The sequence below is a fragment of the Schistocerca americana genome, chromosome X (genome assembly GCF_021461395.2).
Source record: "Schistocerca americana isolate TAMUIC-IGC-003095 chromosome X, iqSchAmer2.1, whole genome shotgun sequence".
Taxonomy (NCBI): domain Eukaryota; kingdom Metazoa; phylum Arthropoda; class Insecta; order Orthoptera; family Acrididae; genus Schistocerca; species Schistocerca americana.
The window spans coordinates 636,791,126-636,935,304 of NC_060130.1; the positions used below are offsets into that span (position 1 = coordinate 636,791,126).

Consider the following 144,179-nt stretch of genomic DNA (forward strand, 5'->3'; position numbering starts at 1 on the left):
TTTTTATTAGTTACTTGTCTGTGACGATATAGCCTCATTATGTGTTTTGTAAGATAAAATTCTTCATCCACAATACGATAAAATTTGCAGTCTTCTTCCTGTAAAGACACAGGTTCCAGGAGTGGGAATGCATCTCCAAACAGTGATTTACTGAAAGAACTTCCTTTTCGTACCCTCTCCACACTGCTGCCCCAACACTTCCCAGTATTAATTGATAAAAATAATCCAGCTGCATGTCAAACAGCTAACATGACTTTGGACTGTAATTATAAAATGTTGATCCAGATTTGGCAGCTACCAATACAGTTCAGCTGTCATATTTTAGACTTGTGCTGCTTGATGTTAATTAAATTGAGTAAAGCCAGTATGTGTGCATTTTCTGAATAAGAGAATGTGCCATATTACTAACACTAAATAACTTGTGTTGGCATCAAGTCATACACATACCATGTCAGTGCCATGCCACATGTCACGTCACTTGCCAAACATCTGTTGATGCCCTGTCTGAGGAAGACCCAGGTGCGAGATCTGTCCAATACATCGAAGCGGCACATCCTGCTCCAATCAAATTATAGACTTGAGTAATCATAGCCTATCAGTGGCAGGATGACCTGCGAAGGAATTCATGGCTAATACAAGCTCTGCTGCAATACCTGTACAGCATTTTGTGGGCATGACCACTCAAATGAATGGCCAAGAACAGAGCTGAGCACCCACTGGCACAGCATGCTGCTGAGCACATCAAGCTTGGTGTCAATGGATGCTTCACAAGCCATACTGTTTGACTTCTTCCTATCCAACACCAGCTTCTCTGAATGACGTAGATGAGAGCTGTCCTTGCAACATATCCTACGCTCCCATAATCCTCCTGGCTAGCCCCCTACCCCACACCCACATTGCCCCATGACCCTAACTACCCTCATGCTGCACCTGTACTCACACCCTCTTCCTCAGTCCACTCTGCCTCAGCTCTGTCATCCCCTCCCAATCCACTCTTCCACATCATCATTCACTACGTGAACTCAACAGTCCCAGTGTTGTGTTCCATTCCTATTCCCTGTAACTGCTGATCTCCCTTCCACAGGGCTGTTCTATGGATGTGCTGCCTCCCTCCCAGCTATCAAACACCCTTCCCCCAACTCTCTCTCCCGCTCCTCACCTCATTCCTCCCCTTGTCGACATCACCCTAGCAACCCGTAAGGCCAGTCAAGCTACAGAACTGCACTTCCAGCACATTGTATTCAGTCGACACAATGAAGCCATATAGATATGTGTGAATGTGCATATATGTGTGTGTGTGTGTGTGTGTGTGTGTGTGTGTGTGTGTGTGTGTGTACTCTAACTCAAAAAAGGATTAGTCAAAAAGCTAAAAAAGTTTTCCGTCTTGTTTATGTCTGTCAGTGAATCAATACCTTTACTATTTGATGAGATGTAACCTTTACTTTTAAATTACTTATGATCTAACAGAACTTTCCATTACCATAAACGCAAAATGTTGTTATTTCAGATGAAGTAAGTAAAGAGGCTACAGAATGTGTGTAACAAACAAAATGTACCAAGGTGTGAGTGAGCTTTCCATCTTTCAAAGGTGCTGCTGGTGATGAACTTTTTGAAAAGTACTCTAAAATTGTAAAACACAGAATCAAGAGTAGACAGTAGGGGCCTATCACAGTGTGCTTCATTTTTGATGTGGGAAGGTGGCTCCCTCATTGAAAAATAATAAAACAAAATTAGTTTGAAACTGATGGAAATGTGATGAATCGAATTCCAAAACACTGACTATGGTGTATTACACCAAATTATTAGGAAAACTGTCCTCAGTTCAAATACAGAGGAGGTCATGAAAGAAGGAAATGCTCTAAAATCAACCAGCTTCTAATACTAATAAATAAACATTTTACTGTTGTGAAGAATCTTGATGAAGATATGCCAAATGCTCAGGGAGATCTGATGACAGAGTTTTTGCAGGACCCTCTGGTTAACGACTATGAAGTCACCCATATTTCTAAGCTGAGTCCTGAACTCCTACAATCAAGGCTCCTTGGGGAAAGATCTTGATAAACAGAATCATATAATAATAGAAGGCTGAGCTGAGAATAGTTGAATTTAGGATCAATCTGAATTACAAAGTTGAGGGCACTACCACAGAAAATGCTGAGGAACATTAGAGACAACTCTGAAGACTGTGTCCTTCAATCAGTCTTGGACGAAATGTCCTTAGCTGAATACTGTGGCATAATGTTCAGTGACAGATGGTACAGAAATATTAACATGAAGAATAAATATATACTTTATTATTACATATTGGTGTTCATATGTCTGTCTGGTATTTGCAGCACAGCCATAATTATTGTCTTCCAGTATGTCACCTGCAATTAATAAACATATATCAACGTTTTGTTACATAATTTCTCATTTTTAGTTCTGTATGATATTGATTTTTTTTTATTTTGTCTTTCTATGGCACTACTGTCATTATATTACATTGTTTTGTAAACATAGACTCACTATTTTACTCTTTGACTAGCATTTTTTTTGGTTCCAGTACTATTTCTTGAAAAATATGTTGCAATGTATGTTGATTGTGATCAGGCTCTGTGAAATGTTGATTGGGGAGGGGAAGCAGACTATCAATGTAAACATGAGTACTTACTTTTTGTAGATCTTATGTTTTCATGCTTCTACAGGGTGTTTGAGGCTCATTGCTATTGAATATTCTGGACAGTTCAAATTTATGTTTATCCATAACTGGATTTACATCCTTGAAAAGGAGTTATACCACCTATTTTTTTACTCAGTCACTCTGTTAATACTGATCACATACGGTTTACACAATGAAATTTCACGATTTCTTCATCAAAATTCCAGTATCCAAAATTTCCCCATCATTTTACTAGCTTGAGTGAAGATATGTTTCATTTGTAGTTCATCTGCCAAATTATATGCCAACCATCTCAAATCGTATGCTAAACTTCTCAAATCTGTAATGGTAATTTCATAAAGAAGCTTAGCTAGATCAATGATTCATTTAGGCAGTTCTACTTCCTGTCCCTTACTAAAAATTGAAGGTGTGCCCTTATCAGATTTCAAAGTAGTGTTGTTCTTCAGTCAGTCTTGAAGAGTAGACCAATAAATTTTAAATGCCAAGTTGACAGTTTTAACTGATTTTCCTTCAGCAACCTGTTGCATGACAAACTGCATCCTCTACAAGTCACATCACTACCCTGGTTTGACTAAATAGTCGATGTAGGTAACCTACACCAAATGAGAACCAACAAATTACATTATAATGTGGCTAAATACAGCCACTATACATATATTCTTCCCTTACATGTCTGTTATCAATTCAAATACAGTATGTACATATCTCAATAGTTTGGATGCAGAAAAGTAGAGGAAAATGTCATGAAAAACTAAAATTGTTCCACACACTAAACTAGTTCTCATTCAGGTGTGGATGCAATAAACTATGCTATTGGCATTGTACCCTAGCTTCCAACACATATCATGGCAATCTTCTACTACAGTCTTAGCTTATACATAAGACTGATGACTGGAAATGAGTAACTGGGAGTGACTAATAACATTATACTCTGTGGCAATCCAATGGAGATTTGGGTTTGACAGGTACCTGGAGATCATTACCTGTCAACAGTGAAGTACGGCAAAGATGGTGTTACGGTATGAGGGTGTTTTTCGTGGTCACAGTATGGTCCCCTTGTATTGCATGTTGCGTATAATAGAGGAACAGTTTGAAAATGATGACTGACTGTATCAACACAACTATGCAACCTATTATTAAGTAGCATCTGTGAGGAAATGGTTTGTGGACAATAACATTCCTGAAGCGGACTGGCCTGCCCAGAGCCCTGACCTGAACCCAATGGTACACCTTTGGAATGAGTTAGAACGGCAACTTCGCTCAACACCTCAGCATCAAAAATTACTACCAATGCAGCAAGACTTGATCCAAGAACTGGACCGGACTGTGAATAAAGGAGGGCACCCTAGCACATCTGCAAACAGTGTCAATGTAGAGACCAGTATAGACATTACCCTGGCAAATTGGGCATCAGCTAATAAGTTTATATCCTGGGGGGGATACAACGTATGGCTACTAGTGACCATAATGCCACAGTCTTCAATATCGGGATAGTAAGTGTAAACTCTAGAAATACTGGAGATAAGAGACAATCAGAAGGTTGGGATTTGAAAAGAGAAAATTGGAATGCACTTATTGTCAAAATAGCTTCTTTCAGTCTAGACTTGAAGATACATATCTCTGTAGGCATGCCCTTACCGAGCTCCTGCAGTAGTCACAGGCAAATTACATCCCGAAGAGGCAATACAGAGCTATTCCCAAGACACCGTGGAGTAGGGAACTGACATGAGTTGCACAGAAAAGTCCATAATGCAAGGAAGAATTACCTGTGATCACTAGGGAGGGAAAGAAAAGATAGAAGGCTAAATCTGAAACATACAGAGACAAAATCGGAGACACTAAAAAGGAGCACTTTCTGAATAACTGAAACAAGACTTGTGGGGTCAGCCATATAAACTTGTAGCTGACAAAATTAAAGGCTCCCACCATCTTGCCCACCTTTCGCAAGACCAATGGAACAATTACAAATGGCTGGAGAAATGCCACTACATATTAACTAAACACTCTTTAGCCAGATGATTCTGCAAATACAGAAAACTAGTGTCAATCAGTGCTTCATGAGCAGATGAGTTCTGATATAGTAACAATGTTGCCCTACTATTGTCTGCTCAGGAAGAAGTAGCAGTGGTGATAGCCACACGTAAATGTGAGAAAACACCATGCCCAGATGGTATCCGTTCAGAGGTGAAACAGAAAGTAGCACCAGTCATAACACTTATGTTGACTGATGTGTTGTGACAGGCGAAGGTACCAGAGATTTGGAAATCTGCACATGCAGTTATCACACAGAAACGCCTCGATAAAGGTCCTGCAGAAATGAAGACCTATATGCTTAATAAATACATTAGCAAAGGTTCAGCACTACTTGAGGGTCTTGGCACGTCAGTTTGGCTTTTGCAAAAGTGAATTGATAGATGACACCATTAATCAGGCTCTTAAAATTGTAGGCAGAGCAAACCATAAATATTATGCTGCAATTACACTCAACATCACAGGGGAATTCGATACTTTATGGTGGCCAGTGATATTCAGTCACCTCAGAAGTCTTCAGATCTCAAAATGCCTTTATTCAAATTTCATGTACTACTGTATCGTAATGTTCATACAGTCAAATGGTTTGTGGGACAGCATAAGGTAATAAAAAAGGCTACAATGGGCTGTCCACAAGGCTTGATACATGAACCAATATTTTCGGACCTAACAATCAAGTTGCTAGATGGCACTGATGAAGTGAATAGAGGTGTAACTTATGATGATGATATCTTGGTGGTCTGAGTTTCCAGACACAAGCTTCAAGAAAACAGGAACCACAAGCTATCAAAACGCAGGGGTGGTGGAGTAGCAACAAATTAACAATATCTGCAAATACAGCCTATATACATACTGCTTAAGGGCACACTCTCGCTAAACAAGAATCCAAACTTTAGGTCAGATAACAGCCCAATGAGAAGCACTGTGTGCTGGTATTTAGGAGTTTCCCCTCAATAACAGAACAAATTTCTCAGCTCATGTAGATATGGTTTGCTTAAAGGCTGCCAAAATCATGCACAAAATTTCCATTGACGGAACTGCGAACTGATCCCTAAGGCTATTAAACTGGCCACATTGTAATACTGACTACCATTGTGAGCTTTGCAGCAAGTGCTTGGGATCACTGGCTCTGCCTGGTGTGACATAGAGCCACCCTAAGATGTACAGAGAGAGGGCTTCTCCTAAGGATGATGAGAGAATGTAGCACTACACTGGCAGAGGCTCTTCTTGTCATCCTGGGAATATGTACCACTGTCATCACAGTGTGATATCTTGACACTGGATGAACGGCAGATGGATTGGAACAGTGGAAATACAGGATGTTGGATATACAGCCTCCTTCCAGACATCAGAGACTACAAATGAACCACATTATCCCCAGCAGAAGTATTACAAATGAATCACATCATCCCCCACAGCCCTTACCACCAACCCTCATTACATACACAGAATAAGGGCAACTGCCAGTATTGCGTGACTTTGGTAATTTATGATCCCCTGAGCATGTGATGTTATCATGCCCTCTCCAAGTGGAATCTAGCAGACATGAAGTCCCCAGGGCAAAATGGAACACTAACACATTTCAGATACTGAACAGTCACAAGCAATATATCCAGGAATGAACTAAACAAGTTCAGAGCAGCTAAACTATTAGAAACAGAAATACACGTATAACAAATGTCAATGGAATGAATGTACTAGGGCAGCTGCAAGCCACAATTGGCTAGAGAAATTTACCCAAGAAGTAACATAATGGAATTATCTGTTTTAGTTTTGTTTCATTACTTACTTTCATCTTATTTTCTTCCTAACTACTTAATGTTTCCTTTATGTATATTCAGTTATTAAGTTTTATTGCATTATTAGGGTTTAAGAAAAAAATGAAAATTCTCTATATAATAGTAGACAAAGTACAACTTGTTTTAGGCACACAGGAGGGTTGGTTTTGATGACTGCCTTAAATAAATAAATTGCTGCCCTTTCTGGTTTCGGTTCTTGAGGAAGAATGAGCTGCCATTCCTCCACAGACATTCAGATACATCACTGAAAATTTCTCCAGCAAGAGTTAAAAGCCCCATAAATGCTAAGGGTGGATACACCATACATTAATGTCCACTAATAGGTGGATACATTTGATCAGATATTGTAATTAATACAGTCATGGAATTTTTACACCATGGATATGGTGAAGGCCACAAGGGGGTAAATACTGCATGTGACAAGGGTAACACCAATTAAAGTAAAAAATCTGCTATTTGTTGATGGTGCTAATGTGATGAGAATTGTGGGGGGTGAAAATAAAAACAACACACATGGAATTCCTTTCAATTGCAGACATACATTTCAAAAAAGACCATTTACACATAAAATATAAATGTAAAGTAATAGTGTATCAATATACATCAGATGATTGTCAGTGGGAAATGAGCAGTGCAGTCATTAGGGATGGAGCAAATTGGGTAAGAACAGGAAAGAAAGCAGCTGTCTCCTTCAGCAGTTTAGGAAAATGTAACCTGTGTGGTTGGATGAGGATTTAAAAAAATGTCATCCTGAATGAGAGACCAGTTTTTAACCAGTGCCATCTCACTCAGTGGTATTCAGTGAACTGGGGTGGCCAGTACTGATGTAACATGATCTATGATGTGATTAGCAGCGTGAAGAGAACATATATTTATGGACAATGGATGGTAGATACTGGTCAACCAAGACAGAAATGGATTCAGAACAGAACTTATTGTCAAGAACCACAGGACAGCCAGAACGCTTGTACTTGCGTATCTTAAACATGGTGAAAAATTTTACAAGCAACTACATGTGTCAAAATGTGTTTCTCATATGGAGAACTATTCAGAAGTTGCATTAAGTAATTCAAAAAGTTATATGTTCCATAAATATTTCTTAAAATTCGTCTTTTATTGATCGCATGACGAGTGATGTACTTTTAATTAAAACTTAAAATATCCTTTCAAGATGTTTCAGTGTGCAACACTCAATAGTATCACTAAACAAGTTCCAAATGGACAACTATATCCCTTCAAAAAAAATAAAGATATAATAACATGTACGTGTAAAATAAAGGAAAGGCAGCCACTCGCCTATAGCAGATCAGTGCATGGAGCACAATAACACATAACAGAAAACAGCATTCACACCAGTATTTGAGTACTAGCTTTTTCCAGCAATAGCACACACAGCCACACAGACACACATACACACACTCCTATGGCCACAGAAAGACTAATTATTCATACTCAATTATTGATACAGTTGCCTGAGCCGATGGAGGTGCAGAGGGTATACAGAAGGACGCAAGGAGGTAGTAGCAGTAAAGAGGCAGGTCTTCCAACACATGATTTCATGGGTACACAACAAGATGAAAAAAGTACAGAGGGTACAACAAGAGACGAAGGGGAAGAACTGCGGGGAAAAAAGGAGAGGAGGTATAAGGAGAGGACGATGTATAAGTAGAGAAAGATTAGGATGGTGAGGGTGAAAGGGGTAGGAGAGTGGGGGTTGAAAATGGGGGAGGAAAGGAGAGAGGGAGGGAGGGGTAGAGGGGGAGGGAGGGGTAGAGGGGGAGGGAGGGGTAGAGGGGGAGGGAGGGGGAGAGGGGGAGGGAGAGAGGGGGAGGGAGGGAGAGAGGGGGAGGGAGGGAGAGAGGGGGAGGGAGGGAGAGAGGGGGAGGGAGGGAGGGAGGGGGGGAGGGGGAGAGGGGGAGGGAGGGAGAGAGAGGGAGGGAGGGAGAGAGGAAGAAGGAGGGGGAGAGGGAAGGAGAGAGAGAGTGGGGGGAGGGAGGTAGGGAGAGTGGGGGAGGGAGGGGAGGATGTAGAGGGGAGGAGGGAGAGTGGGGGAGGGAGGGGAGGAAGGAGAGTGGGGGAGGGGGGAGATAGGGGAGGAGGGAGAGTGGGGGATAGAGGGGAGGAGGGAGTGGAGGAGGTAGAGGGGAGGAGGGAGAAAGGGGAGGAGGTAGAGAGGGCGAGGGAGAAAGGGGAGGAGGTAGAGAGGGCGAGGTAGAGAGGGGGGAGGAGGTAGAGAGGGGAGAGGGGGGAGGAGGTAGAGAGGGGGAGGGAGGGAGTGGGGAGATAGAGAGAGGGGGAGAGGGAGGGAGAGAGAGGGGAGAGAGAAATGGGGGAAGGGAGGTACAGAGAGAGAGAGAGAGAGAGAGAGAGAGAGAGAGAGAGAGAGAGAGAGAGAGAGAGAGAGAGAGGGGGAGAGGGGGGGGGAAATGCCGACATCACATGGGAAGGGGGGAAGAACAAGAGAAAAGGGAAAGGCAAGGTGAGACAGTGGGAACAGGTTAAGGCCATGTCCAAAGGAAGCTTCAGAAGTGACCAACAGCAAGCAACATCTGGATACAGGACACTTCAGCAACAGGCAGCAGCATTGGGAAATACGCTAGGGTGTACTGTGTGTGAGCAACAATCTCCTACTACAAGATGGCTACAAGAACTGACCAGCTGTTTTATAGAAACAGCCATCCTAAATTTGAGAATTTTGTAGCTCAAGAGTAAGGCAACAAAATTAGCTTTACTTAGGAAAATAAGGTGATAAAGGAGTGCTGTACATGAAACTTATAAAGGGAGGAATCTTCATGGAGACTTTCATAATTTATGTCAACTACATAGATCACCCGACAAATTCTTCAAATATATGTAGATGAGTAGAGAGATGTTCAATTATCTCATCAATAAGTAAAGATGAATGATTCTTACATGAACAAGAAAACTGAACATGTGATAAGTGCAGAAGAGTAACTAACTGATGTAAGTAAGGAAGAACGAGTTGCTTTCGGCAGGTCATGTCCGTAGCATAGCGGCGCTCGTGCATAAGTGACCAACAGCACGCTACAGCTTCAGATCACAAAATGTTTCTCTTTTTGATTTTATTTCTTTCAGACAAATCATTTCACAAAATATTTGACAGATTTATTTTATTTTCAAGTTTCATGCAGAAAGCATGATTATACCGACACCTAATTTGCCTCTCTAGCATCTTGGGTTCTCGAAATTCCTAAATTTGGTACTCAATTTGAAGGAAGCCTTATTGACAGTTAAATAGCACACCAATGTATCTTTTTAAGGGCAAGATAGCAAGGCTTTGAAGATATGAACTTTTTCTGACATTTCATTTACATAGCTAGCAACAACTATTTCTGAAATATTTCAATTGTTCCTCAAATCAGTAATTAAGTTTTCCTTCAGTACACTGGTAATTATCAAGCAATCAAACATTTTCTTGCAATTCTAGGCCTCAGACCGGTCACTTTGGTATCACATTTGCCCACTTCTCACTCTTTGGCTATGAAAATTCGGACAGAAACTCATTGCGTAATTTATATGGAGTCTTGGTTTCCCTCCACGCAAAACATTTGAATAAAACATTTCAAGTGTTAATCGTATGACAAAATACTTCCTTTTTCCATCCTGTCATTGCCAAAAAACCTCTTTTTTATATCTTGAATGGTTCATGAAACATAGCGATTTTTACTACCCATTGATTCCCGATGCACAGGAAATGATTCAGGTGAGCCACAAGCAAACCGTCCATGGATACAACAACCAATATCTCAAGAATGAAGAGAGATGATATTCTGCTCTCAACTATAAATACAATTTTGATATGTTGGCTCAAGTTCATATGGAATAATGTATGGCCTCAAATGAACTCTGCACAAAGGCTGTGCAGTGTGATTTTACCTCTGCAAACTCTTAAATATTTCATGCAGTCATTTACTTAGTTTTGTGCAGCACAATAAGTATAAGGAATAACAAAAATAAATTCAGTCCTTCATGAGCTAGATATCAAGCCCTAAGATGCGGAAGTATCAATTTTTTTCACAAAATAGTCTTTTTTAAATCGAATGATTAGCATTTCAGACCAGTCGATGTGTACTCCAGAGCTTTGCAGAGAAGACTCATAGGTGTCACACTTGCTGCAGTGACAAGATTCAAACATGATTGAATTCCAATGTCGAAAGTCGGAGCAGAGGACAGGCAGCACCACAGACGTCACTCACTTACAACACTTCTGTAACTATACCTGTACATAACAGAGGTTTAGGCCAGGGGTTCTGCAAGAGCGCACGATGTGCTCCCTCTTCCTATGTCTCTTGTACCTTCTGTACTTTTTTTGCCTTGTTGTACAGCCGCGAAATCATGTCCAAAGACGACTCTTTTCCGCTATCCCACTCCCCTCATCCATCAGCTCAGGAATCCGTTTTCAATAACTGAGTATCAGTTCTTGCTGTGGCCATGTCTGCATGGTTGGAAGTGAATGTCTATATCAGTAAAGAAGAGCAAGAGCTTGACAGCTAGTATGAATAGTGTTTCTTGTTATGTGCTTCTATGCCCACACATCAATCCGTTCTACGTGATCTTATGCCTTTCCAGTATTTTATAGATAGCTCCATTTAGAAATTGCATATGTATAAAATGCTGGGATGTAAAATGATCAATTAAAACACAATAATGAATAATAAATGAGAGACTATTTTATTTTAAAGCCTTTTGCGGTACAACACTGTACAATATAGGAAAAATATGGCAGTATTACAAAAAATCACAGAGTGCCCTAGTCAGGTATTCATGACAGTTGTAAAACAGGAAATAACAGGTGAAAACAGGCATGGACACACACTCACATCCAATAAAAATGCTACAAATACAATTTCAGATGACTGTGAACAAAAATTATTTGTGTGTGTGTACCAGCAACCCTGATATTGTGCTTATTCATTTATTCTGACTAGATATTTACAAAAATCACACAAGATCATTTCTGTTTTACTTTGTTATCCTTTTTTGTGCATAAAAGATCTCACTTTGATTCAACAACACACTTTTGTGTCAATATATAGGAAATAACAGCATACTAATAATTCACAACACACATCCACCTCATATTTTCATGCACTTATGTTTTCAAAAGTGCATGATGGTACACTGAATGAGTGTAACACTTCATGATATATTCACACTTACATAACCATATTCATTTACATGATAGATTCCTCTCACACATCAACATCCAAATAGCATAAATTATAACAAAGTGATAAATATTAACCACTACCTTCGTAAGGAAAGAAAGGATAGCCTTCAATGACAATTACAAACAGCAACTGTTTTAAAAATAAATTTTAAATTTCATGATGAAAATAGTATCAGAAGCAGCAGCAGCAGCAGCAGCAGTAGTAGTAGTAGTAGTAGTAGTAGTTCAGTTTTGTCAATAGCTTCAACACACAAGACCAGCAACAGGTAATGTCTAAGATTTACACTACTTCACAATGGTAATGAGCACAACCAAAACAATATCCAATTAGTTCTGTTTGCTGTTTGAATTATTTTTCCATGTTTCCAGAGTATAATTATAGTAGCTTGTAATAGTACAAACTTTGGAGAAGTTTCTACATTACTTATTGCTCTCTCTCTGTACTAACAACTGACAGGTGCATTATCTGAGGTTTGTAACTGAAAACACTTGCTATCATACATTTTGCAAGTGGAAGTGCATACAGAATTTCAGATGTGCATGTGCACATGTAACCCCCCTCACAAGTGAATGCCCCCCCTCACACATACACAAGCATACCTCATAAAATAAACTACTGACTCTGCACCAATGCTCCACTGAATAATATGGTTAGTGAAAGCCACACTATACTTTCATACCTGAAGACGTGGGTTACTCCACACAATAAATTTCATTTGCCATCACTCTTACCAATGAAGTTAAATGAGAGAACTTAACATTACCAGATTCACACAGTCCCATTTATAAGTGAAAAAGGTTATAAACATGTCTAGGATAATACAGAATTATTGTACCAAAACTTATATATTTGCAAGTCACTGAATTACTGTAAACATTATAAAGTTATGGCAGCAAACTGAATGACTACATGAAAGACTAAAACCAGAGATATCAACATTTGCAAGGAAAATTAAAAAAAAAAAAAAACTTATTTTTTATGGATTTGTTCCACTGTCATAGCTTCTTATTAAAGATGAAGGGATTTGGAAAACAGAACAGTTCCAATGTTACCTGCTGAAAACACATTGTCAAAAAATGAAATATACATTTTAGAAGCAAAGTATATAATGAAATAATTAGTCTGAGTCTCCACTGAACTGTGACTTTCACCTTTTATAACTAGTTATAAAAGTTGATGAAATTATATAAATTTTGAAAACTCCTGATATATTTTACACCATTTTTCTTAACAAGTCACTAACATCTTTGTCATCCACACATTTTCTCTAGACTGCCAACTTAAAAGACAGTTCACTTAATTTCACTGGCTAAAGAACTGGTATTGTTTTTTTGCTTTCATTCAGTTTGCAAACTTACATTTTTATATCTTATTGAAAGTAGTACCATTTTTGTTCCAAACTAGCACTCCCTTTGAATTTATTTTTAAACTACAATAAATGATCTGATACCCTTCATAATGCACCTTTTCAATGAATACATTCAGCTTCAAAATAATAACAGTAAGTCTTTCTGTTAGTTAACGATTTGTTTGATGTCAACTGACAACCTAATAATAGTTTCCTTTTAAATACTTCACAAGAAACCTAAAACTGATTGCTGCAGAACAAAAAACTGAATACAACCACAAAATCACAAATGCAGATTATTAAGCCAATCATAATAACAACACAATGTGATCTTTTTGTATGTATAAATATTGACAACTGCTTCTATTCAATTCATTGCTTTCCACAGCCTAGCACAAAAGCACTGCATGAAAATACACAATGATTACTACATAGAAAAATCTTTTATTCAACATTGTATGTACTCACTCATTCCCAGGATGCATTATTCCTTGTCCTTTCATATTCCTCCTCTCAAAGACATGATTAAGAGGTAAGCTCACACACATGCTCTCTCTCTCTCTCTCTCTCTCTCTCTCTCTCTCTCTCTCTCTCTCTCACTCACACACACACACACACACACACACACACACACAGTACAACTGTCCCTCCCTGAGGTTTTCAGATCCCTAAACTGGCATAAGAACTGAACATGCCTGTAGTACTTTTCTTCTGCTGATTATACCCTACTGTATGTCTCTAGTACAGATAAACTTCAAACAAAAACCTTAATAGAACAAGTTTGAAAGTACGCTCAAAATTCAATTTCAATAAGGTTCAAGTAACGTTTCATCAACACATAAAAAAGAAAACAAAGAAACAATGACATCAAAGAACAAGCCAGTGAATTTTTGTGCTTTGGTCAGTTGAACAGATGGAAATAGAAATAAATCAAATGGAAGACCATACCTGGCATAAGGATGCTAAACTAGACAGATATCTCCCTGGAATGGAAAATCTACAATAGTTGTATAGCAGTAATTTTGACTTAATGCAATAAGACATGGCTTTCAGTGCAAAAACCATTAAAAACTTACTGTTCCCCACTGAGCAACACAAATGCAAGATGAGATATGCTAGAAGAGACATGAAACATGGAGCAGGGAAAAAGAAACTGGGTGGGATAACATGACTTCACTAAAAATAAAATTGGAGTGGGCATGGCACACATCCATCTGATTCAAGGAAATAATTTGTAAGATGCCACAAAATATAAAAGACAGTGTTAACAACCTATTAGAAGGTGACTAGACATTACTATAAACCAAGTGAGAATAATATGGTTGTAGGCCAAAATGTATGGAGAAGTCTAGAGGAAGCCTTTATCCAACAGTGCATGACACATGGCTGCTGCTGCTGCCCAAGTTGTATTTTTTAATTTTATTTTTTTATTTCAGTATCACTGCTATTCTGTATTCAAGTAATGGCTTCTGACTATGATTTGATTTTCGTAATGCAATAGACCTCTCCTAGCATTTGCTCTGATGCACTAATATGAGGCTATTCACAAGAGCTACTGTCAACGGCAAAAATTAAATCAGGGCTGGAAGCTAAAGGAAGGAGGCAAATTATTTCTCCAGTAATTAAAATATATTTGTACCACCTGCAACATCAGCCAAAGTAAATGTTGCAGTTTTCCTCTGTTTCTGTTAGCTCAATAGTAGCAATATCTAGATCAAATTGTATTGATTCACACAAAACTCATGGTCAGAATAACTTGTATGGAATTCTGCATCTTACTTCTTTCCCCTTTCATCATTTTAATTGACACTATTTGAAAAGAATGATGTGGAAAAGTTTCAAAAACATACAGCTAACCAATGAACTTACTTCTCTTACACAATTCCCACAACAGAAGACAAGGAACTGACCTTTGTGATGGTAAAAATTTAATTAACCAATAGCTCAACATTATTCTAATTACCAAAGTTGATAAAGATTTTAAGCTAAAAAACATTATATCCAATATCCATTTTGTCAACCCCTACTTCACATAATATCTTGTTTATAATTTGATTTTTCCTGACTCTTTTCTCAATTCCTTGTCAACAAGGGAATACCTGAGAAATACAACTAACTTTACACACTTACAAACTGATATCAAACAACCATGTTTTGAGGACTAAGCCTCTCATCTATAGTTACATTAGAATTTTTTGTTTGCATTACTGGCAACAAGACATTAGTTTGTTTTCTAGAATGAATCATATAGTGCATTCAAAGGGACATTAAGAAATTGCCTCTGCTATCATAAATCAACCTCAAGTAAACAAGTCACAGTTGCTAAAAAAGTTGCTTACAACATCTTTGTTTGAACAATTCTTGAGTACTGTTTATTGGTTTTGGACACTTACTAAGTTGAACTGATGGATGAGATAGAGAGGATTCAAAGAGGAACAGTGCAAGTTTACTGAGGGCTCATTTCATAAGCCAAGAGCATCACAGGAATTTTTACCCAAAATCCAGTGGGAGGCATTATAATAACTTCATTGCACATTGCAGGAAGCCTTACTTTCAAAACTCCAATTGCAAATGGGAAACATACTTCCTTCAACATACATATCACACAATGATCAAAACAGGATAAACAGGGAAATGCCTAAACAAATGGTACAGGAAGGGTGCACTATTTGCACACAACCACAAACAATACAGTAGCTTGCTGAAAAATACTTATGAAGCTGTAAAATTTGTTTATTTTTATGCCTGTTTTACTACCTGATTTGACATTCTAAAATGTATGACAGAGTACTTCAAAATCCCCATTTGCTCCTCACCAATCATCTTAAAGGAACACTGTGGTCTATTTTGAGATGATGAAATGGGTACCAAAATAAATCATGGATAAGTACATGACTGTATGCATTAACTTTTATTTTTAATTCAATCTAAAACAACTGCAGGCTTTAAAGTCAGTCATATCAGCCAGGCCCTGCTTGCAATCTGCATCCATATTACTGTCATTTAGACAACCTCCTCTCTGCTACAACAAACAAGATAAACAAAACACTAACATTCCAACAGATAATATTTTCATGTTATAGGATACATCTCCTTTGTAAAAAGAGCTAACTTTTCTGCTGTAGTTATGAAAAACAAAGTAAAAAGACAACATCCAACAAAAATTTTTAAAAAATGTTGTTGCTATTTACAAGCCACTACCCATACTGCAACCTCAATAAAAAGACGCAGCTAGTTCAACTCAAAGTTACATTGTCGAGAGAGTTAATAAATCAATCATGGGTAAGGAAGTAAAAATTAATAAACTGAATTACAAAGTCCTTAGTACCTCATAGTGTATTTTATGGTGAGGGCACAGCCACATACATTTCTGAGCAAATGTGGTAAAGACTATAAAGCTTATACTGCAATGCTACATTTATCATTTATATATGATCTGACATTAACTCAAAATGTTGAACACTACACGTACACTAAAAGTATCATCACCAGAGAGAGAGAGAGAGAGAGAGAGAGAGAGAGAGAGAGAGACTTTCAAATTTGCAAGATACAAAGCTATTTATATGTGGTATTCCTGAGTCCTGGTGTTCTCAGAATATAAATAATAAGACAATACCATTCTGTTACAGTCATATATTACACTGGCCATATGTAAATACAGGAAAATAAAAACACAGTTATCAGTAAACAAAATTACATGACTAGCAAATAAATTAAATAGCTACTTTTATGATAGGCAGTAGTATACAAATCATACTATCAATCTGTTATCTCTTTGAAATAAAAGATCTGCAGTTATTAACTATTCTTTCAGTCTTAATTGTAGTATCTCTGTCATTTTAAATGACATTTAATATTGGCAAGAGGAAGGAAAACAAATTACAGTGAATGAACACATTGTCTCCAAACTAATGAGCTTCTCATTTGGTGGTTAATTTTCATAAATCCAACAACCTGTAAAACACAGGTCAGCTTGTGCCTCATACATCACAAAATATATCACAGCAATACCCACTGACGTGTTCTGCTTATAAAGTGCGAAACAGCTACTTATAAATGCTCCCTGAAAGTCACTACACGTTTTCTGCTTCTCACTACATTCAGTTCACAGATTTTACATCGCACAAACTTATATACAAAGTACATTTATTCTTACTGCCATATGCTATAATATGCAGTATGGGCAACAACGTTGCAATGGCAGTTATTATAATTCCACAACTCCACTTAAAAGTCAAGTTATGAACCAATCCATACAAAACAAATGTTTTGTTGTGGCAATCACAATATTATCATTTGAGTCAGGTGTTAACCATTCAAAAGACCATCCCACAAATATGTGTGGCAAGACAAACGTGAAATAATTAACATGCTTGTTAATACCTCTTCTTCAAAATTCCCAAGCCTAATGAAGTTACTGATTTCAGATCATTGCACTTATCAACAAACAGCCTTGCATCTGAATGGTTCATTTCCAGAATTCTAATAATCTGATGATTCCCTAAATATTTCAAACCATCAACCAATCACACTGAGAAAGCTTCAAAAGTATTCTTAAATGTGTATGTATTAAATAATCTGGCCTTGCTTTGGTAGTTGGTATGGATCAAACCTACTACTGCCAATGATAAAGGCAAGGATAATTTGCACAATGAGAATGGCTGTCTTGTGATATTTTAAAAAAGAAACAAGTTTCAATGGCACTGATAGCACTCTTGCAAGTGAGCTAGATGTTAACTAGCACAAAAAAATTTGCAACAAGCTATGACATCATTCCATATACAAAATTATAAATTCCAAAACTATGTCAACAAATAACAACATCAATAAACAGAATTAAAGACCTGGTGATTCTACTGTTGCATGTGACTTCCTCCTATACTTAATCACTTAAAAATTTACTGACTGAGATCATCATTTTCGCTGGTGAAACTAGATAATGTCTAACAGAAGTCATTTAGTAGGCCATTGCTCTAAGAATGGACATTCCTTTACATAAGAAACATTTCTTTCAAGGTAGGTGCAAATTTTGACATTGGTCCAGCATACAGTGGGTGCAGAACTGAGTCCTCCATAAATAGATTCTTATTTTAACAATATGAGTAATGGATATAAACAGTACAGGGACTATCTTACGATTACAACATTAACATTTATAATTTACTGATATTCACTCACAATGTCTCTATTTTTGAGTTATTATAAAAAGATATAAATACAATTACTGAACTGTCATGAAAACACAGGAAGTGAAACAAAAAATTTCAATGAAGACCATAAAATTTACCGAGGCGAAGTAATAACAAAGCAGACTTTACAAAAATAATTAGCATAAATTAATCCTACACATTTGAGGTGCCTGACTAATCAACATTATTATGCACATTTATACATCATACTCTAACTTTTCAGATGGATACATGTACAACTATCATTTACACAGGTTTGTGTGCGTCATGCATGACTGACTCCACAAAGAACTGGGTAATAATGACAACTACTACCACACAATTACTTCACTATTCATGAAGACTTTTTATTTCTGAAAAGATTATCTGTCCACCAAAATGTAGACTTACTTTTAGAGCCAATGCTTCAAGTTTTCTCTGCTGCAAGTACAACAGATATGAAGTAACAACAAATGAAAGAACTGAAATGAAAGAAATTAAACTGTCAATGAAAACGGTGAGAAATGGAAATACAGTTTAAGGAGTAACTTCAAACATAACCATCATGGTGATGCAAAACCAGAACTACGAGTCCTCAATAAAATTTATTAGAAAATCACCTATAAAACAGAAAAAAATTCATTGAATGTTAATGTAAATGTACTTTTACATTTAGCTCAATGGAGATAATATGGACAAAATAATTTAACTATAAAAACTGTCATGCATGATGTGCAAAGGCTGCACATTTTCCGGGACAATATTCTGGAACACAGAGAAATACTGCAATTCAAGAAGGGTTACCCACAACAGCTCTATGAATGGAAGAATGTAGGCAGGTTACAGTTTAACATTCTATCAACACTGACATCATCAGAAACTGACTACTAGCTCGACTGCACAAGGATAATGAAGGAAATCAGTCATGTAGTTCATGAAAAAGCACTTTAGTGTTCAATTGCAGTAATTTAGGCAAACAACAGAAAATATACACCAGGATGATCAGGAATCTGAATCCTGCTGCTTTTAAATATGAGTACATGAGTCCAACTGGTTTGTTATTACCCAACATCACAACAGAATGTGGACTGTTCACAACTACTACACACATCTATATCTAGAACACTGCAAATGGTACTGTTTAAGTGGAACTTCAACACAAAATTTATGTGCCACATGTCTGTAAGCTGGCAGGAAGAACCAGCTTTCATTTCCTGTCATGATGTGAGATTTCATTTCCTGTCATGATGTGAGACTACGCTTTTGTCAAAAACTTGCTGATAAAACGGATGTGATAAATTCAGGTGGATGTAATGAGTTCAAGGGGAGGTGATGAATTCAGGGGCATGGAATGATTATGTAAACATGCATTTGCATTTCTCGTCCACTATCTCTCTTCCAATCTGTGGATTCCTTATTTCCAAAGTTAATGTTGCACATAATATTTCCAAAACAGATCAGAATACATTTTAAGCTGAGACAGTTAAGTGTAAGAAAACTGGACCTAACTATGAAGTGAAATGATTTGTGATGCCTGCAGGACTGTTAGTTCATAAATTTACTCAACAAGACACTAAATTATCCACAGGAGACGAGAAAATGTGCCTAGCACAGTCTTTTGAACAATAGGTGGGAAAGCTAACATCAAAAGGAACAGATCTCTTAAACTTCTGAGCCCTGGTAATAAACCAACAATGGTAATAAACCAACAAAGTGAACAAATACATCTAAGTTACCATTAAGTCAAGAGGGAGCATCCTTCACTAATAATCAAAACATCCCCAAGCTTTGAACTTAGCCAATGCTTCAGTTTTGAATAAAAATCAGCTGTAAGAGACCAAAGACTTTCAGCATAAGTAGTCACCCTCATTCTGCCAATGGCCTTGTCAAATTCAGCATGTAAAGTGAGATAATAATCTAATAGCCATGTGGGATTGGAATGTGATTGCAGGAGAAGTAGTAGAAGAAAAGAGTTACAGGAGAACATGGACTTGGTAGTAGCAAGGAGAGGGGAGAAAGATCAGTTGAGGTCTGCAATAAATTACAGTTAGTAATAGTGAATAACCTGTTCAACAATCACAAGAGGAAGAGGTTTACTTGGAAGAGGCCTGGAGACATTGGAAGATTCCAGATGGATTACATCATGGTCAGAGAAAGATTCCGAAATCAGATATTGGATTGTAAGGCATATCCAAGAGCAGATATAAATTCACAACACAATTTAGTAAAGATGAAGAGTAAATTGAAGTTTAAGAGAATCATCTGGAAGAATCAGAGTGGAAGAAATTGGGATACTAACTTACAGAGGAATAATGAAATGAGTCTGAAGTTCACTAAACACATGGATAATGCAATACCGAAAACCACAGTAGGCAGTTCAGTTGAAGAGGAGTGGACAACTCCGAGTGATCACAAAGGTTGGACAAACATAGATACCCAGAAGGTAACTGTGAAGAAATCTTGAGTAACAGGAGAAATACTTCAACTGATCAATGAAAGAGGTAAATATAAAAATATTTGGGGAAAGACAGGAACACAGAAATACAAATCAATTAGGAATTAAATAAATAGGGAGTGCACAGAAGCCAAGGTGAAACGGCTGCAGCAAAAGTGTGAAGAAATCGAAAAAGAAATGGTCATTGGAAGAACTGATGCAGCATATAGAGAAGTCAAAACAGCCTTTGGTGAAATAAAAAGCAAGGGTGGCAATATTAAGAGTACAATGGGAGCACCACTGTTAAGTGCAGAGGAGAGTCAATAGATTGAAAGAATACACTAAAGGCCTATATGGCAGTGGCATTGTCTGATGATATCATAGAATATATGGAAGGAATAGGGGATTCAGTATTAGAGCCCGAATTTAAAAGAGCTGTGGAAGACTTAAGATCAAATACAGCAGAACAGATAGCCAATATTACATTGCAATTTCCAAAATCACTGGGGAAGCAGCAACCAAACAACTATTCAAGTTAGTGTGAAGAGTTTATGAGACAGATGATATACCATCAGACAATTTCATCCACACAATTCCATTGATAGCAAGAGCAGGTGTGAGTGCGAATTATCGCTGTCAGCTCATGAATCCCAAGTTGCTGACAAGAATAATATGCAGAAGAATGGATAAGAGAAAATCGAGGATCTGTTAGACAATGATCAGTTTGGCTTTAGGAAAGGTAAAGACACAAGAGAAGCAGTCCTTCCATTGCAATTGATAACGAAAGCAAGACAGAAGAAAAATCAAGACAGGATCATAGGATCTGTTGAAATGGAAAAGTGTTTCACAATGTAAAATGGTGCAAGACGTTCAAAATTCTGAAAAAATACGGGTAAGGTATAGGGAACACTGGGTAATATACACTCTGTACAAGAACCAAGATAAGACAATAAGATTACAAAACTAAGAACAAAGTGCTCAGATTAAAGGTATGCAGTCTTTCATCCCTACTGTTTAGTCTATGTACAGAAAAAGCAGTGCTGGAAATAAAAAGAAAGTTTCAACAGTAAGATTAAAATTCAGGGTTAAAGGATATGGATGATAAGATTCACTGACTGATATCAGTGATAAAATTTACTGACATCATTGCTATCCTCAGTGAAGGTGAAGAAGATTTACAGAATCGTACACAATAAGGATTATGAGTAAATTGAAGAAAGTAACGAGATGTAGCAGAGAAATAAAAACAGTGAGAAGCTTAACATCAAAACTGGTATCGCCAAGTAGACAAAGCTATATTGGAAGCGAAATAATCCATGATGGGCAAAGCAAAGTAGACATTGAAAACAAACTAACACATGCAAAGAGGAGGTTGATGGCTAAAAAATATCTGTTAGCATCAACATACACATTTATTTGAGGAAGAAATTTCTGAGAATGTACGTTTGGAGCAGGTAATGAATCATGGACTGTGAAAAACTGGAACACAAATGAATTGAAGCATATTGGGTATGGAGCTACAGAAGAATGTTGAAAATTAGGTGGCCTTATAGATAAGGAATAAGAATGTTCTCCATAGAAATGACAAAGAAAGGAATATATGGAAAATACTGAAAAGAAGACAAAACAGGATGATAGGACTTGTGTTAAAGACATCAGGGATTAACTTCCATTGTACTAGTGGGAGCTGTAGATGGTAAAAACTGTAGGGGAAGACAGGAACTGGAATAAATCCAATGAATTATTGAGGACATTGGATACAAGAGCTACTCCGAGATTAGGAGGTTGGCAAGGAGAGGAATTTGTGGCAGGCCATAACGAACTAGTCAAAAGACAGATAACTTAAACACATACATTTCCCCTACAATGAAAAATGACACAAAGAGCAATATTTTGGAGAAGTTAAGTGCAAGATCCTCAAGAAAATAATGCTGCAAGAGCTAAAATATGCATTTTCAGGAAGATTAACATCCAGGCAGTCAACCAAATATAAAATTTTCAAGAATATCATTAGCAACATATTTTTTTCTTGGAGAAGCCACAGCCTCAGTAAGATTATCTGTACCATGTGGCATATCAGCTGGAAATAATTTTTTGGGGGGAAATCATTCACAGAAGTTCTTCCAAAACAAATTTTAATAACCACTTACACCCAGCAGTGTACTGTAACCAGCAAGTAAATGAGGCCTTTACCAAAACAGCACCAAAAATAACCATGTTGAGGCAACACAAAACTGCAAAGAAGCAGATGTTTATAAAAACAAGCACCATTCTGCACATCACTGCAGTTATAACAGAAACTGGAGGGTGATATTAACTAGAACTCACCCCAATGAGAACAAACATTACAATCTACCACCTAAATAAGTGGAAAAATTGTATGCATCTTTGTTGCTTAAATACTGAGCATCACACTCTGGAATTCTAAAACTAGAACCACTAAAATACAAGAACAACTATATTTTCTATATAGATACAGATCTTGCCCTCTGGGATACCTATATATGCATCACTCAGCATTCTAGGATTTCTAGTCATGTTTAGTGCAATATGTTGTGTAGATAACTTAACTCTATGTCTTTGTTAATCCTTCAATGCCACAAATGAGCTTGTTTAACAGATTTACAGAGGGAATCCGTAACTATTATAGACATTGTCAATATGCTGCGCATTCTGCCACAAAACAAATACTATCATCTTGGCACTATTTGCTATAACAAGGTGACACTGAATATGGAAGACATACATAATATACTGCACTCTGGATAATCATTGGCAGCCAATAATACTCAGTCATATCTGCAGAATGCAACACTCATCATCCACTATCCTGCACTGAAGTTGTATTTGTGCATCTAGATGACAGTCTGCACACACGCACACAAACAAACAAAAACAATAAAAGGTTAATCAATACAGAAGACATTTTGATGCCAACATCTCATTACATAATATCCACTTCAGTTAACTTCAGATTAGAGTTCAGGAAAATCTTCCCAGAGATGAGTATTCATGTATCCTGAAATCACCTTCTCTATGAAGCTTCTGATACAGTTTAAAAGTAACACCCTGTGAACTCTGAGTGAAAATAAAGAAAAATGTGAAATAAAATGAGTGCATCAATACGTAACTACTTTTAATCAGACAGTAAACCTATTGTTTGTTCATCAGATTTTTTGATATGGCGTCCTGTTAAGAGAAAGCTGTTAAAACAACTTACACAAAGTGACACTACACTACAACACTACACAGTGACAAAACATGCTGCAGTTCAATCTATTCACTTACGAGACTTCCTGGCAGATTCATACTGTGTGTCAGATTGTAAGTTGAACACAGAGTCTCAGCTTTCAGAGGCAATGAGGTACCTAGGTACATGACCTATCTCCAATCTACCAGTACTTCTTAGCTGCTTCAAATGAAAACACTATCTTTACAAACATATAGTGGAAATAGCAGTGGTTTCCAAACAACATACTGGAGTATTACAAACACAATTAATTAAAGTTCAGATACGAATTTTACAATGCATTTAGTCTTACATACACATTAAATCTGCTGATACTTGAAGACAAAAAAATGACAAACAACCAATCTAAAATGTTGTATTTTATGAATGCATTTCTTATTAATAACACTGAACAACTGGTTGTATCTTTGAAGGTGGACATTTGTCCCACCTACTTGTGGCATTGACACACTGGGAATTAAGGGCCTTCACTATGTCTCTTAATAGTACTCCAACTCTTTCTTTCAACCAAATTCAGTTCAACTGATAACTCAAATATAATTGGAGGTGCTATAGATGATCTGCAGTCTTCACATTAAGATCCTGAAGTCCACATCAAACTGCTACACAGACTGCATGTTCCATATACTAAAAACCTGCAATAAAAGAAGGGTGATTTTTTTGTAATAAATGAAAAATGGTGAAACTAACTTAACATTAATTGTGACACAATTTTGAAAACTACACTGCTTTTTAAAAGCAGTGCCTTAAAAACAGATTAAGACAGTGCGCTGAACAAGGATTTGGACAATGGCCATTGCTTACCAACTGAGCCATCTAAAGATACTTCACAACTGGCTCAAATATTTGAGTTTACTTACTTGTTCAAATCCGAAAAAAATTAGCTATCTGAAAATGAGACTGTCATATTGTTTCACTGTTAATGATTTATAACACACAACAAGTGACCCAGCACAATGTAAAGATCCCGAACACTTTAAAACAGAAAGTAAATTTAATTTTTCAAAATACAGTTGGAAGGGAATAGCATAATGTTGCCTTAATTCAATTGTGTGGGAGGGGGAGGGGGAGGCAGCGGGGGAGGGGCGAGGGGGAGGGATTCAACAACAGACCACACATCTGTCCAAATTAGGTCACAAACAAATTACCAAAAGCAATTTAAAATTCTCTCAGCTGCATATGGTTTTTCACACTTAAACATGACTGATTACTGTTTATACAACACTCTACCAAATTTTGTTAGTTGCTAGTACATAGATCATTGAGTAACTAATATATGAAACATATTAACTGTATGTAGATGAATTTTGTATCAATTTTCATATAGTGGCAGTTCCATTTGAAACAATGGAGGAGGAAATCTGCATTAGATTATTTATGATAAAGCTGACTGTAGATACTCCATAAAGTTCATGGTACTTATTTAGGCACAGCTTGGGTGGTGGTGAATCCTTTTGCACTTACAGCACATTTTTGATAGAGTAAAAGCAACTCTGTAAAGTGTGTCACATTCAGTCAAATATTAGCACATACACTGATGAGCGAAAATATTATGAGCGCCTGCCTCAAAGTGTGTTGTTCCACCTTCAGAACGCAATACAGCAGCGATTCTGCATGGCAGTGGGTTTTCCCATTTTCAGTCCATAGCTATGCTACAATGATTCCTTCAGTTATGTCAGCTCCACTACTATAGTTTCCTGATGGTTGGTTGGTTGGTTGGTTTGTGGGATTGAAGGGACCAGACTGCTACGGTCATCGGTCCTTTTTTTCCAAAACTTCAAACACCCACACAGAATAAAAATGAACAATGGAGATGACAACAGACGACACAGGACAAGAAAGACGCAGACAGAGACCAGACAAAAGGAATTAAAAGCACACAGAGTGTGAAAGTGGCTGGCCGACCATAGAGACAAAAAAGGAAAAGCCAACCACCTAGAAACACGCTAAAAAAATAACCCAGTCTAAAATCGTAGGCCAAAGGCCAGACTCAAAACAAAAAAATGACAATCACTCATATTAAGTGATAAAAGCTCCCTGCCCAAATAAAACGCAAAGCTAAGCCTGCCATGGCAGTGACATCTGTTAAAAGGGCAGGGAACGCATCAGGCAGTCCAAACATCTGCCTGTGCACAGCTAAAAGGGGACAGGCCAACAAAATGTGAACCACTGTCAAAGCGGATCCGCAGCGACATAGAGATGGATCCTCACAGGGCAATAAGTGGCTGTGCATCATCCGGGTGTGCCCAATGCGCAGCCGGCACAGCACAACAGACTTCTTGCGAGAGACCCACAAGGAGGAGCGCCACGCACCGGTAGCCTCCTTGATGGCCCGAAGTTTGTTTGGCAAAGGCAGGGTGCGCCATTCTTCACCCCAGGTGCAAAGTACATTCTGCCGCAAAACTGCCCTGAGGTCACTCTCTGAAAGCCCAATCGATGAGGCTGGTGCACCGACAGCCTGTTTGGCCAGCATGTCAACACGTTCATTGCCCGGGATGCAGACATTAGCAGGGGTCCACACAAAGACCACAGAGCGGCCGCAACGGGCAACAGTACGGAGGGACTCCTGGATAGCCATCACCAAACGAGAGCAAGGGAAACACTGGTCGATAGCTCGTAAACCACTCAGGGAGTTGCTACAGAAAACGAAGGACTCACCTGAGTAGGAGCTAATATACTCTAGGGCACGAGAGATGGCGACCAGCTCAGCAGTGAAAACGCTGCAGCCAGCCGGCAATAAGTGTTGTTCACAATGGTCCCCTAGGGTGAGAGCATAGCAGACACGACCAGCAACCACCAAACCGTCAGTGTAGACAACACCAGAGCCCCGATACGTGGCAAGGATGGAAAGAAAGCGGCGGCGGAAGGCCTAAGGAGGGACTGTGTCCTTCAGGCCCTGTGCCAATCGAGCTGAAGGCATGGGCAGGGCACACACCACGGGGGTGTACGCAGAGGGGCCCGGAAAAGAGGTGGAAGAGGGAAAACCCCAAGCCCGGAGACAAGCTCTCTGACGCGAACTGCGATTCCTGATGGTGTCATGTCCACAATGCCACCAGCTGGCATTCAAATTGCTGTGAGCAGTATTCATAAGTGTTTGCTCTTCATTTAATGCTGGATGCTTAGTAAACAATTATCTGAAAAGATATTAATATCACACATACAAAGAGAGCAATTCCTCATAAAAGATCATAACCTTTATAGATTCATATTATGTGACCCAAAATACAGAAAGACACTAGTCAGGTAAGTTACAAGCCAACACACTGAACCATCATTGTGTTCTCACAGTAATCTACACTGAAAAGCAACACATACTTAAATTTTTTGTCCAGTATGTTGAGCATGATGTTTCAGGAAGCCCAACTGTATTGTGCATATACTAATGTATATGTACCACAGCTTCCACTAATGCCATTGCCACACCAGGAATCAAAACTATTACACCCAACCTGTCTTTGAAGACACAAATGTAAATAGTAACAACTTAAGCTGAAAGATCATCGTTATAAAAACAGAGGTGAATAGTGTGGTCTTTTCAAAGTAGCTGCATTTATGTTTATGTATGTAATTCCAATACATATGAATGTGAGCAGATTATCACTAGCCCTAGCTGACTGTTTGTATACTTTATAGAAGTACCATGTTTCTACACATTTGTCAATAGCTTCACTCACTGCATATCCCTGGGGCTCTCCTTCATGATGGGTTTATGTAACAAAAATGTGAGTAAGCTGACGAGTATTGCCAAATGATGGCATAATATCTCTGTATGCCTGTGCCGGATACACTCTACACACTTTAAGTACCACCTGCGGTAGACTCATACTATATAACCATGTCACTGTGTCACATTGTTGCCTTGGCACCTTTTAGCATACACATTATCAACTTGCCTCATGTTGTTTAACAAATTTTGAAGATCCCTTAACTTACTGACAGGAGTGTATTTGTGGTGCTACACACATAATCCACATCACAAGGCACTAAGTTTGCAACCCTCTGAACTAATGTATGAAATCTCAAGATTTCACACAACATTCCAGCAGAATTACAGAACTGCTTATTTCTCAAATTTCAAGCTGGCATTACTGCTCAGCAAACCAGACTAGCATCCGTGGGTAGGATATGGCACACAGAATAACCTGACTCAAGATTAATATTTTTAGTTTAGGGGTATATTACTCAACTATCTTGTTAATAACAGCACTCTGCTAGAAGAAATTCAAATGGCTCTGAGTACTATGGGACTTAACATCTGAGGTCATCAGTCCCTTAGAACTACTTAAACCTAACTAACCTAATGACCTCACACACATCAATGCCCGAGGCAGGATTCGAACCTGCGACCGTAGCGGTCGCATGATTCCAGACTGAAGCACCCAGAACCGCTCGGCATTCTGCTAGAAGCTTTAAATATTTATACATTGAAGTCAATCCACATGCATTTATCTGCATGGATATGCACATACCAAAACAGACTTCATCGACTGAAAGTTATCGTAAAATTTAAAGAATCATCAAACAACATATCCAAGTAGCCTAGACAGGTGAGTGGTAAATGCTGATGGTAGGTAATATGTTGAAAACCACATGAGGTTACGCATCACACTAGCCAGCAGGGCACCATTCAGGCTGATAGGTGATGTAGTCTCTTCAAGGGGATGTTTGTGAAACCAAGAATGAGGTTCCTGAAATGTCTGCCATTCCCTCTCACAGATAAACAAATACACATTTACTGTCAAATGTTGTGCATCAGTGACACTGCCTAGAGGTACCTCCAGGTCACCTGCATCTCCATGAATTAAATGCTCCAACCCTTCACTCCCCAACTCAGTTAGATGAAAACTCAAGGGGCACAAATGAGCCTCCCCCTCCCAAAGTCACCACACCTCAATCCAACTGGGCACACATGAGTTACCATTGAGTGAGTGTACTTAACTTTCAACAATCTCCAAGAACTGAGAACGGCAGCAGTCACAGATCAAGATTGCTCCCTGGCACTTTCCAGTATCTCATGGAGTGCATGATATGATGTATCCAGGGTGTATATGTGGACAAGGACACACAAACAGGGAAAGTTAATAGTTTAAATTAATATACATTGTGTTGCTACAAGAAAAACAAAGCTTTCACATATAATATTGGTCACTAAGGTTAATAAGCTGCAAGAGAAGCTAAGCTTTCACATATAACATTGATCTTTTTTGCGCATGTTACACTTTGAGACATATCTCACAAATGTGCCAGTAAAGTTTTTAAAAATAATGACATAAATGTCTGGTCCTCAGGGTTCGAAATTCTTCTAAATGGCTCATCATCAAAGAATTTATTTTTAAATGAGAGTCGAACGTTCTGTGATTTATGAAATACATGGTACATTCTCGCACATAGTTCAACTTACGTAAAAGGATATTTACTTTGAAAGTAACGTTTTTCAAATCACCATTCACAATATTTTCCTGCAACCTGTTAGAAATAGGTTCGTTTTAGCAGTTGCCAGAGAGCGCATATAACAGGCGACACCGCGTTTGCGCAGCTACCATGATGCAGGAAGCCCGTATGTACATATGTGTAAAACATGAAAAGATCATACATTATGTCATAAAAGAAACAAGACATCAGAGGATACTCAAAGGGCATCAGAATTTCGTGAACCATACTAAAATGTGCACATTTAAAGTGCATACTTAAAGTGCACATGTGTATGCCCAGATTCCCAATAACATAGACCTCGACCTGATATTAAGCTTTTCAGTGTGGTTTTCAGGATGTAAATTGTCTTGGAGCACCAGTACTGTATTACCTCATATTTGGTACTTTATTACGGCATAATGCCATACGTGCTAGAAAATGAAAATGTGCACTTGGAATGCAACGAACAGTTGAAACTAGGCAGTACTGTGGAATTAAATATTTTGTTTCAAATACATTTACTGCCTCTGCAGAAAAGGTTAATAAAAGTCAAATTTCTTTAACAAACAGACAAAAATAACTTCATTGTTCTGCAAGGTGATTAATGATTGACTGTCAGAAAGGTGGAAATAAAATAAAATCTAAAATTAATAGCATATTTTAGCCTTCCATAATTATGTGAATGTATTTTAATTCACTTGGTAGCTCCCGGCCACAGATATTCATTTTGTTTTCATTTGATGTGAGAGTAAACGAAGGGGAAGACTGCTCTGCACATCAGCCCCGGATATACGATATTTGCGAACCAGGTCAATACTAAAAAACTAGAACTTTCAAAAATATGTTCATCTTGTAGCGCACATCTTTCTGAAAAGTCAGAAACATAAAACATATGTGTTCGAGGAAATGTAGGATATGTTATTTGGTCTTAAGTGTGCCAAAGTGCAGTGCCACACCTCTTCATACAGCATTCTTCTATCGCACATCACTGTATTTCGCTCTGTGGAATTGAAACGCGATTATTTTATAATTGATGCCATCAAACTATATTCAGCACAGTGGAAATTGAAAAGTCCTGTGGTGCCTCTCCTGCTCCCAGTCGGCCGGTTTGAGAGCCTGCCCCTCTTTTTAAAAAAATTTCACAATTAATAGCGGATGGGATTATTTGTAACTGGGAGAACAAGAACTCTTCAGAAAATTTGCATTATTTATGGCCTATTAGTTAATAACTTGCTGTTTTGTGAGACATAAAATGAAATGTAGGATACCTAAAATAAATAAAGACAAGAGACAAACAAGAGAGTACACATTTCTTCAATCCTTAGCTCCTAGCATTTTTTCCTCTCTAATCTTGCTACAGCTTTACATGGCATGCTTTCCTTTCTGCGAAAGAATCTATTACCTCATCAAAGTTCATCAAATGTTTTGCTACATGAAAAACTGAAATGTTGTTATCTAATACTGAAAAAGCAGTTAATACACACGATACCCAAGACTGGAGTGGTTTCTCGATCTGATTACATCTATTTTGTCACTGTCTGCTAGATAAAACAAAATAGGCCTTTCTAATATTGCAGCAATTTTGTAACACATACCAAATAAACGAGACTGCACAAATGGTCATTTTTATGACTCGACAGAATATAATTCACGAAGTACGAGCAAATACCTATTAGGCCTACAGCAAGCGAAAAGCTTTATGTTAGGAAATAGTTTCACATTTCACTCATACGCACCAATTTGTCAAGCATGAGATCGAAAAGTAGTATTATGAAATTTTTATATAAATTTGGAATTGTCTTATTCTTCCATAATTTGTGTGATGTCCCCATTTCTTTTCCTTCCTCGTTCTAACAAACAATCTTTTCATCACCAATTCCTGCCATTGTCAAAATTTGTTTGCCGATTAACTTCACTAATCCTGCCAGGTTTAGTTATCCCGCAATCATTCTCTGGTTAGGCGTTGTTACATGTTCTTACAACACATTTCCTATGTTGAATAGAATTTAAGTGGCTGCTAGCTGGGGACAGTAGAACTGGTCCTTACTAGTGTAGTGATCTGGCCAAAAATTTTCTGTCAAAATTTCATTTTCTTAGATACACTGAGAAGATAATAAGTAATCTTTCTTACTTGTTATCCCTGTTAGTTGTTTATTTCCATTCTGGTACTCTGAATCTATGGATTTTGCTAGTAATTATAACGTTGATCATTCACAAACCCAATCAACCACATAATCAGACAGCGATTGGCATTCATCGTTCAGATTTACTCTGCTCAGCTTGTATAGCCCCATCCCCTTTTGTCTGCAGAAAGTTTGTTTCTAGAGACGACGAGGATTCTCCTGACAGAGACATCACGTACACTATGCACGCATTCAAAAACTAAGTTATGATTCATTCAGAAATCAAATTAAAATGTGTTCAAAAATGTTCAAAAACCAACAGTGATGCATTTCAAAATCATATGAACAATCGATAGACCAACATGCGCTGGATGCTAGGCGCTTTGTGAAACAAGTTTTTTTTCTCCTCAAGAATATGAATTTGGAGTCCCCTTTTCCCGGTAGCATCTAGCTGCTTGTTGCGATTGCTTGTACAGCCAACAGCCACATTTCTGTATCCAACTGCCTATGCGCATGAGCCCACTCGTAACTGCTAAAACGAATCTAATGTAAACAGTTGTGACTTCATGCTCATCAGAGGCAATTTGTTGTTATGAAGCATTGCGTAGTCTTCCTAAGCCTTTGACACATTTTGCTGTTGGCAGATGCTTGTATGAGCACTGTGTGTTATCATTGTATATGGCCATTTCCTTTCCAATTTAAGTTATTTTCATTTTTTTCTCTCGTTTATGTTTTACAGGATTTCTGCAGTAGTGGGATACAGTAATATCCTTTGTTAGAGTATCGGTTCTTACCAGTCAAAATTATAAAAATGTAACTGAAAACTGAAACAATGGCAAATTCCCAGAATTCTAAAAAAATTCCCATAATTCTAAAAAAATTCCCAGGTTTTTCCCGGTTTTCTCCCGCATGGAAAAATTCCCGGGTTTTTCCCGGATCTCCAGGTTGTCCTGGGTTGTACACCCTGTGTATCGGTACTATAAACAGGGCAAAAATGGGGTGTAGTAAAACTACTCATGAGCTAGCTTAGTTGCTCATGAGTGAATCCAGAAAATTTTACTGTGGGAGTGAAGGAGTGTCTGTAATCCACTAACATACAGTTATTTCAAGAGAAGCAGTATTACTCACCAAAAGAAATGTTGGAGCAGCACACATGGAAAGCATGGAATTCAAGAAGAATAAACCTTTTTCCATATTTGATGTAGGCAGGATTTGTCATCAAAGAGGCTCTTCACCATAACAACCTGAAAAAATAATAACAAAATATAACACAATTACATTAAATTTTTACAAAACTGGAAGACACAATATTTGTACCTAACAAAGTAGTAACCATTTCACCCTACACAGTACACTTCAATTACAGTTGTATGATGCAATAACAGATCAAATTTATGGATAACACAGTCAAAAAAGCTGTTTAGCCATCTACAAGGCTAAAGCTTCATGCCATTTCAATAACAGGATTGTCAGAGCTGGATAGTGGCCATGGCTCAAAATTTAAGAGAAGTTGCTAAGGAAGTACAGAAAACAGCTTAAAGCACGGCAGCTGAAATAGAACTTTTAGCTCTACTTCTGAATAATCTAACCTAACCTATTTGACTTCAGCAGCTTAACTATTGTGCCACTTCACTCAGCCTCCATAGAAAGTTGTTTATAGCAAAATCTGCCATATTTTTAAAGATTACATGGGTAAGAAATGCACAGAAACAGCACCAATATGTGTTTTAAGTAGCTAACACACACGATTGTTGCTAATCAATAGTCTTGAGCTCCTGTTTTTCTGCATGTACTCTCATATTTGAAACATGTAGAGATCTTAAGTACCCTCTTAATCGTGACTGTTTGCTAATGACACTGTTATGTACAGGAAAGCGTCCTAGATGAATAACTGTAGGAGGATACAGGATGACTTGGTCAACCTGTATTTAGTCACAGATTTCTAGGAAAGTGTCGCTGCTATAAAGGACATACAGAATGCTTTGTGTGACCTATCCTTGAGTACTGCTAGAATGTTTGCAGACCTCACCATAGGAAACAGGTATATGCCACACATTCATTAAGCCTAATTTAAAATTTGCCTGTCTTTCATGATGTAAAATGCATCTCAGGTCTTATCTTATGTAAGCCTTGATTTGTTGTTGACTTCAGTTAGACACTGCGAAATGTCTCAAGGACTATGCACATAACAACGAACTGCTTTCAACATGTATTTCTGGTGGGCTGTGTTTTGATGAGCATGAAATCACAACTATTTACATTTCTAAAGGGCTTCGCAGACAAGCAATGGATCCCAGCAATATGTCTCATGAGTGACCGATATCTTTGTAGCTTGCTGGTGTGTAGGCAGATTGCAGTAGTTGGTCGCTGATCACTGTTGATTTGTGCTTGCAGTATGACTGCCTGGCTGGTTAGCAGCAGTGTGTGGCAACATGGCTGTGACTCAATTTCTCTATTTATCAAGTGGGGTCGTGCAGTTTTATTTATGTTCGAATTTCTTGTTAACCATGGACCACAGACTACTCCGAGAAATGATGTGGAAGCGGAAGATTCCATTTGTATTAAGAAGTAACACAAAATACGCCCACCAATTTTGCAATGATGAGCATTTTGAAGCTTGCACTACAGAAGTAAAAGTGATGGGAAGTTCATAGCAGTAGTCACGATATACAGTGGGTACAATCTTATGATTTTTGTGTTATTTATGAAATAATTATACGCATTAGTAAAGTTCTTAACTTCTAAGCAGAATGACATACGTACCTACTGTAATGTTTAGAGGACATTTTAATTTTAAATGTTCAGCGCGAATCTATTATACAGTTATACTCAAGTCCTTGTCATTTCGTATAATCTAATATTCTTCCATACAATGTATGATAAGAGGTGGTGTAATCAGTAGCGCTGCTATTCACAGCATCTCTATAGAAACATCAAGTAAATTGTGTAGGTCTAAAGATTGCAGTTAAACAATAAGACTAATGAATAAAAATAAAGATAATAAAAACAATAATAAATGTGAAACGAAATGTATTGATTTACACAACCCAACTGGCGGCAGAGGAAAATGTAATATATTCCGTAAAGTAACATAAAGTTCCCAAGAAAAGCATTTCAAAACAAGTTTAATAACTTATAATTCTGGTCTATTTTAAACGTTTTGCAAGTACTCTTAGAGATATGGAAATCAACTGGAACTGCTGCAAAACATAGCAGTTTCCATTGGGTGAAGTGTTTCACATCCAGGCGTCTGGCTTGTCCCTCTTCCCTCTTCTCATGGCGTAGGCAAGGAGGAAACAACATGGGATCATATCTCTCTGTATTATAATTATCTTTTCCATCTGAAGAGATTGCTGGGGCCTAGCAGCCACCAGTGGATGAAAGTTTAATTGGCTTCATGTGCAAATCTTCCACTATGGTATGATCCCTACATGGTCAGGGGGCTACCACTGTGCACTGTGGAGGTACTTGACACTCGTCCCCCCCCCCCCCCCGCTAGGTTTTGTGCATAGCGCCTTTGCAAGAATAGTGAGATGTAAAGAGAGAAAGGCACAACAGGTGGAACATACTCCGCACTGAGTAACCTTCCGCACTTTTGCAAATTGGGAAAAGGAGTAGTAAGTCAAACCCAAAAAGGGGATCACATAGCTACACACAAAAAGTTGTGGAATGCTGGAAGGGGAAGAAAACAAGTGTCCAAAATCACTAACCAAATCCAAGCACAATCAGTACCAACTGACTATCCAATGCAAAGGTTTGGGGGGGGGGGGGGGGGGGGAGAATAGCAGAAAGATAGACTTGCAGCACAGAATGGAAGTAGTGCTCCAGGGGCTGGTGCCCTGAGGTTGACAAGCATTTATTCACAAAAGAGATGTGAGGCCCCTGAGGGGGTACAGCAACAACATAACTATGTTCTAGGAGGTGCAATACCCTATTAAAAAGAAAATGATTGATTTGTTTTGTTTGTTGAACTAAGAAAAGTCAAGGACTTAGAAAATTTTAACATTTGATTTATTTGAAACTTTCTGGCACATTAAAAGTAACGCCTACACGGTTTTGATTACAGTACACATTCTGCTCCACAGTGAAACATTCATTTCTTTATTTATCTACATACATACTCTGCAAGCCGTATGGTGTATGGTGGAGTACACTAGTCAGTTCCTTTCCTATTCCACTCGCAAATGGAGCAGTGCAAAAATGACTGTGTGTCTCCATACGAGCCAGAACTTATCTTCACAGTTTTACTTATTCAAAATGAATGTTGGCAGCTATAGAATCATTCTGGAGTGAGCTGCAAATTCCTGTTCAGTAGGTACGTATGTCATTCTGCTTAGAAGTTAAGAACTTTACTAATGCGTATAATTATTTCATAAATAACACAAAAATCGTAAGATTGTACCCACTGTATATCGTGACTACTGCTACGAACTTCCCATCACTTTTACTTCTGTAGTGCAAGCTTCAAAATGCTCATCATTGCAAAATTGGAGGGCGTATTTTGTGTTACTTCTTAATACAAATGGAATCTTCCGCTTCCACATCATTTCTCGGAGTAGTCTGTGGTCCATGGTTAACAAGAAATTCGAACATAAATAAAACTGCACGACCCCACATGATAAATAAAGAAATTGAGTCACAGCCATGTTGCCACACACTGCTGCTAACCAGCCAGGCAGTCATACTGCAAGCACAAATCAACAGTGATCAGCGACCAACTACTGCAATCTGCCTACACACCAGCAAGCTACAAAGATATCGGTCACTCATGAGACATATTGCTGGGATCCATTGCTTGTCTGCGAAGCCCTTTAGAAATGTAAATAGTTGTGATTTCATGCTCATCAAAACACAGCCCACCAGAAATACATGTTGAAAGCAGTTCGTTGTTATGTGCATAGTCCTTGAGACATTTCGCAGTGTCTAACTAAAGTCAACAACAAATCAAGGCTTACATAAGATAAGACCTGAGACGCATTTTACATCATGAAAGACAGGCAAATTTTAAATTAGGCTTAACGAATGTATGGCTTATGCCTGTTTCCTATGGTGAGGTCTGCAAGGTCCATCCAATTCATTCTACATAGCTGTAAAATTGTCCACTCTTAATAGAAGTTATATGTTTTTCATTTTATCGTATGACTATGGCACATTATTGTGCTGTGTCCTCACTAATTTAAAACTTACCTGTCTTTCATGATATAAACTGTCTCTCAGGTCTTATCTTATGTAAGCCTCGATTAGTTGTCAACTTTAGTTAGCAGGTTTTAAACTGACCCCACTTTTAATGTGTCTTTTTAGTGCTATTACGGCTAGCTATTAACTGGCATATTACTTTCTGACAGTGTGGACTGTAAGGCTTCGCTACTCTCCCTTTTGGTCAGTAACAAGATACGTGTAAATAGGAGTGACACGCGTGTATGTTCTTTTAACTGATGACTGTGGTGCGTTGTAACCGTGTATTTCTTACATAATTTTTTTTTTTTTTGTTTTCTTCATTTTAAATGTAACCACTAATTAAAATTGTGAACGGCTGGGCTAGGGGTCCCGCGTTCTTCTCCCCATCAACAGATGGCATCACTTTTCCACTCTGGTTTACTGGTTCACTTCCTCTTTTGCATCCGCTCATCCACTACTCCATGCTCTGTGCTCGTACGTGGCGCACTGCGCCTTGTACACATCAACCAAGGCGCTCATGGATCACACCTCCAACTGTAAGTGTCCTGGTATTCTTTGTATATTTCTCTACCCAGGCAGTCATCCGTAGTACTGCCTGGTGTCACTTTCGGATTGACATAGGTCTCAAAGCAACTAGCCCGACCAGCAGTTTTGAAATGTTTTTAAAAAGTTCTGTGATTTTTTATTTTTTAAATTTTTTTTTGTTTTTATGTGTATTGCTGCATGTAAAAAATTATCTCGTCTCTGGCTATTTCAGTACGACACCTAGAGATGGGCATATCAGAGCCCGACACAAGCAGTGTGATAATAAACGAACTTTACAACTGAAGCGGTATGTTCAACCTCTGGTATAATGCTCAGTTGTGGATGTTCCTCCAACAGGATCCCTGCTTATTTGTAGACAGAAGCTTTTCTGTCTCAAGGAAATGTATTATATTCAGACTGAAAACATGTTCACAAATTCTGCAGTAAACTGACATTAAGGAGATGGACTTGCAATTTTGTGGATACATTCTTTTACCCGTCTTACTCGGCTGCACTTTCTTTCAGTTGCTTGGGACTTTCTACTGGGCTACATATTCAAAATAAATGGAAGCTAAGCAAGGGACCAATGCTGTAGAGTACTCTCTGAGCCAACACACAATGAAGTTTTGGTTCATTTCCATGACTATGCGAATAATATATGGTTGCTACATATTTCTGTATCTGTAATACCTACGATATAAAAAATTGTGTCTGAAACCAGTAGAGAACCATTTTAACGTGGTGAAATGGTGTTTGTAGTTAAGGTTTTTGGGTAAAACACATTTAGATGTGACATAAGAAAGGAGGTCCACAAACAGAATATCTATTTCTATGAAAGAGAAATTCCACAAAGTAGGTCATCATTCAAACGCATTGTGAATAGTTCTTAAAAGTCATCTTTTAACTATGAAACATTGTAGAAATTTCACTGTCTTCATTCTCTTCTTGTGTTACACCAAAATAATTGTGTGGTTATAAAAACTTTGGACATTCAGTAAACATTATGCATAATACTTCAAAGTTGTAACATACTAAATTTTTAATGAATATAACCACTGTTGTGTTTGTTATAACTTTCCTTTTCTACTGTCATGGTTTGTACACTAACAATTCCAGTATATTCTTATAATAAGCAAAATCAGATGTGACTGGCATCAATACATCAGCTTGTTTTGTTTGTTGAATATCTTTGAAGCAAATATTGGGTATTAAAGAGTTTCTATTCTCAGCTTGTTTTTTTCCTAGGGAAAAAAAATGCCACAGGATCTATAAAGAGTGTAACTCGTAAGTTGACCTTTCTGTGCTTACTCTCACTGAAATCAATTTCTTGTCACTGAATGGGAAACAATGTTTTCCTTCCTTTATTTAGAAAAAGCATCAAGATAGAAAAGGGCACAAACTATACATTACAATTACAATAAAACATGTGATGTAGCTTCATCACTAACAGACTGATTGTTATATGAGGGATTTGTACTTCTTTTCTGATAGTTCCACGGAACTGCTCCTAGAAGGAAAATTTGGACCACAGTCAAATCATTCTGATACAACTAAGTGAGGGAGTACTCCAATAATAAATAAAATACGACATCATCAACATTATTTTTCGCCCTTAGATTCGATATTTGAATTTTATGCACTGTCGATTAGGTGAACAATACATAACACATTTATTATGAACAGTCACCATATCTCTCATTCATCTAAACACTGATTTAGGCCAATCAAAACTGTCCCATGCTCATCTAAGTTTAAATTTTCTTTTTTGTGTATTTCTAAAAATTCTGTTTGTGAAAATTGTGTGATTAATAACTCTCTTAAGATAGAAATATTGACAAAGGCAGTACTAACATATAAAAACAATGGAAAATATATCAAAGTGGCTATACAGTTGTGATAATTACAACCATTCCAGAGTAATTCTAAATGAACATTTGTATAATTAGTAACATATTGATATACAGCTTTAAATGTATTTTATCACTTTACACACAAATGCAACTGTAAGGTGATCAGAAAATTTATTTGTGCAATAGAAAATGTACACTACTTAAACATTTATAACTGCATATACATACCTGAATAAATCCAACCACAAGCATTACAATAATCTGTATAACAGACCAAACATTTACACGAACATAATTGCTCTCTGCTACATTTCGATCCCTTGCTTCAAATGCACGAGTTTGTTCTTGGAGATGCTGCACCTTCTTTAGATTTGAGCGAACTCTGAGTATTATTTCCTATAAACACGCAAAATAATATGTCAAGGTTTAGAACTGAAGTGGAATTTTGTTTCTTTAACATTGTTACTCTATGTTTAAAATTATGTTTTACATAAATGTACTATGTAATTCTCCATAATTACCCCCCCTCCCTCCCTCCCTCTCTCTCTCTCTCTCTCTCTCTCTCTCTCTCTCTCTCTCTCTCTCTCTCTCTCTCCCCCCCTCCCAACCCCTACCTGAACACCAGAGAATCTGAATCAGAAAAGTGAAATGGTCTGTAAACAATCTTTACCACAACTACATCATTAGTATGAGAATTTTGAAAATAATTTTCTTCACATCACTTGCAGTTAGGTTCCACTGTTTGTTACAGCTTAACCACAACATCTTCATTTCGTTTTTGCCTTGAAAATGGCAGTGTTCACCTATTGAAATATTGGTTGTTGTCAAAGGCATCATCTGGCTGCATTACCTTTGTCTGAACATTTCTGTTCTGAGCATTAAGAAATGTTAAGACATATCTCGGTGTTTAACTTTCAGTTAATCGGTAGTTAGCGACCGATGCAACATGTGTCATCATTAAGTTTAGCACAAACAGAACATTCTCTGGTATCCAGCTCATGGATGGTCTCGGATCATTTAGTACTCTGACGTCCTCTTTCAACATACAGCTTTCAATTTACATGTCCATAATGTTTCTCCCTGTAATCTTTCTCTCTTGACAATAAGACTGTGTTCCTCTCCAACTACATCATTCTTCTACATCTGAAACTCTGCATTATTACATGTTGTGCTTAATAAAACTACTGATTTTGATTGATGTATATTTTTGAGTGTGGTTTCAGTTGCCTGAGACTGCAGTCGTGTGTGCGTGTGTGTGTGTGTGTGTGTGTGTGTGTGTGTGTGTGTGTAACATTTTATGTTCAACTCCAATGTGAAAGCAATTTCATTAATGTCACAACACTGATGGATCTATTCTCTTATTCTCTTATTTAGCTACAATGCCACTGCCTTTCCCTCACTTGGTCATGTATTTTCTCTACTTCGATAAAAACTTTACTGCAGCCATTACATAGTTTTTCTTCAATTACTTAGCTGTCATGGTTATTTACTGAAATACGTATACTATGGAATGAAGACTTCAGCACTACTGTGACCTGTCAATTTTATTTCAACTTTTTAGCATTATTTCTTGTAACTGAGTCCCCCCTCCCCCCAAAAAAATCAGCACTTTACATTCAATTATTCTCCACCTTTAATAATTTTCAATTATTCTGTAATTACGTTCCACATTACTGAACCCTCTTCTTAGTTCTCAATGTGTCTTGAAGTGAGTAAGTATACAGCCCATTCATAATAATCATACAATGAACAAGTTTAAGAACAACTACGTAAACAAAATTGTTGAAGCTTTTGTGGCCAATTGGGATCTTCAGCTGATGTTTAACACTTGGTAAACAAATGTTGGTGAAAGAACTTGAGACAAAAGTCAACAGGAAGCTGTCAAGTATGCAAACAAGCAAAATGTAGCTGTATAAAAATTTGAGCTGATATACTGATGTGTTTCATATTATAATGAATTGCCACGTGCATGATCCATGGAAGAAACAACAAACTAAATTATTTTTGTCTAGCTCCTGGGAGGCATCTGTCCTTTCCTATCTCTTTTAAATTCTTTTCTACTTTTTCCTTAATAATAAATTTTTGCATGGGACACTTCCTATCGTCACATATTCGTCTAACACTTACGAAACAGGTTTACCTCTCACAAATTCAGGCCAGCTACTATACAGAATTGCAGAATTATTGGCATGATGACAATTTTTAAGTGATGTCTCTTGTCTCAAATAGTGTCAAATATGTTTCAAAACTTGCCACTATCACACAAGAACAAACAGCATGGCTCTGCTTCACATGAGCAATTTCTCACAAACTCAAGAACCATAAGCAGTGGCCATTAAGATAGATAGCAGTGCTGCATTATTAAGCAATAGTCCAGATGAGTTCTATTACATGGCAGGGCAAGGCTTCATTAACATACAACTGGCATGAATAATATGCAGACGTGAAACAATGATAATGTAGGATGGAGTACCTATTTCATTTATGTGGAAAAACAGCACATCGAACGGGTGGAAACTGTTAGAAATAATACCTCACAAGCATATGTGGACTTTTGCACCCATTGTACACACTATATGATCAAAAGTATCTGGATACCTAGCTGAAAATAACTTACAAGTTCGTGGCACTCTCCATCGGTAATGCTGGAATTCAATATGGTGTTGGCCCACCCTTAGCCTTGATGACATCTTCCACTCTCACAGGCATACGTTCAATCAGGTGCTGGAAGGTTTCTTGGGGAATGGCAGCGCATTCTTCACGGACTGTTGCACTGAGGAGAGGTACTGATGTCGGTCGGTAAGGCCTGGTACAAAGTTGGAGTTCCAAGACATCCCAAAGGTGCTCTGTAGGATTCAGGACAGGAGTCTCTGCAGGCCAGTCCATTACAGCGATGTTATTGTCGTGTAACCACTCTGACACAGACCGTGCATTATGAACAGTGCTCAATCATGTTAAAACATGATCACACCATATCACCACCGCCTCTGAATTTTACTGTTGGCACTACACATGCTGGCACATGACGTTCACCAGGCATTCGCCGTACCCACACCCTGCCATGACGTTCACCAGGCATTCGCCATACCCACACCCTGCCATCGGATCACCACATTGTGTACCGTGATTCATCACTCCACACAACGTTTCTCCGCCGTCCAATGTTTACGCTCCTTACACCAAGTGAGGCATCGTTTGGCATTTACCGGCGTGAGTTGTGGCTTATGAGCAGCCGCTCGACCATGAAATCCAAGTTTTCTCTCCTACCGCCGAACTGTCATAGTACTTGCAGTGGATCCTGACGCAGTTTGCAATTCCTGTGTGATGGTCTGGATAGATGTCTGCCTAATACACATTACGATCCTATTCAACTGTCGGCTGTCTCTATCAGTCAACAGATGAGGTCGGCCTGTGCTTTTTTGTATTGTACATGTTCCTTCACGTTTCCACTTTAGTATCACACCAGAAACAGTGGACCTAGGGATGTTTAGGAGTGTGAAAATCTCACGTACACACGCATGACACAAGTGACACCCAATCACCTGACCACGTTCGAAGTCCATGAGTTCCGAGGAGTGCCCCATCCTGCTCTCTCATGATGGCTAATGACTAATGAGGTTGCTGATATGGAGTACCTGGCAGTATGTGGCGGCACAATGCACCTAATATGAAAAACATTTGTTTTTGGGGGTGTCTGGATACTTTTGATCACATAGTGTATGTAGGGTAAGAAGGAAACAGAGGAAGGGAGTGCTTAACATTCCATCAATGACACAGTCGTTAGAAACAGAACACAAACTCTGATAGAGCAAGAATGGGGAAGCACGGAAGCCATATCCTTTTCACAGGAATTATTTTGGCACTCACCAACAACTCAGGGAACCCACAGAAAACCTAAATCAAGATGGCTGACAAGATAAAGATTTCAACCCCACAAATGAATGCAAATCCTGAGTTTTAAGCCCAGCAGTTAGGGACTTGAAAGGCACTCCCAAGGGCACAGCATGCCAGGCAATAGAGGTGGATGGTACGGCTGATGGAAGCTGTCAGTGCAGAGTCATAGTATCACGTGCTGGCCATGTAGAGGCAAGAGGCAGCAAAGCTTTAGTACATCTGGAACTTGTGCCATACTGGTCATCTGAGTACATGTGGCACTAGTATTTGTACCATGTTAACTATCTCATTGTGTCATGGCAATTATACAACGTACAGACAAGCAAGATAAATCATTTCAAAGAATGTGATGTACTGAACATTTTGATGCCGTATATGTATCAGAATGATACGAATTTATTGAGTTTCATCAGGGTGAAGAAATTTGTATGTCAAAAACCTTGAAAATTGTTGATTAACTAAGGTTGATACAGTAACAATCAATGTTATACTAAAGAGTCTTGTGAAACATATCTTTTGAGGTACCTACTGTTGCTGACATCATAATATTGTGTTGATAAGATATGCTTTTATTTAATTAAAAGTTTGATTTCTGATCAATGAAGACAGTTACATATAGTAACAATGTGGCATCTGCTAGGATACAATCATACACACCACACACTATTTGTGAAATATACGTTTTATATAATTTATTAGGTTATTTTAAGTCCATTAAGGTTTTAATTGCCCTTAATTTAAATTTAAAAAAGTGACAAATAACTGACAGCACTCGCAGAATGGGCAAGTAATTTTTCATTAGAATGATGCGTCACTTTGGTAGTCAATGTTAAATTTTAGCTCTATTATAAGCTAGTCAAATTATGCATTCATGCTAACTATATTTTTTATTGATTTTAGATTAACTATCTACCACTCAACTTCCTGCTATCCCTTCATTTAATCAGCATGACAGCATGCACGAGCAATTTCATCTCATATCTTACAGATCAAGAGTGAATGCGTCACATCATTATTTCAAAGTTTTCTGAAAATATATATATAGTTGAAGTTCCACAAGACACCTCTCCAAAAATAAAATATTTGTGAAAACATTGTAATGAAAGAGAAAATAAAAATAATTGTAATAAAAAACTACAAGCAATAGAGATCTGAAATTATTTTTAATAAAATCATTGTCCACTGTACCATCAGACATGATTAACACATACACACTTCTCAGCTCCTTTCATCTTTAATTTGGAAAAATAAACTACGAAAATTTGTAACTTTTAGCAAACTTTAAAATTATGTTTTGAAAATATGAATAGTCACAGGATGTTAACTGTCTTGAGAAAGACTGTTAATTGTCAGCTATGACTTTAATGCCCCAAATTCTTACACTATCAAAATATTTCTACATAAAGATGAGAGAATCTGAAATTTTTTGAGTAGTTATAAATTATTCTCTCTAAAATCCCCATCCGGAATATCCTAAAAATTGCATGGTACGTCAGTTGGTCATTGTACTTATGGAAGGTACAGTCAACATTGGGCAATACTTTACAGTGCAAAAATTTGAGAAATTTGTACATTAAATCTAGTTACTTTCAAGGTCAAAAAATCCTGGACATTTCAAAATTTTAATTGCTTGCCGATGTTCAGTAAATGTAATGCGAAACTGGTATATCTTAATCAAAATAATTATTTTACAGCCTTATAAGAGTGCGGGAAAACAACTGTTTATAAAAACATTAGATATAGAAAATAGCTTTGTATACACACTTTTCTGTTTCTGATATTATTTACAAATTTTAAAGTCTTCCATCATGACTTTAGTTCTTTATGAAATTCCATTAATTAAAAACTGCCTCCACTGTAACAATCAACACTGCACGTTGAAGAGTTTTTTTTTATTATCTGCTCCTCATTGAACTTAATATAGCCAAGATGAATTTGCACATGGGCAAGGATGATCCAACAAGAGCAGTACACAGGAAATGGGAACTGTACACTGATCTGTTGATGAGGTGTCATAAAGGAGACGGTTACATTCTACAGCTCATGAGAGAAGCTAATTATTTGTCTCACCCACCAAATTTTTCAGGCTTCTAAATTATACTGAGGTCTCTGCATTTCACACACACTAACAGTGAATTTTGTGGAGAACTGTTCTTGCAATATATATGCCACTCTGGAATGCAACCCAGCAGTGACTTGACTGAATTCCTACCACTGGCTTAATAGCAGAGCACTCTATCTTTTTTTAAATGGAATTCCTTTAATGTACTTCCACTTCTGTAAGACTGTCATGTTTTGTAGTAATTTTGATATGGTCTGTAAAAATCCAACAGCATCTCTTATAGCATCAACAGTGTCATATTGGAGATTAAATCTTGTTGCAAGATGTTTCTGCACACCTCCTATCCCATCACATGCACTTTTTCCATGACTTGTTACTGAAAATATCCATCTTATGACTCAATTCCCGTACAGTGTTTTCCAAGTTCCTAAATCTGAAAGCAATTTTTAAAATGGGGTACTGCAACATCAGTCACATACACATGTTTAGGAAATGTATGCCATATCATCTATTATCATGCTGACAGTATATCATAGCATGCACGTGCACTGTCATGAATGAGATCAACACTGACAACAGCAAAACAGTGTGATGTTCCAAGGAAATGTGCAACACATGTGAATATTGACACTTGTGATTTGTGCCAGTGATAACTTTGAATTTCGTTCTGAAAAGCACCAAACCAGTTCTCAGCAAAGTCAAAATCAAGAACTAATGTGTCAGTACTCTGGGATGTGGCTGATTTTACTTCTGCTATGGCCTGTCTCTAAATCCTGTGGATGTGAAGATGAGCTACTCCTTTCATGACCCAATGCCTAACCTCTGTAAAAGTTCCCTAGGTCCACTATCTTCTTCACCAACTCTCCTCTCCCCCACAATGCATAGGTTATGTCACTGTCAGCATCCTGAAGGTGTAATGCTTCAATGGTCACCCATTCAGAACAACAAGGACATGATGCACACTCCTGCAACCAGCATTTTTCTTATGGCTCTTGACACATAACAAAAGCATCAGGTCCATCTCCGACTGCTTCTTCCCTGTGACACTACTTATGGTGAAACAAGTAAGTTTCAAATTAGTGCAGGAAATAAATGTGCATACTTCCTTCACTGGCTGGCATTTTACCCATTTTGGTTGTAAGGAGTAGAACTGGGAGAGAGAAATTTTTAAATTTGGGTTCTCCTTTTTCTTTTCATAAGGAGATATGCTTCTTTTACTGATCTTTTCATATATCTTTTTACCCTTTTCACTGAAATAGATAACATCAGGCTGATTAGGACTTTGCCTGCTGCAATCTTTGTCATCACTTAGGTAACCTTCCAAAGCACCATTAAGTGTATCATCTTGCAATGACTGCCCGCAGTAGGAATCTAGGCATGCCCAAATATCTTTTTCATTCTTTATTTTACTACCTTTTAAAATTAAATAATGTGTGGAAGTGCGAATGTATTTCTGTATCTGATGCTTGGAGTAGCTATCTGGTATCAGTGTCAGTAATTGTATCTTTTGGTATAGGTGGCTGCCAAGATAGAAGTGTTTAGGTTTTGAAACCACGTATCACAGTGGGTGCACATGTCACTATCTTCAGGTTCTGCACTAAGTGCATCTATGTTACACACTTTACAAAGTTTCCAGGATGTTGCTTGTGTAAAACTTTTTTCGCCTTCTTCCACTTTTCTTCGTACATACTATTTTCTTCTTCTTGTCTTATCTTGCCTGGGAATTTAAGAGGGGATATATTAGGGGCTACAACAGAAATGGTAACATTCAATGCATCAACAACTTCATACCCAGGAATATAAACATCTGCACTGTCTTCTTCAGTTTCATATCCTGGTGACAGTGATCGTTCAAGCTGATTATCACTAAATATCTTTATGTAACAAGTACAGCTATTCCTGCACAATGGATGTGATAGTAACACAGTTACTTGAGGACCAAGATATTTCTGCAATATGGCTGACAGATTTCCAACAACTGTGAAGTGTTTTTCACTTTTCTCAAATACCACCTCTGTGTGTCTTTTTTGATAATCCACACACCTCATCCTTTCACTACTGTATTTCCTCACTGACATTATATCTAACAAAAAGTTCAAATCAAACACAAAACTCTATGTAGAATGAGTCATGTGCAAGTTCTCACTCATTTGTTATAAACAGAAGAGAGCTGGAAACAGTGTTGCCAACATGCATATTTTACACTAGAAATTCAATGATGTGAAATATACAGAATATTGAAAAATTCCTAACACTTTACAGAGAGAAATACTGCCCACTTTGACTGCAGTATCTACTAACACATTAACCAAACAATATATTGTGCAGTTTTCACAAGTTTTGTGATGGGGGTCTTTGAGTAAATAATCCGGAAAAACTCAAAAAATTAAATTTTTTAAATTTTTAGTAATAAATATTTACATAATATATAGCTGGAGTACAAAAGATGATGTTTACTATTAAATCAGTCGCATCTAGGACATTTTAAAAAAAACTTTTTTCAGTAGAAAAATTAAACCTTTTGTATTTTTTTCTTAAATTTTTAAGTTACAAGGAACCCCATAAAAGAGAAAGAGGGGAAGAGGGAGGGGGGATGGGTGGGGGGTGGAGAGAGAGAGAGAGAGAGAGAGAGAGAGAGAGAGAGAGAGAGTGTGTGTGTGTGTGTGTGTGTGTGTGTGTGTAAGAGAGAGACAACTAAATTTGTACATATAAAGAGGGAGCTTTAAAGCAACACATCTGCCAACCTTTATTTCTTAACACATGTGATATAGAGGTCTGCCATATATTTTTTTCCAGAGAAATTCATCATGAATTGACAGGTCCTGTATGATTTGAGATGAAACTGTCTGCATTATCTTGTGTATTTAGACTCACACTAGCATTCAGGTCATAGAAATTGTACATTTGTACTGACAGACATTGTGAACCTGAGACAGACAGTTATGGAAAATACAACTTGAGGGTTTTTAAGTGCCAGCTTGATGCTGGACAATGGACTAAGTTATCAGCCATGTCAGATGCAGCAAGACTGAGAAGAGAACCACTTGTAAGGGTCTACACGGTGACCTATCAGTTTAGGAAGCTGAGTTAAAATAGGTTCGAATTCCTGATCCATATTTCATCAAACAATTTTGAGGGTTCAAAATGAGTTGTGCAGCCAATTTTGCCTCATGCCTCATGATTAATATAAATACAAAAAGAAATACTACTGTTTGAGTTTTCTTGCATTTTAGAGATAGTCTGAAGCTTGTATCTGTATTTCTCATAAATTAAAAATAACAAACATTATTTATGCTTACTGCTACATTTTGAAGTCTTGTAAACATCCAGCATCCTAGCAATACATAAACAGTTATCTTGATTTGCGACCCATGTTACATAATCAGTTACAGGTTAAATATGAGATGATTATTTCTTATTCAAAGTTTCAGTTGAAATCCTTCCTGCTATCCACAAAAGCAACTGAAACTTGTGGAACTACATAAATAATGGGTAACAAATCTGTGTCACACTTTGCATGGCAGTAAAGAAGTACTAGTTCTTCATGTAAAGTCAATGGAGATGAAGTCCGTGCTCTTAATAATAGTTTAAATTTAGCACTTTGTATGTCCCATCAAACTGGTATTGACTGACACAACAATTTTACTAAATGACAAATTATGTACGATTCTGCAACAACTAGTGAACTATGAATGACTATCCTAGAAAATTGCTGAACTGCATCAAAATAGGGGTTAAGTATGATCCAATATGAGCTATTAAGAATGACTTTTCCTGTTAAACATTCATTTTCATATGCTTCTGCAATGACCACAGATTAACTATTATTCAAGGTTGCCACAAGTGCAGAAGTGCATAATTCTAATATGGGGTGGGGGGGGGGGGGGGGGAAATAACAAACAAACAATGGAAAATCCAGGTTGGGTGTCTCAGCAGCCAGAGACTGTGTGTGTGTGTGTGTGTGTGTGTGTGTGTGTGTGTGTGTTTGTGTGTGTGTTTTCTGGTTTGAATGAAGGCCTTTTTGGTCGAAAGTTTACTTGTTTGACAATCTTTTTGTTGTGCCTATCTGCAACTCGGCATCTCCACTATATGGTGAGTATTAATATGAGAAAAAGTTACAGTTATGCAGTTAGAGAGTTTGAGATAATTGTAAAGTTGAAATAACAAAATTAACTGAAAGATTTTCAAGCTTATAATTCATAGCCAGTGCCTTAAGAACAGACAATGACACACTCAAGAATAAAAATGAGAAACTGCAATCAAAGCAGAACTGAAGTAAAGTTACTCAGTATGAAAGTGATAAGTCATGCACATGGAAGGAAGTGACGCATATAGGTAGGACTTAAGCTGCAAAACAGGCAAGAAACCTACAAAACAAGGTACATTTATGGATAAAAACAAATACAGTATAACCCTGGCTTTACGTTGACGGAATTAACGTTTTCCCGCCATTTACGACATTTTTTATCGGTCTCGTCTAATTTCCTATGCCCACAATGTTAATCTGCACTTGATTTTGCGTCAAAATATTTACAATTTTCTCGTGATTTACGCATTATGAAAAAATGTTTGTGGAGAAAAAATGACAGTGGCATGATGTTGGCCATCCAATAGCATTTACAAATATTACGGGGTTAAGTTTCTTGACACCAGGGCACTCTACTCAACGGATTTGAAGTGATAAATGTGTAAAAGTTGGAACAATTTGTGCCTTATCTGCCGCCGCTGCCAAGCTCTACATTGCGTGGTGGCTGATATGAGTAACTAGGTTCGTTCGAATGAAGATATCATGACCAATCACAACCATTTGTAAACTATCTCTACTGCGCACATGCAGTTTTGTGACTGTTCTGATCGTCGTGACACTTCTGTCGAACCATATAGGGCGTGTTTCGGTGTATGGCCACTTGGAGCACTAGTTGACACCGTCATGCACTTTGAGTTGCTCAAATGTTTTTAGTGTGAACACAGCACTGGATACATATTTTATTCATGCTGAGCAAAATGTGTTTCGAGAATTTATTCTTCTTGTCAAGTGCAGTATTTACGTATGTATTTTTTGTGATGTTACACAATCAATGTGAGTTATAGTTTGCATGTGTGTGTTGTTTTCTACATAACTGATGAGGCACAGTACCTGATAACCTGAAAAAGACAACTACAGTGCAAGAGATGAAGAACAACACATATTCAACCACCATACAAAATATTTATTTACATATTTGCACTTGACAATGAGAAAAAAGTCTCAAAAAGCGTCATACTAAACATGAAAAATACGTAACTAGTGCAGTATTTCATTACTTAAATAATGAACGACAGGTGCAAGTTTTCAAAAACATTGATGATGACGTATGAAATTGAGTCAGAAATTGAGTCGAATGTTCATACTTCCCAGATAGCTACCAGTTCCAGTTACATCAGCGGTTTTTATTTGATAATAAACCTTCATTAGTTGATAAACAAGTCCCTGACATGTCTTTTGATGGCTGTTACGTACATACAGGGTGTTTCAAAAATGACCGGTATATTTGAAACGGCAATAAAAACTAAACGAGCAGCGATAGAAATACACCGTTTGTTGCAATATGCTTGGGACAACAGTACATTTTCAGGCAGACAAACTTTTGAAATTACAGTAGTTACAATTTTCAACAACAGATGGCGCTGCGGTCTGGGAAACTCTATAGTACGATATTTTCCACATATCCACCATGCGTAGCAATAATATGGCGTAGTCTCTGAATGAAATTACCCGAAACCTTTGACAACGTGTCTGGCGGAATGGCTTCACATGCAGATGAGATGTACTGCTTCAGCTGTTCAATTGTTTCTGGATTCTGGCGGTACACCTGGTCTTTCAAGTGTCCCCACAGAAAGAAGTCACAGGGGTTCATGTCTGGCGAATAGGGAGGCCAATCCACGCCGCCTCCTGTATGTTTCGGATAGCCCAAAGCAATCACACGATCATCGAAATATTCATTCAGGAAATTAAAGACGTCGGCCGTGCGATGTGGCTGGGCACCATCTTGCATAAACCACGAGGTGTTCGCAGTGTCGTCTAAGGCAGTTTGTACCGCCACAAATTCACGAAGAATGTCCAGATAGCGTGATGCAGTAATCGTTTCGGATCTGAAAAATGGGCCAATGATTCCTTTGGAAGAAATGGCAGCCCAGACCAGTACTTTTTGAGGATGCAGCGACGATGGGACTGCAACATGGGGCTTTTCGGTTCCCCATATGCGCCAGTTCTGTTTATTGACGAAGCCGTCCAGGTAAAAGTAAGCTTCGTCAGTAAACCAAATGCTGCCCACATGCATATCGCCGTCATCAATCCTGTGCACTATATCATTAGCGAATGTCTCTCGTGCAGCAATGGTAGCGGCGCTGAGGGGTTGCCGCGTTTGAATTTTGTATGGATAGAGGTGTAAACTCTGGCGCATGAGACGACATGTGGACGTTGGCGTCATTTGGACCGCAGCTGCAACACGGCGAACGGAAACCCGAGGCCACTGTTGGATCACCTGCTGCACTAGCTGCGCGTTGCCCTCTGTGGTTGCCGTATGCGGTCGCCCTACCTTTCCAGCACATTCATCCGTCACGTTCCCAGTCCGTTGAAATTTTTCGAACAGATCCTTTATTGTATCGCTTTTCAGTCCTTTGGTTACATTAAACCTCCGTAGAAAACTTCGTCTTGTTGCAACAACACTGTGTTCTAGGTGGTGGAATTCCAACACCAGAAAAATCCTCTGTTCTAAGGAATAAACCATGATGTCTACAGCACACTTGCACGTTGTGAACAGCACACGCTTACAGCAGAAAGACGACGTACAGAATGGCGCACCCACAAACTGCGTTGTCTTCTATATCGTTCACATCACTTGCAGCGCCATCTGTTGTTGAAAATTGTAACTACTGTAATTTCGAAAGTTTGTCCGCCTGAAAATGTACTGTTGTCCCAGGCATATTGCAACAAACGGTGTATTTCTATCGCTGCTCGTTTAGTTTTTATTGCCGTTTCAAGTATACCGGTCATTTTTGAAACACCCTGTATAACATACATAATGTGCAAGGGGGGTATCCTATACGTAACTTTTACAGCTTAAAACATTATTTCCCACATTTTCCCGCGTTTTACACCATTTTTTGAAGTCCCTTGAAAAGTGTAAAAGCAGGGTTTCCCTCTATGGTGTTTTGCAAACAAGTGACTGTGATAAAGACTGTGCAAATGACTGAGAAACTGCAATCAATAAGTTGGAAGTGGTCATTTTGGGAAAAAAGTAAATAAAATAACAAAGGTGATTATTCATTTTTTTTTTTTAATAGACAACTAAGGCAGGAAATTATCTAGCACGTTCTGCGAGATAAATCAAGACATAGCAGTGACTAATGTGGTGAACCTTGGACTGGGAACAAAATGTGTACATTTTGCAGTCAAACAAAAATAATGCAAGAAAATGACTACGACTGGTACAATGGGATTTAGTGGCACTGCAAAAAATGAAGCAGACATTTGGGTGAGAGCTCTGCAGAAATTTCAAGAAGAGAATAAATTAACAAATTAAGTAGTTACTGCAGTGTCTCATGGGCATGACCTAATCTACAGTTCATGTGTAAATAAAGACATTAAAAAAAATTAAATAAAGAAACTACATTCTGAACACACAAACTGCACTGTAGTGGATATGAGTAAGCTGCATCATGAGCTACACTCTAATCCTGGGATACACTTAAACTATAAAGGGAAAAAAATAGTTTGTGATCTTATCAACAAAATTATTAACCCAGATAGCCCTGAATAATTTTTATATTTATATTTTTTAACTGAGTTATAAATTATCTCCATTCTTTAATAAGATTGTGAGGAAGAAAGAAAAAAACAATTTTAAGTACGTATTGATTTTAGTATTTAAAAAATGGGCATCCTCCCAGAAAGACTTCTGGACAATAGGGGAACTTTTTGTGAAGTTTATGATTTGGAACAGTTAACTTGTTTAGGTATCATTAATTTCAAATAAACGTAAATAAATTTTAGTTCTGAAGTTAAACAATTAATAAATACACTAAATAAACAAAATAATCTTTAAAAAATGTTTTACGAAATTGTATAATAAGATAAAAAGCAACAAACATATTTTAAGCATATTGTAATAGTCTTTTTGTGATAGTTTCGACGTTTCAGTTACTACTACTTTTCTGTTTTCTCATCCATTGGTAATTCAGCAACATAATGTTCCTTTCCATTGAACTGAGAGTCTTGTTTTGCCCTCTTACTAGGACACCCTATGTTGGTAGTCTCTCTGCTGTTACTTTCAAGTACTGCAGTGACAATTTGATAACGAAATGTCAGATGATCTATGGTGTCTTCATTATGCTTGTACAGATACCAGGCATTTTGCCCTGCAATGTCTACGAAATGTGCAATGATGGGGAAATACCACTTTTTCCTTCTTATAGAGCATCTATATAGGGATACATTTTGATCAGCTCGATCTATGACCCTCACATGAGCAAACTCTAACCATGAAAAATACTCCCATACTGTAACGCTACCACCTCCACACTTCACTATTGACAGGTAACGTTCTCCAGGCATTTGCCAAACCCTAACTCAGACCCTTTTGTTGGATTGCAACAGGGTATACTGTGACATACCATTCCAAATTACTCATTTCCAGTCATCTACTTTCCAGTGACTTCATATCACTTCAAGTGTCGCTTAGCACTAGCTACAGGATCTGTTTGAACATCACACCCCATTGTTTTCTACTCCATACGCACAGTCATTGTGCTAGCTGGACTGCCGGTAGCACTTTGGAGCTTGAGCAATTCCCTCTACTGATTCCATGCCTCTTTTTTTCTCTTCAAACCACTCTTTTTAATGCTCAATGGCCTCTGTTCGTCAGTACATGAGGTCTGCCTGGTCTTGGTTTAGCTGTCATTATTCCTTCACGTTTCTGCTTCACAATGACATCAGCAGCAACAGTCAACGTTGGTGTTTTTAGAAGGGTTGAAATGTTGCCTACGGATCTGTTACTCGAGTAATATCCAATGACTGGTCAACATTTGAAGTCACTAAGTTCTCCTGACTGATCCATTCTGCTGGTTCCTGCTTCTCTACTAACACCACCATATGCCCCACCTCCTTTTATAATGGCAGGTCCACCTCTCATGAAATGTAGTGGTTTAGTTCAGCATGATGTAGGGGTTTCTGGATACTTTTGAGCTGATAAATGTGTGTATGATGTCTTGTTGGTGGAGCTCTAAGAGATTATCAACCACTTATTTTAACATTCAGCTGTGAACAATAGTCTAAGTCAGACATATCAATCAACAGTAATTCTAGTGTTACATGGATAAAAAAGATATATTACTTTATTTATTGACAGATTAACTGGAACTTTGTTCTGAACACAGAATGTGGGAAGGGCACGGTTGAAACAGTTCTTAACCATTTTTTGAAAAAGCTCACTGAGCTGTGTTACTCCCGTTCACCATTAATCAGAAGTTCCCCTACGCATAAACAGAAGAATAAAAGGTGAAAACAGTACACAGATGAGCTGGCCCTCATTAGAGAGGAGATACTCCCGTTCACCATTAATCAGAAGTTCCCCTACGCATAAACAGAAGAATAAAAGGTGAAAACAGTACACAGATGAGCTGGCCCTCATTAGAGAGGAGATACTCACATGTGCAGAATATATAAGCATGCTTGAAAACAAGGGACTGAGCGGGATGACAAAGACCAACCTACCCTCGCCAGAAAGCTTGCTAGATAACGTTACACAGAACTTGCTACTGATAAATGTAAAGCAATATGGTACATAATTACAAAAATTCCAAAACCTACACATAAAGACACTTTGCTGGATCAAGCAGTAGTAAATGATTACTTCCTAACCTCAGAATGTGAGCTGAAAAACAAAATCAAGAAAAATAGTACATGTGCATTAGACCCGCTTGTGCTGAGCCACACTGTAGGGACTCCTCCCACTGGAATGTTGTCATCCTCAGGTATATTAGATAAGCTGTGACAAGATTCTCTAACTGAAGTAGTACGGAATGTTATGGCTTCTCAAAGTTTGCAATTAAAAGAAACAACATTACCCTTATCCGTGAACTTCTTTCCTTTGTTTGCAATACATTACAAATCTGGAGTTTTCCTTGATGCACTCTAAAACCACTAAAGTGATACCAATCTCTAAAAAGGGAGATATAAGCATCTGCTCCAATTACCAACCAATTTCTAAGCATCTGCTCCAATTACCAACAAAATATCTATGGTCCCAGTTTTCTCCAACATTTTTATGTCTCTAAGAGGTGTGGCTCATAATTAAAGGCTCTGAGGTGGAGTCACCCCAAAATATGTATTTAAAAAATTCTCAATAATGTATTACATAATTTAAATTATATTTTCCACATTTCCCACATGGATTTAATTAATGATGGGCAATGTTCTTGGAACTGTTGATATGTGTTATCAAGCGATCTTTTTTGAACAAGTAGTAGCAATTCGTAAGGCTGCACCTCGAAATGCCTATCTAGCAGAGTTTTGGGGGTATGGCTTCCACGGAGTACAGCTCTTATGGGTGTCCAAGGTTCTGGTTTTTCTGTCTAAGGATGTCCTACCAACCTACACCCAATTTTCACATTCCACTACTACCATTAAAAGGGAACAAGCAGTGTTGCTGAAACTTTGTTACAGAATCCATGTCTCTATATCTCTATTATGCTTAACTGCATCATTAATCTACATTTAATATTATTGCTTTTGGTGTTTTAGACCTTTTTTTTCTTCCTGTCATTGGCTATTCTATCCACCATTTGAATAAATTTGCAAATGTATCGCCAAATTGCACTAGAGTACATTAACATAAGTATCATGAAACTAGTGCGAGTTTCACAATGATTAGAGGATAAAAGGTGCAAAATATGTCCTGTTACTTTAGTTTCTCTCCAAAAATGTGTCTTTCAGTACAATTTGTTGTGGTGAACTGTTGGGAAATGTGATGTGGGATAAATGAACTATCAATAGACTTCACTGTGCAGTTAGCTTTTGATGTTTTTTAATAGTTGATTATGCAATGGGAAGTAGATGTATTATGCAAAAATTTGGCTAGAGTGTGATATTGCCCCTCCCCCTTCCTGAAACCTTTGTTGTGGGTACAGATTGATCTGCAGCGTAGCCTGAGGGCTAGGTTAATTCCAATCAATAAATATTACAGCTTTGCCCAGTATGAAAACCCCGAGGCACTCCTGGTCTCTAATATACATCCAGCTAACTAACTCTCTCGTATCTGTCCCAACTGTCAACCAAGTTCAAAAGTCCCAGTTTTCTTCAACGTGTCAGTCTCTAAATTACACCCAGCTAAATAACTATTTCGGATAGCATAATCTTCTCTACAACAGACAGTTTGAATTTCAGCACATTAAAAATACTACTACTGCTATCAGTAAAGTTGTTAAAAAGCTGTTAACTGCATTTGAAACTAAGGATCTGGAATCTGTTGTACTTTGTGGTGATGGCGAAGCCTTTGACTGCATGTCCTTTAACACCCTACTTATGAAACCGGACTTATATGACAAACATCCCATCTATAGCTGAAATGAATTAAGAATGAATTGGTTTTCTTCTAATGAACTCATTTGTAATCCTGATAAAACACAGGAACTAATTCTGAGGTAAACTAAAGTTTTACAAAGCAAATCAGTAAAACTGTTAACTTTCATACACCAGGGGGAACATATTAGGTATATCTTGCATAAGAGTAGGAAGTGTGTGCCAGCTCACATGGAAACTGACAAATGCTTTTACAAATGAGTATCTGAAGATGGTATATTTTGACCTATTTCAGTCACACATTTCGTACCGCACAAAGATATCAAAGCATTCCCTGTTATGTCAGTGAAAGTCTGAAAATTAAAAAGAAAAGCAATCAGAATAAAGAGCAAAGTGAAACCGAAGTAACACTGTCAACCCCTCTTTATCAAGCCCTAGATACTGACACTTGTAAATTTATACATCTATACAGCATTGCCTTGTGTCAAAATCAACTTAAATGAGTTTGACATCAAAGCGAATATACATCTTCACAACACTAGAGGCCAACTGGACATCGATATACTGAGACATGGACTGACAAAGACTGCAAGCACACATCAAGTAACATGCTTATAACTTTTTAATGAACTTTTAATATGTATTCAGTCCTTGCCTTATAGTAGTTTCAAAGTTAAGATTCATTACTGGTTACTGAAAAACCCATTTTAAATGATAGCAGTACTATTTGAAATAAACATGATTGACATTAGTTTTTGAGAATATTTCTGAAAGATGTGGAATTAAATTGTATGAACTTCTCTGTAAAAATTTTTATTAAACAACTGCTTCACAAACACTGCAGTAATCCCTCTGAAAAAATGCCAGAACACAATCTTTTACAGCAACTGTGTAAGTCTCCAAGTCAAAATGAAATAATAGTTTCAGTTAGTGTGACGTTCCTTGGGAATACCTTGGCTTACTGCTTGCCTCATGTAATTTTAGTACATCGAACACAATGCATTTTGTATAGAACAAAAATAAACGAGGAAAGATTAGGGTTTAACATCCTATCAATAATTCAGCCATTAGAGAATAAGCACAAACTCATATAGGACAAGGACAAGTGAGGAAACTGGTTATGTCCTTTCTAAAGGAACAACACTGATACTCACTTCAAGTGAATTAGAGAAGCTACAAAAAACCCGAATCTGGAATAATGGATATGGATTTGAAATCTGCTCCTCCTGAATATGGGTCCAATATCCAAACCAATTCCACTCACTCCCACTCAATGTTTCACCGTAATTCCTTCCACCACAATTCCTTCACATTTCACCTCTTTCTTTAGTGTTTGAAAAAGAAATAACTGTTCCAAAAATTAACAAAATATCAGTTATTTCATGTACTTCCCACCCACAAAACAGCATACATTCTGTAAATAAAGCCAACTGATCTGCCTTTACGCTACCTGTACTCTTCAGTCGATGGAATACAAATAATGGTACACAAAATGACAGTTCTACACATGACAATCCAAACTTACATGTACACTAATCGAACAGACATTCACATGAAGAATTATTCTTCACTTGATAAAAAGAAAGAAAGACACACTTTGAGAACAAAACAAAAAAGAGAATAATTACTGGCTCTTAAGTTTCTGCTATCAAGAATGTACCTCAAAGATTTTTTTTTTTTTTAATCTTTATTTTATTTGGAAAATATGGTTAAGCTCTCACTGAGTGGTATTTCACCCAGTGACCAAGTACACTAACAGCTAGTGCATCAAAATTAATTTACACATTTGTTACAGATAAGGAGACACACAGCCATGACCTGGAGAAAACCAACATTCATGTGCTTTGGCATCCTTAGAAATAATAAATATACTACCAAACAGAACTTTTTCCTTTATAATCTTATTGCAAAATGTCTGTGATACTAGATAATGTCTCCAACATACCAATTTCCTTAATAATTCTATAAATAAAGCATTTTGTTGTCTTTTCACAAAGTATTTGGTGTTGCTTGACTTTTATCTCTTACATCAGTTATCGTTCAAACAGAAGTCTGCTTGCCAAAAGATGCTCAATAAGCAAGACTTCATAGACAATTTGCACCCCTTTATGGATGTGGTAGCAGATCAAATGGTTGATATAAGAGAGGGGGGCTAGAGCATAAAATTTTCCCCGACTCAATTATCAATAAAATATTTTTAACCCATAATGTATAATGACAACAATCTGACTGATTTATTTGTACACAAGGAATTCTGTTACGTGAGTTTTGATTCCAAAACTCTGCTTTGATCAAACACAGATACTTCTAGTTTCTATGCTTGATAACTGGGATACATGTTACAAAATACCAGTTTTGTACAAGCATTAATGGAAGGAAACTGTAATCAAACAAAATTAAACTGTTACTGTAACAATAAAAAGTGAAATATCCACAGATATATACGATTTTTCATTTATTGGCCATTCCACACTTTACCACCTGGGCATACCAATGAAACCATTAAATCTTCATTACTTCTGAGAGAGTTATCAATTTTTATATGAAGATGGTATCTGTTCTTTCAGACAACAATTTTTATTTTAGCCACATGCAACAGGGCAAAAATTAGCTTGATTAAATTGTCAATTAAGTGTTTCTAGTGCAATCTGCTGTAGTATGTACCAGATGTAAATAACCCGCTATTCCCACAACACTATTTATTATGAAGAAATATTAATTACAAATGATAAAGACATAACACTATGTAATTCTGTGGTCTTTATCTTGAACATATTATTATTTCAAATTGCCAGTAAGGATGAGAATTCTGCAATTTCCTTTCTACAAGACTCCCATTTTAGTTCTGCTTGTAACTCAGACTGCTGATACCACACTGATGACTTTTGGAAAATAAAATTCAAAAGACAAATAAAAATCATTTAATTAAGATGACGCAAAACATAATTGTGTAGTTTTCTGTTACCAGTCAGTTAACATGATAGATTTCTGAGTATGGAAGTGCATCTTAATGTAAATAACTATCACTGATAAAATCAACAATCGGTTAGCACACGTTTTTAGCTTCAGGGCAACGAAACATGTTATCCACCGCAATTCAGTCACTGGTCACTAAAAATCAGCTGTTGGAAGAGAATCTCTCTCTCTCTCTCTCTCTCTTTTTTTTTTTTTTTTTTTTTTGGCACAGTAGTCAAAGAGTACTGTGCCTTGGGTGCCAACCAAATGAAGTAGTGCATTTTTAAAAGCACAAGATGCCAGACTCAGACTCAGAAGGACAGAGGTTCACGTTCTGTCCTGCTGTTATGATTTAGGATTTCCTAAATACTTGTCAGACAAATTCCAGGGTGGTTCCTACAACAAGGTCGATGCCAACCACCTACTATCTCCATTAAACATACCTGTATGTATCTCTTTACACATGACACATGTTTTTTTTAAATTGTATTATGCTTATAAATCCTATGTTATGTATTTCTGTAATGATCCCCGGATACATAAAGTACTGTGTTTGTTATACTATATCACAGAGAGAATGACTGCCGACATGCCCACAGTGCGGTCAACTGCTGCAAAAGTCTCAAAATATACAGTTGTTTATTGTGCAGCTGTGGTGGAATACGAAGTAAATCTGACTGTACCATTTCTGGTGAACTATGATAATATTTTATTGATTTCTATACACCCAGCAGATAGCACAGTACACATGTGGTTGTCAGTTTAATTTCAACAGTTTCAGAAAAACAGCACCAAACTTTGTAGCTATTTGTTTGGTTAGGGGGTAATAGACTGAAAAGTGAGGTCACCAGTCACACCAAACTGTGCAGCTTGCTGTAAACACAACAGATGGTGTTTCAATGTACAGTACACATTCACTGTAAACCTGACAGATGACCCATCAATGTACAGCCTGTAATTTCTGTCAATTTACTGTATTAACGTTAGAGACTACAGTACACAATGCAAATAAACTTTTAATTCTTCCGGCACCTGTCCAAAGTTGCAGGAAATAATAATAAGAGAGACTGCAAGCACATCGGAAGAATTCACAAACAGCACACAAAATGAAGCACAACAATGCAGCACCCAAGACACACCAGACGAGTCTTGTAATCTGGTGCCTATAACATCTAAATCTACATTTTTACTCAGCACAGTGAAGAGGATTCAACTTGTACTATCATCACTTTCCCCTTCTCCTATACTATTAGTGAATGGTAAACTGGGAGAATAATTTTTTAGAAACATCAGTACTTCATTGAATTTTCCTGGTTTTATTGCTATGGTGACCATGAGGTGTCTGGAAGGAAATATGTTAATTGACTCTCTTTGAAACAAGGACTCCCAAAACTTAAGCAATAAGCCTCTCTGCCGTACACGATGTCTCTCACTGTGAGATGTGGCAGAATGGTTAAGGCAAAGGACTACATTCCTAAAGGAGTGTGGTTAAAACCCCACATGACCATCCACATTAAGATTTCTGTGGTTTCTCTGAATCACTTAAAATGAATACTGTAGTGGTTCCTCTGAAAATGACACGGCTAGTTTCTTTCTCCATCCTTGTCCAATCTGCATTTGTACTTTCTCAACTGATCTTATTGCTATGAATTTAAATCCTAATCTTCATTCCTGAACGTTTGTAAAGTGTCTCTTTAAGCATCTATTACTGGAGTTGAATGAATGTCTCTGTGACACTCATAATGGCTGAACACACAGCACAGATGGATTCAAACTGAGAGTCCCAGAAAAAAATTAAAATAATACACAAATTAATTTGAAACATAAGCCATTCATTCATCAACCATTCCATAAATTATCTGATTGTTTAAATTTAGCATTAGAGGGAATTCTGTTTAAAATAAAATTCATTTCTGCTGCTGTGGGGAAAAAGCATTGTAGATTAGATTCAGTTTTCGTTCCAAAGACCAAAAATGGAATGATTCCTGTGGGTGTGGAACATGTCAGAAATTGTAACATAAAAAAACATAAAACATCTGAATATAATCATTTGTCAGGAAATTGTCAAAACAGGTGACTACGTTACAGTAAAATGGAACTGCTAATATTTACGGAATTAATACACTATCAGAATGAAACATAGTAATGCAGTTTAATAAATTTATCACACAAAAATACCTAATTTTGGCTGTTGTGGCCAAGTGCTGTTGAAACTGAAACATAACAGACATTTTTATTTAAGCTGATCTAACAATCCCTGTTACGGTATTCATCTTCCAATTTATTGAAAATGTGTGTTCCTGAATACTGGACCCTGCTTTGGGTAAAGGTAAGTAATTTTAGCATTTTAGGCCTTTATGTAGATTGTTCTTATTCATAATATTGAAACTATGTATTGAGCTGTTGGTTGGAAATAGAGATATATTACTTGCAACAAATTTTGATAAGGAATGAACATACTGAGAAGCAGTGATTAGAATGCAGAGTTCCTTGAACAGGTTTGTGCATGATGTTCTTGAATTTACACCACAAATGAGTCTGATTGCACGCTATAAACGTTTGCTCTGTTTGATGAGTTACCCCAGATTATGATCTCATATAACATAATTCAACGGAAGTAAGCAAAGTATGCAAGTTTTTTATATATTTATATCTCCTACATCTGGCATCATTCCCACTACAAATACAGACTCATGTAGGCACTCCAGCAATTCTGCGGTATGCCTTTCCAAACTGAATTTATTGTCGAGTTGTAACCCAAGAAATTTAACACTGTTAATCTCTTCAATCTGCATGTCTTCATATGTTATATACATGCTGGAAGGAAATCTCTTACAGATTCTAAAGTGCATATAGTGGGTCTTTTCAAAGTTTAATGACAGTGAATTAGGTTTAAAACATCTATAAAAGTCAGCAAAAATTTGATTAGCAGCCATTTCTAAATCTGCACTTGACCACGTATGTGCAAACTTGACTTGTGCATATAGCTTAACAAGTTGCTCACTAGCTTGAGAGACAGGGACATTAGCCAGATCTGAACTGAATCTGTGGAGCAGATTAACAATCACTGGTCTAGTACACTGAACAGCTCAAGTGATGCTTTCAGACAGATATTTTTTCACAACCACTTAGGCACATGCTCACCAGTCTGAATAGCCGCATGGGTTAGCACACTGCTTTTAGAATCCACTACGCCCACAGCATTAACAGTGAGTGTCGGCATGCCTGCCCGCCCGGATGTGGCTTTTAGATGGTCCACCACATCCTACTGGGTGAATATTGAACTGGTACTCACGTCCTGCCTTAATTACATGATTTGCAAACATATCAAACACATTCTCACACATACACATGGCTAACACATGGTGGTTACAGGAAGGCCATTAGGCAACCTCTAGAGCACTAACATGACAAATAACAATTAACAGGCTGACCCTGTGTAGATAAAGGATAAAGGGAAAAGAAAAAGATGACTTAGACAAATGCTGGGATGGTCCCCAAATTCATCACAGAAAATATGATACATAAAAATTTGAAATATAACAAACACAACAAAGTTAACACATTTCACAGACACATGAGACTTGTTTCCCTTACGTAAACTGATGTTTGTGGCAACAGGACAATGATGAATACAGTGGACTATGTACAATTGGTTAAACAATAGGAAAGAGAGAGGCAACTATCAACTTATTATCACATTAGGTGCCATAATTCAAAACCTTCCATTACAAAAACTACCTATTAGAAGTCAGGAAACTAATTTCTGGAGTAATGGGAGTCACTGCTCCAACACATTCTGTGAAAAAGGATGTGAATGAAAGCAAATTAATAAAATTAGTGAACATATTACCTCTATAGATTGAGCTTCGACATCATATACTTCTTCCGGACTCAATCCTTCATAATTTTCCAATGCATCATTCCAAGGATCACTAGCTTGGCCTTCGTAATCAGCTAGAATTTCAAAGAAGACTGTTTTGCTACTAAATGTACTGAACTTGTTATCCCAACACATTCTGTAATCTCCAGCCTCTACAGCGACTATCCTGTCAACCGTCATATTGAACATGTGAAAATAATGTCTTTGTCTTCATTTCCAAATCATAGTTTAATCGTATGCAGTATCTTCATTTCACTTACCTATGTGTATTATCCGCCTTCTTATAATCAGCCACTATAGTACGTCCTGTTGGGGCATATAAGCGAAAATTTATATCTAGATCTCCTTGACCTCCGTCTATAACCTGGAAAATATGAAAGGAATTCATACCAACATAGAATGTGATTTTGCTAAAAAAATTATATTACGTCTACCACAATTAAGAAAAGAACCTTACATTAACAATTACAACATAAACCTAAATCATGATGGATAGATCAGGAACGTGGTGTACAATTTTGGAAATTGTTATACACACAGAGTCAAAAGTTATGATAAAATAATACAATAACTAGAAATTGTGGGTTAGAATATAAATGATGTGTCTACAGCACATCGGCTAAAGTGCGCTTACAGTGTAGCAGTTGTTCTACTGTGTGCTGCTGTTGACTATTAGTTTCCATTGATTGTAGCCAAATCAGGTGATAGTATACGGTAGTAACTGTGAATCACTGCCTCTAATGAACTGTTTTGGTGGATGATACAAACTAATTACTTTTGTTTTCAACGTGAAGAACGCAAGATCGACAATTATTGATCTGGGTATTATAGAATATTGTAGTTCTTGGGTATTGTTTCATATTCCAATGCCGCAATTTGGTTGTGAGTTAGAGACCCCATCATATGTGACTGTTGGAAAATTGGCTGTAGTGACAGACTAATTTGTAGCATAGCCTGAGGTTGAAATGAGATTGAAATGTCACACTTTAGCTGTGAGTTGGCAAAAGTAATGAATGTGAATGTTAGAACACTGGTTGTGTCATGAACTGATACGTAGCATAGCCTGATGATCATTTTGAGACACTTGCGGAGTATTCTAAGAAAGTCTCCATTTAAAAATTGGTGGTTAGGTAGTAACCTAAGAAAAGTTTAAAATTTACAGAACATTCAGTTTTATATGACAACATTCTGCATAATATATTCCATTATGCTGCCACCTAATTTCACATACTCCACATCCTGATGGCATCTTGTCTCACTAGTGATTCATCATGTTCACTTCCCACCACTAACCACGCAAACCATTATCAACTACTGCACACACCAGAAAAGCTGCCTACAACTGAAGTGCACTTCTACTCAGCACATAGCACATCATTCACTGCATGGAGAAAACACTGAACAACAGGTAGTCACATAATCAAGAAGCTGAACTAAGTAAACACACACACACACACACACACACACACATAGCACTTTTCCATAGAGAAATAAATTATTGATATTGTGTTCAAAGAAAATGCACTTAATCAGTGTATTTTGCTTTTCTTACAAGAGTAAAATGTGCTCTACAATGAAGCAACATTCTGTCATGGAGTTATCGGTGAAGGGGGTAATAATAGTCACCTGGCATCCACAAATGGCTACAAAATGTATAAGGATACAGTGCCAGTGACACAAGCAATGTGGTGAGGTGAGTGAAGAAGTCAGTATTAAAGACAACTGCTCAGTGAGAGACCAACTTTGACCAAAGTGATGAATCGTCAGTGAACGGACAAGTTGATTTACACAGACAGACGTCATAACTAATTAATTATTAATCTTGTCCACAAAAGCATACAGAAGATAGTGGACATATTGGGGTACCAGAAAGAGTATGGAATGAGTGCATTAGCAACCATCTTCTAGTTTGTGGTGGAAGTCTGCTTTAAATTTTTGAAGCTAGTGAAGAAGTTTTCTCTGGTCTCATGGAAGGAGATGAAGCATGAGTGTACCATTATGAGAGAAAACGAAATAATCAGCCCATGAAAAGGCATTACATTGTTATGTAAGGCCCAACAAGCTTAAGAGTTAGTGATCAACGTAAAAAGACATGGTGACTGGCAGCCACATCATTGATAGCAGACGAGATATTCACACATTTCAGAATTTATGATAAGGCATTAGGAAGGAGATACTGCACAAATATATATGAGGGGTATGCAAAAGAAAAGCTACACAACAACACAACACTGTGAGTATAATTGAAGTCTTTATTCAAAAGTAATCACCAGACCTCAGCACACCTATCTCACTGTTTCAATAGCTGAAGGAGTCATTGTTCCCAGAATTCCTGTAGCTGTGACAGGTGCCAGTCCTCCACTGTGTCCTTCAGTTCGTCATCCAAGTTGAAGCACTTCCCTTTGAGATATTTTTTTAGTGAACCAAAAACATGAAATCCCTGGGTGAAGTTTCTGGACTGTAGAGCAGAAGCTGAAGCTGCTACCACTGGAACTTTGTGTGACCTTGGAACCATGTGGACACACGTTATCATGGAACAGAATCACCCCTTCCATGAGCACCCCAGGCCATTTGCTCTTGACGGACTTATGTAGGCTATAGAGTGTCTCACAGTACATGTCACTGTTAATGGTTTTTCCATGCACGAGGAATTCAATGAGTACTGGACACTAAACATCAAGAAAGACAGTTCACCTTGCCTTCTAAGGGCACAACTTTTAACTTCAGAGGTGGCGGTGATAGCATATTTGTGTCCCTAGATGTCTCACATTATCTCGAAGAAATATACGCAAATTTTGACTGGTTTGGTTGTTACAAAATTTCATACATTTTCATCTGAACATCCCTTATCAAGCAATCCAAATTCATTGAGGCAATAAGAAACAAATCAGGTACTACGGAGATTGAGTTGCCTGTGGTTCATTGTAAAATGTAGACCTAATGATGATCATTACCTCTCTCTCTCACACACACACACACACACACACACACACACACACACACACAGAGAGAGAGAGAGAGAGAGAGAGAGAGAGAGAGAGAGAGAGAGAAGGTGTGGTTTTGAATTCTCCCCCCCCCCCCCCCCCCCTTGGGTGAATTTGCATGATGCCACTCCATTGATTGCCTCTTCGTTTTGGTGAAAAATGATAGAGCCATGTTTCATCACCTGTCACAATTCTTCCAAGAAATTCATCTCCACCATTCTCGTATTGTCAAAAAGTTCGCTGCATACTGTTTTTCTTGTTTCTTTGTGAGCCACTGTCAACATCCTGGGAACCCACATGGCACAAACCTTTTTTAACACCAACACCTTTAGTATTCTGCAAACACTTGGTTCCCCTATCCCAATGTAGTGTGACAATTCGTTCACTGTGATGCGTCTGTCAACAGTCACCAATTTGCTAACTCTCTGCACATTGTCTGGAGTGTGTGCAGTAGGAGGCCTGCCACTGCAAGGACAATCCTCAATATTGCCATGCCCGCCCGTAACCTGCTTGCCCACCGACTAACTGTACTGCAATCGACAGCAGCATCTTCATACACCTTTTTCAACCTCTTTTGTATGTTTCCCACTGTCTCATTTTCACAGCACAGGAATTCTACGACAGCACATTGCTTCTGACGAACATCAAGTGAGCAGCCATCTTGAAGACATGCTGTGACGGCGCCACTTACGGGGATAGGTTGAACTAAGTTTGAAAACAAGCGGGAAGGATGTATCCACACACTGTAAAACTTTCACACATGCAGAATGAAAACTGTATTTTTACAAAAATAGAATGCATTTCTTTTGGAGTGACCCTCATAGATAACTCAATTAACCCAACCAACAAAAGTTGTCCTGAAACTCATGACTCGTTTTCACATCACAATACTTCAGAGAGCACAAAGCTACTGGAGATTGCTAATTTTTTGTCTCCTTTCAACATCTTGCCCAGACAGTTTAAAGGAATTTGGTGTGACACACAGTTCAACACAGAGACATTTAGAATTCTTTATGTAAACAAGATATTGTCAGATTTAAAGATCACACTAACTGTCAATGAAACTGTGCATCCACTGGAATTTAAGTGAAGTTATTATCAATTTGCATCCTTATACAATAATCAGATATATATAATACCCAAGTCAGACAGATATCTTAAGTTATCAGTAATTGTTGCCAGGGAAAAATTTTCCTCACAATATGAGAACAAATGCAACTTTCAGAAACATGTTTCATAATGAACGCTTAAAACTTTCAGATGGTAACTCCACTAATGGCAAGGGGTCACATATGAAAGATAAAAACTTCAAAGTACACCATGTTTATTCTACTGATGTAATGGGTAGGGGTTATTATTGTTTTTAGCATGAAATAATTTCAACTTATCATGAACATACTCATTCGAAGAACAACTACACACATTCAGAAACATAAAATACACAAAGATCTTGAAATAGTCACCATTATTAGCAAAAATCTTTGCAGTTAATAAAATATAAATATGAACAAAATAAGACTGTAGCTGTGTTTTTGATTCTGTACCTTTGAGAATATGTAAACTTCAATCTTTTCATTTGTTTTCTGCTGGATCAATCCAAACAGACAAACATCAATCACATGAGACCTAGATTCATCACATTTGAAGTATATTAATTGGAGCTGAACATTTCTCCTGTTTACAGATGAAGCACATTTCTAAATAAATAAAACATGAAAAACACATGAGGTCTGCCCCTGTTGTCTGTTTAAAAGATTTACTAGCCATTTACTATCCATGTAAATAACTGGTAATGTGTGCGTTAAAGATATTCTGGCTGGACTTTGTTTCAAGCATATTGGGAATTTACTTTCAAAATTAACATCCAGTTTCCAAAATGAACTCAGAAGTCAGTTCTGAATCTGTCACACTTTATGTACGCATTACACCATATGGATGTCATAGGCATCAACAATTAGTGCACCCATCTTCCGTATGTTAATCTGACACTGAAATATTAAGAAATGGTGTACTAGAAGCTGTCACGATGACAAACATTACATTTATTTATTTAATGTCATTCAAACTATACTGCAGTATGCTGTTATTGCTCTTACATACTGTGAAATATACCCAACTGTGAAAATTCCTGGCAAATTAAAAATGGGCACCAAACCAGCACTCAAACATGGAGATACTGGCGAAAGTAAAGTTTTCCACAAAGGTACTGAGTTGTGCCTGGATAATTCAATTGACAGAGCATGTGCCTGGCACAGATTCTAGGTTCGAGTCCCAGTCTGGCATGCAGTTTTAATCTGCCACAAAGTTTCAAATCAACACACGCTACACTGCAGAGTGAAATTTCATTCTACATACCCGAACATTTGAAACAAGCTTTCTTACATAAATCACAACATAATTACATTATACAGATTTGAAGGTTATCACACTTAAATGCTAAATCTCTGTGGCATGGCCTACACTAAGGATTCGTCATAACACTTTAATGGTGATTACTATGGAGTAAAAGTATTGGATAGAAACTGAATATCAAATTTGATTCCATTAGAACAGTTGTTCACAGCGACTGCAGAAGGTACATATTTCAAAAAATGGAAAGGTATAAGGCTATCAGTTGCAAATACAATCTGTATTTTATTGCAAATTTAGATTTCAGATACTCAATAGCCATAGTATCATCAATGACTCAGTTTACATGCACTGCAGATAGCTCTCCAATAACTGAAATCTGCATCTGAAATAAAATATGGATTGGATTTGTGACTGGTTACTGAATTCCGTTTCTTTTTTGGAAATGAATAAGTCATAACATTTAAGACATTACAAAAAATTGTATGATAATGGAATTTTATGTGAAGGCAGCACCTCAAAAATTTTATGTTCACGTTTGATCTGTTACATGAGGTATCCCTAAGGATTGCATGATCTCTTCTTTCCTGGTAAGTTGAACAAATTTAAAGCTGGAAACCACAGAGCTTTAGACTAATACTGTAGTACTGCACTGAAGTTACTGAGCAAATAAGCCAACCACAAATTGGGTAACCCTTCTTTGAAATTTTTCAACTTCTTTAAAAAAAATGGTTTCGTAACAATACAGGTAGAGAAGCAGCACTACATAATATGTCTAACAAATGTCTTGCAATCTGTCTCCTTCATAAGGAAGATCCATGAAATATTTCCAATAAACATTTTTCTGGTTTTCACTGTTGACACTCCAAAGCTTACATTGTTACTTCATTTTATTTTAACATTCTCAGCAGACATACCGAGGTAGTTCAGTTATATCAATGACGAGTGATATACCACTGGTACTTCATTCATATAATGTATGATATATTTACACAATAAGGCTGATTACAGTACGTACCTTGGTCATGACAATGACCAGTCACTGCACTGCAGATTTTCAGTGTAACTATAAACAACACGGACTTGTCATTGAAAGTAACCACATAGCTTGACTAACACATAATTTAAAAAACTTTCCAGTATGTAGAAACTTTAAAAAATTTTCACTAAAACATGCGTGTGACAAATATTCACATTTAGAACATTTATAATCACGACAAGTAACTTCAACTTCGTGCCAAGTGAGGAACACAGATTCTGAGTTATGAAAATCGAAAGAAAACAGATCTGTGACTGAATATTTCACGGAGTCGCTTTGAAGTCGGTTTTCCAGTTTGAATCTAGTTGCTAACCACAGTGACAAAAGTGGGAAGACACTTAGAACCACAACAAATGTTCTGATGAATAAACAAGGCTGTTAGCTATTAACGAATTAATTCTATACTTATAATGCATATTGCTGATTGTTTACCTGATAATCCACCTCCAACAGTTGACCGTCTTTAACATTCTCATAAAAGCATTCTTCCTTTCCAGCATCAATATTAACTGTCATTTCCTTTTCTAGAGCTTTTACAAGGCACGTATGTAAATTAGTAACCAAGATTACACACACAATAACCAAAAAATTGAAAACATACATCGTTGCCTCAATTTTGCGACCGTTTCTAGTTCTCACGTTTGTAAACTAAATGTCAGAGATAAGACGTATGTAAAAATCAAAGTTGAAGACAAAGGATACACTTCATACGCCAAGAGACTTAAAGAGATGTGGATCTGAGTATCCACGCACACATTATTTTGGCGCCAGTTAATACATTAGCATACTGACTTCTTTGGTGTCATAACATACATACATGTCCTTTTCTTTCTTTTGTCCCTGATGTTCTAGATTTATTATTTCTTCTGCCTTGAACCCATTCTAACTATAGTATTTTGTTCATAAAAAAGTTCTTTCTTCATTTTCGATTCTTTGATGTTTCCTGAGGCTCTGAGCACTATGGGACTCAACATCTTAGGTCATAAGTCTTTGATGTTTCCTTCTAGGTCCTTCACTCTTCTGTAATCTACACTATTGGTGACGTCTTCCTTTTTTTTTTTTTTTTTTACAAAGAATAGTATACAGGAATATTTGTTTCGTTAGATTTGTTTTTGAATGGGATCGGCCTTAGCAAACACAATGTTTTATTCTTTTACCCAAACGTATTTCGCTGAAGTTATAGCCTCGTCAATGTTTTTTATTTTTTTATATTTTCATTCTTGTTACCACATGCTGTGTTTTTCCATGTTTTGTGTTACAACTGCTTTTCTGTCTCATAAAAAACGTCAGTCTATGAAGGAAAAAAAACTGTAATGCAAAACAGAAAACCACGAGAACCATAGCATGTAGTAACAACGAAAAAAATTTAAAAACCCATTGAAGATGCTGCAGCTTCATCGAAGCGTATCAATGTAAGAAAAACTTGTGTTTGCCAAAGTTGGATTCCATCGAAAAACAAGTTTATCTCTAAGCAAACACGGACACAAGAACCTCAAGATGAGTATTTGTTTCCATAGTCTGTTCTCATTTATTCAATAGAATTTCCGAATAAGATTAACCATAGCCTCTCCACCGCTTCAGCCATTATCTGTATATTTTCATAGATTCCTCATTACTTCCAATGTTTCAACCATGTGTAGTTTATCTTTAACCAACTATTTTTCTAACAATTCGACTTTCAGGTATCTCTAATCCGTATAGCTTACAGTTCATCATTAAGCACGCAGAAGCATATGAACATTCTGGGCTGAAGTGTAGTTTTTTAGTTTTGTATGCGCTGCAAAATTTTTAGTCGAACTACACGCTCTTTCCTTTTAATTAACTCTTGCATATATCGTAAATTTTTCTAGTCTATTCCGAGGCATGGTTTTTCCAATACATTTAAATGTACTAACTCATCCTATTTTACGTTCTGTGTTTCTTTGTATTTTGGCGCATTTTTTCATGTATAATGTTTCTTCAGCTGAGATTCTGCGACTAGTTCTATTGGCTATTCTTTCTGGAAGATTTATTTGAATGACTACTCGTCCCACATTTTCAGAAAGTACTGCAAAATCACCTACAAGTACCAGGCAACTTATTTGTTCAGTTTTGGTCCAGTGGCATCTTGTACAGATGTATGATAAGTCAATAAAAATACAGAGGAGATAAAGATTACATATGTATAATAACAATAATAGAATTTATTACAAGTAACTGCTTTGTATAAGCTTGAGTGTTACGTACATACAATAACAATAATAGAATTTTTCACAACTGTCTCCTCTGGACAATTCTGATGCAAAAGCAAATGACCACATTAATACAATACCATACATACCATTAATGTTATTTATCACACACACGATTCTAGTTTTACATTATAAGATTTCATTTTAATCTATGAGGAATTCGTATACAGAGTAGAATCTGTGGTCCAACAGAAATGACTTCGGTTGTTTTTTGAACAAGCTTTCTTCGTTTAATAATTTCACATTGTTAGAGATATGATCATATAATTTCATGTCTCTATGAAGAACACTTTTATGATAGGTTGATATCCAAGCATAGGAGACATGGACGTAATTGCTGTTTCTTCTTCTATGGCTGTGCAGAGCTATTTTGCTGATAGGCATTGGAGATTCCTATATATTCCCTTGTAAAGACTGTTGTTTCAAATATACATAGGTATGCAAAGTTCAGTATATTTAATGTAATGCAAAAAGGTTGATATGAATATTGTCTCTTTATGTTGAATATGATTCTGATACGTTGTTTTATGAGTTTCAATATGGATCAACTACTACAAGGTGCATTCTCCCAGAATAATATTCCATATCTTATTGGTGACTGTAAATGTGTATGATATGCTTGTATCATTGTTTCTCTGTTACAGCTTGTATTTAGTATCTACAACACATGACAGATTGATGACAGTTTAAATGGTTCTGAGCACTATGCGACTTAACTTCTGAGGTCATCAGTCGCCTAGAACTTAGAGCTAATTAAACCTAACTAACCTAAGGATATCACACACATCCATGCCCTAGTCAGGATTCGAACCTGTGACCGTAGCGGTCACGCGCCTAGAACCGCACAGCCACACTGGCCGGCGATGACAGTTTAGCTGTATGAATTTTAATATGTGTGTTCCATTTTAGGTCGCTCTGTAGATAGATTTCTAGGAATTTCATATCAACAAATTTTAAACTTATGCTGTTTATGCTTAGATATCTTTCTGGTTTAAGCCTGTAATAGAAATACTGGTGTCATCACCAAATAAAGTTTTCTGTTTGGTGTGGAAATTTTTTCATTCATCCATGTCACATATATACAAAAGAAAGTGGACTGAACGTAATATTGGCACTTGTGGCACACCATATTTCATTGTAGCTTTTTTCTGATGAGTATATTGTTTTCAAAATACCTCCAGCTATTTTGTCATGTTTAAGAACAACTTACTGTTGTCAGTTAGTAAAATGAGATCTAAGCCATTCATTTGGAATACCTCCAATTCCCTTTCTTTCCAACTTATCTTGGATGGATCCAAAAAAACCCAGTAGATATTTCCTTTTCATCTATAGCTTTTAGGCGAGTACGCAGGAGTCAATAAACTGCTGTGGTTGTTGATCTCGACTGCCTGAAATCATACATGTTTGGTACGTATTATAAGCACACTTGCACTGATCATACTACTCACAATGATTCATGTCACCCACAGGCCCAAAAAAAAGCATTTTTCATACTATGATTCATAGACCAGTAAGTCTCTTCCTAGAGAAAAACGAAATTGCCAAAGCACTAAGTATTCTTGGGCATCTTGCACTGAATAATGGCTTTAGAGTGAAAATGGTTGACAGAAGGTTTCCTGCTAAATTACATAGGTATAAAGTTGTTGATGAGATCATGTTGTAGAAAGAAGGAGTGTAAACTAAATATTAATACCTACCATACTTGTGTCTGAAAGAGTAACCAAATAATTTCAAAACACTAAAATGAGTATAGGCATTTGTACTGACAACACATTACGCCAGACTATATGTAGAAACAATCAATATAATAAACCTTACACACAGTATAGTGTTTATAGAATTAACTGTGGAGAGTGTAATAATTTTTATGTAGGTCAGACCGATAAAAGTTGTAGTACTAGTTTTAGGAAACATTGTAACACCAGGGAGAACTGTAAATCGTCCTTTGCTAACCATCTTCAAGTAACCAGTCAAAAGTTAGGTGACATTGAGAACACATTAGATATTCTACATAGAGTTGGCAAAGCTAGGTAACTTAATTATTTAGGAGAGATTGAAATCTTTAGGAGGTTTAGAGAACAGCCGGAATGCATTTCAAATGAGCAGGCTGGCCTTAAAATTAAGAGTTTATTTTTTACTGCTTTGGGAACATCTTATGATTGGTCTTTGATAAGTTCATTCTACCTGAGTCGATTCTAGTAAGTATTCTGGGCCATGCTGCACTTGTTTCTAATCAGTGTTGCTTTTTTCTATAGTATTTTATATTTGTTCATTACTGGTATTTCATCACATTTTAGTCTTTTATTTTTTGCCCTTATATGTATATGAGTAACTGGTTTTATTTATTTTTAATGGAATTTTTACTTCGTTTATGGCTATGTTTTTGGGTGCCATTTTGTTGTGACTATGTGGTGACTTTAATATCTTTATCTTACAGTTTACCCACTCTTATCAGATGGCTTGCACTTATAGTACTTGTCACTTGCTTTTAACGAGAATGTTCACATTTGGTGTGTGTTCTGATGTTACACCATGTTTCACACATGCATACTTTGCATACATTTATTTTGACACTATTTTACATTATATCTTTGAATGTTGTTTCTTTTAGTTAGCAAACAACTTTAATATTACTGTTTGACATAACAGTCATGGTAGATACGTATATACCTAGGTGCTTAGGTTTCAGTTAATTTTAGTCATGTGTCAGCGTTGTCTGTCACCTCTGTTTTATTTAATATTTTCGTCATTTCTGTTCCTTTCTGTGTAAATGTTCATAAATATATGATATTGACTCTGATTGACTAGTATTTCTGTGCTCTCAGGTTTATGCTTAATCTTTGTCACTTTTCTGCCATTTGTGTTTCTCCCATGACACTTATGACTTGTCTTATATGTTTATTGTCCATGTAGTTTTTATCATTATGTGAAGTGTTTGTCACTTTTCAACCTGTGGGAACATGTGTTCTTGTGTGGTGTTCAGAAGAATGGATGGATTTGTACCACCATGTTGATTTATAATGTGCGGTACCACATTGCCATACATGGGAACTTTATGTCATTAAGTGGGTACCATTTCCCCATATAAGTAATTCTACATTCTTATTTTTCCTTATAGTCTAATTTGTATACTTTGTGCTATTTTGGGGGGGACTGATTGCTTTGAGTCCACCTAATAACAAAATATCGAAATTGCAGCTGTGACATATAAACAATAAAAATTTTTGGTACAGCCTAACTGGAATGACAACTTTGAGTACATTAAAATTACTTACTTTACATTAGTTTTTAAGATGAGACAACTGATATTTCAAAAATGTTCAAATGTGTTTGAATTCCTAAGCGACCAAACTGCTGAGGTCATCGGTCCTTAGACTTATGTACTACTTAAACCAACATATGCTAAGAATGAGACACACACCCATGCCTGAGGGAGGACTTGTACCTCCGGTGGAAGAAGCTGAACTGATATTTCAATAATCTCACAATCATAGTTATCAAACATAGTTTGTCTTACAATTAACCCGGAGATCTTCACAGCCTTTCCTCGCTTCTAGTTTCTCTCACAATTAACCTACGTACCTACAGAGACATCTCACAAACAGGCTGCAAAATCAGAATATTTTTAAGAAAATGTACAGAATATTGTGGATAATTCAAGTAAATTTATTTTTCAGAGCCACAGTAATGAAGGTGTTGTGAATAGTTCTCATATTTTGAAAGATCATTTCAGATGTGTCTATTTTGTTCATTGTTACATCCATAAGTTGAATCTGATTTTGGCCCTAGGAATAAGCCAGTATACAGACGTCAGAATATTTTTTGCTGGCTTCAGTAAGATTACTAAATTTTTTATGATACTTCCTAGTAAGCAGTGATGCTAATTACCATATCAAATAGATTTTTTGCAGTTCTTCCCATCGAACACTTATGTCAATGGATATAGTGAACAGAAAAATCCCTCACATTTTACAAGATGAAAATAAATTTTAACCCATGAACTGTGCAAGTGACATAAGAAAATGGAATTAATCTGTAGAATGGCTGGAGAAAGTTGAAGTTACGTTTCAGCAGATTTCTATAATTACTCAAGCAAGAGAACTCTGAAATTACTATTGCTGTCTTTATTTCATCTTATCACATCACATGTTGATTTATTGTTTGGTGTATTTCATAAACGAGCAGTTGGCTCACTGATTGTATGGTATGGGGCAGGACATTTCAAAGGTGCCATGCAGAAAATTCGAGGAACATCATCGATACTTTCCAAGTACAAGGAGCTACTGCATATTGTGAAGAGACAAAAGCAGAAATGACATTCCAGAATCTGGTGTTACTGCAGAAGAAGTATGTGACAAAATTATGGCTTGTGGTGACATCACAGTGTGTTCTGCAGCTGAGAACTTGTTTAAGTCTAAAAAATATGTTATGCTTGCAAGTCAATTATTCCCACAAGCATTGCTGCATGGACCTTGAATAATAAATGACCCTTTTGAATTCAGTAAGCTGAGAACAGTTCTTTAGACACTCTATACAAGGATAAGAGTTTGGAACTCTCAGAGGTGGTGTCCCACATCTGCAATTCCTCCTCGAAAATAATTTGCAGAAGCCTTTTAGCAGGGCTATGGAACTTCTAAAAGTGATTGTTGTTATACGTATGATAACAGCTGAAATGCAGTGATATTTCTCCATACCAGCCCAATGAGGTACTATAAGTGTGGTGTGGGTAACAGCACTCACAGTGCTCTCTGTAGTGAAAGACTATGCAAGCATTGCCATAGACTTCAATAAAAGCGTCAGTGTCACATTCTATGCTCTTGAGGAGAGGAGGATGGATTTTTCTTACATGAACACAGAATATAGCCATTATTATGTTACTGGTTTCTAGACCTTTCCAGCTAGCCAGTTGCATCTTCCAGTGTACCCCCTACAAAAACCTTCACAAACCAACATGGGTTTGAAGCATTGGCTTTGTTGACACTGAACTGAAGCCGGAGTCGCTGTCTCTCTTTCAGTGATGTCTTGGTGGGCATAGAAGTGTTTCTATCTGTAGGCAGCTGCAGTCCAAGAGGCATGGTGAGCTCTATTAGGAAAATTGCTTCGTGAAAGGAAGAAGAATCCATGTTATTCGAAGAGGAATCAACTGCCAGATGGAAGAGACAACCCCAGAGGCAATCAAGAGCACAGGATGTAGGTAGTCGCAGGTCATGGCCCATGCGGTCACCAAAGATTCATGTCACAAAGGATCTCAGATTATTCTCAGCTCACTGTGGGATGAGACAGAAGTAATGAAGAAAGCTAACCTCACTTCTTGGGTGTCAGGCCAGCTGTGTCTCTTAACATCATTCCAGGGGCAGTCCATGAATGTCTGCCTGGAAAAATGTGCAGAATCTAAACAAGAGTTTTTGTTAGTTATGTGGTGAGCTCAGATGTGGATCTCTGTAGTGTAATGATGGCATTTTTAGCTGCTATGGGTAGAAAGAAGTCGCTAAAACAGACCACAGATCAAATCTGAAAACAATAGTAATAAACTACTAATAATAACTGTCGAAACATTTGCAACAGAGTTACAGGAGACATCCTTATCTAAGAAATTAGTTACCCTCACATAATTCCAACAATTAAGAGATGGCTAAAACTCGGAGCATAAAGGAGAGAAATTTTCAACAACACGTGAAAAGCATATCAGAGATATGGAATAGTTTCCCAGTCAGATGGAATTTCTGCAGCAAGAAGAAGAAGAAGAAATATTATGTCATATATCGAGTATGATAACTGATGTAGGTGGACATGTATTAATAATTACGCATGTCTAACGGTTGACAGAATTTTGAATTACATGTGAGAAGAACATTACTGGTTTCCCGGCTTCTTATAAATCGTTAAACAGATTCAGGAAATTATTCGAAATGGAAGTCGCAAAATTAGTAAGTTTATCACAAGTAAACATATAGAGGAGACGCCATTAATAGGTAATATGCCCCTACTACGACAGAGAAATTCGCAGCTGAAGTTAAAACGAAGCTTTTCGTTTTCTCTTAAAATGCTGTACCAATCAGTCAGGTTTCGTGCAAGAACTGCTTACAAACCACTCTTTATCATTTCGATCGAAGAAAAGAGAGTCGCTTGTGCAGTTGATGAACGTTATGACAGTTTCGCATACAACAATTCCAGTCATAAGTATCAATGAACTACTGTTTCTGCTGCTTTATATCTGTCTTCGAGAACATCAAGGCAAATTAGACAAAAAATAAAAAATAAAAACAGACCGACTGTCAAGTTGCAAAAATCTTGTAATCTACGCAGCAAAATCTGTAAAAATGGGAGAGGGTAATTTTCGATGTCACATCCGAAACGTCTTCTTTGCGGAAAATAATTCATTGCTTTTGTTAGACTCTTGGCCTGGACATAACGAGACCTGTGCATCTAGGAGGATGATGAAAGGACTGTTGATATAATACGGATTCCACCCAGTACTAATACCATGCTTTATCTTCTCGATAAATAATTTCAACAGTATAAAGAATTTTTTAGAAAAATTAAAAAAAAATTGGTTCAAATGGCTCTTAGCACTATGGGACTTAACATCTGAAGTCATCAGTCCCCTAGAACTTAGAACTACTTAAACCTAGCTAACCGAAGGACATCACACACATCCATGCCCGAGGCAGGATTCGAACTTGCGACCGTAGCAGTCGTGTGGTTCCAGCCTGAAGCGCCTAGAACCGCTCGGCCACCCGGCCGGCTTTTCAGAAAATTGTTGGACAAGATAATTTCCGATATGTTAGTTTCCGTGATAGATAATAGTATGTGAATCCCACGTGTCGTATGTATAAATTAATGATGTCACGGTGTATCCCGCGAAAAGGCGAGAAATAATAGTGTAACGGAAATAATTAATCGATATATCCTGCCATTTGTGTGTGACAGAGTGCCATATCGCGAAAGGCAGACTGTGCTGCTGGCGTAATTGTGGAGAAAAATGTTTCCCCCTGTTTTAGTGTAGCACTGCTGTGTCGTATTTGTCGGTGTCAGAGTAGATTATTAAAGCCGGATGCAGTTACAATGTATTTAGTGGCTTACCGGTGTGCCAGTAGCCAAACAGCGGAAACGTTGTTAAACATCACACCGTGGCTATTCTGTAAATTACTCGTTAATTATCACACCTGGAAGTAACTGACACAGAGGAGAGTGGAACACATCGTAAACACAGTGTGATGGTATTAATACACTTAAGAAGTCTTGCACAGGATCAAAATACTCTATGTATCCTGTTTCGAGATATAAGATTCTGTTGTACCATTTATTTGGATTCTGAGCTTTGTGCTGAGCTGCTAGTGAAGTTCTGGCAGTAACAGCATAACAATCCTTTTCAGAGTTTAAAAAGGATGAAATAACAGCTTCCAACTGTGACAAGGAAGATCTCCATAACAGACTGCTGTCATATTCCAGTGGGGAGCCTCCCTTCACACAGAAAAATGCCAATCTGTGTGTGGTGTTATGTAGTTTGAATACTGGAGTAATAAGCCCCTAAAGAAGGATAATGTGTTATTTATACAAAAAAAACCCAGAAATTTAGGACTTCAAAGTCAAGAAACGAAAACTGGACTATTTGGTGTAAACGACAGCTGAGTTGATGTGTTGTCTGTAAACAATACAAAAACAAGACCACCGCCTATCTTTAATATCCTTAGACATTAAAGAGATACACTCATGTTCAGAAAAAAACTGAACGCCTTGAACGACTAGAGATAGGACGTTCATGTTCACAGGAGATGAACGTTAATATGTTCTGCAGAAATGATTAGCATTTGAACCATGTCGGCCCATAGCTTCAGGGTAAGACCACCTTTGGTAAAATGTGCCTGTGGCTCTCGTTGCTGCTAGAAACCGAAGGTAATGGATCAGTGTGACTTGAGCAGATGTGCGGGATGCCTTGGAGATTACATGCGAAACCATATCATCAAGTAAATTTGAAAGAGGGCGCATTATTGGCATGAGAGAATGTAATGGATGCATCTGAGAAATTGCTGTTCGTTTGGGACGTAGTGTTTTAGCAGTGCAATAGGTGTGTGCAGAATTGTTCACAGAAGGCTGTAGAACACGACAAGGTGGCTAAGGTAGCACCATCCCCCCAAGGGGATCGACACTTCATCTGAATTGCATTGCAGGACAGACTTGCGTTTTCCTGAGCTCTGGCGCACCAGTGGAACAGTGTAACACATCGTAAACTATCAGGGATGACAGTCCAACGCCATTTACTATGGCAATGGTTACATGCGCATCATCCACTTCTCTGTCTACCTTTGACGAATGTGCAGAAACATGCTAGATGGCAATGGTGTATGGAAAGACGTCACTGGGGACATGAATGATATCAGACAGTGGTTTCAGACCAACACAGGGTCTGTGTGTTTGAAAATTATGGCCGCATTTTGATTCGCCGCTGACAGGTGGAGCAGCATCACAGTGACTGCATTTGCATAAGACATACAGCGCCAACTCAAGGCCTTGTGGTATGGGGTGCTATTGGGTACAATCACAAATCACAGTTGGTGCGTGTCCATGGCACTGTGACCAGTGTGACCTGTGTGAATGACATCCTGCGACCTGTACCTTACCCTTTCTGCACAACACCACAGACGCCATTTTTCAACAAGACAATGCACAACCACATGTTGCTGCACGAACATGTGCCGTCTTGGTGTCATAAGATGTCAGTCTTTTGCGCTGACCCGCCAGATCGCCAGATTTGTCGCCAATCGAAAATGAGTGAGATATGGTGAAACAACGGGTGCAACACTGTCACCCAATGCAAGCCACCACAGATGAACTTTGAAGCCAGGTGAATGGATAGTTATACCACAGGACCCCATTTGCACCTTATACGCGTCGATGCCATCAAAAATGGAACAAGTTATCAGGACCCATGGCAGACTCTGTGCCTAATAGGCAATAGGACACATGCTGAACGGAGGTAACTGAAATGCTAATCATTTCTGCAGATCATACTAATGTACATGTCTTGTGAATATAATGTCCTATCTCTAATTGTACAAGGTTTCTGTTTCTCCTGTATATGAATGAATCCACAGTATCAGAAAAGTCCATGTATCTACTAATTGTAGCCTCAGGTGTCTTCTTATATGCGAAAAGTCACCTCCAAGCAAATATTAGCCCACTTAGAGATCACTTTAGAACTACCAAAGCAAACTGTTTAAGTGAGAAATTACTATAGCATGTGCTAACCATATTGTATGGTGCCATACTACAATTTTCTTGTGTTGTGTATACAATGTTTGTGGCTGCGGAAATGGGTTCATCAGTTACATTGCCCAGAGACTGGAGAGTTGTTCTTAAGATTTCGGAACATATACTGTGTTTGAAGAGTAGGAAATAGTTCCACATGTTTGGATTCACTTATTTCCAGCATAATGCAACGTAGTGAGGACAAAATACGGTAGTGGAACCCACCCTACACATGATTAGTGGTACGTTCAACTCCTATGGAGCTTGCAGTTACGAAAAGTCTATGACCAATATTATGAGCCAAACTGACAATTTAGATATGGCAATATTTAATTTTAAGCCTCATTGTGGTTGCAGTGTGTGAGTTACCTTATGTATTAAACAATTTTATTTGACTCGTAATTTCATAGAGGTCTTGTTTTTATTACAATGCATGCATTTTAATAAATGATATGGACATCAAAATTACATCTATTTTACGCGTTTTGGTCACTCAAGAACTACATATCTATGGCGTGTCTGGAGGAAGGTCTATGTTGCAGCAAGCATATCACTATAGAAACTCTATTCTGCATGTGAGTCCACCAATCACCTTACATTATGGAACAGTACAATAGCAGGTGGAGCGCCTCACATATTACTAAATGGTCGACTGCCTTGTGATGGTTGTGTCAACTGTGTATGTGTGTGTGTGTACCATGTCAGGCAGTTGAAACACGAAAACATGCTGAGCAGCAATGCCAACTAGCCTCATGGAGAGGCCACCTCACTTTGCTGCAAAAGCAGTTGTGTGTATCTTAATCTCACAGTACTGGGCTATAGTGTTATTATTGGAATATATTCTGACAGTTCCAGCTCATTAAGGGTTTTAATGATTACAAGCTGACAGCTGCAGTTCTGGTAGGAATTTCCATTGACTATGTATCTTTGCCAATCCCAATAGGTTGCACTGTTCCGCAGTAATATGCACTTTAGATGTAATTTTCACATCTGTATTACTTAAGAAAATGCATGCTTATCGCAATATAAGCAAGACCTCTATGAAAATTTGAGCCAAATAAAATTGCATAATATGTGAGATTACTAACACATTGCAAGCACAATGAGGCTTCAAATTAAATAATGACTGATCTAAACTGTCAGTATAAATGATTAAAATATACATGCAGCCTACATGCGTATCATAATACACAAGACCCCTATGAAAATTCGAGCCAAAATAAAGTTTCATTGTAAATTAAGATGGACTTCCAAAAATTTGCTTAAGGAATGGTTCACCTCACCTCTTCATTTGAAGCTATGTATCATTTGCTGTTGAATATTGGAACGAGTAGGTAGCATATTTCTCTATAATTTATTAAAAATCAATATTTGCTTATAAAGTATAAATAACGAATTAGAAATATGTAGCTGTCGAACATGAGTTTTACCTTATATACTATCCCCCAAAATCCTGAAAAACGCGAAAAAAGGTCAACTGCTGTTTCACATCTAATTTTGCTCCTGTCACCAACAGATGGGTGCACTGTAGACAATGTGCATTGTTCGTTTGTTGTACCAAGAGTTTCTTCATGCTAACAACAGATGGCTGCACTAAAGAAAACGAGCACAGTACTGGTAAGATCGATGATTGTTCGTTCTGGGCTTAAGACACAAAATAGTCGTAAAAGCCTTATTTACAACATCCTTAATGCTTTCCAAACGCCACAATATTTTTTCCAACCATTCTCCACACAATGCTGCTTGTCAAGTGTAACAATATTCGAAAATGTCTGTAAAAATACATCTTAATTTCCTTCATTACATTCAATATATTCAAGTTCTTTTGTTAACATGAACACCAAAAACATTCATTTAAACAAATGCACTTGAAAATGAGAATAAAGTCTCAAAATGTATTGTCCTCAGCATGAAAAATGTAAATGACTGATGCAGTTTTTCAATATTTAAATAAAAAATACTTCTGCCATATAAGGAAACTGCAAGTGTTGTAGTGTTAATTTCCACATATAGGCCTACACACACTTGTAAAATTAGGGTCCACAATGCTAGTTTTCCATGTCTAATAACAGCTGAAATTTTAGAAGGTGGGCCTATGGAATTGATGTCCTAAAACTAACCTGACCAGCCTCATAACTGCAGAAAAATACGTTTTAGCTAAAGTATTATGCTAAGCAGGAAGCAGACAAGCAAACTGACAGTCTGAATGTAACTAATCACGCTTACTCTTAATCTAAGACACAACAAACATTTAAATGAAATATATCTGTATTTAAATTGTTCTCAAGCACCATTTTAGGAGGGACAAAGTTAATGCACCATGCTATACGCTAGAAAAATATAATCGATGATATTGATTGACAGTTATTGCTGTTATTAAAAATGGCGAAAGACTACTGGAGGCTTTGAACAATAAACACTTTTCGCGAAGTTTGCAAGTAAAACTATGGTGTCAAGGTTTACAAACCATATTTCCTATATTATTTTCCATATTTACTATGTCACAATATTCTAAGATTAGGTTTCCCAACGTATGTTCCATGGAAAACTTGTGGTCTGTGCGAAGTGAATGAGTGTTCTGTAAAAACTATACTATTAATAACATTGCTTTTTTTCCTCGATACTAATTTTTTAAAATTTTACTATGATTTCTGTGTTTTCAGTCATGGCTCAAAATTGAAGTAATCACTGTATGAAGCAAGTTTTTCCCATTTATAAAAATTTTGGGAAACTTGAAAATAAACAAGGGTTTTCAAAATGTTTCATCAGAGGAAAAATTTGGAAACCCCTGTCCTAAAATACACTATGTGATCAAAAGTATCCGGATACCACCAAAAGCATACGCTTTTCGTATTAGGTGCATTGTGCTGCCAACTGCTGCCAGGTACTCCATATCAGTGACCTCAGCAGTCATTAGATGTCGTGAGAGAGCAGAATGGGGTGCTCCGCGGAACTCACGGACTTCGAAAGTGGTCAGCTGATCGGGTTTTTGACGTGATAGTGAAATGGAAACGTGAAGGGACAGGTACAGCACAAAAGCATACAGGCCGACCTCGTCTGTTGGTCGACAGCGACCACCGACAGTTGAAGAGGGTCGTAATGTGTAATAGGCAGACATCTGTCCATACCATCACACAGGAATTCCAAACTGCATCAGGCTCCTCTGCAAGTACTATGACAGTTAGGCGGGAGGTGAGAAAACTTGGATCTCACAGTCGAGCAGCTGCTCATAAGCCGCACATCACGCCAGTAAATGCCAAGCGATGCCTCGCTTTGTGTAAGGAGCTTAAAAACTGGACGATTGAACAGTGGAAAAACATGGTGTGGAGTGACGAATCACGGCACACAATGTGGCGATCCGATGGCAGGGTGTGTATACGGCGAATGCCAGCTGAACGTCATCTTCCAGAGTGTGTAGCGCCAACAGTAAAATTCAGAGGCGGTGGTGATACGGCGTGGTCGTGTTTTTCATGGAGGGGCCTTGAACCCTTTGTTGTTTTGGGTGGCACTATCGCAGCACAAGCCTACATTGATGTGTTAAGCACCTTCTTGCTTCCCATTGCTGAAGAGCAATTCGGGTATGTTGGTTGCATCTTTAAACACGATCGAGCACCTGTTCACAATGCACGGCCTGTGGCGGAGTGGTTACACGACAATAACATCCCTGTAATGGACTGGTCTGCACAGAGTCCTGACCTGAATCATATAGAACATCTTTGGGATGTTTTGGAACGCCGACTTCGTGCCAGGCCTAACCGACCGACATCGATACCTCATCTCAGTGCAGCACTCAGCGAAGAATGGGCTGCCATTACCCAAGAAATGCTCGAAGGCCCAAGTTATAACCAATGGTGCAGAGAAGCAAGGTGTCCAATATCACTCACAGGTAGGCAGAATCACCTAGCGAATTCCGAGTTAACGATCACATGATCTACATAGTAGTAGATACATTGCAGTTTGTAAGGCTCGAGATATAGATGCAGGCATCTATCTGTAACATACTCGACAATACCCATGTTCTCTGAAATATTCTCGATGAGTATGGAGGTGGGGGTGCCTTGACACTTGATATACATTAATATCTTGACGTATAGCTAATTGCTGCATTCTCAGGTTTACTGTCATGGAGACAATGACTTTCATATGACTATCACATGAATTCAGCTACCTAGTTTGGAGTACTTTTCCAGGTCATCCAACTACTCTCTGCTTTGCAAGATAGCCGCCCAAATAGCGTTTGTGGATTATCGTAAATAGGAGACTTTCGCAGGGTAACCAAGACGTCACCACTGATCTACACTCGCGATATCTATCCATAAAGTATGTGTGTCCATCTTCAATATTATGACATTGAGGTCCATGGCTCACAGGTCAACTTAATGTTCAACGTCAGAAGACAGTGTCATCAGAAATTCGCTGGAGATATTGTATGTCCTAACTTAGAGTTTTCTGATGAATCACTTAAAAACTATGGAGCTATCCTGAATACTACATCGCTTTCTGTTTATAGGAGCGATGACCGGGGTTTAAAGTACTGCTAACACATGTAAAACTGGACGTGGTAACAGGCTGTGGCACGTCAAACTTTCAGGTTCCATCGCATTACACGCTAATCATTGCACGTAAATAAACTATACAGAAACAATGATTTAATTTCACAGATAAACAACTGAGTGACACTACGATATCGGTGACAGAAAAGGGTCTAAATTTTGCGCCCACTCTAAAGACCTTGTCCAGGTAGGATTTTATCAGTGCCGTTGAAACTTCCTAGTGAGACTGTTGAAGAAATAAGGCAAGAGACTTGCAAGGCCGGAGCTAAGATATCTGTAACCTATCGGAACATTCACACTGAAAAAAGAAAAGTGCCCTGCTCCTTAAGAGAGCACACAGAAATAGTAATTTTATCTACTGACCATGAAAACGCTACTGTTCCTCTGCCCGCAACGTCTTACTTTGGCAACATGACGAATTTACTGCAGGATTCAGCGTATCGTCGTCTCCAGAAGGATCCAACTGATGCAGTAAAATGGGAGACATTCATCCTCCTCAGATCCAGCCAGTTTCCTGAACGCCTTAAAAAGAGCTTCAGAGAACAAGCAGCAATTTCACCATGACTTTGTGGGCTGCCTAGGATACTTAAGGAAGGGGTTCTGCTCCGCTCATTGTGTGTAGTATAGGGGTCCCAACATATTACCTAGCAAAACATCAGACTTCTCTCCTGAGCCCTGTGATAGGGAAATGCAAACACCATATTGGAAACTCTGAAGATTTTATACAGTAACTGAAAACTTCGTTTCTCAAATGAGCTGAGGTGTAAGTGAGATTCAGTGTGGTCTCTTTTTTCACACGAGTACTTGTGGTGTATTCACTACAACTTATAGGAGCTAAGTTGGAGGAGAACATCCTACATCTATTCAAACATATGCTTACTTCACGTTACTTCTTGTTTACTGAACAATATTTTGAGTAAACTGACGGTCTTGCTAAGGGTAGCCCTTTGTCTTCCATAGTTGCTGACCTTCTTATGGAAGTCTTCGAAGAAAAAGCACTTCAGCTGGCGGTTTTGAAACCTAAATGTTTATGGAGGTATATAGATGAGGCTTTGCAGTATGTTTAAATAGTGCAGCAACGATTCCAGTATTTCTGAAACACCTTAACTTCCTCCAGCTGAACGTTTGCTTCACATTGAAAGAGGAAAAAAATGGAGTCGTCCCGTTTTTAGATGTCTTAATGCATAAGGCGACTCACACTGATCTGTATTGATGAGCTAAATACCATCACTCATCTCAGTGCAGTAGTCTATTGCAGGCTCTCTTTCACAGGGCTAGAGTTATCTCGGACCCAGGGAGCTTATCAGCAGAGTTAAGCCACGTTTGCTCTGTGTTTGTACAAAATCATTACTCTGATAAAGTGATTCGAAATACATATCCACCTGCATGCACCAAACTACAAGAACAGCCAGAAGAAATCGAGAACTACACGAGGATGTGTTTTCTACCCTATGTTAGTGGTGTGTTCTTTAAGATCGGCCGGCTGTTCAAGAAACATCAAATAAAATGTGTCTTCTGGCCTACAGCGTGAGTGGAAACGGTGCTGGGCTCTATTGAGGACAATCTAGATCTACGGAGATCAGGGATATGTACAGTCCCATGCTAGTATGGGAAGTGATACGCTGGCCAGACGTGTTGCACTGTCAAAACAGATCCGCTGAAATAGACGTCACACCAGATCGGGTCAGCCAGAAAGTCTGCAGTTGGTAACTCTGTTTCGACATGGGACGTAGCATGAACGAGAAACAAAGATCCTTTTGCCTTCCTCCACATAATGGGACTCCATCATTAAAGAAGCAGTCGAAAGATGTACAAGTGACGATCTGACGATATGGGACTGCAACTTAGCAAGGCATGGGAACAAGCTATGTTAGTACTAAGCCATCGTCGGTCGCAGGCGAATGAATATGAGTCAACACAGATGGGGAATCGAAGTCCAGACACTTTAACTGGGCCTTGCACATTTATAGTGAACCAGCACATATATTGGCGAGCCACTGCAGCAACACACCAGTAAGCACAAGAAGATAATGAGCAGCATTCTTGTTGAAATATTGTGCAGCTTTCATAACATTATCCGGTGTGACACCTGTGAATCACTGGAGGACGTAAAAATTATATAGTCATTCCCTTTCCTATTCCACTTGCATAAATAGAGTGATATGAGAATGACTTCGTGCTCACATACAGTTTGTCTAGTTCTGACATCATTTTAAACTTAAGGTAAGCGAATTTTGAATTCCTTACCATTTTAAACTTAGGGTAAGTGAATTTTTTCGAATCCCCCCCCCCCCCCCCCTGCTACTTTAAAGTTAGGAGAGTGAAGCGTTTGAGTTTGAAATTTACTGTGCCAATTGTTTAAGGTATAATATCGGAGGGGTGATAGGAGATTGTTTAAACTTAGCACAAATGAGCCTTAACTTAGGGCAAGTGAACTGTATTGTCATAGGAAAACGAATTACTTTTTTTAGTTTCCCACTTTTTGATACTTAGGACAGAATTCTGAACTTAGTACACACAAAATATGACAACCATACAGGTTGCACCAGTATCGCAGGGTCCACGAACTTCAATTATGTCGTCAGAGGTCTGCAACAGTATTCCAGGTCAGCCATCTTGGATCACCATCTTGAATTCTGACATCATAGGGCTAGGCCGGCATCACAGGTCAGCCATATTGGATCTCCATCTTCAATTCTGACTACTTAGAACCTGTGCCAGTAACTCCTGGTCCAACATCTTGAATCATCATTTTGTATTCTGACATCATGGAGCCTGTGCCAGTATCTTCAGGTCGACCATCTTGGATCGCTATCTTGGATTCTGATGTTCTAGAGGCTGTGCACAGTATCCCCCAAGAGAATGAGCCAGTATCACTAGGTCCGCCATATTGGATCACCATCTTCGATTCTGATGTCATATAGACCATCCTTGGATTTCATGCAATTATATCAAAGCACCATCTTGGATTTTTGAATTTCTAATTTATGCCTAGGACTACAGCCCAACTTCCACAGTGACATCATATGAGCAGAGGAAATAACTGCAGCGCTATTGGGATATTTTGAATTTTACACCATTTTTTGAAGCCACCCCATTGTATACATGGGGCAATTGGCCTATTGCAGAGGGATGGGGCTAGTTGGTGGTGATATAAATCTGGCAGTGTTGTGAGATGTCATTGATGATGTGATGGAAGGGGGGATCTTGCAACAATGCAGGCTGTGCCAGTACTGTCTTAACGGCACTGATAAAATTCTACCTGGACAAGGTCTTTAGAGTGGGCGCAAAATTTAGACCCTTTTCTGTCACCGATATCGTAGTGTCACTCAGTTGTTTATCTGTGAAATTAAATCATTGTTTCTGTATAGTTTATGTACGTGCAATGATTAGCGTGTAATGCGATGGAACCTGAAAGTTTGACGTGTCACAGCCTGTTACCACGTCCAGTACTGTCTTAACTATGCTACTACGCTAAGACATACGATTATCTCTATCACTATGTGAACAAAAGATGCCATTGTTCGTGAAGGAAGAAAAGCTTTCGAGTTAGGTGGCTGGACATACCCCTCAGGCTTTCCAAGGCAAATACATCATATAGTTTGCTCATTTCTTTGTGGTGAAAATCTGTCTATTATTTTCCAACCTCTGTGATATCAACTGAAAGAAAAAGAATGTTAAAAAGTGGCTATCAGGCAACACTGTAACCACAGGTATGGGAAGTACATCTGTCAGGACGAATTTTTGTTGCAGTGGATAGAGTTTTAGGTTAGAATGCAGGAGTTTGAGGGTTCGATCCTGGGTTGGGACGCACTTTTTATTTGCTGATTTCATTCTGACACTGCATACTGTATTATACACTGATTCTTAAGTCACACGAGTCTTAAATTTACAACATTTTGTAACGATGAACATAACAAATATGTAGTTAGACAAATAAGAATTAGACAGCTGAAACAAATGACCTGTCATAGGACAGAATAACTACAAAAACAGTATCAGTTTCGAGATTAGCACAGTATAATAACACAACAACCTACATGTAATGTGAGCGCTCAGATGTTGCACATTCTCATCCAGTAACAATAATAATGTCCATATTACTGACCACATGACCTTCACAAGAGAATACATTGTCCTCCGAACAACAGTTGCTCAAAGCGACCTCCCTGCACGTCCAATCATTGTGCAAACCACCGGATCAGACAGCTCTGGAGCCTTTGCAGCAAAGCTGCAGCCACAGTAACAAGAGCAGCATGAACATGCGAGTAGGGGGACAACCATCGTGAGGCTCCAAAGTACCGTTATCCAAGATGGAGGCCATGACATCAGCTGATGATGTCACCCAAGATGGCGGTGGTGACGACAGCTGATGATGCAAGTACATGATATCAAGTGTTGTCAGCTGATGACGCGATTGATGCCATTCATAGAAAGGGCACTTTGGGTATCTCTACTAATCAAAGAAAATGGCAGAAAAGAAAGGGCAGTTGGGCTTCCTACACTAACGTAACCCTCCCTCTGCTCTCCTCCCCGGAAAACGGTGGAGAGTTCAAATTCCATCAGGACAAAGCAACACACCATGGCCACCTCTACTAACCAAAGAAAATGGCTGGGAGATAGGTCACTTGGGATACCTCTACTAACATAAGTCATCTGACCCCCACCTCTTCCTAGGAACTGGAGAGGAAATGGACTCAGCCTGTGCTGGACATGAGTCTTTATTTTGCATTCAGTCTTTATTAAAACAATTAGAGACAGTACCAACATCAAGTGTGTTCACCAAAGGCTCTGGAGTCCAACTGAGCTGGTACACACTACTGCCACCAGAGACTGCTGTCATCCCTTCCATGAGGTAGTCCATGATGGCGGGTGGGGGGGGGGGGATGGCGGGAAAAGGACTGGACCTGTGCTGGATAGGATGGATGTAAGTCTTTATTTTGCAGGCATTCATTATTTAAACAATTTGCGGCAGTACCTCCATCCAGTGTGTCCACCATGAGGTCCAGAGTCCAACTAACATAGTGCACAGTACTGCCACCAGAGGATGCTGTCGTCACTCCCGTGACATAATCCTAGATGGTGGTAATGGGGGAAAAATGACTCAGCCTGTGCTGGGCTGCTGGAGAGAGGAAGGAGTGTGTGGTCAACATTATTTCCGGCTGCTTAAGCGTTATGTGCGTGTTGGCAGAGCATTATATATGCATTATTTCAGTGGTTTACGAGTAATTTGCAGGTCTGCACATCAGTGTACCTCATTATTTCGGTGATTTACGAGTAGTTTGCAGGTCTTTATGCTGTGTACTGCATTATTTTGACAATTTACGAGTGTATTTCGTGTCTGTACATCAGCGTATTTCATTGTAGTTTGCATGTCTGTATGTTGTGTAGTGCATTATTCGGTAATTTAGGAGTTGTTTGCATGTCTGCAGACCATTTAACACGCGTTATTTCGGTAATTTACAAGTATTCAGCAGGTCTGTAGACTGTGTGGGGTGACCCCAAGCATGTCAGAGCATGTTTTGTATTAGTGTAATAAATGAACTATGTGGAATCCGTCCCTAAATAAATTGCTGGAAAATAAATAAAGTACACTCCTTCGTCTCTCCAGCAGCCCAGCACAAAGGTATCCATGATAAAAGCTATACCTGCTTTATAAATCCATGTTTGGCATAATCTGTCAATGACTTGGTTTTTCCAGACAAATACTGTGATACTGAATACAGACGGTGACTGCTGGAGGATATATTATCAGACCAGCAGTACGGGGGCACATCGCCAACAGAGCACCCTCGTAATAAAATTACCGAATTCTGAAAGTGATTTGCACATAAAAACACTTTCGAGCTATCATCAATGAACCAGACGCTCTGAGAGTGTGCAAGCATCAATGCCTCCGCGAGCCACTGCCGGACGTGAGCTAGCATGAGCCATGACTCTTACAGGGTTGCCGACAGCATGTGAAAATCACATCTACAGTTAAAGTTCTTCGAGTGTTATACTGATGTCACATGTCTATCTAAATAAGCACCAAGTCATCCTCTGGGTCGCATGCATATATTTTTACCCTTGCAGATGCCATACCTGCGGATACTGACATCACAGCTCGCTCTACAGACATCTGTTCCAAAATGGCGCAGACTGCTTTCTCCGTAGTGATCCTAAAGGGACATATGAGCTGCGTCTAGCCGTCCACACGTACCAAGCGTGGCCGACGCATTGCCGAGAAAATGTCTGCATGGCAACTCACCATCCCAATGTTATACTGACATCACATAGCTATGCAAAATAAGAGCCAAGTCCACCTCTCAGAAATTGTGTAATGTTCCACAAATAGTTAAGGTTGCTTCTGTAGGAGCGTTTGTGATGTCTCAGCTTGTCTGCATGTAAATTCTTGTCCTAACAGAATCTGTTTACGAAAACAGCGGAGAATATCGCCGATTGCATTCTTCCTGATGATCCTAATGTGGCGCCCCATCCGTCATGTGTTACCCTTCCTGCTTCCAACATACACAAACGTTCCCACTGCTATGTAGAGGCTCCTATATCCCAGCACAAAGGATGTCTTCTGAATGAATCGAGCATTATGATTGGTTCTTATTGAATTTACCTGCCAAATTACTGATGCTGCAGGTGTGGAAGCATCGTCTGCCTTTCTTTTTTCTTTCTGCAGACAAAACTTTCAGCAGCAAAAAACTATTTTGCACAGATCACTATATTGCACTGACAATTAAACATTGCAAAGTGACCTACAGATCGTCAAATACAGGAAGACTCTTACTCAATTACACAGCTCTGCCACTGAGAACAGGACCTTGAATATTAGAGTGTGAAACCGATATCCAACCCAGTAATATATCATAGCATACCATGACAATGTAGTAAACATTCAACTAATATGTTCTGGTCTGGACCTGATTGCTTGCTTGCTTTTCTACACCCATCTTCAGACTTTGGGATTACAAGAACACATGTATTTCCACATGGTTTGCCATAATATTATACCATTTTTGTTGCAGTTCTCGATATTGAGCACACAGTAGTACCCTACCGATCGCTCACGCAACCTGATTCCGAAGATATAGACTGTAAATTAGTTCTCTACAAACCCTAAACATTAGCTAGGTGGAGCGTGGTGTAAACCATGGAGTAACTAGAAACTTGTCCCATCTGCGAAGACCTTTATGTGAGAACACGAAAAAAAGTAGAGGAATCTGATATTTCCACTCACAATTACCGATGTTGGTGATTTAAGCGATTCCAAATCATCCTTATAATTTACAAAGCCAACTAAGGTGTTTCTCATGTCTAGAGAACCAGCAAATGTGTCTTCCACCCATCATTCACCTGCTAGATGCAAACACCACAATCGATGTTCCCTCAACTAAATAAAGGCGCGAAATGCACAGAAGCAGTCAACCAAACAATTTACATAGGTGGGAATAATGGTCCAGCGCAAACACACGTCCATATTGAATCTTCTCAAATTTCCGCGTGATCACGAAAGCTATCCAACACATACTAAGTATTAGTTCGCTATTCAGCCATCTAGAGGACAACACACTTAAGTCAGCTACATTCCTACACTCCAACAAACCTGTCCATTCGGACGGCACCTACTATTAATGGGAAATGTGAATCATTCCCGCACAGGTCACCAGCGCTGCAGGCCAAGCACACATAGACAGAATTATACTAGAAAGAAAACCGGTCTCATAAATGTTTTGTCCCTATACTTAAACTAAATGTTACGATTGCGGTCTCAGTTGAACGACATTCAACAATGAGTAAAGTATTAGAATTCACCCTGCTGATGGCTGTGGCTCTGGAAATTGAAATATTGGTAACATTCTTTGACTTAACATCACAGTACTCCTCGTCAAATCCATACCTTCGTTGCGACTGGACATAGTCATTCCCTTTGAACATGTCAGACAACAGACACATACTTTGTATGCCTGATGCTCAAGGCGAACCTATCACGCACCCCCTACTACTAAATGTAATACTTCTTCAATGACTGATTGCTGGCAATACGAAATAATACTGACCGAAAATCAACGATGGGTGGATATGTCTCATGAGTGTTTCTTGTGAGTGCTACCACTGTGTCTTAGAAAGAGACTCGTAATTGTCTTACAAACTGCTATATGACCAAAAAAACAACCATATTACCATCACTAGTGCGGTTGGTTCTACAGATGCACAAAGGTATCCATGTTAAAAGCTATACCCGCTTTATAAATCCATGTATAGCATAACCTACGAATGACTTGGTTTATCCAGACAAATACTGTGATACTGAATACAGACGGTGACTGCTGGAGAGTATATTATCAGACCAGCTGTATGGGTACACGACTCCGGCAGTGCACCCTCGTAATAAAATTACCGAATTCTGAAAGTGATTTGGCTAAGGATCGTGATATGAAACCAGTGTTTGCAAGCCCCTCACACCGCTGCCACTAGATGTTTCTCCAGTATTTGTAACGCATTCTGTCTCGATACCATGTCAGGGGTTCTATGATATATCCACTGAGTTATAGGCGATGATTGACTGAGAAGGATTTCAAACAGTAGTAGATGGTGTGATGATTGAGGTCCTAAGAAATGTGCACTAGCTTTTCAGATCTCTAGCGCTACACTTTCGGTAGAAATGATGTCTATGATTTGGAATCAAGTCTTTCCATTCAACTACATACCTGCGATGGGTCCTATGGAGAAGTCCTTTAATGATTACAGCCACTAGTGAATCATATTTCTGGCACTCTCATATGTCGAAACGAGCCATCTTTCTCGAACCTATCGGCTACAGTAAAATTCCAACATGGTTTTAGGTAGCCCCTATGCATCTTGCAACTACGCCTCACACTCTGTGCTACCGTCCCTGCAGCTCTGCGCATGTGATCGTTCCAATGTAAGTCGGAACTGAGTTGAAGCTAACCAGCACCTTCTCCAATCCGTGTACAGACAGGCGAAGCTGAGTTACTGTGACAGAACTGTGTTTTGGCCATTCTACAGAAATGAAGCCTGCTTCTGCAACACAAGGTAGTATAAAAGACAATATGGGAACTGGGGAAGGACGTGGATTTTCCTACTGCATGGTGGTGCTAGTTCAAACTACAAGAATGTACTATAGATCCACGTCCCACAGGGCCTATTCACCTTTATGGCCGCAACATTTTATCATCGTTATACTGTACCATCCACCAGAGAAAAATTACGAACTATAGAAGATCCACCAACTTCATCCGATAGAGAACTCGATAAGATTTTTACCGCATTTCCCCTCCCATATATCGAAAACAAGTACCGCATGCATGCTGCATCAAGCACATGTGACAATCCTATTAAATATACAGGTATTGATCCGCTGCACAAAAGTTTCATCACTTGTACTGTACGAGGATGACCGTATCCCACAGACCATACTGTAAGTCACAAGAGACGCTCCCTATGACCCTGTGCCGTTGTTTAAAACATTGGCCGGCCGCGGTGGTCTAGCGGTTCTGGCGCTGCAGTCCGGAACCGCGGGACTGCTACGGTCGCAGGTTCGAATCCTGCCTCGGGCATGGGTGTGTGTGATGTCCTTAGGTTAGTTAGGTTTAAGTAGTTCTAAGTTCTAGGGGACTGATGACCTAAGATGTTGAGTCCCATAGTGCTCAGAGCCATTTTTTTTAAACATTGTTTTTTTCTGCCTTAACATGCTTTGTAAACAGCTATATATTTTTTCCGCCACAACTTCGAGGTCTGTGTCAGGTTCTAAACTGACATTAACGCTTTCTGATCCATAGCCTTTCACAGAAAACTAGACGTCGCAAAGTGTAAATCATGTTGTTACTGCGGTTACCACAACATGCCACACATACTGGATGATTTTAAATAAAAGACAGTTATAACATACGGAAACTAGAAGAGTATGGAGGTGTTGTGGAGAGTTTCCAAACTGCTGTCCGAAAGGGACTGACGACCTCTACATTTAAACTCATCTGTCACAGTGACAAAATTGCTGATGGCTCTGCGTTCCATTTCGACTGCTTCCTCATATTGCAGTCATGTACGTGATCACTGTTTCGGTGCTATCCACCCCCAGAAGATGTAGTCCCTCCACCAAAACCCTTTCTCCAACTCAAACAAGCGATGTCAGTCAATCATCATGTAGGAACCAACAGTGTGCAATTGGATGGATGGGGTGGAAAAGACACCATCGATGTACTCTAATAATAAGCATCACAGTTGATAGTGCGAACAATTTTAACAATTTTAAAGTAATTTCGACACCGAGCAATGATGTGACAGCATGTTTCCCAACTTTAGTATCATAGCTGAACCGCCCCCTCTCTTCCTTGCGAGTATCATTGCGAATGTAGATAGATGGCTGTGCAGCACGTCCATTAATTGTTAACTGTTGAGCACACACATCATCAAAGTATACCAGACAGTGCTCTACATATTTCTAGCTCCTCGAGCGTACCGCATAATTTACGATCTAGCTCTATGCGCGTGGGAGTCATAGAGTATTCCCGCACTCGTAGGATAAAAGTAGAGACTGATATGCCCGCAGCACTGTCTTTGGCCAGCCTGGCCTGTAGCACCATTAGCGATTTAACCTGCAGCTGACCAGAAGTAGATCGCTGCATTCCAAATCACATGAATGAATGGAGCTAGCCGAGTCCTCGCCCATCCAAGTACACAGGATTTCACTAGATGCACCCATGTCGAGGATGTTAGCACTCGCTATCGGTATTTTATCCATGATGGACCTCCAGACAGATGGAGCTCGAAGCATTTAACGTAAATCAACTACGCTATCAACCCTAAAGTATGGTTCTAGGATCTGTACCTGGTAGGTATTGGTAAGACAGAACACAAACACACACACTCCTAAGGGTCCAACGTTCCACACTTAAACAGGCTATAATGTTAGAGCACTTGATTTTCAGACCTATCAGTCATGTAGACTGCAGCGCTGTTAATATTCCAATGTGAGAAATTTTATTTCAAGCACATGACATACAACCTTCTTGAAGATTTCTCTACCATAAACTACGGTATTGTAAAACGAGAAAACTACTTCCTCAAAACAGTGGTTCTGTGTGATGCATGCAGACTATAGCTTTCCAGAGATGTATAGCGTCCTCTGTCCACATCCGATCATGTTTAGAAATTATACTATGCCCTCATCAGTCCTATATAAAATGATCGTTAGTAACGGAGGAAACCTCTTACAAGGAAACAGATAAATGCATAGCACCAGCGTCCAATATTCGAAATTAAAAGTCATGCCACCACTAACTCTGTAAACAGCACATCTGTCAAGCAGATGTATACACACGGGATTGCACTGTCTGGCAAACACCTATCGCTAACTTAGTTATGAAACTGAGGTATCGATTTTATGTTTAAGATGCGACAGGGGAATGGAGTACATCACATAAATCTGTGTTCGTTTAGAGGAATGTGTCATGTGTCATCACATGCGAGATGCGGATCTAGAACGATACATTACAGTTGATAGCGTAGCTGATTTATGTCAAATGATTCGACCTCCATCTGTCTGGAGCGCCATCATGCATAAAAATCACCGGTTTCTTGTTCTTCTTGGCTGTCTGCTATTACATCACAACTCTTACAAATGTGTTACTATACACCGGTAACGGGTGCTAACCTCCTTGATATTGGTGAATCTGGAGAAATCTTATGTATTTGGATGGGCGAGGACTCGGCTAGCTCCATTCATTCATGAGATTTGGAATGCAGGGATCTACTTCTGGTCAGGACTACATCTTCTGGGGGTGGATAGCACCGAAACAGCGATCACGTACATGACTGCAATATGAGGAAGCAGTCGAAATGGAACGCAGAGCCATCAGCAATTTTGTCACTGTGACAGATGAGTTTAAATGTAGAGGTCGTCAGTCCCTTTCGGACAGCAGTTTGGAAACTCTCCACAACACCTCCATACTCTTCTAGTTTCCTTATGTTGTAACTGTCTTTTATTTAAAATCATCCAGTGTGTGTGGCATGTTATGGTAACCGCAGTAACAACATGATTTACTCTTTGCGGCGTCTAGTTTTCTGCGAGAGGCTATGGATCAGAAATCGTTAATGTCAGTTTAGAACCTGACACAGACCTCGAAGTTGCGGCGGAAAAACAAAATATGTGGCTGTTTACAAAGCATGTTAAGGCAGAAGAAAACAATGTTTCAAACAACGACACAGGGTCATAGGGAGCGTCTCTTGCGACTTACAGTATGGTCTGTGGGATACGGTCATCCTCGTACAGTACAAGTGATGAAACTTTTGTGCAGCGGATCAATACCTGTATATTTAATAGGATTGTCACATGTGCTTGATACAGCATGCATGCGGTATTTGTTTTCGATATATGGGAGGAGAGATGCGGTAAAAATCTTATCGAGTTCTCTGTCGGATGAAGTTGGTGGAGCTTCTATAGTTCGTAATTTTTCTCTGGTGAATGGTACAGTATACCGATGATAAAATGTTGCGGTCATAAAGGTAAATAGACCCTGTGGGACGTGGATCTGTAGTACCTGCTTGTAGTTTGAACTAGCACCACAATGCAGTAGGAAAATCCACGTCCTTCCCCAGTTCCCATATTGTCTTTTATACTACCTTGTGTTGCAGAAGCAGGCTTCATTTCTGTAGAATGGCCAAAACACAGTTCTGTCACAGTAACTCAGCTTCGCCTGTCTGTACACGGATTGGAGAAGGTGCTGGTTAGCTTCAACTCAGTTCTGATTTACATTGGAACGATCACATGCGCAAAGCTGCAGGGACGGTAGCACAGAGTGTGAGGGGTAGTTGCAAGATGCATAGGGGCAACCTAAAACCATGTTGGAATTTTACTGTAGCCGATAGGTTCGAGAAAGGTGGCTCGTTTCGACATATGAGAGTGCCAGAAATATGATTCACTAGTGGCTGTAATCATTAAAGGACTTCTCCATAGGATCCATCGCAGGTATGTAGTTGAATGGAAAGACTTGTTTCGGTTTCATACCATGCTCCTCAGCCAAAACACTTTCAGAATTCGGTAATTTTATTACGAGGGTGCACCGTCTGTGACGTGTAGCGCACTGCTGGTTTGATAATACACACTCCAGCGGTCACGGTATTTGTCTGGAAAAAGTACGTCATTCGTAGGTGATGCCATACGTGTATTTATAAAGCGGATAAAGCGGGTATAGCTTTTAACATGGATACTTGTGTGCACCTGTAGAACCAAGACCGCTTGTGATGGTAATATGGTTGTGTTTTTTCAACGTATAGCGGTTTCTAAGACGAATACGCCTCTCATTCTAAGACACGGTGGTAGCACTCACAAGACAAACTTCTGAGACATGTCCACTCATCGTTGATTTTCGATCAGTATTGTTTCGTATTGCCAGCAATCAGTTATTGACGAAGTATTATATTTAGTAGTAGGGGGTGCGTGATAGGTTCGCCTTGAGCATCAGGCTTATAAAGTATGTGTTTGTGTTCTGAGATGTTCAAAGGAACTAACTATCTCCAGTCGCAATGACGGTATGGATTTGATGTGGATTACTGTGATAGCAAAGGGAAGAGTATGTCTAGTCATAAGAATGGTACCGATATTACTATTTCCATAGCCACAGCTGTCAGCAGGGTGTATTTCTGATACTTCACTCATTGTCAAATGCCATTCAACTGAGACCACAATCGTAACATTTAGTTGTAAGTACAGGGATAAAATACACTCCTGGAAATGGAAAAAAGAACACATTGACACCGGTGTGTCAGACCCACCATACTTGCTCCGGACACTGCGAGAGGGCTGTACAAGCAATGATCACACGCACGGCACAGCGGACACACCAGGAACCGCGGTGTTGGCCGTCGAATGGCGCTAGCTGCGCAGCATTTGTGCACCGCCGCCGTCAGTGTCAGCCAGTTTGCCGTGGCATACGGAGCTCCATCGCAGTCTTTAACACTGGTAGCATGCCGCGACAGCGTGGACGTGAACCGTATGTGCAGTTGACGGACGTTGAGCGAGGGCGTATAGTGGGCATGCGGGAGGGCGGGTGGACGTACCGCCGAATTGCTCAACACGTGGGGCGTGAGGTCTCCACAGTACATCGATGTTGTCGCCAGTGGTCGGCGGAAGGTGCACGTGCCCGTCGACCTGGGACGGGACCGCAGCGACGCACGGATGCACGCCAAGACCGTAGGATCCTACGCAGTGCCGTAGGGGACCGCACCGCCACTTCCCAGCAAATTAGGGACACTGTTGCTCCTGGGGTATCGGCGAGGACCATTCGCAACCGTCTCCATGAAGCTGGGCTACGGTCCCGCACACCGTTAGGCCGTCTTCCGCTCACGCCCCAACATCGTGCAGCCCGCCTCCAGTGGTGTCGCGACAGGCGTGAATGGAGGGACTAATGGAGACGTGTCGTCTTCAGCGATGAGAGTCGCTTCTGCCTTGGTGCCAATGATGGTCGTATGCGTGTTTGGCGCCATGCAGGTGAGCGCCACAATCAGGACTGCATACGATCGAGGCACACAGGGCCAACACCCGGCATCATGGTGTGGGGAGCGATCTCCTACACTGGCCGTACACCACTGGTGATAGTCGAGGGGACACTGAATAGTGCACGGTACATCCAAACCGTCATCGAACCCATCGTTCTACCATTCCTAGACCGGCAAGGGAACTTGCTGTTCCAACAGGACAATGCACGTCCGCATGTATCCCGTGCCACCCAACGTGCTCTAGAAGGTGTAAGTCAACTACCCTGGCCAGCAAGATCTCCGGATCTGTCCCCCATTGAGCATGTTTGGGACTGGATGAAGCGTCGTCTCACGCGGTCTGCACGTCCAGCACGAACGCTGGTCCAACTGAGGCGTCAGGTGGAAATGGCATGGCAAGCCGTTCCACAGGACTACATCCAGCATCTCTACGATCGTCTCCATGGGAGAATAGCAGCCTGCATTGCTGCGAAAGGTGGATATACACTGTACTAGTGCCGACATTGTGCATGCTCTGTTGCCTGTGTCTATGTGCCTGTGGTTCTGTCAGTGTGATCATGTGATGTATCTGTCAATAAAGTTTCCCCTTCCTGGGACAATGAATTTCACGGTGTTCTTATTTCAATTTCCAGGAGTGTATATATCAGACCGATTTTTTTCCTACGATGATGCTGTCTACGCGTGCTTTGCATGCACAGCTGGTGACCTGTGCGGGAATGATTCACGTTTCCTGTTAGCGGTAGATGCAGTCTGAAAGGAGAGGCCTGTTGGAGTGTAGGAGTGTAGCTGGCTTAACCATGTTGTCGTCTAGATGGCCGAATAGCGAACTTGTACTTAGTATGTGTTGGATAGCTTTAGTGATCACGTGGAAATTTGAGATGATTCAATATGGACGTGTGGCCGCACATTGCGCACCTATATTTAATTGAGGGAACATCGATTGTACTGTGTGCATCTAGCAGGTGAAATCTGTTACATCACCGACATCGGTATTCGCGAGTGGAAATATCAGTTACCCCTATTTTTTTTTTTCGAGTTCTCACATAAAGGTCTTCAAAGATGGAACAAGTTTCTAGTTACTCAGTGGTTTACAGCACACTCCACCTCATTAAAATTTAGGTTTTGTAGAGAACTAATATCCAGTCTATATCTTCGGAATTAGGTTGCGCGAGCGATTGGTAGGGTACTGCTGTGTGCTTGATATCAAGAAGTACAACGAAAATCTATAATATTATGGCAAACCATGCAAAAATACATGTGTTCTTGTAATCATAGAGTCTGGATATGCGTGTAGGAAAGCAAGCAAGCAAGCAGGTCCGTACCAGAAACAGTAATGTATCTGTGCCGAATTTGTAGAACAGTTCTGAGAGTGACTTCGGTCCACTGAGGGTGAACTGCTCACACGTTGGGAGTGGATGACTTGTTACCATCGGCTCCGGGAAAATATGTCATGCTGCGAGGAGTATATACGGTGCTGTCTGTCTTTGTGGTGTATGTACGAGTGTCTGGTGGTCGATAGCTATACGAATGATGTAAAACGGGCGATTTTTGTATGACACAGAATACGAATTGTATGTTTACTGCATTGTCTGGTACACAGTGATATATTGCTGGGTTGGAGATCGGTTTCACGCTCTAATATTCAAGATCCTGTCCTCAGTGACAGAGCAGTGTAGTTATGTAAGAGTCTTCCCGTATTTGACGATCTGTAGGTCACTTTGCAAGGTTTAATTGTCAGTGCAATATGGTGATCTGTGCAAAAAAGGTTTTTGCTGCTCAAAGTCTCGTCTGCAGAAAGAAAAAAAGGAAGGTAGTCGGTGCTTCCACACTGGTGGCATCAATAATTCGATGGGTAAATAGAATAAGAACCAATCATAATGCTCGATTCATTCAGAAGACATCCTTTGTGCTGGAATATAGGAGCGTCTACATAGCAGTGAGAACGTTTTTGTATGTTGATAGCAGGAAGGGTAACACGTGATGGATGGGGTGCCACGTTAGGACCATCAGGAGGAATGCAATCGGCGATATTCTCCGCTGTTTTCGTAAACAGGTTCTGTTAGGACAAGAATTTCCATGCAGAGAAGCTTAGACATCACAAACGCTCCTACAGAAGCAACCTTAACTATTTGTGGGACACTATACAATTTCCGAGAGTTAGAATTGGCTCTTATTTTACATAGCTATGTGATGTCAGTATAAGATTGAGAAAATTTTAGATGGTGAGTTGCCACGCAGACATTTTCTCGGCAATGCGTTAGCCATGCTTGGTACATGTGGACGTCTAGACTCAGCTTGTATGTCCTGTTAGGATCGATATGGAGAAAGCAGCCTGTGCCATTTTGGAACAGATTTCTATAGAGCAAGCTGTGACATCAGTATCCGCAGGTATGGCATCTGCAAGGGTAAAAATATGTGCATGCGACCCAGAGGATGACTTGGTGCTTATTTAGATAGACATGTGACATCAGTATAACACTCGAAGAACTTTAACTGCAGACATGATTTTCACATGCTGTCGGCAGCCACATGAGAGTCATGGCTCATGCTGGCTTACATCCGACGGCGGCTCGCGGAGGCGTCGACCTGGGCATGCCCTTCGAGCGTCTGATTCGTTGACGATAGCTCGAAAGCGTTTTTATGTGCAATGAGTGTTTGTGGATTACATTATTTCCGGTTGTTTGGGTGTTGTGTGTGTGTTGACAGAGCAATATATATGCATTATTTCAGTGGTTACGAGTAATTTGCAGGTCTGCACATCAGTGTACCTCATTATTTCGGTGATTTACGAGTAGTTTGCTGGCCTGTATGCTGTGTACTGCATTATTTTGACAATTTACGAGTGGATTTCATGTCTGTACATCAGTGTATTGCATTATAGTTTGCATGTCTGTGTGCTGTGTAGTGCATTATTTCAGTAATTTAGGAGTTGTTTGCGTGTCTGCAGAGCATTTAACATGCGTTATTTCGGTAATTTACAAGGAGTCAGCAGGTCTGTAGGCTGTGTGACGTGACCCCAAGCATGTCAGATCGTGTGTTTTGTATCAATATAATAAATGCACTATGTGAAATCTGTCCCTAAATAAATTGCTGGAAAATAAACAAAGTACACTCCTTCCTCTCTCCAGCAGCCCATCACAGGCTGAGTCATTTTCCCCCTGAGACCACAATCTAGGATTACGTCACGGGAGGGACGACAGCACTCTCTGGTGGCAGTACTGTGTACTAGGTCAGTTGGACTCTGGACCTCATGGTGGACACACTGGATGGAGATACTGCTTCAAATAATTTAAATGAAGACTGGCTGTAAAATAAAGACTTACATCCATCCTGTCCAGCACAGGCCCATTCCTTTTCCCGCCATTCCCCCCCCCCCCCCTCCCCCCCACTGTCTTGGATTATGTCATGGGAGGGACGACAGCACCCACTGGTGGTAGTACTGCATACAGGGTCAGTTGGTCTCCAGAGCCCTTGGTGAACACAGTTGATGGTGGTACTGTCTCTAATTGTTTAAATAAAGACTGAATGCAAAATAAAGACTTATGTCCAGCACAGGCTGAATCCTTTCTCCCTCCAGTTCCTAGGAAGAGATAGTGGTTGCATGACTTAGGTTAGTGGAAGTAGCCCAAGTGACCTAGCTTCCCGCCATTTTCTTAGGTTAGTAGAAGTGGCCATGGTGTGTTGCATTGTTCTGATGGAATTTGAACTTCCACCCCATTTTCTGGGGGGGGGGGTGGAGGGGTTAGGTTAGTGAAGGTAGCCCAACTGCCCGATCTTTCCTGCCTTTTTCTTAGGTTAGTAGAGATAGCCCAAGTGCCCTTTCTTTCCCACCATTTACTTAGGTTAGTGGAGGTAGCCCAATTGACCTATCTTCCCTCTAAAATTCAAATTTCCCGCCAGGGGGCGTGGCACTTTTCCGCCATCATTGGTAACGGTACTGGCATCATCAGCTGACGTCACAGCAGCCATCCTGAATGACGTGACCGTGTCATCAGCTGACATCACGTGATGTCACATACTTTCATCATCAGCTGACGTCACCACTGCCTTCTTGGATGACGTCATTAACTGATGTCACGGCTGCCATATTGGTTGACGTCATCAGCTGACGTCACTGCTGCCTTCTTTGATAATGATACTTTGGGGCCGCACGAAGGTTGTCCCCCTACTCGAGGCTACCAATTCTTCCACATTTGTTGGCGAAATAGAGTACACATGCTCCTTCAGGTGTCCCCACAGGATGAAATTGAGAGGATTTAGGTCAGGTGAATGTGACAGCCATACAGCTTAACGTCCGCGTCGAAGCCATTTCCCTATAAATGTGTTGTCCAAATACTGTCGCACATTAATTCCACAGTTTGGAAGTGCATGTAGATGTTGCGTGAAAGCATAATGATAGGGGTGCAGCTCATGCTCATGGAGCACGTTAACGACTGTGTGTTGTGAGGCACGCAGCTGCCTTGCTACACTATGTGTAATTTGCTGAGGTTCTTGGTGTATGGTGTCCAGAGTAGCTTCCTCAGTAGCTGTAGTATGGCGAGTCCATAGATGATCTCAGTCACACGATGGTGGAAGAGAACCAAGTACCAGAAGCATATCCACATATTCATCGTTTGTGTATGCCATACGTCTGCCACACTAGTTTAGAGGTTTACAATGAGAAAATTCGATATGTGTATGCAAGTACATTGGAGTCTGTCATGTGCGCATTGCTCCACTCGGAACTAGTCGATGTCTGGTGGACAGCACATACAGTATAAACCTGCCGTCAGTCCTGCACGCTGTTCCACCTAACGCGCATCATCCCTCTCACAGGTATTATTTTGCATGATTCATCCCAACACCACCCAGTTTCGAATTACACTGTTTCCCTAATGGTAATAGATGTGATGTTTCCACAGTCGAATCGATAGGATAATAATAATAATAATAATAATAATAATAATAATGCACTGACATATGTACTAAACAGCATGTGGTTACCAGACTCATTGTTGAAAGGCATTATTAGTGGGGCTATGGTGATAACACATACAAATAGTAACGAGTTTGGGCGTTATTTGCACAGCACCTTGCTACTCTTACCGGTATTGTAAGGCCCTAACAAAATGTAATGGACCTGAACGAGGCAAGGATAATAGTTGGTACTAATCTATGGGACCGCTAGAGGAGGGTACAAGGAAAACAGGTTTCACATCTAGTAGATGAAGTGGTGCGAATAAATTCACGCCCATGACATGGAAATGGCTTCATTCAATGCTGACCAATCTTCCATTTCTACAACTGTAGTATCTTAAGTGCAAATGTTTTCCAGAGGACCTGCTGCAATCGCTGTTGAAGATTAAGATGACAGATAACGTACTACCTGGACTACATTTACCAAATAAAAGACACATACCTCAATCCAGTATCGAATCATCGTCCTCCTGCATGCTAACTCAAAACTCTATCCACTGCACCAACTGTACAGCATGACTGATAGCTACTGACAGAGGTAGTTACCATACATGCGGATACACTGTTGCCAGACTGCCACTCTTTAACGTCCTTTTGCTGCCGGTGTACTATCGGGAGGAAATTTTGTGAAAGACATTTTTTTATCGCTAGCATGTAAGGAGTCGCTCTGGGATGCCCGAGAGAGCGAATTTCGCTTCGCCTTGTATAATGCCCTCAAGGAAAATGTACAATAGAGGGCATATTGACTATGAGGAACAGAAATGTTGCAGATTCGACGTTCGAATAATTCACGAATATTTGACAGGCATATGCTGTAGAAATTAGCCCCAGGCTGCACCGTGTGCGTGAATTCAGAGACATTGAACTAAATTTCTTGATGGGAGGGAACAGTCGAATTCTGTTTGCAGTAATACTAGGCTTGGTGGTAGTAGTCATTTGTTGCTGTCCTTGTTCGTTTTACTGGAAAGCGCTACTCTGGTGGATGGCCACAGTGGTAATTGTCAATCTTATGAATGCTTGGTGTCTGTTCTTTCGGATATGTCAAAAGAACAGACACCACACGGAAACAGCAGCTATGATACATGTTACGTAAACTGAAGGAGGATTGGGTAGAAAGGAAAGGAAAGGGAAAGGATGATTGGTGTCTACTGCATCAGGAGTTTGCACGGCACCAGCGGCAAAGAGTGAAAATGTGTGCCAAACTGGGATTTAAACCCTGGCTCTCCTGCTTATTAGAGAGTTGCGTGAACCACTGGCCCACCCAGACACAGTACTTCTCACAGCTCTGCAACTACCTCAGCACGCCTCCTGGCACACCCACACTCCCACCTAGAGCCACCTATCTGCAGCTCCCGTCCACGTCCTTCCTCCTTGCTACTTACAGATTCCCTTAGGAGGAAGGATGTGGTTGTGCATCCACACTGAATATGCTTCGTTCATCATCCATCGAGCTGAATCAATTATATGAATGCGTGGTGTCTGCTCCTTTGGACATGCCCAAAAGAACGGATACCATGCAGTATTCGCAGCCGTGACACATATTATATAAACTGAAGGAGGAGGGGGGAGTGGGGAGAAAGGAAAGGAAAGGGAAAGGATTATTGACAGGGAGTGAGGGTCAGCCAGGAGACGTGCCGAGATAGTCCACACAGCTCCAATAAACACTGTGTCAGGGTGGTGCAGTGGTTAGCGCAATTTTCTGCTAAGGAAGAGATTTTGGGTTCGAATCCCAGTCCCGCACACATTTTCACTTGTGGCCGCTGATGCTACACAAAGTACTGACGCAGCAGATATCAATAATTCCTTCCGTTTCCTTTCCTTTCTCTCCCCTCCACCTTCAGTTTCAGTAATTGTGAACCTGTCGTGGGCAGTGAATGACTTTTTGGAATTATCCTTCGAATGCACTCTAAAGCTCTGTGCAGACGAAGACACATCTTGCGCCACTAATGGTGCAATAGGATGGTACAACTTTCTGCTCCAGGAACTGGCATGCCATCTGGTAGCAGCGTTTGTACACACAATGACTGCAGATGCCGTAACATTATTTTAGAAAGTGGCTGATGACGAACTGAGAGAGGCAGCTGCTGCTTATGCAGTCATCTGCAGTAATATCTTGGCGACGTCGACGAAGAAATTTATGTTAGCGTAACAGAAGGTGGTGGAGTAGAGCTTGGATTTTAAGACGAGACGATGGCGGTCGGGAATTGCACAGTCTGTTAAACGATGAACTGAGGTTGGAGGACAGGGAATCATATAAAAATTTTCTGAGGATGGGCGAGACTGAATTCTTGAAATTGCTTCGTTCAGTAGTTCCAAAAATAACGAAGCAAAACACAGTTATGCGAAAATATATCTCAGCTTCAGAGACGTAAGTACCTTTATGTTAACCTTGTATTACTAACCTGTTGTACATACGGTGCATACTTCTAAGCTTATAACTAATTCTATAATTTTTTTAGGTTAGTTCTAACACTGAGGTTTCTAGCTTGTGGAGAATACCTGCAAGCACGATATCCTCAAATTATTCCTGAAATTTGTGATGCTTTACCACATCTACACATCTACGTCTACGTGATTACTCTGCTATTCACTATAAAGTGCCTGGCAGAGGGTTTAATGAACCACCTTCAAGCTGCCTCTCTATCGTTCCAGTCTCGAATGGCGTACGGGTCAATTGCCACTTTTCGCGCTATACAGATATCATATCTAAATAATTTTGCAATTCGTTTTGGTCATCTGATGACTTTTCAAGACGGTAAATGACAGTATCATATGTAAACAATCTTAGACTGCTGCTGAGATTGTCTCCTATGTCGTTAATATAGATCAGGAAAAATAGAGAGACTATAACACTTCCTTGGGGAACGCCGGATATTATTTCTGTTTTACTCGATGACTTTCCGTCTATTACTACGAACTGTGACGTTTCTGACAGGAAATCACGAATCCAGTCGCACAACTGAGGCGATATTCCACAGGCATGCAGTTTGGTTAGAAGACGCTTGTGAGTAATGGTGTCGAAAGGCTTCTGGAAATCTAAAAATATGGAATCAGTTTCACATCCCCTGTCGATAGCACTCATTTCTTCATGAGCATAAAGAGCTAGTTGTGTTTCGCAAGAACAATATTTTCTGACTCCGTGCTGGCTACGTGTCAATAAATCGTTTTCTTCGAGGTACTTCATAATGTTCGAATACAGCATATGTTCCAAAACGCTACTGTAAATCTACGTTAGTGATATGGGCCTGTAATTCAACGGATTACTCCTATTTCCATTTTTGGGTATTGGTGTGACTTGAGCAATTTTCCAGTCTTTAGGTACGGATCTTTCTGTGAGCGAGTGGTTGTATATAATTGCAAAATACGGAGCTATACCAGACAGGTTCCTCTCAGAGTATGCTGATACACAGTATACTCTGAGAGGAACCTGACTGATATACAATCTGGCCCGGAACCCTTGCTTTTATTAAGTGAATTAAGCTGCTTTGCGATACCGAGGATATCTATTTCTGTGTTTCCCATCTTGGTAGTTGTTCTTGATTGGAGTTCAGGACTACTTACTTCGTCCTCTTTGGTGAAAGAGTTTCGGAAAATCATGTTTAATATCTCTGCTTTAGTGGCACTGTCATCAGTGACTTAACCGTTGTTATCGCGCAGTGAAGGTATTGACTGCGTCTTGCCACTGGTGTGCTTTATGTATGAACAGAATCTCTTTGGGTTTTTGCCAGATTTCAAGACAGAGTTTCGTTGTGGAAATGATTGGATCCATCTCGCATTGAAGTACGCGCTATATTTCGAACTGCCAGTGTTAGGGATTTTGCGTTCTTTTAAATTTGTCATGCTTTTTTCGCTGCTTCTGCAACAGCGATCCCACCCGTTTTGTGTACTTTGGGGGATCAGTACCATCATTATTAATTTATGTGGTATATATCTCTCAATTGCTGTCGATACTATCTCTCTGAAATCATTCGCCAACTTTTCTACGCTTACATGATCAGATCGGAAGGAGTGCAGACTGTCTCTTAAAAAGGCGTTAAGAGCATTTTTATCAGCTTTTTAAAATAGATATGCTTTGCATTTCTTTTTATGGTTGTAGGAATTACGGTATTCAGCCTAGCAGCTACTGCCTTGTGGTCACGATACTCACTATTTGTCCAGGATTATTGTTAATAAGAGGTCAAGTATGCTTTCGCAACCATTTACGCTTCGAGTGGGCTCATGAACTAATTGCTCAAAATAATTTTCTGAGAAAGCATTCTGTACAATTTCGGATGATGTTTTATGCGTGCCGCCGGCTTTAAACGTATAATTTTTCCACCGACTATAGTTAAATGAGCGGGGTACCTACCTATTTTCTTTGAACTGTTCAGCAACTATATCTTCTGAGTCGGGAGGGGTAGGGGGGGGGGGGGGGATCGGTAAAACGACCCAATTAATAGTTTAGTCCGAATGTCAAAAATATAACCTCTACCCATATCTACTTCAATTTCACTACAAGGCAAAGCACTTCTGACAGCAATAAATACTCCACCACCAATTGTATTTAATCTATCCTTTCTGAACACTGTTAGATCGTCAGAAAAAAATTTCTGCTTAACTTATTTCCGGCTTTAGCCAGCTTTCTGTACCTACAACTATTTGAGCTTCAGTGCTTTCTCCGAGGGTCACTCCAAAAGAAATGCACACTATTTTTTTTTTTAATCCATCTTTCATTCTACATGTTTGAAAGTTTTACTGTGTAGCTACATCCTTTAGGAACAATATTTTCATTTCTCCACATAATTTCCATCCCTCTCAACTGCCATTACGCCATCTTGGAACCAGCGCCTGTATACCCTCACGGTAAAATTCTGGACCAACCTGTTCGAGTTACTGTTTGGCAGCGTGCACAAGGGAGTTATGATCTTCAAACCTCGTTCCACGAGGAGAGTCTTTCAGTTTCCCAAAGAGATGATAGTCACATGGAGTCAGGTCAGGACTGTAAGGCGGATGTTTCAGTGTTGTCCATCCGAGTTTTGTGATCGCTTCCATGGTTTTTTGACTGACATGTGGCCGTGCATTTTCGTGCAACAGTAAAACATCCTGCCTTTGCCGATGTGGTCGAACACAACTCAGTCAAGCTTGAAGATTCTTCAGTGTCGTCACATATGCATCAGAATTTATGGTGGTTCCACTTGGCATGATGTTCACAAGCAAGAGTCCTTCGGAATCGAAAAACACCGTAGCTATAACTTTTCCAGCAGAAGGTGTGGTTTTGATTTTTTTTTCTTGGGTGAATTTGCATGATGCCACTCCATTGATTGCTTCTTCGTCTCTGGTGAAAAATGATGGAGCCATGTTTCATCACCTGTCACAATTCTTACAAGAAATTCATCTCCACCATTCTCGTACTGTTCCAAAAGTTCGCTGCATACCGTTTTCTTTTGTTTCTTTGTGATCCACTGTCAACATCCTGGAAACCCACCTGGCACAAACCTTTTTTAACGCCAACACTTTCAGTATTCTGCAAACACTTTCTTCCCCTATCCCAACGTAGCGTGACAATTCGTTCACTGTGATGCGTCTGTCAGCAGTCACCAATTCGTTAACTCTCTGCACATTGTCTGGAGTGTGTGCAGTAGGAGGCCTGCTGCTGTGAGGACAATCTTCAATATTGCTGTGCCCGCTTTCATCACGTAACTTTCTTGCCCACCGACTAACTGTACTGCGATCGACAGCAGCATCTCCATACACCTTTTTCAACCTCTTGTGGATGTTTCCCACTGTCTCGTTCTCATAGCACAGGAGTTATATGACAGCACGTTGCTTCTGACGAACGTCAAATGTAGCAGCCAACTTGAAGACATGCTGTGACAGCGCCACTCACGGGAACAGGTTGAACTAAGTTTGAAAACAAGCGGGAAGGATGTATCTACACACTGGAAAACTTTCACACATGCAGAATGAAAATTGTATTTTTACAAAAACAGTGTGCATTTCTCTTGGAGTGGCCCTTGTATTAGGGCTTGGAGCTCTGGTTCTTTCCCAACATAGTTACAACAATTTACAACTACAATACCGATCTACATCTACATCTACATCTATACTCCGCGAGCCACCTTACGGTGTGTGGCGGAGGGTACTTATTGCACCACTATCTGATCCCCCCTTCCCTGTTCCATTCACGAATTGTGCGTGGGAAGAACGACTGCTTGTAAGTCTCCGTATTTGCTCTAATTTCTCGGATCTTTTCGTTGTGATCATTACGCGAGATATATGTGGGCGGTAGTAATATGTTGCCCATCTCTTCCCGGAATGTGCTCTCTCGTAATTTCGATAATAAACCTCTCCGTATTGCGTAACGCCTTTCTTGAAGTGTCCGCCACTGGAGCTTGTTCAGCATCTCCGTAACGCTCTCGCGCTGACTAAATGTCCCCATGACGAATCGCGCTGCTTTTCGCTGGATCATGTCTATCTCTTCTATTAATCCAACCTGGTAAGGGTCCCATACTGATGAGCAATACTCAAGAATCGGACGAACAAGCGTTTTGTAAGCTACTTCTTTCGTCGATGAGTCACATTTTCTTAGAATTCTTCCTATGAATCTCAACCTGGCGCCTGCTTTTCCCACTATTTGTTTTATGTGATCATTCCACTTCAGATCGCTCCGGATAGTAACTCCTAAGTATTTTACGGTCGTTACCGCTTCCAATGATTTACCACCTATGGCATAATCGTACTGGAATGGATTTCTGCCCCTATGTATGCGCATTATATTACATTTATCTACGTTTAGGGAAAGCTGCCAGCTGTCGCACCATGCATTAATCCTCTGCAGGTCCTCCTGGAGTACGTACGAGTCTTCTGATGTTGCTACTTTCTTGTAGACAACCGTGTCATCTGCAAATAGCCTCACGGAGCTACCGATGTTGTCAACTAAGTCATTTATGTATATTGTAAACAATAAAGGTCCTATCACGCTTCCCTGCGGTACTCCCGAAATTACCTCTACATCTGCAGATTTTGAACCGTTAAGAATGACATGTTGTGTTCTTTCTTCTGGGAAATCCTGAATCCAATCACAAACCTGGTCCGATATTCCGTAAGCTCGTATTTTTTTCACTAAACGTAAGTGCGGAACCGTATCAAATGCCTTCCTGAAGTCCAGGAATACGGCATCAATCTGCTCGCCAGTGTCTACGGCACTGTGAATTTCTTGGGCAAATAGAGCGAGCTGAGTTTCACATGATCTCTGTTTGCGGAATCCATGTTGGTTATGATGAAGGAGATTTGTATTATCTAAGAACGTCATAATACGAGAACACAAAACATGTTCCATTATTCTACAACAGATTGACGTAAGCGAAATAGGCCTATAATTATTCGCATCTGATTTATGACCCTTCTTGAAAATGGGAACGACCTGCGCTTTCTTCCAGTCGCTAGGTACTTTACGTTCTTCCAGCGATCTACGATAAATTGCTGATAGAAAGGGGGCAAGTTCTTTAGCATAATCACTGTAGAATCTTAAGGGTATCTCGTCTGGTCCGGATGCTTTTCCGCTACTAAGTGATAACAGTTGTTTTTCAATTCCGATATCGTTTATTTCAATATTTTCCATTTTGGCGTCCGTGCGACGGCTGAAGTCAGGGACCGTGTTACGATTTTCCGCAGTGAAACAGTTTCGGAACACTGAATTCAGTATTTCTGCCTTTCTTCGGTCGTCCTCTGTTTCGGTGCCATCGTGGTCAACGAGTGACTGAATAGGGGATTTAGATCCGCTTACCGATTTTACATATGACCAAAACTTTTTAGGGTTCTTGTTTAGATTGTTTGCCAATGTTTTATGTTCGAATTCGTTGAATGCTTCTCTCATTGCTCTCTTTACGCTCTTTTTCGCTTCGTTCAGCTTTTCCTTATCAGCTATGATTCGACTACTCTTAAACCTATGATGAAGCTTTCTTTGTTTCCGTAGTACCTTTCGTACATGATTGTTATACCACGGTGGATCTTTCCCCTCGCTTTGGACCTTAGTCGGTACGAACTTATCTAAGGCGTACTGGACGATGTTTCTGAATTTTTTCCATTTTTGTTCCACATCCTCTTCCTCAGAAATGAACGTTTGATGGTGGTCACTCAGATATTCTGCGATTTGTGCCCTATCACTCTTGTTAAGCAAATATATTTTCCTTCCTTTCTTGGCATTTCTTATTACACTTGTAGTCATTGATGCAACCACTGACTTATGATCACTGATACCCTCTTCTACATTCACGGAGTCGAAAAGTTCCGGTCTATTTGTTGCTATGAGGTCTAAAACGTTAGCTTCACGAGTTGGTTCTCTAACTATCTGCTCGAAGTAATTCTCGGACAAGGCAGTCAGGATAATGTCACAAGAGTCTCTGTCCCTGGCTCCAGTTCTGATTGTGTGACTATCCCATTCTATACCTGGTAGATTGAAGTCTCCCCCTATTACAATAGTATGATCACGAAACTTCTTCACGACGTTCTGCAGGTTCTCTCTGAGGCGCTCAACTACTACGGTTGCTGATGCAGGTGGTCTATAGAAGCATCCGACTATCATATCTGACCCACCTTTGATACTTAACTTAACCCAGATTATTTCACATTCGCATTCGCTAATAACTTCACTGGATATTATTGAATTCTTTACTGCTATAAATACTCCTCCACCATTGGCGTTTATCCTATCCTTGCGGTATATATTCCATTCTGTGTCTAGGATTTCGTTACTGTTCACTTCCGGTTTTAACCAACTTTCCGTTCCTAATACTATATGCGCACTATTTCCTTCAATAAGAGATACTAATTCAGGAACCTTGCCCTGGGTACTCCTGCAGTTTACCAATATTACGTTGACTTTTCCTGTTTTTGGTCTCTGAGGACGGACGGACGATCGTTTCTACAACTAACTTGCTCTGTTTCACCTGTCCGCTTTTACACGGACGCCCTTTCTGTGGTTCCCTGAGGCCCTCTAACCTAAACACCCGCCCAGTCCCTTCCACACATCCCCCGCTACCCGTGTACCCGCTTCCTGTGTGTAGTGGACTCCTGACGTAATAAGCAGAACTCGGAAACACACCACCCGATGGCACAAGGCAAGGAATCTGCAGCGTGCACGGTCACAGAGCCGCCTGAGCCTCTGATTCAGACCCTCCACTCGGCTCTGCACCAAAGGATCACAGTGGGTTCTATCGACGATGCTGCAGATAGTTAGCTCCGCCTTAATCTCGCAAGCAAGACTGACAGTCTTCACAATTTCCGCTTGCCGCTCAGAACCAGAGAGAATCTCCTCCGATCCAAAGCGACATATGTCATTGGTACCAACATGATCCACCTCCTGCAGATGACTGTATCCTGTACTCTTCATGGCATACAGAAGCAGCCTTTCCACGTCCAGAATGACTCCCCCTGGTATGAACACGGAGTGCACACTGGCTTCCTTCCACTCCTCGGCAGCCATGTTCCTAAAGGGCTCCATTACGCGCCTAACGTTGGAGCTCCAAATTACGAGGAAACCCACCCTCTGTGAGCGCCCAGACCTTGCGTGCTGAGAAGCTTCCTCTGGAACAGGGTGGATGACTGCTTCTTCACTGCCTGCCAGACTTTGGAATGATCTCCCATTCGACCACAGATGAGGGGTCAACCTCAGTGCAGGCAATATCCGGAGCGGCCACAGCAGTGCACCAAACGGGGGACACGTGGGACGTGCTCGACGTCTCTCGCGTCCCCACCTCCGACCCCCCACAGTGATGCCCCTTGGCAGCAGCCTCAAGCTGTGTGACGGAAGCCAACGCATCTTGGAGCTGTGAGCGAAGGGTCGTCATCTCAGCTCGCTTCTGTAACACAGCAATCACAGTTCCTATTACTGCAGTCGCTCCCGTTTGACGCTTGTAAAAATATATACGACAAATGAACGATGTACTCGGCTTATTAGCAGCAGGAATTCGAAGTGCTCTCTCACTAACAGTCTAAACGACACTGAGCTACACTAACCGAAACAAACAAAAGCCTGTATGATCCGAGAGTCGATATAAGGGTCGATAGCAACGGCGGTACAGTACACTACACTGTTATTAAAATAAAAGCTTGTGCCTAATAGGCACTCGAACATGCAAGAAATTACAAAAATAATCTAGTAACTACACAGGTATCTGTAAATAAATAAGTCACTCCTGCTGTAAGCTCATAAAAATATACAACAAACGAACGGTGTACTCTCCTTAGCAGCAAGAACAAGAGGTGCTCTGTCACTTACGGTCTGTCCGACACTGAGCTATACTAACCAAAACAAACAAAAGCCTGTACGATGCGAGGCTCGATAGGAACGGCGGTACTGTACGCTACACTGTTATTAAAATAAAAGCTTGTGCGTAGTAAGTACTCGAACTTGCAAGAAATTGCAAAAAATAATCTAGTAACCATAAATGTATCTGCAAATAAATAAGTCGCTCCTACTGGAAGCTCGTAAAAATATACAACAAACTAACGGTGTACTCGCCTTCTTAGCAGCAGGAACACGAAGTGCTCTGTCGCTGATGGTCTATCAGACCTTGACGGATTCATTCTTGAAGGTACGTTGATTTTGTTAAATTCCTTCAGAACATGGCTACAATAAGTTAATGTAATAACACATTTAAATAAGCTGAAAAGTACAATAAGGGAACAATTTTTGTTCAGATCTGTTCGTCTCGCCAAGGAACATATTTCTGGGTGACGGTGTATTCTGTGTCCTCTGCAACAATTTTTGAAACAGTTTTCTTTGATATGTTTAGTTAATTGTCAAACCCCTAGCATTCCCTTTATACTGCTAAATTCATTGGAAATAGCAACAATTATTTAGTGGCATTCTCAACAGTTCCCAAAAAAATATTTCAGGGGAAGGAAGTATCTCTGACCTAACCATCAGCTTTGCCTGTGTGCTGGCATTATCACATACTTTTATAGTTTGGCAGTTATATTCAGAATGTTGCTCTTCATTGTAAAAGTTTATCTTAAGAATTGAACCTTAAAATTTATGGGCCCAAACTGTTTCTCCTCTACCTGAGGAATCTTCAGACAGAATCAGCGCATATCATAATTCATCATTTTCAGTTGTTAGGGGAAAATGTGTCTGACACACAATGATTCCAGAGTTTAAGATCATACTTAGTTTTCAGTTCAGGTTTGTATGAAAGTCCCATTGACATATTCACATAAGATTTTCTGTCTTTCAGATGCCATCAACAGAAAGTGATGGCATCTGAAACATGGGGAATTCCAACCAACCGCTATCGTACTACCATAATTCCAAAGGAGGTAACAGCATTGTGTTACTGGCACTTGTTGATGCACAGTACAAATTTACATGTGTGAATGTAGGTTGTAATGGGAGGGTTCGTGATGGAGGAGTGTTTCAGAACAGTCTACTCTGTGAAATTTTTATTGATGCTGAAAATTTAATGAATACTTCTCCACCAGAGATATTATCAGGAATTCAAACTGCTGTGCCTTATATAATTGTAGCTGACTACTTTTTCCTTATCAGAGCATATAATGAAGCCATATGAGGGAAATCTCACACAATAACAGAAAATATTTAATGACCATTTGAGCATGGCAAGAACTTATGAAAATGCTTTTGGAATACTGAGCAATAGGTTCAAAATTCTCCTTAAGAAAATGGAGCTAACTGTTGACAATGTGGAGAAAATCACATTGTCTACTTGTGTGCTACATAATTTTTTACTAGGCACTTGTGGGAAGAGTTATGTTCGACGATTGGAATAGAAAGAGGACACTAATTTATCTGTTATCTTCACAGGGGAATGGCAGCAAAATAATCTGAGGGGCATAGCAAGATTAGGTCAACCGAAGTCAGTTAAAGAGGCTACGAAAGTGAGGGACACTCTTCTGGAATATTTCAGCGCTGTTACGCATGTACAGTGGCAGTGGGGATTTGTAAAAAAAAATCTTTGAAATAATTAATTTAAATTATTACTGAAAAGTTAATATGGTGTACAGAAGAGTGTTGTGTTGTTTTGGGGAATGAGACCAGACAGCGAGGTCATCGGTCTCATCGGATTAGGGAAGGAAGTCGGCCGTGCCCTTTCAGAGGAACCATCCCGGCATTGGCCTGGAGTGATTTATGGAAATCGCAGAAAACCTAAATCAGGATGGCCGGACGCGGGATTGAACCGTCGTCCTCCCGAATGCGAGTCCAGTGTCTAACCACTGCGCCACCTCGCTCGGTACAGAAGAGTGTATGATGTCCATAAATTAACTCAGCTGGTTTTAGCAATAAATTCTGTAATTTGAATATGCTGTAACTACATTTCATATTCTGGATAATGCTCTGAGTTCTACTTGTATTCTCCAGATGTTAAGAAATTAAATTTTAATGCAAATAAACAGTCATGTTACACATTACTGTCCAACCCTTCCTCTTGTACATGACAAAGTATATTAATATCTCCCTCTTTGCTTTTATCACTAGAGCTTTACTTTTTATTTGTTGTAGATAAGCAGTTACATATGAACAAAATACTTCAAGATCAGTTGGAGCAGTTTTTGGTTTATTTATGCTGGTCAGTATATTGTCAGCTCTTTCCAAAATAGCATTTTTTTTCTTCGTTGTAAGCACTCTTCCTTTTTGTCCCCTTGATCATATCACTCCCACGTGGACTTTTGTATTATGACGACGATAATGCTGTTTGAAATGTCTGGCAACATCACATCCCTCTATAATTATGAAATCTTCACTAACATCAACGGTCGAATTTGGGATCTCTAGACAGATAATGATAACAATTTACACAACCTTATAGTTTTTGTGGTGGGATATTTATGACCAATACGAGACACTGTGCAAGATCATGGTTTACGAACTCAGCTTCACATAATATTTTATTTTAAGTTACAAAGGGAAAGAAAAGACAGCGCCACTACCTGGGTTCGAAACCACATTCTTCGAATTAAAAACGCAGCAGACAACTGATCTACACTGACACACTTAGGCAATTACGCATAATGTATCTTGTGTGGTCCGCCCACACAAACCAGTTATCAACTTAGATTTTTTCACCTACTCTACTAACTATAGTCAAAAGTGAAGGTAAAAAATTACTTAGTTTGACGTTAGTGTAGTCCACGCTTTCTTCTGCGAATTATGCACTGCAAGTCCCTTTACTTGCCTGAACATGGTCTCGCAAAAATAGAAGTTTCTTAAAGTACCACACTGTGGGTTCATGCACGCCTGCAGGTTCCATACTATTCTTCGCGAAGCTTTTATTTTATTAAGATCCGACACAAACATCGTTCGCAAACTTTTCATCTCCGCTAGAATTTCGGCATGATACGAAAACCTAACCTCCTTCAGTGAATCAACTATTTTGCCGAGCATTTCCTGACGTGTTTATTATGATATGTGGGTGATTTTGTGTCATAAAGACATGTTTCATGTCTGTATGCTTCAATAAGTATTTCTATAGCTTCCTTAGACCACTCCATTCTAATATAGTGCACTACTGATAAAAAAGAAACAAACAGAAAAAAACAGATTTACGCGCTGAAATGGCACGCCATAGCGTGGAATATAGCTTCATTCTATTTTTAGCCGCTCTGTAAATGGATTAGGTCTTGCGACTCCGTCATGCAGTTAGAAAAACAGCTACACTGCGCGCCAAAATGCCCGCTAGATGTGCTGTCGGCTGACGGGAAGAACGCGGCCCTGTTGCGAGGGCGTCTCGTGTATCTTGACCGGCTGCAATCTCCACCGACGCTGCAACACGCTACCAGCCGGCTAATTTCTTGCGTCAGTCGATCGACCTTCACCGCTAATCTAACATTCTCAACTCGCGCTACCGTGGTGGCTGTACTCGCGCACTGCGCGGCTGATACCGTAATAGGCGCGGGTGAGACGGCATCCAGCACCTTGTCGGCCAATTCTGTCACGGCCTCTAACGACATCTCCGACTGCGTCGCGATAATAGCTTCGTTAGATGTACGCAGCACATGGTCGGGTACGGTACCAACGTCACATCTACACTACTGGCCATTAAAATTACTACACCAAGAAGAAATGCAGATGATAAACGGGTATTCATTGGACAAATATATTATACTAGAACTGACATGTGATTACATTTTCACGCAAATTGGGTGCATAGATCCTGAGAAATCAGTACCCACAACAACCACCTCTGGCCGTAATAATGGCCTTGATACGCCTGGGCATTGAGTCAAACAGAGCTTGGATGGCTTGTACAGGTACAGCTGCCTATGCAGCTTCAACACGATACCACATTTCATCAAGAGTAGTGACTGGCGTATTGTGACGAGCCAGTTGCTCGGCCACCATTGACCAGACGTTTTCAGTTGGTGAGAGATCTGGAGAATGTGCTGGCCAGGGCAGCAGTCGAACATTTTCTGTATCCAGAAAGGCCCGTACAGGACGTGCAACGTGCGATCGTGCATTATCCTGCTGAAATGTAGGGTTTCGCAGGGATCGAATGAAGGGTAGAGCCACAGGTCGTAACACATCTGAAATGTAACGTCCACTGTTCAAAGTGCCGTCAATGAGAACAAGAGGTGACCGAGACGTGTAACCAATGGCACCCCATACCATCACCCCGGGTGATACGCCATTATGGCGATGACGAATACACGCTTCCAATGTGCGTTCATCGCGATGTCACCAAACACGGATGCGACCATCATGATGCTGTAAACAGAACCTGGATTGATCCGAAAAAATGACTTTTGCCATTCGTGAACCCAGGTTCGTCGTTGAGTAGAGCATCACATGCTGTCTGTGATGCAGCGTCAAGGTAACCGCAGCCATGGTCTCCGAGCTGATAGTCCATGCTGCTGCAAACGTCGTCGAACTGTTCGTGCAGATAGTTGTTGTCTTGCAAACGTCCCCATCTGTTGACTCAAGGATCGAGACGTGGCTGCACGATCCGTTACAGCCATGCGGATAAGATGCCTGTCATCTCGACTGCTGGTGATGCGAGGCCATTGGGATCCAGCACGGCGTTCCGTATTACCCTCCTGAACCCACCGATTCCATATTCCGCTAACAGTCATTGGATCTCGACCAACGTTAGCAGCAATGTCGCGATAGGATAAACTGCAATCGCGATAGGCTACAATCTGACCTTTATCAAAGTCGGAAACGTAATGGTACACATTTCCCCTCCCTACACGAGGCATCACAATAACGTTTCACCAGGCAACGCCGGTCAACTGCTGTTTGTGTATGAGAAATCGGTTGGAAACTTTCCTCATGTCAGCACGTTGTGGGTGTCGCCACCGGCACCAACCTTGTGTGAATGCTCTGAAAAGCTAATCATTTGCATATCACAGCATCTTCTTCCTGTCGGTTAAATTTCGCGTCTGTAGCACGTCATCTTCGTGGTGTAGCAATTTTAATGGTCAGCAGTGTAAGACACCGCAGATACTGTGACGGTCTTCGGTCACCAGTATCTTCTTGAGTTAGTACCTGACGGATGCGCTCTTCTTGTGACGCAGATACGCAGCGGATCAGCTACGTCTTCAGCCGTTCGTATGCATTCCCTTCAGGTGGTGCGACGATGATATCTTGCACTTCTGCCGCATATTGCTGCTCCAGTTGACTCACCACCAATGCAAATTTAGATGCGTCAGCGGTAACTCGTGAATAAAAAAAATTTGCCTCTACCTAGGCAAACCAGAGCGCCGTATTTTATGGCCGGAACGGAGGTAGCCTCACGGTCAGTCTAGATACTGCCGGATTAGCAGTTGTTTGATTCTCATTCATTCTTTACTGGTGTTACGTACTCGCAGGCAGGCCAGATCACGTCAGGGTCACCACTTTGGTGAGTGACAGGACTTAATTCGTTTACACTGCGGCTAAATACTGCATGTCCTTTACTAGCAATGCGATAGCGCGCCACTAGATGGCAACAAGGTAACTGTTCACGCGAAGCAATTTACTCTCTAAGTCTGTCATGGCACAAGAGATGTCTCTGTCTGTACGGGGCTTAATAGTGGCGTGTTGTTCAAAGCTATCGGTAACAAATCTAGCAGTCCGCTTTGGAATTGCTTCGATGTATTAAGCAGGTCCCAAACACTCGGGCAGTACTCAAGAATAGATGGCACTAGCGTTCTAAATGCGATCTCCATGACAGATGAACCACACTTTCCTAAAAATTCTCTCAATAAACCGAAGTCTCCCATTCGCCTTCCCTACCACAATCCTCACATGCTCTTTCCATTTTATATCGCTTTGCTGCGTTAGGCCCAGATATTTAAACGACGTGACTGTGTCAAGCATCGGGCATGGATGTGTGTGATGTCCTTAGGTTAGTTAGGTTTAAGTAGTTCTAAGTTCTAGGGGACTGATGAACTCAGCAGTTAAGTCCCATAGTGCTCACAGTCATTTGAATCATTTTTTTTTTCTGGTGTCAAGCAGCACACGATTAACGCTTTATCTACATCTACATCCACACCCTGCAAGCCACCCGACGGCGTGTGGCGGAGGGTACCTTGAGTACCTCTATCGGTTCTCCCTGAACATTATGGGATTGTTTTTCCGACTAATCCGCATTAACTTAAGTTTCTCTACATTTAGCGCTAGCTTCCAATCATCACACCATCAAAAATGTTGCCTAAGTCATCCTGCATCCTCTTACATCTTCTCGTAAACCACAGCGTCATCATCAAACAAGTGCCAATTGCTGCCTATCCTGTCCGCCAGATCATTTATGTATACAGAAAATAACAGCTTTCCTATAACACTTCCCTGGTGGCACTCCTGGCAATACCCTAGTCTCTGATGAACATTTGCCGCCGCGGACAACGTACTGGGTTTTATTACTTAAGAAGTTTTGGAGCCACTCACATTTTCTATATGCTCATACCCCCGTCAGTAGTCTGCAGTGGGGCACCATGTAATGGGCCGTACTAGATATGTGAGTGGCTCGAAGAATTTTTAGGTAACAGAATCCAGTACGTTGTCCTCGACGGTGAGTGTTCATCAGAGACACGGGTATCGTCAGTAGTGCCCCAGAGAAGTGAGATAGAAATCCTCTTATTCTCTTTATACATAAATGATCTGGTGGACAGAGCGGACAGAAATCTGTTCTTGTTTGATGATGATACTGTGGTGTACGAGAAGGTGTCAGCATTGTGATTTTACAGTGCACCAAACAACTTGGTCAGTCTCGGAGTTCAAAGGCCCAAGTCGATGGTGGCGACTTGACAGCGCCGTTTCTGTGGCATTCAGTCTTTCGCTTAAACTACCATACAAGGTCTCCAGGAACAAGAATCAGTACGTTTTGCCTGACATTCCCAACCTACCTGAACCCTCTCTCAACCAAGTTTAATACTTACTGTAAATCAGTGTTTCTGTCTCAAAGAAAAACTTGTGATTATGCAGCGCAATACAGGTATTATAAAATTTATGTGAAGGATTATACTTTATTTGTGGTTGGAATATTTATTCTTTATTCTTAGGTGTATTTGATTTTGTTCTGAATTTGGTTCATGAAAACGTAGTATAATTTCTAAATTTCTCCGAGCAGAATAACTAAGTCGTGTTATGTTCAAGAAAAGCTTAAAATACGTAAGCAATACATACCTTTGAATACTGTCGAAATCGATAGTTTTTTCCCGATTTTATCGCACGATGCGCAATTTTACGTACTGGTATCAATCCCATTTATTTTATCCATTCGTACTGGAACGTCCCTAGTCATGCTATACCGGCGTTTGTGGCCTCAGCTCACGGTCACTGGTCACCAGAGCACGAGAGAGTCAGGGTTCTGTTTAAATATACAGAGATCTAAAGACGTTAGCTCTGCTCCTCTTCCTAATTTAACCACGCTGTTACTAGGCTTTACGTCATTCATTAATTCAGTATTTGGTGCGTGCTATACAATTCTTATCAAAAATATTTCTTATATAAAGGAGTACAGAAAATTGGTCCGGTTCCTCCGGTTAATGACTGTTCATTATACAGTGACGGAAAAAAATCACAACACCAAGAATTAGTTGTGTGAAATAAACGAAAGTTGGTAGGCGTGTTTCTACATCTGAAAGGTGATGTCCATTTAAATTTCGCGTCACTCGCATAAGAGTGGCGTTGGTAGTGCCACTATGAGGATCCAAATACGGTTTGTTTTAATTACACGCTGTAACGGTCGTGAGCGTTAGTTACCTTTCAGGTTGGACGTGGTGAGCTGAAGTTAGTCAAGAATGCCTTCAAGGCGACAAGGACGCCATTATCAACACGTTACTGAGTTTGAATGAAGTCGTGTAATAGGGCTACGAGAAGCTGGATGTTCCTTCTGCGATATTGCAGAAAGACTTTGCAGGAATGTGGCCACTGTGCGTGATTGCTAGCAGCGGTGGATAAGAGCTCCAGATGGCCACGTGGCATTACCAAGAGGGAAGACCATAGTGTTCGGCGTATGGCTCTGGCGCATCGTACTGCATCTGCTGCACCAATTTGAGCAGCAATTGGCGCCACACTGACACAACGAACTGTTACAGATCGGTTAATTCAAGGACAGCTCCGAGACAGACGTCCTTTAGCGTGCATTCTGCGGTATCGGCCGCAATCCGGCCGGCCACACTTTCAAATATGCGAGCTGCCAGTTACGCAGCCGCATTTCCTACAGCCGCCACCGCAGCACGTGGGCGCTGCCACGAACAATTACTGCTATGCCAATGAGATCCAAACATCCCCTCTCCGAAGCTTCAACGGCTGGTGAACTTAAGTTCGGACATCCATACACTGACCCTATTTTGTGGGTTTGGTTCAAATGGTTCAAACTTCTCTGAGCACTATGGGACTTAACTTCTGAGGTCATCAGTCCCCTAGAACTTAGAACTGATTAAACCTAACTAACCTAAGGACATGATACACAGCCATGCCCGAAGCAGGATTCGAACCTGCGACCGTATCGGTCGCGCGGTTCCAGACTGTAGCGTCTAGAACCACTCGGCCACCCCGGCCGGTTCGTGGGTTTGCCAGTTGAATAACATTTATAGACTTTCATAGTGTCAGGGCTCGACATCTTCTGAATAGACGTTGTATTGAAGAGTGACAGATTTATAAATCTTTTGTACCCATATAACACGTTTCAACATCCAAAGCTACTGTTAGCAACTGACGCTGTAACAACAGCAACAAAGTTATGTATTATTCTTACTGTTTGATATTAGATGCAGAACAAATTAATACCTGAATTCTCCGTTCACGAACGGCATCTGTTCATCGCTTTTGTATGCACTAAAGAACCACACAATGTGCGAAGGAAGGCATCACACATTCCACTGACCCCAAACCACCGCCATTTGCAACTTTAGTGGTGACAAGCGAGAGCTCATTGGATGCGACGGTGGAGGTGTACTGTGTTTTCTGATCAAAGCTCATTCTGACTTGGTGGCAGAGATGGCCGTGTGTTGGTTAGAAGGAAGACGGTTGAGGGCCTTCAACAAACTTGTCTGCGTGCTAGACACACTGGATTTACACACGGTTTGGGGTGCTATTTATAATGACAGCAGGAGCACTCTCATGGTTATCCCACACAACCCGACTGCGAATTTGTATGTGAATCTTATAATTCGGCCTGTCGTGCTGCCACTCAACAACAGTGTTCCAGAGGGTACAGCACATATGGAACATCATCGGACAACAACTCCAGCGTCATCCACAAACAGCATTAACCGTTCCTGTCTTGACCGATCAAATACAGCAGGCATCCATCATACAAACTGACATCCAGCATCTGTACAACATAATGCATCCACGTTTGCATGCTTGCATTCAACATTCTGGTGGTTACACTGGTTATTAATGTACCAGCATTTCACATTTGTAATGGCTTATCTCGCCCTTACATTAACCTGTGATCTTTCAGTGTTAACACTTACGTATGTTATTTAGACAAATGTAGTCCCGAAATTCCATAACCTCCATTAGTTATTTTTTGATGTTGCGACTTTTTCCCGTTATTCTGTGTGATGGAATCACCACATGATGAGGAAAAAGAACATTCCAGACTGTTATCCAGCACCTCTTTCCTCTTGCCGGCCATTTATTGGTAATGCGGTAGATCAGTTATCATGGTTACAAAGTCGAGTGACGTCCAGCAGTTTTATTCCTGTTGGAGATACTTCAAGAACTGAAATGGGAATCCCAGGTGGGAAGGCGGCATTGGCAGTAGGGTAATGAGGCTCATAGGATACTTTTGATAACAAATTAATATACAAATTAATCAAATTGATCAATTAATTAATGATGTCACGTGTTTTCCCTAGCCGGCAGGTAGGTCCACGCCAGCTCCCCCTCCCCACCCCTCCCCCTTCCCCTCCCTACCTACCCTATTGGTGGGAATTTAAAAAATTGCGGGAATTTCTCTGCCCCAAGCCTGTTCTATCGTCCCACTCGACCCACTACTCGTATATTGGCGAGAAATTCAAAATGGTGGTGTTCTTTCGGGGACTCGAACCATGATCCCTCTGAGCAGAAAGACCATGTGCGCCCCTAACATAAGGAAACTGTCCAGATGCAGGAGAGGAAGATTAGATTAGTGTACTTCATTTAATTTGGGTGGGAAACTGAAGTAAAGACCGCTTCTAATCACGTAATTAATCATATAGATTTGGCCTAATTACACATCTATATGCATAGTGCCACACAAAGAGCGCCGAAATGCGAAATACAGCTAAAAATTGACGATGCCATACAACTGGTACTATCCTGCTGGGAAAAGAAATCACAGTACCACTGTAAACTAGAGGCAAGATGTACGCAAACTCTACATAGGATAATCCATTCACCCTACAAGCTGGCAGGAAAAAGGATGGAGTGGAAAGTGTATCTTTATTTCTGATGGGAATTGGGATCAACTGACGAGATGTTGGTGTTGGACAGAGAGGAGTTTAACAAGTGTAGTACCTGTAAGCATACTGCCGAGGACTGCGTCTATAGTTATTTGACGTCAGAGTCCGCTACAGACGCCTCCCGCTGCATTGCTCGACAATCACCTTGCAGCCCAAGTGATGAAATGGAATGCCAATACACGCTACCAGAACTGATGGAAAGTGCTTTACTGTTCTTATTACACACGAAATTGTGAAAAAAACACAGCAGTCGTAAACAATGGGTCATAAAAAAATGGTTCAAATGGCTCTGAGAACTATGGGACTTAACTTCTGAGGTCATCAGTCCCCCAGAACTTAGAACTATTTAAACCTAACTAACCTAAGGACATCACACACATCCATGCCCGAGGCAGGATTCGAACCTGCGACCGTAGCGGTCGCGCGGTTCCAGACTGTAGCGCCTAGAACCGCTCGGCCACTCCGGCTGGCGGGACATAAAGCAACACTTGTACTGGGAAATGGTAAAATTTATCGTAATAAAACAATTACCACAAAAACCGACACCAAAAGAGTACACTGGGAGAGAGGGCGGCAGTTGCACCTGTGTTCTCCTCGATGTGCGGTCACGAACTAGCCAAATTAGAGCCAGTCTTACCTCCACCCTGCCACCTCCCATCTCTCCCTCACCTCATCGTACGTAGGGATACAGGCATGTTCTATCTTGTCGCTGATGGTCCACAGAGAGATCCATCTGGTGACAGTGACACACTGTCTCCAATCTACTGAAATCAGTGACTGATTGATGCTTCCTGCAATCTGTTAAACATATTTCTCAGAAAAATGGGATCCCCACACCAACCTCCTGGAACAACAACGAAATTCCAGAGAACTCACCAGAATGCTTTTTCAAATGTCCTCCGCTACTGCTTCTGCGTGCAGGCATGAAATCCACCCCAGCAGGTAGGTGTGGCCGGCTGTAGCCGGAGATCCAGGCAGTGGGTCAGTGGCATTGATGCCAGAATACACAATAGGCTAAGACGCCGGCGGGCCACGGGAAAATGCGAGATAAATTATGGCTACCTAAACACAAGCTGACTGTCTAAAAGTACTGTTGCGCTGCAGTGTCCCTACCACGACCGATTTCTCCTGCTGGTGCACGCTGTTATTGCAAGAGAAAACACTTCATCGTAACAGTTGCATTTAATGTCAACACACTTCTTACAAGCGAGCATCTATTTAAAAAAAGCACAATCGTGGTGATAAAAAATGTCCTGTTTTCACCATCACAGAGATAATAAATTTAATGTTTCGACAAAAATAGCCGCAGTCCATTTTATTTTAGTTTTACGAGCACAATCAATACAGTCTGAGAGCATTGATCATGTTCAAATTATAAATTGTTGTCCACGAGGGCATTATATTCTTTTCAGATTATTGGATTATCAACACAGAACAGCATCTACGCAGTCATTCCTTTACGTTCGGCTGCAGGATACAATTCGCATCTCTTACCCCACCACCCATTATTTTGTGACAGCCAACAAAGTGAAAAAAAACTACAGCACTGCCATCGATTACAGATGACTGAACTGCAGCGTTTGAAGCTCCATAGTGATTCATCTGACAGATTTATTAACTTATCTCACATCTCCTATGCACGTCCACCCTGCGTAAAATCGAAGAAAAGCTTTCAACATTTTGGTGCGAAAACTGTCGATCACTGCAGAATGTCCGCGTTGTTTATAAACTTTCACGAGAATAAAGAAAATGAGAGAATTTAAACTCCGAAGTACCTGGTTTGAGAGTATACCTGGCGTTCAAATCAGTGTCTGTAAATAGCCACGCACATGGGTATTCCAAATATTTAATACGCATAAAATAACATTATTGAATACAGCCTTTCGCGCCATTTGTTCACATGTCGGAAGAAACACAAACGTTTTACGATTGGCAACAACATGCAGTATTTAAAAAGAACGTTGTTGTTTTGTACACTACTGCAGGTCCCGTTTTACTAATGCGATGATATATCGCTCTGGAGTTTACTCATAGTGGGGAACAGCCCGGTCACTTCCTAGGACACCAAAATAGAGTAGAAGGAAGTAGTTTCATAGTTTTAAAGTTTGTCACGGTAGTGATTGGGGTATAAATCTTGCAGGGTGTGTGTATATCTGATATTGGGCATATATGCCCTGCATTAGAGTATTAAGTTCGTTGCATTCCCCACGACTAACACTTCAGAAACCATATGACTTTAATAATATAGCGTTTTTAGGTGCAGAGCCATGTAGCCTTAGGAGTGTGTGTTTATGCTGATTGATCATTTCTTTTTTGCCGGTACCTTCTTGCTACTAACTCCAGACACTGGAATAATGCTCCAGAATTGATAGCACAGTTGATTTATGTAAAATGTTTCGAACTCCATCTGTCTGGAACTCCTTACGTTTCTTCTTAACTGCCTGTTATATCATCACAACACACTCACGTCTGCTAACCTCCTCAACACGTACGCATCTGGAGAGATCTTGTGCACTTGGATGGGTGTCAAGAGTAAGAATGGTGCTGAAAAACCTTCACTGAACAGCAGTTACAAACACAGCTCACTCTGTTCCTTCACAACACATTGAATATAGTGGGTATAGTACCCTCCTACTTCTGGTCAGTTGCAGATTAAATTGGCGACCGTGTTGCAGGGAGGGTTGGTCAAGGACAAAGTGGGGGAATCTGTCAATCTCCGACTTTATCCTATGAATGCGAAAATACTCTGTGACTCCCATCCACATAGGGAAAGATGACCAATCGTAATAGTAGATTCTGCACTGTGATTGATGTGCTAGAAGTATGTAGATAACCTAACTGAATTGGTACAGGACGCTGTCTGGTGTACTTTGGTGTATATGACCGAATAGATGTACTGCACAGTCATCTATCTGCATTTGCAGTCTAGTATATGGTACTTTCTAAGTAGTGGAGGGGAGGTTTAGCGATGATATAGAAATTGGGTAGTATTCTGCTGTCATTGGCTGGCACTGAAATTACGGAACAACTACTAAAATTGAACATATTATCAACTGCAGTGCTTATTAAAGTACATCATCCCATATCGACAGTGTCTTTTCTGTCCCATCTGTCCACTGGTATGCTGTTGATTACCACATAATGATTGACTGACACCACTTGTTTCAGACGGAGAGAGCATTGGCAGAGCACTGGACATCTGATACTTGTCACTGTGGAACATGGGATTAAATGTAGAGGTCATCACCTTCAGATAGTTACTTGGAGACATTCCTGAATGTTGCAAACTCATCCTGTTTCCATATACAGCAATGCCCTCCACATTTTTTTCACCAATACGATAACAGTATCTATTTTTATTGCTACTACCCCATGCATGTTGTGAACAGTACCTCCCGGCGATGGTCAACACAGGGATCATGTGCACAACTGCAAAATCAGGAAACAATGCTCTTGGTCTCTTCGAAATGGAACACTAAGACATCTGCTGCACCGTCAATGTATAGGTCATCATCTTCGGATAGCTGTTTGGAAACGCTCCTCAATGTTGCAAACTCTTCCAGTTTTCATATGTTACGATGTCTTCCACATTTTTGTCAATAAGAAACATTTCCTCTGTGTCTTATTTCTACCATCCTGTGTGTTGTGGGAGCAGCAGGGTTTACACCATGCAATGTCCAGCTTTCTGTGAGAGTCAATGGATCGAAATGTGTTAATGTCAGTTCAATACCTGACAAAGATCTTGAACTCATGGTAGAAAAACAAAATGTATGGCGGTGTACAAAGCTGTAGTCATAAACTGCCTGGATGTGTTATATCTGAAAAACAGTGTATCAAACTGCTTATGAAAGAACAACACAGGAACCCTCTCTTTGAATGTTAGTCTGTGGGATATGGTCTTCCTCCAGTTCAGGCGACAAAACTTTACACAGGTCTGTGCAATTGACTTCGATCACTGGCTACCTGCTCCGTTGGATCAATACACGTATATGTAGTATGCTCGATGTCAACACACAGACAGTATTTGTTTTTCGATGTATCGGAAGAGAGAGGCACAGTAAAATATTATAAGGCGATGTTAGGAGGTTCTATTACAAGGAGTGGCATTACTGGTTAAAGTTTGGATGCATGTAGTTTGTAGTTCATTTTTACCTACTCTGGATGTTGCAAAATAACGATGAGGAGTTCTCTCAAACGTAATAAATGACTATAGACACTGATCTGTATTATTATTTTGAAACCTTCCCGTCTCCTCTATACCTCTTTTGTTGTTACGCAATAACCGTCTCCTCTATATACCTTTTGTTACGCCACCTTCCCTTTTACATTAACCTATGTAACCTTCCCTTAAGATTTCTATCTCTTGCTTAATAATAACAAATGAAATCTTCCCTTTGAAATTTATTCTCTTTCTCAATCTTCGCATACAAATTTAATTGTTGCTTATTAAAAGTGATTTTCTGATTATTTTGACGAAACATAGAATGTGTTGTCGTCGTGGCCCTCAGTCGTTATCTGCAATAACCCAAAACTGTTCCTTACCTTTCTTCTACTGTTACTGGATCGCCATCTGACTGCTACATCGAACTGCGACATGGATATACTTACTCTGGTTTACTATACTCTTAACTGCTGGTGTGCTGTCATAATAAGTGGCTGTATTTATTACCAAAGCTGACGTTATTCTTTATTAGGCCGGCCGAAGTGGCCCTGCGGTTAAAGGCGCTGCAGTCTGGAACCGCAAGACAGCTACGGTCGCAGGTTCGAATCCTGCCTCGGGCATGGATGTTTGTGATGTCCTTAGGTTAGTTAGGTTTAACTAGTTCTAAGTTCTAGGGGACTAATGACCTCAGCAGTTGAGTCCCATAGTGCTCAGAGCCATTTGAACCATTTGAACTTTATTAGCAAAGCTGACGTTATTCTTTAATTAATTTGACTGAAGTTACGTAATTCATAGTTACACTTTTTCTTGACAACAATAAAATATTTGCAAAGTTTTATGTCGATCGTTTTTGGGATGGATTATAATCAGTAATGCAATATTGCTGGCAAAAGTTAATTATATTCTGAATGAAATGATTTTACAAACGTTCAAATGGGACTTACATTTTACAATAATCTTACAACTGGCATTGCGCAAACATACCTTCAGTAGTCTTGAGTTTCGCAAAGAAAATAATTCAATAATATTAGTTCCTCTTATGATAATAGTTAGTTGATGTCTCTGTACATCCGTTTATAATCTCTTGTAAATCATAGCTGGTGGCAGGCAGGCACACTACTCCTCTCAACCTCTCGCTTCAGACCTGCTACCAACTCGCTTCACATCTCGCTTACTACTGACATCCTACGAACGCTGAAGTGCGGTCTCTCCTGCCAACAATGCTTTCTGGTGCAGACAATCCCTGCTACCATTACAAAATGTGTCAATGCGCGGTATTTCCCGCTCTTTTCTTAAAATGTATCCGTACACGGTTTCTCCCGCCCTTTTTAAAATTATATAAACAATACTTTGGTGCAGATATTCCCTGCTACCACAATTATTTCCAACATGACAAATATTAATTATTCCTACTTAATCCTGTTAATAAAATATAAACATCTTTCATAAATTGTGGTTTGACAATAGACAATAGAAATATACACGTCTTACAATTTCATATATCTGAAATTAATTAATGCCCTCATGCACGACTATTTCTAATTTGAACATGCAGAATGCTCTCAAACTATATCGATTTTGGTCATAAAAATAATAGAAAATGACTGTATCTATTTTTGTGGAATCATGACTGCTTTACGAGTACAATGAGATAAACGTCTTTGACAAAGCACAGATATTTATTACGGAGAACATGTAAAATAATAAATGTCGTGTGACTAGGGCCTCCCGTAGGGGAGACCGTTCGCCGGGTGCAAGGCTTTCGATTTGACGCCAAGTCGGCGACTTGTGCGTCGATGGGGGTGAAATGATAATGATTAGCACAACACAACACCCAGTCCCTGAGCGGAGAAAATCTCCGACCCAGCCGGGAATTGAACCCGGGCCCTTAGGATTGACATTTTGTTGCGCTAATCACTCAGCTACCGGGGGCGGACGCAGATCTTGTGAACGAGTACCTCGAAAACGGCGAAGCTGGTCGAATGTTCACTTGCTAAAGTCTTGAGCGTCTACGGAAAGCGGTAGGAGGACAGTGAAACTATCACTAGGTGCTAAATGGTTGGGCGTCCACAACTCTTCACAGAACGTGGTGTTCGGAGGCTTCTCCGCACTGTACAATAGGATAGATGGTTATCTGTGGCATCTCTGCCGAAAGAGCACAGTACTGGTGTACGCACAAATGTTTTGGAGCACACAGTTCACCACACATTGTTGAACATAGATCTCCGCAGCAGACCACCCCTACGTGTTCACATGTTGACCCAAGGATATCGTGAATTAAAACTGCAGCGGGCGCGGAACCATCGGGATTCGACCGTCGATCAATGTAAATGTGTCGTCTCTTCGGGTGAATCGCATTTTTGCTACACTAGGTCGATAGTAGTCGTCTCCATTAACGCCGTCATCAAGGTGAACGGCGGCTCGAAACGTGCAGCGCGCCACGGACGCAGGCCGATGGGAGCAGTATTATATTATGGGAGACGTCCTGCTGTTCCTGTATGGGATACGTGGCAGTAATCGAAGACACGCTGGCAGCTGGGGACCACTTGCCTCCCTTCATGCTTGATGTCTTCCGCGACGGCGGTGTTATCTTGCAGAAGCATAACTGTCCGTGTGTCGGAGCCAGAATACTGCTATAGTGGTTTGAGGAGCATTTTAGTGAGCTCACGTTCACGCTTCGGCGACCAAATTGGGCTATGTAAATCCTATGGAGCCCATGTGGGTCGCTATCAGGTGCCATCACCGTGTACACAAATCAGCGGCCCGTTATTTATGCGAATAACAGAACCTGTTGGTAGATATCTAATGCCGCATACCTCTCCGGCCGCGGTGGGCAAGTGGCTCTAGACGCTTCAGTCCGGAACCACGCGACTGCTACGGTCACAGGCTCGAATCCTGCCTCGGGCATGGATGTGTGTGACGTCCTTTGGTTAGTTAGGTTTAAGTAGTTCTAAGTTCTAGGGGACTGATGACCTCAGGTGTTAAGTCCCAGAGTGCTCAGAGCCATTTGAACTTTTTTTTTTATTATTGAAAGTCAGATTGCGTTGCACTCAAATATTGTCAGTTTAGTGATGATCAGAATAAGTAAAGAGAGAAGTGTCCGAGTACGTTCAGTTTTGCTCAGCTATTTGAAAATCAAATAACGTAAGAGGTTTTCCAGCACTGTCATTTCTAAATTTTTCTAAGGGGACGTTACATAACGGTACTGTCGCGTCTCCCCTGGTTACCACGATCACCAGACCTGAATATTATTTGTGATCTACTTCCTAGAAATGGGTGCGTGATCGCTATTCACCTCTATGATCGTTACCTGAACTTGCCACTATTTTGCAAGAAGGTTGATATGAGAGTCCCTTGAAAACCATATACGACCTATATTTATCCATTCTGAGACGACTGGAAGCTGTTTTGAATGCCAACGGGTTTCCTCCGAAACCGTAAAAGGCGTGGTAATGTGTTCTGTTTTTGGTGTGTTCATATTTTTGTCTACCCGCTGTAATTATACCTTTAAGACTCACTGAAATAAATGAATCTTTCTGTGCATGGTGAAATTTCGCTGCAAGACGTCACAGGCGCAATTAAGCTAATACTCCTCGTCACATTGCAGATACTGCACATGTAGCTGTAAAGCGCCTGCTGCTGAAACCCCGCCGAGCAAATAAATATTAGTAAAAAGTGACTGAAACAGCAAAAAAAAAGTGGTGCTGGCTCAGTTTTTCAGGCTAGTGGATGGTTAGTTATTAGGCGCCTTCTTAACGAAATCTTGTAGTGAATGACTCGCTCAGAGAAGTAGAAGGAACTTCTAACACAGAATGTGGCGTTTACCGTTCGCGAGGTGTAATTACCTACATAATTTGTCCAACTGGAAGATGAGATGCCATCCTGAAATCTGCAGCTACACGTCTAGATGATGCCGTCTGCATGCTAGGTAGCACTACCGTTTTCTACTGGCGCTTCTCGTAACTCCCATCTCTCTTTCTCGCTCGTGTCAGCCGTTAACTGCTTTTATAAAAATGAGAAACCTTATTGTAGCTGATACATCTGATAACCAGTGAACCAGGATGATGAATACTAGTGCAGTTTTCTCCTCCAATTTGAGTGCAAATATTTATTTGCAGCCGCGCGGAGTGGCCGCGCGGTTAGAGGCGTCATGTCACTGATTGTGCGGCCCCTCCCGCGGGAGGTTCGAGTCCTCCCTCGGGCATGGGTGTGTGTGTTGTTCTTAGCATAAGTTAGTTTAAGTAGGTGTAAGTCTAGGGACCGATGACCTCAGCAATTTGGCCCCTTAGGAATTCGCATACATTTGAACACTTATTTATTTGCTTATATGTATGTAAATATTTGGTGCCCAATATACGTTAATTATCGAGTCAAATTTCGGATCTCTTTGGAGCTATATTATGGTGTGGCCCTCCCTTTTCAACTACAAACCCATGTTAATCTTGATTAAGCAATGAACTAACTGACTGCTTCATTCATGCCTGTGAGTAAGTTCGAGCATAACGTTTCTGGTGTCTACCGAAAGAAATCTCTTTTTTGGGGGGGATCTCAGTTGTTAGGGTAACTGGTGGCATTTTGGTGTACCTCTGCTTTGTCACTAAAGGCGCTAGCATGACGAGGCAGGCGTTTACTCAGCCAGTGACTGATAAGCAAAGGTCGTTGTGAAGTGTACTTCGATGTGTAAACAGTTCATTTGACAGCTGAATGGCCCGCTGCGTCAGCCGAAACACTGTTGAATAAGAGCTCACATGACGGACTAGGTCCACGGATCGTAATCTGGATCCCTCAGTACAACGACGTGATAGCTATGGTTTGTAAACAGCTAAAGATATTTATGGATATCCAGCAACTCTTAACCGAGAATAAGTATGGTTTTGGCAAGCACCGATTGCGTGAAGCCCAGTTTTCTCTGTTTGTTTATAAGATGTTCAAAAACGTTCAAATGTGTGTGAAATTTTATGGGACTTAACTGCTAAGGTCATCAGTCCCTAAGCTTACACACTACTTAACCTAAATTATCCTAAGGACAAACACACACCTCCATGCCCGAGGGAGGACTCGAACCTCCGACAGGACCAGGCGCACAGTCCCTGACTGCAGCGTCTGAGACCGCTCGGCTAATCCCGCGCGCATTTATGAGATCCAGCAAACAGTAGGTAGCATAGGTTAATGCTGTGTTTCTCTATTCCCAGAAAGACTTAGATACAATTCTGCTCCGTCGACAAGTTAAGAGAATGTGTGCATACGTAACGTTGGAAGAGATACGCTACGGGACTGAAGACTCCCATGCACGACATTCCTGATGGAGAGGCATCACCAGAAGGAAAGATAGTGACCGCTGTACCTCAAGGTGGTGTGTTAAGTAGTTGCTGTTCACGATGTATGCGGCGTGTTGCAGAACGTCACAGACAAACTTTGAACAATGATAAGTCACACAAAGATAATCACCTTTAATAAATGAACATGTAGTCTTAAACACCTCCTTAAGGTTATGATAAGTACTAACTACAACTACACAAAAACTGCCGTTTATTGTTACTAGGCATTTTTTGACAGTAATTTACATGACTAGTTCAAACAATCCGCCCTGTCCCTCAGTACAAGATGCATCTTCGTAGCAACCCCTGCCCAACTCAGCACGTAAAGATTCAGTCAGATCTGGTGGAATGCGTCAGTGATTCGGGCTACCACCTCAGCTCTAGTAGTTGGAGTAACGTAAAGCATACTATTGGCATGTCCCTAAGGAAACTAATCAAGGGGTTCAAGTCAGGAGAAAACGCACTGGCCACTCAACAGGTCCTTCGAATTCATAGTCAGTTTGATGCTAAAATAGCAAAACTCACCTATTACTTTTAGTGAGCCATTTCCTAAACGCATTCCATCAACTTCGCCTGTTTTAATTTAGCTACATCATATTATTCTTGTTTACTTTCGTTGATGTACCTCTTACAGTCTCTTTTCAAGGCAGTAACCAATCTGTACACCTGATTTCCAAGTCTTTATGGCATCCTTGAGAGAATTACAAAGACGTTGGCAAACTCGAAGTTTTTACTCCTTCTTCTTGAACTTTAATTTCTTTTCCTAAATCCTCCTTGGTTTCGTTTCCAGCTTGATCTGTTTGCAGACTGAATAACATGGGGGACAGACTGCAAATCTGACTCTCTCCTTTTCATGTGCTTCGAGTTATAACTGTATAACATGGAAGTATCCTTTCGTTCCCACTATTTCATCCCTGTTAACACCTGAAAGTCAAAGATTTTATTGCAGCCAACATAGGTTACAGCTTGCTTACTTAAAACGGATTGAAGCAGGGACGGCCACGGCGTGCCAAACTGCACGCGTGTACAGATGTGCTGCACGCGTGCCGTCCAGGGCTCGGAAAGCCTCGCCACTACTCGGCTTTCCACGGTCTTTCGCGGCAATGCTCGGCACGGCGTGACATTTGACTAGCTGTGCGATGCGACATCTTTTCATCCGGCATATGGTGCGTTAGTTGATTCATAGTGGCAGCTGTGTTTATTCCTCGCTATTTGTTAGCGATTCGTAGGAAGTTTATAAGTAGTGCACAGTGGTTGTTGCCTTGGAACACACGCTCACAAAGAGGCGGGGTAGTGACACAACGTCACGAGCCTTCAGAGCTGAATGGGAATTGCAATATTTTTTCGAAGAGAAGGATGAGAATTCTCAGTGTCTATTATGCAGTCGCATACTCGCCGGGCACCGCAAATTTGCAATAGAACGGCATTATAACACCACACACAAAGAACTTAATGATTTAGTTGGGGCTGATAGATCAAACAAGTTGGCGGAAATAAGAAGACGTAGTGTTATGCAGCAAGACGGACCGAACGTGAGTACCCCTTACAAATCTTTGTGTTTCTGATGTTTGTAATTGTACATATTTGTCGTTAGATTTCGAATTTAGAGTTCACTCAATTTTTGTTTCCTTTTTTTAGCCTGCAACCGAACGTAGCGACCTGTGTTTAAGAGCAAGCTACAAAATAGCGCTCAAAATTGCAAGAGCGAATAAGCCTTTCATTGATGGTGATTTCATCAAAGAGTGTATAGTTGAGGCGGCGGAACTCTTGACGCCACTGGAAGTAAAGAAATTTAGTGAAATTAGTCTTTCCAGACAAACAATAGCTCGCCGCATAGCCGGTATGGCAGCGGATGTCTACAGGCAGTTAATTAATAGTGCCTGCAAGTTTATTGCATTCTCGATTGCTTTGGACGAGTCGACCGACATTTCGGACACAGCACAACTAGCGATTTATGTTCATGGAGTCGACACAAATTTGCACGTGACGGAAGAACTGTTAAATTTAGTACCAATGAAAGACACAATGAGGGGTACCGACTTGCTAAAAGCAGTTGAAGAGGCAGTTGAAGCCGTTGGACTGAATTGGAAAATGTTAGTTTCAGTCACCATGGATGGAGCGCCAGCAGTCCGAGGGGCTCAGAATGGGCTTCTAGCATTGTTGCGTAAAAAACTAGGACGATCGACAGAAGATTTGTACGGTATTCATTGTTTTGTACACCAAGAAGCTCTTTGTGCTAAATATGCAAATTTGGAGCACGTGATGAAGTTGGTAGTCAACATAGTAAATTTTTTGAAGTCGCATGGCTTAGTACACCGTCAGTTTCAACAGTTTCTCATGGAACTGAACGAAGAGTACGGAGATGTTATTTACCACTGCGAAATACGTTGGTTAAGTCGAGGGGCATGCCTAGAAAGATTTTTCAATTTAAGACTCGCTATTGTTGAGTTCCTGAAGGAAAAAGGAAAGGCAGAGCCAAAATTAGAAGATCCAAAATGGATTGTAGACCTCGCCTTTTTAGTTGATTTGACTGCACACTTGAACGCTCTCAATAAGACTTTGCAAGGTGAGAAGCAGCTTATATCTGATCTGATGGAAAAAGTGGATGCATTTAATAAGAAACTCGCATTGTGGAAGGAACAACTCATGACAAATAATACCGCCCATTTCCCTACGCTCTCTAAAGTCAGAGAAAACGCAACTTCTGAGGAAATCGTTTCTGTGTTGGAGGAACTACAGGCACAATTTTCTAAACGTTTTCAGGACACTGCCAGTCTGACATCTGTTTTTGAACTATTTTCTAGACCCTTTGCCGTTTCAGTTGAAAGTGCTCCAGTGAATTTGCAAATGGAATTGATCGATCTGCAGTGTAATTCCCGTTTAAAGGACAAATTTTTTACGTAAAAACTATCCAGGAATTTTACGAAGGTTTTCCTCGGGAAGAGATTCCCGGTCTCCACAATGAGGCTGCAAAAGTTATATCAATGTTTGGATCGACATACGTGTGCGAAAGGTTTTTTCCGATTATGAAACTAAATAAGTCACGATTACGTGGCAATCTGAGTGACGAAAATATGAGAAACTGTCTGCGTTTGTCCGTGTGCCGTTAGTTTGTGCCGGATATAAACTTTATTATGTCTACAGCGAACCAAAAATAATTAAATTAATGGTGATAATTTTGTTGTATTTGTCATATGTTTTGTTGAGAATTGTAGTTATTGCAAATTCTGTACAGTAGTTCCAGATAATAAAAGTTGCTTGTTTCACATGTAGTTGGAATCACTTACTCCACATCATACTGCATGCTGTAGACAACTTTTACGTCCGTTTCTATATATCAGCTTAAATATTGTAAGAATTTTACAAGTGAAGATGTGAGAAGCACGATATTGTTGGTGTAATGCAGTTTCAAAACCAGCGTTATTGTTATTTTTCTGTAGGTGTACCAACAGCCAACAAAGATTCAGTATTTCTCAACATGATGTGTTGTACAGAGCTTAATATTATCAAATGTCGTAATATGAAACTAAGCCACATGCTAGCTGGGCAGTGTTCCTTACGCGAATGCACTGTCGCATGCGGCGTGTTCGTAGTTTCGCGCATGCGCGCGCAGTCAGCTGGTGTGGTAGTGGGGGACGTGTGACGTCAGAAGGGAGCGATCCTCACGTGTGTGGAAGCTCGGCACGCGTGCATGCACACGAGCCGCGTTCTTGGCCGTCCCTGGATTAAAAGCGTGCTATCAATTTTTGTTAGATAATGGAATGGAGCTACGCATAGCTCAGATTTGGTTTCCCTTAGCATGGTTTTTGAAAATGGTCTTCAAATTAACCTCTATCATAACAACAGCTTTCAACTACTTTATGTCTGAAAATCGATAGTGACCCAAAGGAGGTCCCCATGGAAACCTCATAGCTATGGAGGACGCAGCTACGCCATGTATATTAGCTATTAGTGGGTCACCCACGACACATACCTTGGGTTGAATTTCAGGAAACCTACTTTCCCTTCAGGGATGCAACTCAGACTGGACACAGGTGTTGAACCTATGGAGATGTCTATTAATGATTTCAGCCACTACTGTGTTATATTCGTGGCACTCTCATGTCTCGAAACGAGTCACCTTTTTCGAACCTATCTGCTATAGTAAAACTCCAACATGAGTTTAGACAACCCTTGTGCATCTTGTAACTGTTCCTCAGCCTCTTACCCGCCCCCCTACAGCTTCGCCCATGTGATTGTTCCAATTTAAGTCGGAACTGAGCAGAAGTCGGAGAGCGCTATATCTACTACCTTCAGCAACATGTGAAGAAACAGGGTGATCTGCGTTAATGCGACAGGACCATCTTTCTTGATCACTCGGTGGAAATGGGAACATGTTGTTGTAGCTCCGCCAGCTGTGTGTGATGTGTAAGGACAGCGCAAAACGAAGCTTTCTCCTGCAACATGAGACAGTAGAAAAGACAGCACAGGCAGTTACGGGAAATGGAAGAAGGACGAAAATTTTGCTACCGCACTGTGATGCATCTCCAAACTACATACAGATACTGCAGTCCAAAGGGATCTGCATCCCTCAGGGTGCATTTACGTCTGTCACCCAAACATTCTCTCTGTCATTGTTATTTTGTACCATCCAACAGAGATAAACTACGAACTATGAAAACTCCGGTAATGTCACCCAATAGAGATACCGATAAGATTTTTACTGCACATCTCTCTTCCAATGTATCGGGAAACAAATACCATTTGTGTGTTGGCATCGAGCATATGTGGCGATCCTATTCATTATGCAGGTATTGATCCATTGGAGCAGGTGGCCAGTGATCGAAGTCACCTGCATAAACCAGTGTAAAGTTACTTCGCCTATATTGTAGGAGCACCATATCCCACAGACTATCAGTCGCAAGGGAGGGTCCCCGTGTTGTTGTTTTATACATTGTTTTTTCTGTTGTAACACGTCCAAGCAGCTACAGCTTTGTACACCACCATACATTTTGTTTTCTCCACCACGACAGAAAACTGGACATCGGACGGTGTAAATTATGCTGCTACTCCCACAACACACACAGGATGACTGAACTAAAAGACAGTCACAACATATGGAAACTGGAGGAGTTATGCAGCATTGTGGAGCGTTTCCAAACAGCTGTCTGAAGGTGGCTGATGACCTCTACATTTAAATTCATCTTTCACAGTGATAGGACAGCAGATTCCATTTCGATTGATTCATCACACTGCAGTCATGCACGAGATCACTGTTTCGGTGCAGGACGCCCCTGGAAGGTGTTGACCCGCCACCAAGACTCTCTCTCCATCTCAAGCAAGTGATGCCAGCCAATCATTATGTGGTAATCAACAGTGTACCAGTGGACAGATGGGATGGAAAAGAAACCTTCGATATATTGTAATAAGTATCACAGTTGATAGTGCGATCAATTTTAGCAATTTTACCAATTTTTCAACGCTGACCAATGACATGGCAGAATGCTTCCCAGTTTTTGTATCATCACTTAACCACCCTTCCACTACTTTGCGAATACCATTGTGAATGTAGATAGATGACTGTGCAGTACATCCACTCACTGTTAATTCTTAAACATATGCATTTATATCAAAGTATACAAGGCAGCATCCTATACCAATCTACATATTTACAGCACTTTGATCATAGTGTGTAATTTACAGTCATGATTGCCTTTCTTTCTCTATGTTATATTCTTGCATTTTAAAGAGAGAAGGGCTGCTTTGGTCCGTCGTCTATGCGGGAGAGGGCCGCCATACGGGAGCTAAGAGAAGATCCAGACATAGTAATATTACGTGCAGAGAAGGGCATCGCAACAGTGATCTTATCCCGACAGGATTATGCTGAGAATATGCGGGGCCTGCTTGGTGACAGCGCATACCGCAAGATTGACACCGATCCTACCAAGAGGGTCGAGAGGAAGACTCTGGGGCTTCTCAAGGATACCGACTTCCCTGACGAGATTACCAAGAAGCTACGCCCGAGGGCTGCTGTTCCTCCTAGACTTAACGGCCTGCCGAAGATGCACAAGGAATCGATTCCGTTACGTCCCACTGTCAGCAATATTGGTGCCCCAACGTACAACGTACCTTCACGGCAAGCACCTCAAACAACTGCTTAGCCCTTACGTTGGGAGATGTACACACCATATCAGTAACCTCGTGGATTTCCTGGGACGCATCAACAACGTTGCGCTTAAGGAATCTGACATACTGGTGAGCTTCGACGTGGTATCTCTATTCACTAAAGTTCCTTTACAAGAATCCTTGGAACTCATCACCCAGAAATTTGACGAAGAGACCACCAACCTTTTCAGACATGTTCTGGCATCAACTTACTTCTTATTTGACGGTGAATACTACGAGCAGACAGAAGGAGTAGCCATCGGGAGTCCACTCTCACCCGTTGTCGCAAATATGTGCATGGAACATTTCGAGGAAGAAGCTCTTGAATCAGCACATCGAAAACCCACCTGTTTCTTTAGATATGTGGATGATAGCTTCGTTATCTGGCCACATGGAAGAGATAAACTGGCAGACTTCCTCACACATCTCAACTCCAGACACGAGAATATTAAGTTCACCATGGAGATCGAAACGGATGGGAAGAAGCTCACGAGCATTATAATTTCTATTAAAGTACTGTTTACGTGTAAAAAAGTTATATTTTAATTAGTAAAATCCTGAGTTAAAGAAATTGTAATTACGTAACAGCCAGAACAATGTAACAGGGAACTGTGACTGGCTGATCTCCGAGAAAAAATATTGGAATCCAGACAGCAGGAAATTACATTGAAATCTTCTTCTCTGTCAAACTAAGTCAAATGTCAAACTCTAAACAGAATCTCTAAACATGGAACCCATTCGTTTCAGCATCTCCTAAAATAGTGGCCAGATCATCCGGTAAGCTAGACACATGACATAATATGAAACACGTTCTATTACAATATCACGCACTGGTATCTGTACTCCACAAACATCGTATATTTATAGGTCCTCTTGCCAGATGAGGTATCCGTGCACCGTAGGACAGTACCTATCCGCTTGTTTCACGGACCTCAGCTTGTTATTGCGCAACCCTAGCCACCTGCCTTCCACTATGGCATGGTTCTGTGTCTTAGTGGCGACGTGATGGCGTATGATGTGACAGCACATTTTGTAATTGTATTTTCCACGACAGCATCGTTAGATGCTTCACATACTGCTTCATTTCCTTCAATTTCCACGTGCTGTGGTACCCAGTAGAATGACATCTCCTTCCCATGTCTATGTAGGTAGATATGGGAGTCCTGCTTCAGCTAGATTTGTTTAGCTGCTGGGTGTATGTTCAATATAGTCTGAATGCAAGCACAGGCTGTGGCAGCTTGCAGTTGCAGGAGGAAGGGAATGGCTTGCACACATCAATTGAACAAAAAGTATAATAAAAGAGCAAAAGCCTCCCACTGGCGCACGGCCCTGTGTCTCAGTGGCGAAGTGATGGCGCATGATGTGACAGCACATTTTGTAACTGTATTTTCCACGCCAGCATCGTTAGAAAGGAACGAGAATTAAATTAATGTGAACGTCTTCACGAGCAGCATTGCGTGAAATAAATAAACGTGTAGCTGCATAACAGGTATCTGCGTGTCGGCTTTTAATGCGATCGTCCCGAGCACCACGCTGGCCCGTCTCGCACTAGTCGTCTCCAGTCGCTTGGGCACGGATTTCGTCGAACTAAAGGGTATGACAAGGGGATTAACACTAGTTGTAAAACTACCGTAGGCTACGGTAGACTATCATAAACAAGCGTAAACTACGGTAGTTTTTCTAGTAAATTTGGTCAGTTAAGATCTTAGCCACGTTACCTGTCCGTTAGGTGTGTTGCAGATCTATCAGGCGTTACCTCATTTCGATCGCTTTGTTTGTGTATGCGGTCAGTGTCTTACTAGACTATCCTAGAAACCGGAAGCGATGAACTGTGTAGAAACTGAGTGAGGATATATAAAGGGCCGCGTAGCATACAGAACATTTTTTCTCTATATTGTTACCCTCCTGTCAGTTACTTAAAAATAAACAGTACTTGTAGCAAAACTGAAATTGTTAATGTTATTTTAGGTTTTATTCGAAAATATTTGATTTGTAACGTGAAACAGAGGGATGTTGTATCAAAAATAAAAAATTAAGCAATAAAGACCACTACGGTCGCGGGTTCGAATCCTGCGTCGGGCATGGATGTGTGTGATGGTTGAAATGGCTCTGAGCACTATGGGACTTAACATCTATGGTCATCAGTCCCCTAGAACTTAGAACTACTTAAACCTAACTAACCTAAGGACATCACACAACACCCAGTCATCACGGGATGTGTGTGATGTCCTTAGGTTAGTTAGGTTTAATTAGTTCTAAGTTCTAGGCGACTGATAACCTAAGAAGTTAAGTCGCATAGTGCTCAGAGCCATTTGATATGGCATCACTCCATTGATTAATGTTTTCTTTTCAATTCGAAGTGATGAACACATGTTTCATCTCCCGTGACGATTTTCGATGAAAAATTATCACAATCTGCCTCGTAACGCGCAAGCCCACAAATGGTCCTTCGTTGCTCTTTATGGTCTTTTCTTAGGCCGCGAGAAACC

At 40.0% G+C, this 144,179-nt stretch overlaps 1 protein-coding gene across 1 annotated transcript; it reads right to left on the minus strand.

The window, feature by feature from the left end:
- Window positions 1-21,845: 21,845 nt before the first annotated feature.
- LOC124555750 (transmembrane emp24 domain-containing protein 1) lies at window positions 21,846-70,432 on the minus strand. Its single transcript, XM_047129773.1, has 6 exons — window positions 70,131-70,432; window positions 63,587-63,690; window positions 63,297-63,492; window positions 39,201-39,368; window positions 32,548-32,663; window positions 21,846-24,519 (listed from the first exon to the last, which is right to left on the minus strand). The coding sequence occupies exons 1-5, from the start codon at window positions 70,299-70,301 to the stop codon at window positions 32,589-32,591; spliced, it is 714 nt and encodes a 237-aa protein (XP_046985729.1). The 5' UTR covers window positions 70,302-70,432; the 3' UTR covers window positions 21,846-24,519; window positions 32,548-32,588.
- Between the last annotated feature and the right edge of the window lie 73,747 nt (window positions 70,433-144,179).

Coding starts and splice junctions, on each gene's coding strand:
- LOC124555750 (XM_047129773.1), bottom strand. CDS start 70,301: ATGTATGTTTTCAATTTTTTGGTTATTGTGTGTGTAATCTTGGTTACT. Junction 63,493..63,586: donor AAGGCGGATAATACACATAG/GTAAGTGAAATG, acceptor GACGGTTGACAG/GATAGTCGCTGTAGAGGCTG. Junction 32,664..39,200: donor TTGTGGTTGGATTTATTCAG/GTATGTATATGC, acceptor TTATTTTTTCAG/GTTGTTATGGTGAAGAGCCT.